At 46.2% G+C, this 144,179-nt stretch overlaps 1 protein-coding gene across 1 annotated transcript; it reads right to left on the minus strand.

Annotated features, from left to right (window-relative positions):
• Positions 1-23,936: 23,936 nt before the first annotated feature.
• KLHDC7A (kelch domain containing 7A) lies at positions 23,937-107,882 on the minus strand. Its single transcript, XM_086922048.1, has 2 exons — positions 104,479-107,882; positions 23,937-25,384 (listed from the first exon to the last, which is right to left on the minus strand). The coding sequence occupies exon 1, from the start codon at positions 107,644-107,646 to the stop codon at positions 104,986-104,988; it is 2,661 nt and encodes an 886-aa protein (XP_086778174.1). The 5' UTR covers positions 107,647-107,882; the 3' UTR covers positions 23,937-25,384; positions 104,479-104,985.
• Positions 107,883-144,179: the final 36,297 nt, after the last annotated feature.

The following is a 144,179-nucleotide window of genomic DNA, read 5'->3' on the forward strand; positions in this document are numbered from 1 at the left end:
CAGGTAAGTTGTCTTCTCCACCTTTTCCCAAGGGGAGCTCTCCAAATCATTCCCTAGCAAACAGTCTACAGGCATGGCAGTTCTCACAGCAACCTGCAGAGTACCAGCGACCCCCCCCCACTCAAAGGGAACTTGAGCCATTGGACAACGGCTCTCTGTGTTGTCAGCATTGACAACACGGAAATAGGCATGAGGTACAACCTCCTCTTGAGATACCAGATGCTGCCGGACTGCAGTCACACTGGCACCTGTGTCTCTAAGAGCTTCTACCTTCTTCCCATTGACGGTCACTACTTTCCCATATTTCTTAGTGTTAGAGGGTAAGCAGTTTTCAGGGACCATCTCACTATCTCCTAGCGGGACTAGAGTCATCTGAACGGGGTCCCACCCACCTTGGACTTCTACCTCCTCCCCAAAGGCTACACTAGCCATCTGCCGGGGCGGAGCACCAGTGGGTGCTGGTTTCACATACTGGCAACACTTGGGGTCATAGGCAAAATGACCCAGCTCACCACACTTATAACATTTTGGGGGCCCCTTTGGAACAGGGTTACCTGTGTGGTCCCCGGTCTGCTTCGGGGGTGGGGGAGGCTGAGAACCTTTCCCTGGGTTCCATTGGGGATTACTTTGGGGGCCTTTTTGGAACACTTTCTGTTTTCCCTTGACCCCCCCACTCTTCTGCTGGGGACCCTGCCCACCCTTGGCTGAGTCTCCCATTGGACCCTTGTGGACCCTGGTGCTGAGCCAGCGGTCCGCCTCCTCAGCAAGCTTCCTAGGGTTAGTCAGCTTGCTATCAATCAGGTGCTGGCGTAGCTCAGGAAAACAATTACTGGACAAGTGCTCCCATGCAATTAAATCAAAGAGACCTTGGAAATCATTCACTTTGCTACCCTTCACCCAACCACCCAGTGTCCTGCAGAAAAAGATTACATACTCCACATAGGTACCCCCAGGAATCTTTGTACACCCCTGAACCTTTTCCTATACAATTCAGGAGTTAACCCATACCTGGTCATTAAAGTTTCCTTCATGTGGGGATAAGAGTTATAGACTTAATAGGGCAAATCTAAGAGTGTGTCCCGCCACTCACTAAGGATCCGCCCCCACAACCCCACTCCCCAATCTCTCTCAGGGACCCGGTGGGAGGACATGGCTACCTCATAGGCCTTGAACCACTGCCCTATGTCATCATTCTTAAAATACTCTTTTACTACACCTTTGGCATGTACACCCTTGACTCTACCTGCACTGGTGTTGCGCTGCCACCAGAGGGTGGGTTTTCCAAACTTGTGGCTTTCAGCTCCAACTCCCTCATTCTCATGTCATGCTCCATCTGAATTTTTCTTTCTTCCAGAGCCATCTTCTTGCTCTCTAGCTCCAATTGGCCATTTAATTTCAACTCTGGTAGCTTCATTTCATGGTCCCGGGTGGCCTGTCTATCTGCCAGCTCCTCTGGCGACAGGCCTCTGCCAAAGCTATGGAAGCTCTCTGCTGGTTCAGCTATCACAAGATCCTCAGGCGCACCCCTTGATTTAAGCCAGGCTTTCAGGGCCTTGTATAGATCCGCCTTGTTCTTCCATCCCACATGATGAACCTTGAACTTCTTGCAGAAGCTCTTCAACTCGGAACTCTTGTAGCTGTCCAGTTTTGACTCCTCCCATTCTACCTCTACCACTTCAGAGGTTTCAGATGCTGCTTTTTCTATGCTGTCTGGGCCAGGCATGACTCCAAACACAAGGGATCTCTTTCAGCGAAGCAAAAATTTTAAAAAAAGTATGTGGCTAAGTTACTGGACTGTATTCACTATGCAATGGTCAACAATCACTGTATATATACTACAAATGCAAATTCGTGATCCTCACCACTGCCTCCAATGTTAGAATTGGGGGTCTCTGGTTGGGACAGGTATGCACTTGTGACAAGCAGGGACCCTCTCCTCTAGTCAGGGCAAAGGATTACTCCTAGAAATAACTCCTGCTCACCCTCTAGGCGGTGTGGCACGAGCAGACAAGGCTAATCCCCAGATAACGTATGATTAAGCATTTGTAATAGTACACACAGTAACTAATCAACACACCACATAGAGACACAAGGCTGTTTTTATGTAAAAATATATCCTTTATATTTAACTTTCAAGCAGGCTTGGATACAGACTTAAATAACTTTGTATGGTTCCAGTAACTCTTAAAATGATGCCACAGTTTTTAAATGCAATGTTCAGTTCTTTAGCAGTACTTGTTGGCAAGGTTGTGTGAGTCATAGCATTCCGGTGCGACTCGTTCGGGAAGGAAGAAGAGGCGTACCAGCAGACGCTTCACAATGCGAGGCGTACAGTTCACAGTATCTTGGTTCTTGGAGGAAATCGAAACGGACGATGTGATGTCAATCCAGACGTCCCATTTCTTGGTGCTCTCTTGGGCGGTGCGAGCAACGGCTCGAGGCTCAGTAATCCCGCACGTGGAGGGGGTGATGCGATGTGTGGACAGGCTCTTCTGTGCAGCGTACACGTCGACCCTGTAGATGGGAGGCATTCGAGTGTGAAGCGAGCGGCAGTACGATCAACGGGCACAAGACGTACCCAGCCGCACTACGTGCAATAGCTGTTCACATACAGCAGCGGTGCGCTCTCAAGGCAGGACGTGGCGTAGGGAAAAGCGAACTCCAGGCGATGTCCATCTTTACTGTGCGGCTACTAATCGGGGGCAGATAGCTGCGGTGCATGGGCCGGACGGGTCCCTCCTTACATTGCGAACTACGGCTCAAGGTCACAACAGTCATGGTGCTCGGGCCAAGCGGGGCTTGGTCCTTACTTTGTGAGCTGCGGCTCGGCGGGCAGAAGTCGCGTTGTTCAGCGGGGTGAAGGTGCTTGGGCTCTCAAGAGTGCGTGATGAGTCTTCACAGCGCACTCAGCTTTCCTCTTGGGTAGTGCTGTGGGGAGAAAGGCAGTACACTCGGCAGCTTCCTCTTCAGGGGGGTTAGATCCCAATGGTCCTGGGGCTCAGGTCAGGGGGCAGGTTCACAAGCAAGCCCTTGGAGATTGTTCACAGGAATGCACAAGTTGAAATAAAGTCTTTCTCAGTCTTTGTCTTCTCTGCTTCTTGCAGCAAGGCACCCACCACAGTCCAGTTTCTCAGGCTAGAGACAGTAGTCCTCCATGCGGCTTTCCCAGTTCCTTCTCTTTGGGCAGAGTTTCTTCTTGGCGTAAACAGGGTCTAATGCTTAGGAGCAGGGCTCCTATTTTTATCCACAGTTCCTTTTGTCTTTGCAGGCCAGAGGGCCTGAGTCTGGTTCAGCCCAGTTTTGGAGAACTTTGTTGTGGTGACTCTGGCTTCTTCTTTCAGTGAGCAGGGCAGAGACATCAGAAGCTCCGCAGGAGGTGGAGCCAGCATTGTGGTGGCAGAGCACAGCCCTAAGCATGGGCGAATTTTGCGAATCTCGCGTTCGCGAATTTTGCGGATTTGCGAACTCGCAATCCGCAAAAATCCGCGAATTCTCACGAATTTGCGGATTCTTTTTTTTGTGTTCGCGCGGGTTTCTGCCAGTTCGCGAGGGTTTTGTACAATTTCGCAAACGCGATCTTACCTGTCGGGTCGCAAGTTTTGCGAACTTGTTGTTTCTACGTGTCCAGCCTGTTTGGGACACTCTTCTTCATCACTGCCACCCTCTGTCACCACTGCCACTCTCTGACTACTCATGCCACCCTCTGGCCCACCCATGCCACCCTCTGTTTCATCACAGCACCCTCTGGTTGTCCAGTGTACATTATTGTGGCAAAGCAAAGCACACCTTCCCTGCCTTAAGTGACCTGAATTAATTTGGGGCTGATTAATGTGTCACAGAATATTTTTTTAGCTGGCACCTGCTTCCTTAGTGCTTCCTGATTAGTGATCTTTTGCACTTGCTAAGTGCTTTCATTGTTGCAAAATTAGTTACAACACCTGCCCTGCCCCAACTGACAATAATGAATTAGGGGCTGATTAATGTGTCACTGTTGGATTTGAACTTCCAGCCTGGCTCCTGCTTGTCTCCCTTAGCTGTAATTCAGGACCTTTGTGGCATATGTGTAACTATTCTGAGGGTCAGAGCAGGGTCACATAATAGTTGCAAGTAGGCAACTGAACTCTGGAGGGGCCCCTCAGGAAGCACTACAGGAAATGGCTACTAATGATGAGCTTGAACTTTTGAACCTGGTAAGTAGTTTTAGTTTTGCTAAGATCGTATTTCTGCAATTTAGCGCTTATTCGCGGGGCGCGAAGTTGAACTGGGAAGCCGCGAACTCACGCGAACAGTGCGATCAAGCCATAAAATCCGCTGCTCGCGGATTTGCGGATTTCGCGGGAAATTTGCGAATCTCGCGGATTGCGAATTTACCGAAAATCCGCAAAATCCGCGAGCGGAACGGATTTTCCGCCCATACTTACACAGCCCTATTCAGAGTCAAGGGCCACTCCTCCCACCCATCCTGGTGTAATCTCTATATTCACCACCTGGCAGCCCAGACTGTCTCCTGGAATCCCCCAGCCCTGTCACTCACAGAAACCAGACAGCAGATACACATCTTAGCAAAGGCGGGCTGAAATGGCCAGGCAAGCAATGCTAACTTTCTAAAAGTAGCATTTGCAAACACAGGATATTAAAATAAACTTTACTAAAAAAAGTATTTTATTATTCTGAGTTCAGGCATACTAAACTTGAATTTCTACCATGTTCCCTGAGCCTGCTGGGATTATAGAGTGTAATAATTCCAGCAGCCCATTCTGGCCTATGAGAACAGGTAACCTTACAATAGTGAAAAACGAAAATGGCTGTAATTCACTATTAGGACATGCCACACACATCAGGGCTTGTCCTACCTTATGCTTACAATTACAATGCACCCTGCCCTTGCGCCTAGCATAGGGGTGACTAATATGAAGTTAAGGGAAGGTTTAGGGACTGGCAAGTAGGTGCACTTGAGCAGTCAGCATGACAGGACCAGCCTGCACGCAGGTTCAGCAATGGCAGACCCTAGACACATTTTACTAGGCCGCTTCTGTGGGTGGCACAACCAGTGCTGCAAGCCCACCAGCAGCATTTGTATTTACAAGCCCTGGCACTCCTGGTGCACTTTACTGGGGACTGACAGTAAATCAAATAAGTCAATCATGGACACCAATCAAGGTATACACTTTTCATAGGGAGCACTTGTACCGTGGCACTGATTGGCAGTGGCACAGTGCCCTGAGCAGCTAACACCAGCAAAACACATAAGGCACATCAGCAAAGAATGGAAGGGAGACTCATGCCAAGGTGCCAGGTCTAACACCATCTAAGGTAACGTTTCCCAGTGAACCAATCAGACCTTGGCCATAATAATTGTCTTGTTATCATAAACAATTAAGGCAAGTTATTGACCATAAACTTTCCAAAAAGAAAACCGTGCAATACAAGCACTCTTTTTTTGCAGAAAAATGCACCTTCTGCCCAACCAAAAGTCGCCAGAGAAGGACAACATTGGTCAGAGCCAACCTTCTTTCAGAAATAGGGGGAGGGGAGGGGAGGGGAGGTGGAGAGGTGAAGCCATAAATGAATGGAGATTTAATTTGAGAGAATAGGTAATGTGAGAAATAAGTGATATATGGAGGTGTGAGGTAGTGAGAGAGAGATGTAACGAAGAGCGGACTTAGGCAGAAAGGTGAGCTTGAGAGAGGGCCTAGAGAGAGGTAAGTGAGAAGAGAGATCTAGAACGACGAAGGCAAGGCAAAGAGGGGGATGAGGTTGATAGTGGGGTGAAATATATGGGGGAGAAATTCAGGGAGCGCAGAAGGAAACTGCAGTGAGGTGCATATTGTGGGTAGGGGTAGAGAGAGAGTTGAGGTAGAGGGAATAGATAAGAAGCAATATAGAGGGAGGCCTTGAGATCCATCGAGAGTGAGGTCTGATCATGGCATATGTTATGTTATGTTACCAAACTTTTAAAGAGCATGGCTGCCCCAGCGACGGGGCATCCCAGCATAGAGGTGGGGTCGGGCGAGATGTACCGAGAGAAGAAGGTGATTTACACTTAGGTGAGATAGAGAGGGTGGATGCACACAGAGATGTCATGAAGACAGAGATAAAGATAACTGTTGGAGGTAGACTAGGTGAGGTCAAGGAAGTGTAGGATGGAGAGAACAAAGTCATATTTTATCAACCTAATGACAACCCCGCCTGAGAATGCTTGGGGTAAGGGTGGCAGGGAGTTCTATGAAAGGTACGTGCCAGTGGAAAAAAAAATTGTTATTGCTGCAATCGGGAAACATCCTTTACAACGCAACTTTTACAACGCACTACCATTACGACACAACTTTTACAACACAAGTCATTACAACGAATTGCGCTGGAGAGCACTCTAGGATAGGGAATAGTTTAATTACTATCCAACACCTTCCCTACTATCCACGAGGACTGGAGTTGGAATAGTAAATTAAACTATTCACTATCCAGCGCCCCCCAACGCAAGTCGTTATAACGACTTTCGTTGTAAAAGTTGCGTCGTAATGGTATGCGTTGTAAAAGCATGCGTTGAAACGTCATACAACCCTGCAATCTACTATTAATATTACAGCTGAGCTTCAGACTTATCCACTACCTTTTTATCTTTTCGAGGGGACGTGGAGGGTGGGGGCTCTGGGCAAATGCTCACTTTGGCCATGGCTTATAACATCTTTGGGTAACAACAAACAAGATATGCAACTATGTTGGAACCCCTGCAGGGCTGCCTTTAGGGCAGTGCGACAGGTGAGGCCACACTGGGCGCTGACCTGTGGAGGGATGCTGACTTCAGGGGTGTGGGCGCTGTGTTTAGCAAAAACTTATGATTGGAGAGAAGCGGGCACTTTTGCCCGGTGGTAGTGAGAGAATCCGAGGAGGCGGTCATGGGGTGTAGGGGCGCCAAAAAGTATTGTCTCACTGGGTGCACCCAGTGCTAAAGCAGGCCCTGAGCCCCTGAAGTTAGGCTGCCATTTCAATTGAAATGGATGAAATGCCCTGAAGTCATTACTGTCAATCTCCTCAGAGCAGACACGGGTGGGCCTCAACCGTCAATGATGTCAAAGAGGGGAGACAGTCATGCCTGGTGTGGTGCAATGGCTCACAGTGGAAAGTGCCCAGCCCTTGTTCATCACCATGCTGTGAGACAAGTGAGGCCTTGCGGTTTCTGGGTCCTCCACGAACCTTGAACCTCCGTTACTTCTAAAGTCCACCCATGAAGCTATCTAGCAGGCATAGCAGTCCTCGGGGACTAGAGCTGTGCATTCACCTCTACCAGCCGCGGCCCGTGCAGTTAAGAGCAGGGTGGCCAGATAGGGGGAGGGGGAGATTTTGACGGACGATGATGGGGAAAAATTATTTATTTAATTTTCCCTTGTAATCGCCCCCAGCCTGCCTCACCACTCTTACCTACACGGGCCGCAGCTGCCCTCTACCCCATCCACACAGAGGACTCCTGACCCTACCCATCCCACTCCAGGCGGGAATGGAAAAAAAACTCAAGTTCTTGATGGGGCAGCTCACCCAGCCCTGCTGGCCTGCCTGAAGCCAATACCTATTAACAATGCATTTCCTGAGGAGTGGCGCAGTTCACACACGATATGCATTTATGGCGGTTCCCCTAAACCACAAATTTACCTCAGAAAGACACACTTGCTCTGTCCTCGTAGACCGCAAGCACCTTCATTCAGTGTCTTGTCTCTTCAGAGGCAAAAGGGGCAGAAAACAATGAACACACAACAAAAAGACTTAATGACAGAGAGGGTCATTGGCATTGAGAGTAGAATAACGCATTTCTATTGCTAAGCAAGAGCGGCTCTCCTTATGTCGTTGCCATGGTGACAGTCTATAGGAGCGCAACGTGTAACAGGAGACTTGATAGGCCAGAGGAGGTGCCCTGGGAAGACGATGATTACAGGCAGATGAAAGAAGTGCACTGAACACAATAAAGTGTGGCACTTCTTTTAGGGAGAAGTTAAATGGAAAAACAAGCTCCTGTTTTCAAAAGATGAGTCTCCTTATTTTTGGCACGTGGAAATAGCACTGATCAAGCCGACACGTGTTTTACTTGCGCACATTTGCCCATTAGCTCTTTCAAGGCAATAAGGACGAAGGAGCAGGTTTGCAAAACTGTCACACAATGCAGCACAGCAAGCAAAGTTGCTTCTCTGCGTTACATGAGCCTCAAAGAGGCAGTATATTTGGCACAAAAGTTAGGAGGTAGAGTCTTGCGTAAAAATCCATGGGTGCTTACATGGGACCGCCCGTGTACCATCAATGGAACGCCCCCTCAACGCAAAGCACCTCTAGTGCCTACTTGCGATACTTCAGGGCTACTTTCCAGCGCAAATAAAGATTTGCAATAGAAAATAGAGGTAGGTGAGCTACAGCAAGCCTGCGCCAGGCTTGAGGCGGCACCCTGACTCTGGCTCAGTGGGAGGTACTCTTGGATCCTCAAGCCGAAAACAAGCTGAGCTTTCAGTGGCTACTGCCTGCCATACACACTGTGACATCATGTATCAAGAATAGAAGACAAAGCATTAACCTTTGATGCTCATCTAGTGGCTGAGTTGCACAATGTAAAACTAGAAAACCAGTGATCAATTACAGCTTCCCTGCTTGACCAAATTGTGTGATCTTAGGAGAATATTTTATTTTACTAAGCGTCCCTTTCCTTCATTATTTCACATTAGAGCACCTTCAAATAGGTGAGTTTATGATGTGAGTTGTAAAAATACGATTTTTTCGGTTTATGTTGTAGGCTATAATGTTACTATATTTATAATCAGAACCTAGGGCACATATTATATTGTATTGTAGTTGCATTTATATAGCGCTTACTACCCCTGATGAGGCATCTAATCGCTTTTTCGGAGAGTAGCACGCTACTCCGGAACCCATAAAGGATTGGTGTTGAATTAGTATAGTTAAATATGAAAGTGATTTAAGTGGTGGATATGTTAGTCAATTATTTTGATGCAGAAGGGTCGTGTAAGGATATAAGAGGGAAAAAAGGTTTTTTATTTATATACTGCTTGTTACTCCTGATGGGGTGTTGAAGCGCTTTTTTGTGGGATGCACATGACCACAGACGTGGCTTTTAGTTCACTAATGGCATTGTGGTTGGGTGGGTGGTGAATGTATGTAAGTTAATATTTAAAAATGATCACTTTCAAAAAATGCCTTTGGAGGCCGTGATATAATATGATGTATTAAGGTGTACTAAGGTGAAATGCTTCTGCATGTTAAAGAAATACATTTATATAAATGTTTGAAGACGCTTTATCATAGTTTGATGTTTGCTGCACAATTTACCGCAAACATGGTTTAGGGCTCGTGAAATGGTGGTAAATTTGCCTCGGAGTTTGTCACTGCTATTCTACTGAAGTCAAAAACAAATAGTAGGAAATGGTTTGTATCTGGGAACGGATTCGTCTGCCCAAATTCCATTTACAAGGCTGTCTTTTTACGTGCATTTGTTCCAATAGTGTACTAGCTCTGTAAAGTTTAGTGCAGGCGATGGGGGCTATGGTTAGAGCCCCATGGGCCATTAGGCAGGCTGTGGGTCTTCATAGCAGCAGGTAATTCTAGCGTTATTAGAAATGTTGTTATTACATTGCATCCATAATTTGAAGTTATGCTGGGTGCAGCTCGCCAGTTTGGGGTCAGTGCCTGTGTCTGTCCTCTTGTTTAGTTGTTGCGGCCCGTACAGTTCCATTGTTCTCAGCCATGCTCATATCAGTGGAAGAATTATCATTATGGATTCTTTGCCAAGATTAGCAATTGATATATTTATCTTGGGAACAATGATGCTTTCATTCCCTTCTGAAGTTTAAATGATTTTGAATGCTTTGAATAATGGTGAGTGTTTGGTGGAGAGGGTACTCAGTCTCAATCGAGAACCCATTTACCAATCTCAAGGTCCGCCTGCCCAATTTAGAAGAGTGTGGACTTTAAGCGTTCTGATCACAGAGTCTACATTGGCTCTGCCACCAGCATACTCCTCTGATATCCAGATGGAGGGCAGGTTGTTGGGCATTAGCCATCCAACTGTCTGCCCAATTCAGAGTGGGCAGACAGCATGGCTTTTTTGGCTGACCCTCACCGCCAGGAGTAACATGGTGGTGAGGGACAGTAAAAATGTTTTTTTTTAAATGAGCCTCCACACCATCGGAGAAAACTTCCATGGTGTAGGAGTCAATAGTGTTTTTCTTTTAAAAAAAAGACTCCTACTTTGGAAAATTATAATATTTGTAAAAGTTTGACGGCAATTGTCATGCTTGACTGAGGAATCTATCAAACGTTTACCCCATTGACAGGAATTACAGTGGCGGTGGTTCCTGCTAATGTTTAGAGTTGTCAGGAGGCTGGTGGAAAACTCTAAATATGGTTGGTCGAAGTTACTCAAGATGGCAGGGGCAATGCCCGCCACCACGCTGATGGAGTACTTTCCATCCACAACAGTCTAAATTACCTGCCTGGTAGCTTGTACAGAGAAAACTGATCCTCCTATGAAATTCTTTTTTTTTTTTTTTTTTTAAATATATTTATTAAATTTTTCAAAGAATTTTCCACATATTCCAACGTATGTTTACAGCACATTCCAATCTCTCAGGTGGTTATATATACATTTCGTTACTTATACAATTTTCATATCACAAGCAGATGTAAAATACTTGCCCCCCAACCCAAAACAGCCTTCAAAACAGATCACACTTTCTTGTACTATTCTAGGTTTATCCTACTGGTTTTCCACCTCGTGATAGGTTGCCATATTGTTTTACCTAATGCCTTGGCCCTTCTGCCTTTCCTATCGTATATTGCCTTTTCTAGATTATAAATAGTGAGAAGGCTGGCAATCCAATCTGAAAATAGTGGGGGAGCCTTATTCAGCCAATTCCTCGCTATGCAGATGCGGAACACTGCGATTGAAACAAAAATAAACTCTACTGGCATAGCTTTTATCGTGTCTACCACCCCTAAAATAATTAATTCATCTATGAGTTTAATCTTGATCCTAAGTGTTTTGTCAAAAAATTCTTCAATGGCCATTTTCAAAGTAAATAATTGTGGGCACTGTGAAAACATTTGTACAATGTCTGCCCCATTCGCATTACATCGTGGGCATGTTATTCCTGTCGTCCCACCCCACTGGGCGATTCTAGCCGGGGTATGATAAAGTGAGAACACTGTTTTGAAGTGCTGTGATTGGAGGGTGGCCGAACATAGCACTGTTCTACCCAAATCCAATGACTCCTGAAAAGTTTCTGAGCCTGACCCCAGTTTTTCCATCCATTTTTGTGAAAATTTTGCCCTTTCATCTGGTTTGTTTTCTTTCAATTCCGCATAAAGTTGTCTTATCGTACATTTACTAGTTGTTTCTATATATTCCATAATTTTACATTGTCCCAACCCTGCCGAGCCACCTTGTTTTTGTGTTAGAAAGCTCCTCGCTTGGAGATATTTATGAAAACTATTATGCTCTAATCCAAATTTTATTCTGAGCGGCCCAAACTGCAAGATATTGCCCTGCCTATCCAGTAGGTTCCCTATTTTCACTATGCCTTTATTATACCAATCATACATAGTGGCATCCTTAAAGATCTCCCTCGGCAGTGAGCTGTTTGTATATAATCTTGTATAATTGTTAAATCTACCTAACCCAAATTTTTTAGCCATTCCTTTCCACACCCTATATGCCGCTTCCAAAGTCTTAAATCTCGTGTGTTTAAAATACGTGAACTCAGTTGTATTTAGAAACCCATTCTCAGCTTCCTCCCCCAATAATAAAGCATAAACATTGGGTAATCCTGCCTCAGTGCCCGTTATATGTTCCGAACCTCCCCCACCTATTAACACCCTACTATATTGTAATACAGCAGCCCAGTAATAAAGCCTGAAATCCGGTGCTCCCCAACCCCCTTTTTCTCTATCTACAGTTAAGTGTCTATAGGCTCTTCTTGTTTTCCCTTTAACCCAAATAAATTTCTTCAAAATCGATTCCAACTTGCTGAACCAAACGTTATCAAAAAATAAGGGTATGGATCTAAATAAATACAAAACTTTGGGAAATGTTTCCATTTTGATGACATTAATTCGGCCCATTAAGGTCAGGTGTAAATTATTCATTCTTTCTGTATTTGTTTTAATTTTTTCTAAAAGTGGGCTCATATTGATTTCTACTAATCTATCTAAGTCAGCTGTAATCTTCACCCCTAAATATGTAACTTCGGGTGCTGTTCTTATATCATAATAGTTTACCCAATTGTTTTGTATTATTTGTGTTTTTCCTTTGTTTAATGAATAACCTGAAAATGTGCCAAAAAGTGCAGCCTCCTGTTCGATTTCTATAATAGCTGACCCTGGATCTGGTGTAACAACTGCCACGTCATCTGCGTATGCAAGTGTCTTATATGCATGGCCGTATAATCCAATCGGGAGAATATTTGGGTTCCCTTCTAATCTTCGCAGAAAGGGATCTAAATATAGGGCGAATAGCAGTGGTGAAGCCGTGCAACCCTGTCTTGTGCCACGCTTTATACGTATGTCCTCCGTATACCCTCTGTTAATCCTCACCTTCGCTGTTGGAGCTAAATATAACGCCTTTATGGCCTTTATATAACCTGTTCCTATCCCAAACCACTCCAAGGCTTTCCACAGATAGCTCCAGGAGACCCTGTCAAAGGCCTTCTCTGCATCCAAGAAGATGGCCGAGGCAGGGTCTCCTGCAGCTCCCGTAACATCCAATATGGTAACCATCCTCCTTGTGTGTTCCGTAGTCCCTTTACCCGGTATGAAGCCATGCTGTGTTGTATATACCAACCCCTCAATTACCCTGCTAAGCCTTTGTGAAAGGGCCTTGGAGTATATTTTTGCATCCGCGTTCATGAGCGTAATTGGCCTGTATGAGCCAGGATCCAGATGCGGTTTATTCTTTTTCAAAATAACTACAATACTTGCACCGGCCCGTGATTGTGGTGTATTTTCCCCCATCTGTGCATGCCTTACAATTTCTAGCATATCAATCCCCAAAGTGTCCCAAAAAGTCCTATAAAATTCCGCCGGTATCTGGTCAGGTCCCGCGGCCTTCCCCGAGGGAAGTTTCAATACCGCATTATGTATTTCACCCAGTGTTAGTGGTGACTCCAGAGCCTCTTTATCCTCCAGAGTCAATTCCTTGTGGGGGATACCAGCCAAGTAATCCTCTATTTCCTCCTCCTTACTTCTCAAATCCTGGTCATAAAGTTCTGAATAAAACTCTCTAAACACCTCCCTCACATCTTCCACCTTAGTTACAACATTCCCCCCTTTATTCTTGATTTCTTTGATTTCCCCGGCTGCCAGGTCTTGTCTAGTACGCACTGCTAGCATATGTCCAACCCTCTCATTGAATTCATAACACTTTTCCTTTTTTGCTAAATAATTAGCTGCTGCTTTATTAGCCAATCTTTCCCCAGTCTCTGCCTTTTTCAATTCTATTTCTAATAAAATCTGCTCAAGAGGTTCTTGATTCGTGACCAACTGAATAAGCTGTTGTTCTAAGTTCCTTAGATCCTGTAGCCTACTAGTTAATTCCATTTTCTCCTTTTTGCTCCTATGTAGAGTATAAGCCAGTGTTTCCCCCCTTATCCCTGCTTTGAATGCGTCCCAAACCATACCTGTAGTTGCCGTACCTCTGTTTACCTCCCAGAACTGTGTAATCCATGCCTTCATTCTGCTGACATAGTCATCTTCTTTGAGCAGCCCCCTTTCGAATGTCCAATTATATTCTTTGTGACTAGTACTGCGATTCTGGGAGATAGTCAACACCAGTGGATTGTGGTCTGAGGAAACCCGAGGTAGCATTTCTATTTTCACTTCTGGTACTAAGGGACTAGAAACTAAGAAATAATCCAGTCTGGCTATACTTTTATGGGGGGCAGAATAGAAAGTGCTACCTGTCCCCATAGGATTATATGCCGACCAAACATCTACCAACGCATTATTATTCATTAGATTAACGATAGCCCTTCTTGTTCTCTTCTTGCGATCTCCCTTCATCCCCCCTCCCATCATACCCAACCCTGATAACCCATTGATATTGAAATCTCCGCACAGGATTATTGGTTCTGACCATAATGACAATTCGGTATCTAGGAAATCAAATAAATCAGGTTCATCTTCGTTAGAGCCATATACAGAAACAATTGTGTAACGGCCTCCGGCTATCTCTCCTTCTATCACCACCCATCTACCATCAACGTCTTCCTTCTTTCTCTTTACTACCATAAATCCTTTTTTTGCCAGTATGGCCACTCCTTTTGTTTTAACATCTTGCTGCGTGTGTGCTAGAACTTCATACCCTAACTGATCCATAAGATACTTATCCTTTCCTCTCACATGTGTCTCCTGAAGACATATAAGATCCCGTTTTAATAATCTACACATGGCCGCTACTTTCTGCCTTTTCCCACCGTCATTCAAACCACAGATGTTAATCGTAGCAAGTCTTATTGCCATCTGCTTTTGTAAAAGAGCCCACAATCAATTTCCGCTAGATTTTTTACTGCCACCTTTTTGTGCCTACATAACTTCTTACTTTGTGCTGTACATACCCTTACCTCTTTACCACCACCTTCCTGCCCCCCTCCCTCAACCCCCCCTTGCCCCCCCTCCCCTTTCTAACCCCCCCCCCTGTTACAGGCAAATAGGTCAATTTTGACCTATGTGTGACTGCACTCTGCTGTAGTGTCGCTTCCTTCTCCCGCCCCAGTTACCCATATTACCATACTCAATATTCAATACACAATATGCTTAATATTTTCCATATGCATCTTATGCTGGTTCTGACTCCCTACCCTTCCTGTCTTTCTGAGACTCTGTAATCTCTGCAAGGTATTCACCTGCCTTTACTTCCGAAAAGAACATTCTGGTGCGTCCCCCTGTAACAACTTTTAGCTTAGATGGGTACATCAAATATGCTTCAGAGCCCTGGCGTTGGAAAGGAGTGATAAGCTGTCTAAGTTTCCACCTCCTTTCCACGGTCGTGTGGCAGAAATCAGGCCTCGTAAAAAATGTAATCCCTTCAACTGACTTTTTTCTGTCTGGTCTCGCAGTCTCCATAATTTACTGCCTAGCCAAGAAATTCCCCAAAAAAACAAGCATTGCCCTGGGTAGGCCATTCTGATTATTGCCTCTTCCTCCCTTCTGCGTCAGTGGGAATCTATGCGCTCTCTGTACTTCAAGTTCCCACTGCCACTGCGCCTCTGGATATGCATCTTTTAGTAGTTTAATCATAAACCCCCTCGGGTCCTTCCCTTCCAGTCCTTCCTCTAGGCCTAAAAAGCGTAGATTATTCCGCCTTTGGCGATTCTCGAAATCTTCCAGCTTCCACTGTAAGTCCTCAATCACCTTCCCTTGCTCTGTTCTTGCATTCTGCCAGTCTGTGACTTCGTCCTCCAGTCTTCCAGTTCTCTCTTCAACTTGTTCCACTCTGCCTTCCACCTCCACATATTTTCTATTCATTTTCCTAATGCTTGCTTGTATTTTCTTAGTGTCTTGTCTTGCTCGTCTGCTCTCTAAGCGAGCCTCTAAGTGCATTTGCTTCAGCATAGAGAACATACCATCCAAAGTTGCTTGAGGTGGGATATCATTTAAGTCATGGGAGGCATTTAAGGGGTAACTCACAGGTGCGTCGGCCAAATCTTGTTCCTGATACATTTTGGAAGTACTACCATAGTCCCATAGCAATTTCCTATTTGTGCTTGTCGCTGCTCTGTCTATCTCTCTATCGCGCCTTATCATGGTTCTTCTTCTTCTCTTTTGTGTTTCCTTATTTCTATGTTCACTAGAGAGGGACCCTTCTGACTCTGTCCCTGATGAAAGATCTGTGGTAGTACCCTCCTTCTCTGACCCCAACAGAGAAGAATCTGAGCCCTCAGTCACTGAGTAGAATTTTTCCACCTCCGGGGAACGTACTCTCCTTCCTTTAGCCCCCTTTGTTGTGTGACTCTGTAAGCTTTTCATACTTCCCCAATTAGATTGTGCCATTACACTCTTATCCACAGGTGTTGGCGCTAGGTTTACTTCCATCAGCGCTTCGAGCATTTGAGCATTATTAGTATTTACCGGTTCAGCCAACTCCTTCAGCTGCCCATTGCTAAGCTTACCGGTACTGTTCGCCGTCTCTGTATCAGCTTCTTCGCCTGTGTTAGCGTCCTCGCCTGTGTTAGCGTCCTCGCCAGCCTTCGCAGTATCCTCCACTCTCTGCGCGGCTCCCGCTAGAGGCGTAGGCGTCTCAGGCCCCGGTTGCCTAGCAACCGCTGTGCTTGCGTCCTCGCGGTCGGCGAGAAGAGTTTCCGCGTTTGGCTTTGTGTTTAGGTCTGAAACACCTCCAGTGGCCGAAATTGCATGCTGGCTTCTCCCCGCAAATGCCTCCGTGACAGTGGATTGCCGCAGATCTCTACTGGAGGCAGGTACAGTGATCGCATGTTTTGGTGCTCCGCTTTCCGATTGAGAGCGCCTCTGTTGTGCCTGTCCTTTGACTCCAGGAGTTCTCGTTTGTGCTGCTTGTATTGCTGCTTTAGACTCGGCCTTAGATTCGGCTTTTTCTTTATCCTTCATAGATTTCTCACCTTTCTTGGACTGCATCTTTTGGGCAGCGTTGCTCGATGCAGTAGTTGTTGTGGCTCGTTTACTCAGCGTGGTTTTCGGTATCGCGCCTGTGCGTTGCGACATCTTTAAGACTGTAGTGATACCATGAACAAGCACTTTCTTTAAATGTTCGCAATAATAGAGTCTCAGGGTTGTAATCACCTTCTGAAATACTTCAATGCCAGTAACTCCTTTAGTACCTCCTTTAGCGCAGAGTATACTTCGGAAAATCAGCATATTTTGCTCCTACATCCAGCCATTTAATCCATGGGTCCAGGAGAAGGAATGAGTGCGACTGCTCTCTACAGCAGCATGGGGGCCATCTTGCCCCACTCTCCTATGAAATTCTTGTTGTAAGATGGTGTGAAGATCTGGGCTGCATGCCTGGAGTGCGGTGCCCTACTTTGCTTGTATTGTTTACATTTAATTTATAGGTATATTTGTTGTGTCCCTTCAGAGGCTCTGTGGACAATGCAAAGTGCTTTGAACAGTGAACATTTAGTTGTAGGTAGTCAAATGCAAATCACCTCGGTCCTTCTCCAAGAAGTCCAATTCAGTCTGGCCTGCCATATCAGCTCACCCTCGTTTGAAGAGGGTAATTCACATTAGATTTATTCCCACCCTCCCAATATTCCAAATGTTTCCCCTAGGCTTCACCTGCCATGCAACTCTTCATCTCCTTATTCTCCTCATTGACTTCAATATGCACGCTCCTCCCACCAGAGAGAAACTGTTGTTTGAACAGTGCTTCATAGGAAACAAAATAAAAGCACTCAGGAAACCATATTATTTTGGGATTGATGTAAAAAGGTTGACCCCAGAATTTGGGGATGCAGTGGAGTCAGGAGAAGTCAGCAACAGTCGGTGCTTTGCTATAAAGAGTGAATTATTTGTACAACCCCTGCCACAAAGAAATTGACAAAATGATGGACTGCAATGATAAAGCCAGTTTGGTTTTCATTTATCTGTTACAAACTGACCACCTTTTACAATAGTTTACTAGGTTCAGGCACCTGCTGCAGAAATCTATGTGTATCCTTTCAATCCTATAGTTTAGTACTAGTCAGATCAATGTGTGATCTGCTTGTCACTAGTTTGAATATTAAAATAGCTTAGAGGATGATTGAGCTTGTTGCTGAGCAGTGAGTGACACATATATGTCTCAGGTTTGTAATTGTAATTGCATTTATTTAGCGCTTACAACTCCTGATGATGCGCCAAATCACTTTTCAGCAAATAGCATGCTACTCTGGACCCGAAAAAGGATTAGTGGTGAACTAGTATAGGGAAATATGAAAATAATTTTGATATGCGAGTTTGTTACTTGGGTCAAAAAAGATAGTGGAGGGATTATATTAACATAGTTCAGTGGGATAACACATTTGCTGCAGAGATTCTAGACTAACCTGTAGTGCCTATCCTGGTAAAATTGGTCTGTAATTTAGGATCCCACTACATGGATCTGCAAGTAACCTGCACTGCACACGTTTGAATCATGCATGGCTGGTTTTAACACATTCTTTTGTGCTTGTAAGGTTAATAAAAATGGGTAGCAACGAGTTGCATAGTAATTGTAACCCGTTATTAGATGGAAGAATATAATTAGGCCTCTGTTGTCTGCTTAAAGAACACCCATTATTAATATAATTATACACCTTCATACATGTAATGAATTATATAGGATTTGTGATTAATAGACTGTTTATTTTACGTGCCTGTCTTTAACGCAAGACACAAGATATCACACCGCAGTTGATGCTGTTTTTCATTGTCCTTTCATTATTACCCCCTTTTTCTATGGAAATCGTTTATAATTGTTTACAATTTTGGAGTCTTCTCACACGTTTGATGAACCCTACCTGTCAGACACACGTTGCAAAGGTGACAGCCTCAAAGCATTGACTTCCAAGCTTTTCAACCTAATCCTTGAACTTCAAGTGCTCACTATGGGGGTGATAATAATGGCGAGCGGATCACCATTGCCGGGCCGGCGGTGGCGATCTGTCCGCCATCCCAACTTGATTTACCCCCGCCATATTATCATGTGAGGGGTAAAGTCCGTCCGTTGAAAGAGTGTGGCTTTTTTTGTTCTTTTTAGCTTGTGGGAAAGTGTATACTCTCAATACAGCTGGATTGAATTGGTCATGGCAACAAGCCAATGAGCCAGTCTGTCGGCCTGGTCTGCTTAGCAAGAAATGGTTATGACAAAGCCAATAGGCTTTGGCATATTTGTTGGGAAATTAATGTGGTGAAGCCAATAAGCATTTAAAGGTATATTATTATTACATTGTATTAAGTCCTATAAAGGCATTAACCAGGTCGGCAGAGCCGGGCCCGGTCAGTGTATTTCCCAGACAAAAAAACGATCTTAATAACTGCTTTGCATTAATTTTGTATGAAATGAAAAGTACTGAATCTTATTATTTGCTGAATTTGGATCTGTTTGAACGCAGCGTTAGCCCTGCACGAATCACTATGTTTGCACTGTTAACTTTGCATGAAGCACTTTACGCATAATTACCTGGTAAAAAGATCTTTTATCTGTGCCATAGTTTTAAGATTGTTATGTTTTTTAGGGGCAGTAATTGAAGAAGACACTATACAGTGTTTACGGAAAGAGGGGAATTTTACGTCTTGGAGCAATGCCGTTTTGTAAAGAACCCGCTCAAGTGCTCTAACGATAAATAGGAGGAGTTTTCCCCTCCTATATCTGCATGCCCTCGTCACAGATGCGCTGCTTGCGCACCAAAGGAACGCCGAAGGCATGACTCTCATCCACGACCTGACCCCGGTCAGCGCCAGACACTATGCTGTTTTAGCTTTAGATGACTCGCCCAGACTTGTTTATACTGCATCCGAAGTGAGAGATATAAGCAGAGGGAACCCCAAAGCATGCACATCTTTCCTCTTAGACTATTTAGGCACAATTTCCTGCATTCATTGTAAATGTAGGCTACACCCTCTAAACAGGAAGATCAAAAGCATGTCAGGTCCAACCCAAACCCAGTTGGATTTAAGACTGCCATGATTAACACTCATTAATTACACAAACATGCTCTAGATATATACAAACTGCTAGATGAGAGTGGATTGGATGCCCTCTTCCTGACAGAAACATGGATGAACGAGGTCTCCTGCCTTGATCTGTAGTTAGCCATCTCGGTAAAAGTAGTGGGCAAAATAACTATGGATTTAACCCAGATTTTTTGACTGGGGGTGAATGTTTGCATTGTTAGCATTCCATCCATCATTTGTTTGCTGTAACAATTTTCGCTCTAAGTAGGATGGGCATGCCAAGACGTGGGTCCCTTGCTCGCTGTGCCACTGGATTCAAGCTAGCCTGGCTGAAGAAGGGTGAAATACCCTGAAACCGGTCCCAGGATGCTTGTTTCCGGTCCAGGGAGGACCTGGTCTGGCAGTTCAGTCTGGACTGTTCCCATGGGGCACAGGGTCAAGACTGATTTGCATATGGCTGGGTCCAAACTGGGGGGCGTAGTGGAAAAAATAACAATGGATTTAACCCAGATCTTTTGACTGGGGGAGCAGGTTTGCATTGTCAGCATTCCGTCTATCATTTGTTTGCTGTAACACATTGATCTGTAGTTATCCATCTCAGAAAACTATTCTTGTGTGCATGCTGACAGGGTGGGCAAAAAGAGGCAAGGTGTTGCCATTGATCCAGCGCTGCTCAAAAACAAACCTACCATCACTATATCTCCCAGGAGCTATCACACTTTACTCATCGGTGGGGCCCATAACACTGGAGTCACTCATTCATACAAATCACTCTGCTCCCAAGATCATGAAAAACCAGTGGATGAGCTGCTGGATATAGCGGAGTGTCCTAATTCATCTATTTAATCTAAGTTTTATACACTATATACATATGCATTTTATTAGATCTTACCATGGTTTTAATTTTTGGGAAAAACATTTAACCCCTTAGATGCTTGTGACAGAACCATTCCGTCATCAGTCACGGTTGAGCTGTGCTGATGACGGAATGGTTCCGTCACGACCACACCCAGTTATGGAATGTCCAGCACACTGAGGAAATCGGGGCCGCACGGAAGGTGTTAAGACAACCCTCCTGTTTGCTCAATAGATCAGCTAGTAAAAGTTAACTAACAAAACCAGCTTAATTCTCCATTTATTTAATTTTATTCATGATTGTGTGTCTCCTAGCATGACCTTACTTTATTAAACTTTTGGTTCTAATTCAATTAAACATTTTATCTATCGTCTAAAGAAAGAGAAAATTAATTCAAACAGTTTACATTTATTAGCAGAATAGTTCAGAAAAATAAGTCAAAGACATATTACCAATCTTCTCGGCAATGGAAATCAGGATTCAAACAGCAAAGGTCCCCAAAGCAGCCTCTCTATTCTTTCTCGATGTTCACCACCCATCAGGACTCCGACCCATCGAAAGTTAAAGTCAAGAAAAATTTCCAAATCTTTGCACCAAGGAAAATCGACCAGTCCGACAGCATGTCGTGGTGCGAAAAGTCATTCAAAAGCAAGCTTCCTTCTCTCTTCCAAACAACCTCTTTTATACCCTTTTCATCTAACTATCTAGCTAAAATTTGAAACTTTTAGGGTCCACACTCAATTCTCATTGGTCCATTCAAGGGGTGGATGAGGATCACCTCATCACCTCATCTCCTCATTGTCCATATTTCTGCCTAGTCATAGTTCTAAGCACAATACATTTCCAATTGTTTGTTATTACATTCTTTCACTCATGTCCTTTAACTTTTCACTTCACTGAACTTTTCCAGGCTCATCACAAGGACATCTTAACTTGGCACCATTCTGCTCTTCAGGCCACGCTGACCTTGACACCAGCCGCACAGGCACAGACTGCTTGCACATCTCTCGAGAGCACAGTCGCGCATGCGTAGAAAGACATTCTCTTGGAGTCTCGCAAACCCTCCATGTTTTACTAGGCCGCATGGGCCATAACGGGAACTATTATAGAAACAAACACAATTAAACATTAGATTTCGAAGTGAAGTCCTTCAGTTTACTTCCCCCCATTCTAAGTTGACTCTGTTTGTTTTTACCTAGCTTTAGAGCCACACATATGCATTGTTTTCTTACCATTCTCTGTCATTTCTGCCACAATTATACTTTTAAGAAGCATACATGCATAGCCTTTCATTAGATGATAGCATTTGTGCACTATATTAGTGAGACAGTTTCACACAATTAATGTATTACTGTTTGCAACACAAGCAAATTAGTATCCCACGTGTATTTGTGTATGTGCTTTCTATTCTACGTTGGTTAATTTTAAAACCACACAATTAATAGATATCACAGTTATGGGAAGGTGACTTCACGAGGGGTATACAAAAATTTTTGTTTTCACCCTCGCTCCATCAACTCCCCCTTTGGTGATTTATCACCAAATAACACCCAACATTTTTCATAAAATGTTACCACATGTTTCAAATTCTTTTCAATTAGTATGGTTTACACTTTGGTATCTTCCATTTTCTTTCTATCTTAATACAGTGTCTCTTAAAACTCTTCCATTTCAATGTCCCCTATTTCACGTTCTCTTCCTTGGCTTTCTTCAAATATCTTTTTTATAGACTTTTTAAGGTTTCTTCTTTTTCTGAGTTTACAACCCAGGGCTCCACAAATCTACTTGCCCGTTCGCATTTGCGAGGGAGAATTGATGAGGACGAGCTATTTTTAGGTCCTACTCGCCCATTCTGGCAAGTAGGAAGACAAACTAACTTTTGTCCTCTGTCTATGAAAACGGAACAAAAGTGACAAAATAACAAGATATAAAGGCATTTTTATTGCTCACAAAGGGTATAAGGAATAAAGATGCATTTAAATCTTGTTAACTTGTCACTTTTGCTCAGTTTTCAGAGACAGAGGTCAAGTAGGTTGCAGTTGGGTCGAGGGGATTTTCCAAGGTACTAGACCTGCAGGACTAGTACAATTTTTCGGATTTTTCAAGCCCTGCAACCTAATCTTAAGAAGAAAGAGTATAACTATCATTATTGTTACTGGAATTAATACTTTCCCTATTATTGATCTACCTATTTCATAAAACCATTACTTAACAGCTGAAAAACACTTACCAAGCTTCTCAAGAACACCATCAACGTCCAGTGGTATAATTTCTTTATGCAATTCTGTAATGTTTGTAATGTACCTTTCAATGTTTTGACTTTTGTTAGGAATATAGGTAGAACAGTGCTGTACCTTTAAAATTCCACAAACTCCTCCCTCTTTTGCCAAAATTATATCAAGAGCAAGTCGATTTTGCATCACCATACCTCTCATAGCAACCATTTCTGTATTTATCATTAAAAATCCCCCTGCAGTGTCTGTTGATAAACGATCCACTATCGTTGACAATTTTCGAATTCTGTTTGCATTAAAAGATATACCCACTGCTGGTATCAATGCTCCAAAAACATCACCTATTATTTCTAACACGCTCTCCCTTCCTCTACGACTTAAAGGTTTACCTATCTCATGAATTCCGTTAGTTCCTCTATCTACAAGGAACATTTTAGGAAAGACCAGGCCTACATAGCAGGACCCATACCAATGATCAGGTAATCTATAATAAGCTTTGTTCCCACAAAAAAATAGATACCAGGAAAAACTGGCTCATTACCTCCTTTAAATACCCAACCCCCTTTTATAATATATGTATCTTCACATTGACTCGCTCCCACAAAATAATTATCATACACAGTGTTGTATCTTTGAATACAAAGTTTTCCTAATAGTGGAGTATCTATACTTATGGCCACATTCACATTATGTCCCTCAATATTGTCATCCTCAAATGTCCACATTGTAGATTTAGATTTCCTTGCATTTTCTTTTCTGTTATATTGGATTCTCCTTTCCTCTACCATGTCCAAAAAGGCTTTCTCCTATTTTCTCATTTTACAAGTCAAATTATGTTTGAACGCGTATTCGTAGGTCAGTTCTTGTGTTTCCAAACCTATTCTCCAAAAACCTTTACAGGTTTGATTTTGTTCAGTCCAGCTACCACATTCAATTTTGCAAAAACCTCATCAGAGTTTGAATAATAGTACTCTAATTTACCGGTTTTGTAAAACAGACTAGCTAATACACTACATGTAACACCATATGTTAATGGAAGGTGGTGATATGTCACACCCTCTGATACAGATGCAGGTAATTTCACACAAACCTAACAATCACTGGCATCCATTGTTCTCACACATTCAGACAATAACTTCGAAAATGTATTCCTAGAATAGTCACTAATGGAATTATCTTGATGCATTTCTGGTCTGTAAACATTTTTCATTTCACCCTTTGACTCATAGGCCTTTTCTTTCATACTCTCATTTGCCTTTGCGTTTTCAAAATCAGGCCTGAAAGGAATCACAATAGCTAATATCAACCATACCAACATTAATACCCTGTACATATTAACCACATCCTACACCATTTTCTAAAAATAGTACATTTCAATCTTTGTACATCATTAGTAGCCATTTTATTTTTTTTACTCCGCGTTTATTACAATCTTTTTTAACCTTAGAGTGTCTTTTTCAAATCCCTTTGCACTTAAAAGTGTCCTTATCATCCGAGATCAACAATTTTGTTCCTGTCACCTTTTTATAACTGTCTTTGGTTTCCCAATGTAGGTACACTTTTGTCTCTTTTAAGTTTCAGTTCACTCACTTTCTTTTTCCTCACCTTGATGATCTAAATTCTCTTGACTGCTATTGACTTCCTTTATTGGAGGCAGTGCAACATATGACCATTCAGGCGACTTGTATTTTTGATTTGGTCTCCTTACTCTTTTTGGCCTTTGCAAAATCTCTATCTTTTCTCCCAACAAATCCTTCTGACTGGTTATTTCATGTACTTGTTCTTCTTGAACTTTAGCTTTGTTAACCAGTTTGAATTTCAGTCCATCATTTCCCTTAGGCCATTTATCTCCTTTACATGGCCTTTTGTTTTCAGGTTCGACAGTACCACATTCCACTCTCCAAGCTCTCTTTCTTGAACTCCTCCTTAATTGAGTTTCATCTTCACTGTCATCAGACTCAGTTTCAGATTTCTCATCAGTTTCCTTTATGGTGAACTTTATAATATCTGTTTCATTCACTGAATCTGTTTTTTTATGTCAGTTCTTTCACTCTGTTAGGAACTTCTTCATAGCTGGTACTTGGAAGCTCATCCTTATTGTGAGTTGTTTCCTTTTCACCAGTTTCAAGATTTACGTTCCTGTTTCAGAGCTTTCAAACTGTCCTTTAGCACTTTTCTGACTACCAGGGTTACCTTTATTTTGATCAGTGTTCACACTGGTATCAGACCTTGCCAGATCTCAACTTTCAGGTCATTCTTCAGAATCTGATACTTTAACAATTTTACTTTCTCCTTCAGATGCAGAGCTTGTATCTGATATTTCCAGATGTGGACGAACAGGTCGAGCTTCAGTATCTGGTTTTCTGTCTGGTTCAGCTTCAGAATCCGAGTCAGTTGTAGTTTCTGCTTCTTCTTGTGGGTTCTCAGGCTCAGGTACACAGATTGTATAGCTGACGTGTACCCATCTCTTTACTCCAGCTCACTTAACTGCAGTGGTCCTAACCAGAATGACTTGTCTTGGTTTCTGCCAACGAGGAACTAGACAGTTTCTTCTCCTGTGTACTTTTATCCGAAACCAATCTCCAGGGACTAGATCATGAGCTGGATGTTTCTCTTTTGAGTTTGCCTCAGTTCCCACCTGATGGAACACAGAAGTTACCACGTCAGACAGGTTCTTGCATTAATCCAGTATGATATCATCATTAATAATCAACAGTTTATCAACTGGCACAAATGCTTGTCTCATCACTCTTCCCATCAGAATCTCATGAGGACGCAATCTTGTCTTTCTATCAGGTATACTCCTTAGGGTCATCAGAACAAATGGCAAAGCATCAGGCCATTTCAGTCCAGTGGCCAGACACATTTTTGCAATTCTGTCCTTTATTGTTCAATCAATCAATCAATCAATCAAAGCATTTGTATAGCGCACTACTCACCCGGAGGGTCTCAAGGCGCTAGGGGAGGGGGGGGTCCGCTACTGCTCGAACAGCCAGGTCTTGAGCTGCTTCCTGAAGGCGAGGTGGTCCTGGGTCAGGCGGAGGTGGGTCGGGAGGGAGTTCCAAGTCTTGGCGGCGAGGTAGGAGAAGGATCTTCCCCCTGTGGTGGCTCTTCGGATGCGGGGGACGGCGGCGAGGGCGTGGCCAGTCGATCGAAGCTGACGTTTGGGAGCGTAGAAGTTGAGGCGGCTGTTGAGGTATCCTGGGCCTTGGTTGTGCAGGGCTTTGTGTGCGTGGGTGAGGAGACGGAAGGTGATTCTCTTGTTGACCGGGAGCCAGTGCAGGTCTCTCAAGTGTCTGGAGATGTGGTGGTGGCGGGGGATGTCCAGGATGAGTCGTGCTGAGGCGTTCTGGATCCGCTGGAGTCTCTTCTGGAGTTTGGCGGTGGTTCCGGCGTAGAGGGAGTTGCTGTAGTCCAGTCGGCTGGTGACGAGGGCCTGGGTGACCGTCTTCCTGGTCTCGGTGGGGATCCATCGGAAGATCTTGCGTAGCATGCGTAGGATGTTGAAGCACGACGAGGAGACGGCGGTGTCTTGTCTGGTCATTGAGAGGGAGGAGTGCAGGATGAAGCCCAGGTTGCGTGCGTGGTCTGTTGGTTTGAGTGCGCTGCCTAGGGTGGGGGGCCACCAGGAGTTGTCCCAGGCGGAGGGTGAGGATCCCAGGATGAGGACTTCAGTCTTGTCCGCGTTCAGTTTCAGGCGGCTGTCCTTCATCCATTCGGCTACCTCCTTCATCCCTTCGTGTAGGTTGGCTCTGGCGGTGGCGGGGTCGTTGGTGAGGGAGAGGATCAGCTGAGTGTCGTCGGCGTAGGAGATGATGTTGAGTTTGTGCTGGCGTGCGATGGCTGCGAGGGGGCTCATGTAGACGTTGAAGAGGGTTGGGCTGAGCGAGGAGCCTTGAGGTACGCCGCAGATGACTTCGGTAGCTTCTGATCTGAACGGAGGAAGGCGGACTCTCTGTGTCCTTCCGGCGAGGAAGGAGATGATCCACTCCAGTGCCTTCTCCTGGACTCTGACGTTGCTGAGGCACTGTACTAGGGTACGGTGGCAGACTGTGTCGAAGGCAGCGGAGAGGTCTAGGAGGATGAGTGCCGCTGTTTCTCCGTTGTCGAGCAGGGCTCTGATGTCATCGGTTGCTGCGATCAGTGCGGTCTCGGTGCTGTGGTTGGCCCGGAAGCCAGACTGCGAGAGGTCGAGGGATCCGTTCGTCTCGAGGAAGGCGGCCAGCTGCTTGTTGACGGTCTTTTCGATGACTTTTGCGGGAAACGGGAGCAGCGAGATGGGTCGGTAGTTCTTGAGGTCGGTGGGGTCGGCTGATGGCTTCTTTAGTAGGGCGCTGAGTTCGGCGTGCTTGCAACTCTCCGGGAAGGTAGCGGTGTCGAAAGAGGTGTTGATGATGTCCTGCAGGTGGGGCGGGATGACAGCGTCGGCCTTGTTGAAGACGTGGTGAGGGCAAGGGTCGGTCGGAGATCCGGAGTGGATGGAGTTCATTGTGCGGACGGTGTCTTCGGTGCTGATCGGGGTCCAGGCGCAGAGGGTGGTGGTGGGGGGCGGTGGTTTGGTCGTGGCGTGCGTCGGTTGAGTGCTGGAGCTGTTGTGTATGTCCGCGATCTTGTTGTGGAAGTAGGAGGCGAGGGAGTTGCAGAGGTCTTGCGAAGGGGTGATGTTGTTGTTTCCGGCATTGGGGTTGGAGAGCTCTTTAATGATGTTGAAGAGTTCCTTGCTGTTGTGTGCGTTGCTGTCCAGTCGTTCCTTGAATGCAGTTTTCTTGGTGGCGTGGATCAGTTGGTGGTGTTTTCGGGTGGCGAGCTTGAGGGCAGTCATGTTGTCCGGAGTTGGGTCTCTGCGCCAGGCTTTCTCCAAGGCTCTGCAGTTCCTCTTGGAGCTCTTGAGTTCGTCGGTGAACCATGGGGCTTTCTTGCTGCCGGGTCTGGTAGGCGGGGTCCTCAGAGGGGCGAGGTCGTTTGCGCAGTCGCTGATCCACTTCGTGAGGTTGGTGGCCGCTTGGCTGGGGTTCGTTGCGCTGGTAGGTGGGTTCTTGCTCAGGGAGATCGCGAGCTGGTCGGCAGTGGTCTTGTTCCAGCTTCTGCGAGCAACCTGTTGCTGTTGGTGGTGGATCGTGGTCCTTTTGAAGCTGAAGTGGACGCAGTTGTGGTCCGTCCAGTGGAGTCCGGTGGCGTGGCTGAAGGCGATGTCCTTGCTGGATGAGAAGACGGGGTCGAGTGTGTGTCCGGCGTTGTGGGTGGGGGTGGTCACCAGTTGCTTGAGTCCGAGGTTGGCGAGGTTGTCCAGTAGGGTGGTGGTGTTGCGGTCGTTGTTGTTCTCCAGGTGGAAGTTGAGGTCCCCGAGGAGGATGTAGTCAGCGGAGGGGAAGGCGTGCGGGCTGACGAAGTCGGCGATGTCCTCGCTGAATTGTGTGCGTGGTCCCGGGGTTCTGTAGATGAGGGTGCCTCTGAGGGTGGTCTTGGGGTTCATGTGGATCTGGAAGTGCAGGTGCTCGGCGGGTGCGAGGGAGTCGTCGGTGTTGGTCGTGATGCGGATGGAGTTCCTGTGGATGATGGCGATGCCTCCTCCTGTCTGGTTGACGCAGTCCCTCCGGATGATCTTGTAGCCGTCTGGGATGGCGATGGCGATGTCGGGCGCTGAGGAGGCGATCATCCAGGTTTCCGTGAGGAAGGCGACATCTGGGGCTGTGTTCCATTTACCTGCTCAACTACCCCAGAAGCCTCTGGTCTGTAGGCACAATGTAATTTCTGAAGAATGTCCAATGCCTCACAAATCATCTGTATTAACTCATTCTGGAAATGAGTTCCTCTTCACTCTCAATCGTTATTGGGAAACCAAAACGTGGAATGATCTCTCTTAACAATAGTTTTTCAACACTCACTCCATCATTTCATCTGGTAGGGAAAGCCTCCACCCACCGGGAAAACAGGCAAATGATCACAAGTACATACCGAAGCGTATTACAGGGTAGTAATTCAATAAAATCCAATTGTATTCTTGTAAATGGACCTCCCTCCCGTCTTATGGTTCCCAAACTCACAACTGCTTTTCTTCTTAGGTTTATCTGCTGACATACAAGGCATAGCTGACAAAGGCTCTCAGCGATCATCCTGAACTTGGGATTGTATCAAGTTTGCCTAAACAATCTTATCATGGCATCCCTCCCAACATGAGCTTGACCATGATACATTCGGGCCATGTTAGAGATCATGCTATTAGGCATTACTGGTCTTTCATCTTTGTTACCCCAAATTTCATCCTCCTTTCTTTGTCTACATCCTGCTTTTAACCATATGTCTTTTTCTTCCTCACTTGCTTCTTGTTGCATTTGTCTTACCTCCTGCCAAATCTCAACCACTGTTGTTAGCATTAAAGGATTTGAAACATGCTCCTCTTTTCTGTCCGGATTTACAGATGAAAGATTTTTAGCACAGTATTTAGCAATAGAGTCAACAAAGCGGTTGCCTCTGGTGACATAATCATCTCCCTTCTTGTGAGCTGCACATTTCACAACAGCAATGTTCTCAGGTAACTGGATTACATCAACATTTTCACAAACTCAGCATTTCTAATGGGGGATCCTGCAGAAGTTAAATAACCTCTTTGGGACCACATTCAACCACAACGATGGACAACCCCAAAGCCATACTGAATATCAGTCACTATGATAACTTTGATCTCTTTTCCCAATTCACATGCTCAAATCAAAGCAATCAGTTCCGCTACTTGAGCAGAACAAATTCCTCTCAGACAAGATGCTTCTAGGACATCTGCCACTGTACATACAGCATATGCAGCACTCAGAGCACCCTCATCTGTTCTCAAGTATGAACCATCTACAAACATTACATAATCAGATTCAGGTAATGGCTCATCCTTAATGTCAGGTCTCGGTTTGGTACAATACTCAAGAACATCCAAACATTTATGATCGACTTCATTTTTCACCTCCAAATCCATGGCAACAGGTAGCAATGTAGAAGGATTCACATTTACACATCGTGTTATTGTCACATTATCTGCACCCAGAATTATCTTTTCATACTTTGCCATCCTGTTATATGTAAGGAACTGTGTTTTAGTCCTAGTGAGGAGAATTTCCACTGAGGGAGGTACATATACCTTCACCGGGTATCCCATCACTATGCCTTCGCTCTATTCCAAACTCACACTTGTAGCTACTGCTTTCAGACATCCTGGTAATGCATTGGCAACTGGATCCAATACAGCTGAGAAGTATGCAATTGGCTTTCTCAGTTTCCCATGTCTCTGTATTAGAACTGATAATGCACAACCCTCTCGTTGACTGCAATACAGTTCAAACTCTTTCTCATAATCAGGCATGCCCAACGATGGTGGTTCACACAGACTGGTTTTCAGTTGTTCAAATGCTTCCATTTCTGTCTTGTTTAGCACTATGGGGTCTTTTACATCTGCTCTTATCAGTCTCTGTAATGGCCTGATTATTAGGGAAAATCCACTGATCCATTGTCGACAATAACCTACCATTCCTAGGAACATTCTCACCTGTTTCTGAGCCTTAGGAGATTTCATTCCCTGTATTATTCTAATTCTTTCAATGGTGACTTGTCTGATTCCTTGTGCAATCTTGTGACCTAGATACTGCACTTCTTTCTGACAGAACTGTAATTTAGATGGTGACACCTTATGTCCTCCTTCTGCCAAATGGTTCAGTAATGCAATGGTATCTGAGACACATGCATCTTTTGTTCTTGATGCAACGAATAGGTCATCAATGTATTGAACCAATACTGAATTTCCAGGCATGTTCAAACTTTCCAATGACTTCTTTAACAGCTGATTAAAGATGGAGGGACTCTCAGTATACCCCTGAAGAATTCGGCACCATGCCAAAATACGGTCTCCAAACTGGAATGCAAATATTGGCTGGCTATCAGGGTATATAAAATCCTGTACTATCCTAAATGTTCCGTTGGGCTTTTTTAATCCCATTATAGGTGAATTACATGGACTTCTTACTATTTCTCTCAAAATTCCCTTTTCAATCATTTTGTTTATTACAGGAATAATTCCTTCAATTATTTCTGTTGTCAATATATACTGAGGAATATTTGGGTAGCTCACTCCTTCTTTTATAGATACTTTTAAAGGATCCACACCTTTCAATAATCCAATACCTTCTACTGTGAAATCCCACACCTCTTCCTTGACTGTCTTTTTAAATTCAACAGGTATCTTTTCTTTGTCAAATACAGGAAACATGCTATTTTGCTCTGAATCATTCATTCATTCATTAAATCTTTATTTCGACATTTTTCAGTCATAAAAGATTACAGTAAAAACAATGTAGATAAAAAGCATAAAATTAATTAGATTAAAATGAATTTGTCATGAAATGTACACAGTCACTGTATAAAATCAAACCTGGGTGCCGCGGTAGTAAGAGAGGATCTTTTGGACCACATTGCTAAAAGGAATTTTGAAAGTGCGAAAACTATATGTGGTGATGTATCTGTCTTAAGAACTCTCAGTGCAACAGAGCATTTATCAAAACCCAAGTTCTTGCATAGGGGTACAAGCCAGTACTTTCTAGCTTTCCTATAGGCAGGGCAAAAGAAGAGCATATGCATTTCATCCTCCTTGGACGTACCACACCCAGGGCAAGATTTGCTCATTGAAGACGACCACTTGCCTACAAATACCCCTAACTGTAGTGATCCGTGCCTCCATTGAATGTATAGCTTCCTTGCTCCTACTGGGTAGATAACATTCAGAAACTCCTCAAAGTCAAAATAATGTTTGAGTTTAAAAGTGGATGTATTTGCCATTTTAAGGATGCCACCAGCTAACTGGGAGAGTTTAAGTTGGGCTTTCACCTGTTGGGGACCCCAAGAAAGATTTTCATTGATCGTCACCCCCAGGTATTGGAACGTCTGTACCCTCTCCAGTCTGACACTACCAAGAAGCGGTGTTGGGCGAGTGTGTGCCTGGGGACTGAAAATCATATATTTGGTCTTATGAGCATTGATTTCCAGTCCCCGGCAACGACAGAAGTCGATAAAGCCATTCAACACTCGCTGAATCCCCATAGGGGACTTGGAAAGCAGGAGGGTGTCATCGGCAAACATTATCGCTGGCACCCTCCTGCCTGCCAGTCTCGGTGCGTCATTATTGGGAACCGCGTTCAGGTGAGCTACAACACCGTTCACATAAAGACAAAATAGGGTTGGTGCCAGGATGCACCCCTGCCTGACCCCCCTGGCGACTGGAAACCGGGACGACAGCACCCCTTCCCTACCACATCTAACCTGAGCATAATTTTGTGTATGTAGCCTCATCAGGATGGCCAGAATTGTATTCGGGACTCCCATGTCCTGGAGCACCGCCCACAATTTGCCCCTAGGTACTAGGTCAAACGCGGACCGAAGGTCCACGAAGACCATATAGAGGCTGCCACCCCCCAAGGTTACCGTCTTCCAAAATAACATTAGGAGACGGAAAATTGGATCCACAGTAGATGTTTTTTTTCTAAATCCCGCCTGGTAGGGGCTGAGGATGTCGTGCTTGTCAATCCATTCTTGTAATCGATCCAGGATTAGTCGGGAACATTTTTTTTGCTCTGAATCTATCATTGACATGTTCATTCTATACAATCTATCTTCATCTGGAGTTTGGAGTTCAATGCCATCTGGTGAACAATAAATGGCACAGTTAATTTTGCTAAGTATGTGCCTACCAAGAAGGTTAACAGGACTTCTATCACATACTACAAATCGATGCATATCTTTGAAATTGCCAATTTCAGCCTCAACTGGTTCAGTAAGGGATGTTTTAATTTGCCTATTCGCTACACCTACAACTTGGATAGAGTCACCTGAGAAAGGAAGATTTTGAACTTCTACTGATCTAACAGTAGAACGGGTAGCACCTGTGTTCACTAGGAAAGTTACATATACACCATTCACATTTCCACTCACAAAAGGACCATATTGATCTACCTCTAGAGTTGCACTAAGTACGCACTCCTCCCTCTCCTAGGCACCGTCAATAACTTTCATTTGACTCACTCTCATATTCCTTCAACCAATACTGTGGACTCACATTCACTCGAGGTGATCTTGTTACCTGCTCTCCTCCGAAGAATCCTGTCTCTGCACTGTATTTCTGTAGATTTAAACTGTGTGGAAGTGGTGGTTGTGGCACCTGACTCTGCTGGGTAACTGCCTATTGTTGTGTCGATGACTGCTGATTTACCTCGTTCGGCACCTGTGGATTAAATGATGTATTTTCGGGATTAACTTTTGGAGGTAACTTACACTCTTTCTTCCAATGCCCTAACCTGCCGCAATTGTAACATGGAAACTTTTTCTTCGCCTCTTCTAAATTACCCAATCCGTTTCCTTTGTTTAGGTTCCCTTTCATTCTTGCTTGACCTCCATCATGACTTTTGATCTCTAATTGAGCTACTTGATGTTCAGCAACTTTCACTTGTTCCCACATGGCTTTCTCTTTAAGCTTTCTTTGCTTAACTTCAATCTCATCAGTACAATATTTTGCATGCCTCAAAACTTCATCGACTGAGCATGACTGCCATCCCATCAAGTTATGCTTGATCATATCCCCTATCTCTGGTCTTAATCCAAAGACAAATCGATACACGAAATTTTTGTGCCCTTTTTGCTCAATTCCTCATATCCACTGTACTGCTTAAACACTAACAGCAATCTTTCATAATATAAATGTACTAATTCTTTGGGTTCTTGCAATGTCCTTTCAATCTTTACCCAATCTGTTTTATTTGGGGGAATTTTATTTTTCAGGAATTTTATTACCTGTTCATATTTCCGCATTACTTCAGGTCCCGGAGCACCCGTATTTGAATCTCTTTTGTACTCTATTTTTGGCCAATCCACAGTAATCTTGCATTCAGAAGATAAATCTACTGGTACTACTATGTCAAACAAAACAACCTATCTAAATATTCCCATAACACTTTTGAGACCTTTACAAATCAATCCACTTGTTGGTACCATTCCACTGGTAACCTTGGGAAATCATTGTTAAATGACAATATATCCTGCCTGTCGTGTTGTTGCTCATCGCATGCAGCACATAAGACACAGCACACAGGTAGGTGGTCACAGCTTCCTTTATTCTTTTTCTCTGGACTCTGTTACAGCACGTCCGTCCTCCCCTATCGTCATAGCTAGAATGTCCTCTTCCTGTCCCCTGACCGGATGTGGTGTCCGGTGACCTGGTCAGCTCCCTCACGACCCACAGGGTCCTAGTGTCCGCTGTCCCTACTGTCCTGTTGCCCTGTCCGTCGTCTGTTTGTCAGGTCATGACACTGCCTAGTCCAGGGAACATGCACATACCCTCATCCTGGTATTTCTCTCATAGGAAACTCATTCGCTATAGGCTCTTTTTTCTCTAACTGGAAACGCTAACGATGTTTTGTCATTAATTTCTTCTCTTTTCTTTGTCCATTTACTCTTCCACCATACCACATCTCCCCACTTCCTCAACAACACAATCAATTCTTTTATCTGAGTTGATCTTCCGGCAGTGTTCATATTGTCAATATCTTTTTCAGTAAAATCTACTCTGTAAGGCTTTTGTAATGTCCTAATCCTTGCAAAGTCTATATCAACTTCATTTGCCAATCCCTCTAACCGGTCATACCGATTTTTAGCTCTCCATTTAATGCTTTTACACATAAACATTAATTCATCATCTTGGTATGCTTTTAATCTATCTGTTTCAATCGTTCTGATTATTAATTCTTCCATGTCGATTTTTAATCTGACCACATCTAATACTTTAGGTTCTTGATCTTTTAATTTTAACGTTTTGAGCCAAACACTTAATTCCTTTTCTGTTGGTCCTATAGGAGTTTGCGTTAAATCAATTTTCTCTAAACTCCTTTCAGGAGTTGCAGAATCTGATTCTGCACCCATCAGGAACTTATATGGAAGACTCTGATTAAAGGTCAAATCAGGCGGTGTCATATGACTAGTATGCCTAACTTCAGATAAATCTGGATAAACCTTTTCTCTTACTTTTTTATAAACTCGGATTCAAAGGAATAGTTAACGATGACTGTTCTTTTATTTTCTGGTTTTCGAACACCGGAATCACAGGACCTATTGTTACTGGGACAATCACTGCTTCTATATTTTTAGTGAGTTCCTGTATCTTTTTAGTCAGTTCATTAGTAGATCGCACATATTTAGATGTACTTGGGTTTTCATCAAATCTTCTTTCTGCTCTATCCATACTGTCTCTAGTTTCACAATATTGTCTTGGAGTACCAGTAAACCTAGTCTCCATTTGCAGAACATTTGAATCATACCTTAATTCTACCCTTTCAGCATTATTTTTATTCTCTACAATTCATCTCGGAACACCGGTAAGTCTGGTTTCCATTGACGGGGCATTAGAATCGCATCTCAGTTCCTCTCTCTCAGTACTACCTTTATTTTCAGAAAATCGTCTTGGAGTGCCAGTATATCTGGTCTCCATTGTTGGGGCATTTGAAGTCACTGCTACTGGACTCGGTTGATGCGGAGGGGGTCTTCTAGTTAATATCTCCTCCAACACTTCATCCTCTATCTCACTATCCCCATAACTCTTTTTCCCTGATTACAGATTATTTCTCTTTTCCATACACTTCTATCCTACCATTTTCTCAACTGATCTTACCGGATACATTCCATCACACATATCAGCATTTCTCCATCTCCGCATTCTACTCTCATGAGTCGTTCCCCATAAACCTCTCAATCTACCTCTGGTCCTCTGAACTCCTCAAATCTTTCTCATTCTAATTCATGCATTTCATCTTCCAACTCAGTCAATGCCTCAAATTGAGTTGGTCTAGGTCTCGGTTCAAGCTTAGTCATTTTCTCTCTCAAATTTTGTAACACAGCAGTACTAAAAGAACCTACTTCTGGAAATGCCAACACTCCATTATTCTTAGTATATCTAGCCCAATTTTCTTACCATATGCAGGTATGATAGCCATATTTTGTCATCATGTACGATGCAGGTGTTTTAGGTGGAGGAAGCAATTTTCCCTCTCTGGTAACTATTTCCTTGTCCTTTTTAAACATGTTCTTCAATTTCTTAAACTGTGCAGGTTTTTCTCTTTCTTCTTCATAATAAAACAACATTTTTCCCAATCGTCTCCTAACTTTCAAACGATCGGGCACTCTTCCGTAAACTGCTTCACTACACCAACCTATCACAGCGCGGTTCACACTAACACACCAATAAGAACAGACTATGTCACAATTACTTTCAACCAATGCTTTCACAGCTTTTGCTAACGTACCAATCAGCACTCACTATGTTCTGGTCACGCAGACCAATCCCAGCGCAACACCTTTGAGGTCAGCCCTCCTCTGACTTCTGCAGCTCCGGCTGACCCCTCCTTTACAAAATTTATCGGAACACTATATTTAAACCTTTATACATCTAAAACCAGTTAGAAACCACATAAAACATTTCCATTTGTCTGTTTCGCTGAAACCAAAGTGATAGTCTCCTCAATCTGCCACGAATTCTGTATTTCCAGTAGACAGCGCTTACCTCTTCTCTACCACAGAATTTTAGTTTTGCTGATAAAGTAGCACTTCCCTCTACCATACCCTTCTCTCAAGCTTGGGTGAAAACTCTATTACTCTCTCAGAGATAAGTTTTAATCTGAATAGATATTGATTCCTGTGCTTAAGCCCAAGATTTTAAAGGTTGCCTTCGCTATACATTCACCACTTTTACACGTAAAATGTCCCTAACTTGTAACATACGATGATGCTACTTCTTTGAAACAGACTATGTAACATGCAACTTACATGCCACACCTTCCTTTTCCTTGGCAGAGTAACTAGCTTCTCACTTCTCAGAAGCCTTACAATTTCGACTACACATAACGTAATACAGACTCAACATAAAATGTTAGTCATAATTTCTGTACATCAAAACTCTATATATATTACCCTAATAAATCTATACATTGCCTGTCCAATAGCAATTAGACTCCTGCTACCAAGAAAAAACGGATCCAGCGCTGCTCAAATCATACCTCCAAACCATCACTATATCTCCCAGGAGCTATCACACTTTACTCGTCGTGGGGCCCATAACACTGCGAGTCACTCATTCACACAAATCACTCTGCTCCCAAGATCAGTGAAAAACAAGAGGATGAGCTGCTGGATATAGCGGAGTGTCCTACTTCATCTATTTAATCTAAATTGTATTCACTATATACAAATGCATTATATTAGATCTTACCATGGTTTTAATTCTCGGGAAAAACATTTAAGACAACCCCCCTGTTTGCTCAATAGATCAGCTAGTAAAAGTTAACTAACAAGACCAGCTTAATTCTCCATTTATTAAATTTTATTTATGATTTTGGGTCTCCTACCATAACCTTACTTTATTAAACTTTTGGTTCCAATTCAATTAAACAGTTTATTTATCGTCTAAAGAAGGAGAAAATTAATTCAAACAGTTTACATTTATTAGCTGAATAGTTCAGAAAAATAAGTCAAAGACTTATTACCAATCTTCTCGGCAATGGAAATCAGGATTCAAACAGCAAAGGTCCCAAAAACAGCCTCTCTACTCTTTAATGATGTTCACCACCCACCAGGACTCCGACCCATCAAAAGTTAAAGTCAAGAAAAATGTCAAAGTCTTTGACCAAGGAAAAATTGATCAGTCCGACAGCATGTTGTAGTGCGAAAAGTAATTCAAAAGCAAGCTTCCTTCTCTCTTCCAAACAACCTCTTTTATATCCTTTTTCCCTAACTATCTAGCTAAAATGTGAAACTTTTAGGGTCCACACTCAATTCTCATTGGTCCATTCAAGGGGTGGATGAGGATCACCTAATCTCTTCATTGTCCATATTTCCGCCTAGTCATAGTTCCAAGCACAATAAAGTTTCGATTGTTTGTTATTACATTCTTTCACTCGTGTCCTTGAACTTGTCACTTCACTGAACTTTTCCAGGCTCATAACACGAACATCTTAACTTGGCACCATTCTGCTCTTCAGGCCACGCTGACCTTGACACCAGCCTCACAAGCACAGACTGCTTGCACATCTCTCGAGCACAGTCGCGCATGCGTAGAAAGACATTCTCTTGGAGTCTCGCAAACCATCCATGTTGTACTAGGCCGCATAGGCCATAACCGGAACTATTATAGAAACAAACAAACACAATTAAACATTAGATTTCAAAGTAAAGCCCTTCAGTTTACCTCCCCCCATTCTAAGTTGACCCTGTTCGTTTTTACCTAGCTTTAAAGCCACACATATGCATGGTTTTCTTACCATTCTCCGTCATTTCTGCCACAATTATTCCTTTAAGAAGCATACATGCATAGCCTTTCATTCGATTATAGCATTTGCACACTATATGAGTAAGACAGTTTCACACAATTAATGTATTACGGTTTGCAACACAAGCAAATTAGTATCCCACGCGTATTTGTGTATGTGCTTTCTATTCTACGTTGGTTAATTTTAAAACCACACAATTAATACTATTACGGTTAAGGGAAGGTGACTTCACGAGGGGTACACAAAAATTTGTGTTTTCACCCTCACTTCATCACCATCATACATAGGAAGGCATTCAAATGCCAGACATTCATGCTGGAGGAGCTGAAGGGAGCAGAAGCCCTCTACTTTAGTATTTCTCCCAGCGCCAAACAATCCTTTTCCGGTGTTTTTGGTCTTCCGCCCCCAGGTCACGCTGGAGACTTCATAGAATCCCTTGACCCGGCCATAGCCCCTAAATGTAACCATGCAAACGTCACTATTTTAGGTGACTTCAGTGTACATTTTGACAAGACAGATGACCGACTGTCCATCCGCTTTCTGGAATCCCTAGTTTCACTCAACTTAACACAAGCTGATACAGGACCCACGTCTAGAGCAGGCAATGCCATTGACAGCATCCTGTCAAATATAGCTGTAATTTGGGAAAGCCCTAAGCCGATGACCTGGTCAGACCACCTTTGCAGGTCCTGAAGAATGTAGATCATCCACACAGGCATGAGGAAAAAGATCCTGGTGTCTTTACCTGACCTCAAGAGGGTCCTCGATGAATCAAGCCCAGTGCTCAAGGGCAAGGTCACAGAGGACGATAATGTGATCAGTACCTGGCTCTTGAAAGCAGCCAACTCATTTGCTCCAATGAGGGTCTCTCGGAAGGGAATGACTGCCCGTTCAGCCAGCTGATTTTCTCAGGCCCTAGAAGGGGATGGGGTGTCCAAGCATGGAAAAGTGAAAGTTCAATACAAGTAAATAGTAGTATATTCCTTTGAAGACTCAGCAAGAGTATAACCACTGGACAAATGTGCACCAACCGCAAAAACCACATATGCAAGCAATGTACTCCATTTTATTACAATCTAAAGCCATGTATATTTCAGTAGGCTATATGTTGACCTCCAATGCAATCCCAAAGAATGGAGTAAGATTCTATTTCCCCTTTTTAACTACATTTTCAGAACTGGAGATATTCCCAAATCTTGGAAGGGGAGCATTATAATACCCATACATAAAAAGGGCACAAGGTTGTATCCTGGTAATTATAGACAGATAGCACTTTTGGACGCAACAGGAAAGATTTTTACAGCTACAGTATTAGACCATCTAAAAGATTGGGCCTTTTCTCCGGGACGGATCCCTTTATACCAGGCTGGATTTAGATCAAAGCATTCAGTCACTGACAATATCACTGTTCTTCAAACCACCTTAGATAAATATGTTACAATAAAATCTCTGGTTATATATGCTGCTTTTATCGACTTTACCACCGCATTCGATAGAGTAGACAGAGCAACACTATGGAGAAAACTCTATGATATGGGTATCCCGGACAATCTACTACATATATTAACAGTATTACATAGAGATACCTGGTGCCAGGTCCAAATGGGGATGGAAAAGGGACTTACTAGTGCAATCCCGACCCCAAATGGCATTAGGCAAGGATGTCTCCTCGCTCCTTTACTCTTTTCCCTTTATCTCAGTGACTTGCCTCAATGTTTTCAACAGATATGTAATTTTCCACTAAAAATTGCTTCTCATACAATACATACTTTATTATATGCGGATGATGTCATTATTTTAGATCAAACTCCATTCGGTTTGCAAAGAAGCCTTGAAGCCCTCCACAATTATACAGAGAAAAATTATTTAATACCAAACATCTCGAAAACTAAAATAGTACCGTTCTCTGGAAGAAAAAAGAGTACTAAATGTATCTGGTCACTAGGGGGAAAAACGGTGGAAGTGGTAAAAGAATACACTTACTTAGGAAGAATATTTACCAAGTCCTTACAAAATAAGTCCCATACTTTGCATTTAACTCGGAAATCCGATGTCCATGTGGGAGCACTGTTACGGCTATACGCTGCATCTGGACAAAGACATCTCTCTGCAATGCTAAAGGTATATAGTGCCAAAATTCCACCAGTACTGTCGTACGCACTCGAGCACATACCAATAAGCCAATGGTCCTTTCTAGACTTAAAAGAAGGGAAGATCCTGCGAAAAATTATGAAGTTATCTCAATCGGTTCCAGTGCAAGCGCTCCGGCTCGAGCTGTCACTGACTAGCTCCTATGCCCAAGGAATCGCAAATATCATCAGGTGGGCATATAATCTCCTACATGTTGAAGAAGGAACGCTTCGATACCTGTTAAAAACTGAGACATTCGAATGTGAACCATCGAACTATGTATTTTCTAAAAATGTCCTATCTGCTTTTAAGCTATCAGAGGTTAACATCGAGCTGTTACTGTCTTGGTCTCCTGCCCAGTTGAAACTCTTTCTAAAGCACTTTACTACAAGACTAAGTTTTGACCTCGACTCTCAACATTGTCTTAAACTGTTATTATATAAAAATATCTCTGAAACTATAGAGTATAAGAAACCTCAACAATATATAAACTTTAACCTGTACCACGGTTTCAGGAGATCGATTGTTTTACTTCGATTCGGAATACTTCCTGTAAAAACTATCACATCTAGGTGGTATCCAAAAGAAAACCCTATTTGTAATTTATGTAATAGTGAGCAGCAGGATTTGGAACATCTATTATCTATTTGCACAAATGCGTTAGTGGTAGAAGCAAGGAAAAGATTTTTACGATCAGTTTATTCACAATGTAGAATTAACTCAGTACAGGAATTGATTATTTTATGTAAAGTTCCACCAAACGAATTTGTATGTCACAATTTTTACAAATTTTTAAAACCAATTTTAAACTTATATTAGAATGAAATTTTTTAACAAAATTGTGTAAATTTGAATATTGTGTATTTAATATTTGTGGTTCTCAGTGGAGATCCAAATCAAATACAATAAACTTGAAACTTGATATATGTTGACCGGTTTGTAATGCGTATACATCGTAGGGCTGAAGAGTTCACGATGTTCAAGGCATATAATGGTCGACCATGCTGACCGGGTGGCACAATTGTCTTTATGAGGATATGAGTTTGCGAATCGTTTTTTTTAGTGTTCAGAAAATTGGCGCACAACTTGTTACGGTAGGGTATTGGTTGATGGATAGGTAAATTCTGGTAGGTGCTTCTTGGTCAGAGGACAAACCGTAACCTCTGTGGTTGAAAAAGAGATCAGAGACCTCCTTTTCGTTGAATTAGGCAATAGGTTCCAGAGCACACAATATGTATCTATACATTAATTTGTCTTAGACTGGTGGTAGTAGGAATAGATCGGACAAAGTGTATGTTTTTTAAGGTTTTATTCACCAGCAGTGTCCCTTCCTGGGAATCACTGCGAATATCAATCAAGCCGACACGTGTTTCGTCACAACATGTGGCTGTGACTCTTCAGGGCTGATTTAAATAATCAATTGGCTTGGTCGGTGAGCCAGTGATAATTCCAACCCGGTCCTTATCGGGTGGTTTGTTAATTTATGAATGGCAGGCACCAAGTCGCGTTGCCGTTGCCAAGTATTCGGTGGGGACTTTTGTTCTATCTACAAAATTCTGGGGAGCGGAGGCCGTATGAGGCCTGAGTACTCGCGTCGAAGTCAGTTGGTTGCCGAATGCGGGAACATTCTTTATGAGGATATACCACATTAAAATGAAGTAAAATAAAATGAGACAGACTAAACCAATGGAGTGTGGTAATTACAGGTTAGACTGAACTCAGTGTGAAACTGTACAATATAGGAGGTTCACAGAGCATTAAGACCTTTGTGTAAGAGTGGTATTCCATTCATCGAGAGTGTTAAGTCCTTGTTCAATAGTGTTACAATGGGCAATCCAGAGACATTCACTACTGTTCAGGCGTCTCTGGATGTCACCGCCTCTGAGGGGAATGGAAGGTTGATCGATCACCATCCATGTAAAGCCAGTTTCAGCATGGTTATTTTCCTTAAAGTGTGTAACCAGGGGTGCAGTCAATACCTCACATATGATACGACTCCGATGTTGCAGGATGCGGTCTTTAAGCATCTGGGTAGTCTGGCCGATGTACGAAAGGTTGCAAGGACAACGGATTGAGTGAATTACATTCCTGGATCTGTAATAAGTGAGGGACTTGAGGTCATGTTTTATACCATTGTTTTTAAAACACTTAGTGTGTGAGGTGTTAGAAGAATCAGAAAAAGACACTTGTTGGTGGTTGCGGACCTAGCCCCAGTTCCTTTTGTTGTCTTGGAAGCTGGTAGGGTGCGTCGTAAAAGTCGTCTCTCTAGTATGGGTAGGTCTGTTTGTTGTTGTAATTACGAATGTCCTTTTGTATCTTATTTATTTTCTTGTTTTCTTCAAACGTGTCGAAACTAGCAATGGCTGAGTTTATCTTGTCCAGGAGTCCACGTACCTTCATATTTTCGCGCCCGTAGTTCACTCACAATTCTCCTCATTAGTCATGCGGTAATTGCTAGCCACAAGCCTTTCTTCTAAACTCTTGGCTTTAATTTAGCCACACTCTATCTTACCTGTCTTCTCATGGTCCACATAACATTATCCTTGTACATACGAAAATTTATTTTGCCCCCAGCACTGTTACTGTATTTATGTAACCGAGTCCTGATGATGGCCTAACATACCTACTGGCCAGAAACGCCGTCAACTTCCACAGCGGAATTCCTGGCACCTATCTATACCGAATACCCTACCTTGCTTCTTTGTATCAATGTAGCATTAATTGTTTGGGTATCTCAAATTGTGTAAAGACTTTTTTGTTGTGCCCACCACAATCGCTGTTTATACCAACTCATGTGTCACTTTTGTCACCAAACTTCACGAGAACTTGCACACAGTATAGTTTCTATTACATGGCATTTAATGTAACACAGTGCTTCCTCCTCATGTGATTGTACATATGAATTTTAATATGTCTAAAATGATCAACATTTGAAAAACATTGAATTTCTGTTGGAAACTGTCTCCCTGGCTTCCTTTCCTCATGATTTATTCCAAGGTAAATTAATTGTACCCATTACACTTGTTCGCCAAATAACACCCTTGTTTGAGACATTGCTGTTTGTTACATATTACTGCCCCAGTCTCCATGAGTTTTAGGGGCTACCTCCTGTAGTCCGATACTTCAGTGTATTAAGGAGGTTGATAACAACGGAAAGAAGGTCTTTAAAATTGCCTCCAGCTTCACTGAACCAAAAACAATGGCTCCACCGCCTAAGAACAATCAAGTCCTTTGTTCTGGACTTAGCTTCTTCTTTGAAGATAAGATCACCAAAATCCAGGCAAACCTGGGAAGTCCTAGAGACCTGGACCTGGTCCCCCAGACTTGGAGACATAGCAGTGCCCAGAGCTGAAACACACCTGATGCTCTTCCTACCACCCACGACAAAGGAGTTGAGGGTGCAGTTTGCAAACTGCAGATCAGGATCCCCTGAGGACCCTTATCCACCTCTTATCCTGAAGACTATTTCAGCCAACATTGCCCAAATTTACCAGGTGCTATTCTCTGTCTCACTCCATTTGGGTGCCATATCAGACTTCGAGAAGAAGGATGATGTGGTGCCCCTTCTTAAAAGTCAAATGTTAACCTTGAAGTGCAAGGGAACTTCAGAACAGTCTCACTACTCCCAGCGGCCACCAAGACTTTGAAAAAAGTGGTGATTCGTCAGCTCATCACTTTTTAGTGGAAACAAACCATCCCAATCCAGCTTAAGAGCTCGACACAGGTTGGAGATAATGCTATTAGAGATCTCTGAATCCATTAAGATCAGCCTTAATTCCATATTTAATGTTACTCTGGTGCTGTTGAACCTCTCAGCAGTGTTTGACATGGTGGATCACAGCATTTTGCTAGAAAGCCTGAAACATCTAGGGGAGACCAGGCCAACCTTAAGCTGGTTAGGCTTCTTTCTGGAGAACCAAAAGCAGGTAGTCTGGACGAACCCCTGTTCCTCCAAAGCTAAACCATTGAGATGGAGGGTCCCTCAGGGCTCCTCCCTGAGCCCTACTCTTTTTAATATATATATATATATATATATATATATATATATATATATATATATATATATATATATATATATATATATATATATATATATATATATATATATATATATATATATATATATATATATTCACTGAAAAAACCATAGGTTTCACACCAGTTATAGTTAGGAATTAGCATTTAAAAAACCTATTAAATTCACTGAAAAAACCATAGGTTTCACACCAGTTATAGTTAGCTGGAAATTTTACTGATATAATTTTTACTGATATAAAACCATTGAAATTCCCACGTTATAGTTAGTCGGACTCACTATAACTTGCGCGTGCAATGCACTGCTGATGACATCACATATTACATCACTCATGACATGGTCAGTGACATCACTCATGACATCATGAGTGGACACCATCCAGTGAATATGTGTCTTTCTGAAAAATAAATATTAGTGAGTTATGTTTAAATATTTAAATACATTTATTAGTGTTTCACTTTATGTATAAGTGGCTACATGTGTTGGTAAGTAGCTACATGCGTATGTATATGGGTTATTTGATATTTTTATTAGTATCAGTATGAGTGTCTATATAGTTTGGTGGAGGTATTACTTAGCACATAGATGCATGAGTGACTGACTCTTTGTTTGTATGTGTTTTGAAGACAGCATATGTACAGGACTGTATGGGTGGATGAGTGTCTATATGTGTTTGTTAGTGAGTGAATGACTGTCTCACTAGTGTCTTTATCAGTAACTACATATGTTTTAATCTAGTATATATGAATATTGATGTATATAAGTGAGTATATGTGAGAGTAAGAGATTGTAAGATTTCCTGTTTAAATAAGTATGTGTTTCTATAAGTGATTGTTTAAGAGAATAAATATGTGTAATTTTCAATAGAAGTAAGGTGGAAGTGTGTGTATAACTCTATATTCAAATAAATCGTTGTTCAATAGTTTATTTGCACGTGTGAATATGTGTGTGAGTAACTTTTGGATGAATGTCGGTGTGTAACAGGATGTATAGGTGTATCACTTCATATGATGAGTGAGTATATGTATGAGTGACTATATAGAACTGTTGGTGAATGAGTGAATGTGTATATAGATAGTGGAATTACTTGTTGTAACTGATATAGGTATCTCCTTTTTTTATTTAAATTTCAGTTTCTATTTTTGAATATGTGTCTCAAGGGTTACATTATAGTGAAAGGAGGTCTGTCAATATGTCACAAGGATGGTGTCATGAGTGATGTCACTGACCATGTCATGAGTGATGTAATATGTGATGTCATCAGCAGTGCATTGCACGCGCAAGTTATAGTGAGTCCGACTAACTATAACGTGGGAATTTCAATGGTTTTATATCAGTAAAATTTCCAGCTAACTATAACTGGTGTGAAACCTATGGTTTTTTCAGTGAATTTAATAGGTTTTTTAAATGCTAATTCCTAACTATAACTGGTGTGAAACCTATGGTTTTTTCAGTGAATTTCAAAGGTTTTTTTAATGCTAATTCCTAACTATAAGTTTCACTTTATAAATAAGACTGTTAGCACTCTAGTTGTTCTTTTTAACACTCTGGTACATTCTCTCATTGGGCTACAGTTGGGCTACATCTAGTTGAATTTTGGGCTACATTTTCAATTTTTGATCTCTGGTGGCCATCTTTGGGCTACATTGGGCTACTTTGGGCTACATTTGGGCTACATTTTGGCTCTAACATATATTAAGCCCAATGTAGCACAATACATATTTTTCTAAAGTTAATGTTTTTTACAAACCACTTCAGAATAGGGCTACCTGTCCCTACAATTATCCCAATTTTTTTTTTTTAAATTATTTTGGGGAGCGCTCCCGGAGCGCGCCCCGGGGAGCGCCCCGAAAAGCGTATTTTTACAAAGCGCCCCGGGGCGCGCTCCGGGGAGCGCCCCGTGAGCGCCAATATCGCAAACGAAAACATGATCGTGACGTATCGCGTAGCCGCGACCGCGTGATACGCACGGCGTAAGCGCACCCGGAAGTACTCGAGCGAATACGATCGCACAACGTAAACTTCCGACGCGCTTACGCTGCGCGATCCGGGGCGCGCCCCCGGGCGCGCCCCGGGCGCGTAGCGTAAGCGCGTCGGGTCATGTGAGCAGAAAATAATTTTCATTGGTTCATAACAGTTTTGGTTTCATAATGATGAAGCCCCTGGTCTTGTGACCTGAAAATAACACTTCTCATTGGTTCAGGACAGTTTTTTTTTCTAAATGATGAAAGACCCCACCTTTTTTCCTTATTCTGACTTTGTCCTTTGACTGAGGAAGACCTGTTTGTTGCTCTGTCTACTTTTTTGCTCTAAATAATGGCTTCATTAGTAGCATCAGCTGGTGCATCTGCCCCACCACCACCACCACAACAACCAAGAGGACCAGCTCCAAATTATATTGGTGGTCAAGAACAGGAGGAGGAAGAGGAAGAGGAAGAGGAGGAGGGGAGAAGAAGATGGCTGCCTGAAGAAAACACACCTTATAAACCCAAACCACACTTCATTTGGCAGTTTTTTTCAATTCCAGAGGGGAAAAAAAAAGTGAATGCGCCCAAAGTCACTTGCCTCATCTGCAATGATGAACTTTCACGGGGCAACCCAAATAAGAAATATTCTTTTGGTAACTATACCATGATTCGGCACATGACAAGAAAGCATCCAAACAACTACTCTCGTGCAGAGTTCCGGGAACTGGCCAGTAACCTCCCCCATTCATCAAGGACCCCCTCCCAAAGAAACCAACCCACTTCCTCGGAACCAGAAACATCCGAGGTGATGCCTTGCATTCAGCCGAGATTTGCTGATTTTAAAATTACTTGCACTGCTTGTGGCAAGCTTATCTCCTATGGGGAACAAAGTGTGAAACTCATCGTCCTTGCAGGTGATAATCACAAGTGCCCCAAAAAGAAGTAATTTTTTGTTTTTTTTGTTTTTTTGCTCCAGTTGAGCCAGTTTCAATTCCCTTTTTTTGTTTCTCCCCCCAAAAAAATACAAAAAAATATATAAAACTGTTTTGAAAAGCCAAAAAAAGTTCAAAAAGTTCAAAAAACACAAAAAAAATATAAAACAACAAAAAGAAGAAAAAAAAAAGTTCTTTTTAGAACTACCTCCAATTTCTAAATCAAAACTTCATTTTTTAAACACTCTGTCACCTTTTTTCATCATAGTGCGCTCCCAGGGCCGCTCCCCGGTGCGCGCACCGTGCGCTTCCCCCGCGCAAAACGAAAAAAAAATATATATTTTTAATGCCCCGCGGGGCCCTTTTATAGCCCCCACATCAAACCTAGGGGGTCAAAGGGGTCTATCCCTGACGCCTTATGGTCAGTTCCCACTTTGTTTTAGCCACCTCTTATGTCTCGATTTTACCGAGACACAAGATGGCGACCGCTCTGGACTGTTTCGAATGTTTACAGACACCCGAGAGCCAATCAGCTTTCCATGCGCACCTCGCGTGGCGCGCCTGGAGCGCTCTCCGGTGCGCGCACCGGTGCGCTGCTATAGATATATATATTTTTTTGAACCTAAATTACTCAAAATCCACTGGAGCACATATCTTGAGACATAGCAAAGGCACATCGGGCTACCAGTCCCTACAATTTTGCCAAGTTTGGTGTAAATCCATTCAGCCGTTCGGGCTAAAAGTGAAATCGACCGCCCTATGGAAATTAACATGGGGAAAACGCGTTTTGGGACCCCCTTTTATCTCGGCCCCCGCTTGACGAATCCCCCCCAAACTTTCAAGGAAGGACCGGAGCTCGACAAGGCCATTTTCAGGAAATTTTCAGGCAGATTCGTCAACCGGTGCCAAAGTTATTCCAAATAGAATTTTGAGATTTAACATTGAAAAAAATCCTAACTATAACTACCTACTGGCGACCGCCAGTAGGTAATATATATATATATATATATATATATATATATATATATATATATATATATATATATATATATATGAATCCATTTACTTTTTTGGTTGAATCTTTTGGCATTAAGGTCATATCATATGCGGATGATATGCAGTTCCTGCACACCAACTAGGGGGACTCGGCGCACACAAAATAATCATTCGCCCTCTGTATGAAGGTGCTAGTGGACTCACTCTGAACAAACAAATTACAATGTAACCCAGACAAAACCAAGATCCTACTGTTTGGGTTGAACCCTTTCCCAGGATAGACAGGAGCATAGCCAAACCATCTGTTGACAGATGTATCTTGTCCTAAATATGTTTATAAAAATATCCTTCCAATGGGTGTAGATTTCCTCTTGTTAAATATAAACATATTTTTGTAAATTATATTCGTGGCACAATATTTCTCACAAATTATATTTAGGTCATGATATTCTGATACTATGCCATTGATGGTCCTATTACTTCAGGGCCCTGATAGTCCTATTCATCTAGGATAGGGAGAGGTGTGGTGGAGCAGCCAGAGTGGCTCATTCTGGAGCGCCGAGTTCATGGTACAAACCTTGATGCCAGCAGAAGCTCAGCAACTTGTGACTATTGGCAGTAGCTCATTTAATCTCCCTGACGGCCCTCAGCACCTTGAAAACCTTACAGTTGATATGTTCGCACTTAAAAAATAGGAATTTTTATTATTATTTATCCAAGCAGGAAGATGCAAGGGCATACTTTTCACTTCATAAAGATGTGTTACCCCCATCCAGCCAATAAAGTCTAGCTCACTTCAAAACAAAAGCTTAGGGAGGTCCTGGGACTTCTTCCAAACAATAATAGATCTGTGAAGGCTAAGTAACCCCATCTTTTCCATGTTGTCAGTCATCCACACACTAAGCATGGGCGAATTTTGCGAATCTCGCGTTCGCGAATTTTGCGGATTTGCGAACTCGCAATCCGCAAAATCCGCGAATTCTCGCGAATTTGCGGATTTTTTTTTTGTGTGTTTGCGCGGGTTTCTGCCAGTTCGCGAGGGTTTTGTACAATGTCGCAAATTGCGAACTTACCTGTCGGGTCGCAAGTTTCGCGAACTTGTTGTTTCTACGTGTCCAGCCTGTTTGGGACACTCTTCTTCATCACTGCCACTCTCTGTCACCACTGCCACTCTCTGACTACTCATGCCACCCTCTGGCCCACCCATGCCACCCTCTGTTTCATCACAGCACCCTCTGGTTGTCCAGTCAGTGTACATTATTGTGGCAACGCAAGCACACCTTCCCTGCCTCAAGTGACCTGAATTAATTTGGGGCTGATTAATGTGTCACAGAATATTTTTTTAGCTGGCACCTGCTTCCTTAGTGCTTCCTGATTAGTGAACTTTTGCACTTGCTAAGTGCTTTCATTGTTGCAAAATTAGTTACAACACCTGCCCTGCCCCAACTGACAATAATGAATTAGGGGCTGATTAATGGATTTGAACTGCCAGCCTGGCTCCTGCTTGTCTCCCTTAGCTGTAATTCAGGACCTTTGTGGCATATGTGTAACTATTCTGAGGTTCAGAGCAGGGTCACATAATAGTTGCAACTGGCAACTGAACTCTGGAGGGGCCCCTCAGCAAGCACTACAGGAAATGGCTACTAATGATGAGCCTGAACTTTTGAACCTGGTAAGTAGTTACTTTCAGTTTGCTAAAATCGTATTTCTGCAATTTTGCACTTATTCGCGGGGCGCGAACTCACGCGAACTCACGCGAACAGTGCGAGCAGTGCGAGCAAAATCCGCTGCTCGCGGATTTGCGGATTTTGCGGGAGATTCGCGAATCTCGCGGATTGCGAATTTCCCAAAAATCCGCAAAATCCGCGAGCGAAACGGATTTTCCGCCCATGCTTACCACACACATGAATCCCAAAATTGATTTCTGTCCACAGTCAGTCCAGCACATTGTGCCTGCTCTTCTATGCATGCATATACATACATTTACTCCACATGTAATGCATCTAGTACGAGAGACCTCATTCAGAGAGACTAGGCAGACCTTTTAACAGGAGAGACCAGCAATCATCTCTCCCAGAAAGCATTGTCGAAAAGAGCACGTCTACTCCATCTGCCACCATTGCTAGTCTCTCTCAGACTGTGGTCACTCTCCGCAGGAGAGGTGCATTTCTGAGCTGTGTTCCAGGGTCTTACTGAACAATACCCATGATTATTATGTTTGTTGATGCAAAAATGTAAAAACCTGCTGAGATGATCAGTGAGTTGCTTGCCACAAGTGAAGCATAGGACAGTAGTGTATGCTTTCCACAGTCATACTGGAGATGTTTGCATACCACCTTGAGGAAAACAGGGCCCGATTAACAAAAAATTGGCATGGGGCAGCGCCACGAGTCTTTTTGCTGTGCTTCCTTATGCCAATTTGAAAGAGTGGGAATACACTGTATTTACGAGATATAGTGCATTCTGTCCTTTCAGCCAGCACCTTTACTCAATTTGGCGCCAATGCAGGCACACTTGGTGCAAGAGTGTCTGCGCTGATGGCAGGATTGTTTTTGTGCTGGAAAGACACATTCCTGCACAAAAACAATTTTGAGGTTTGTTTTCCTCCTTCGATGTGTGTTGCAAAATGCAGCACAGATTGAAAGAGGAAAAACATGTACAAATGAAAACATTGCTCCTCATTATGCCTACTCTGAGCAAGCATAAGGTGTTGGTGCTGACCCAGGTTGACGTGATTATCTAAATCTGGGGCAGTGTCAAAATACATGGGTGTTGCATGGGAACACCCATTCCAAAGCCCATGGAACACAGCCTTGACGCAGAGTAAGGCAAATCAACGCCTTGCGCGCTGTGCTTTATTCCATATCTATGAGGCCATGCAATACCACTCAGGGTGGATTTGCGTCGCCTCATAGATATGGTTGAGAGGCTTGCGCACCGGCAAGTCAAAAACAGTGACGCTCCGTGGCGCAGGCCTCTTGTAAATATGCTCAACAGTTTTAAAGTTAATTCGCGTAAAAATAGTACATTAATTTATTTATGCTGTTTTATATGGCTCCGATTCACCCCAGTTGTATTGGAGCACCTTACATGAGCATCAATCAGTTTGGTTGCCTTGGCATAAGCACATCAAGGAATTATTGCCAATTTTCATGAAAAAGATATGCCAGAGCTTAAGTATATGAAAAACATGTAAAGAGTGAGAACTATGGTTAGGCCATTTAAAAGTGATCTAGGCGAGACTTCGCTCACATAACAATAAACTTTAAACACCCATGAATATACGTACCATGTACTTTTCCATGTAAAGTCATGATCACCACCTGGCACGCAGACGCTGTGCCCCCCCCCCCCCCCCCCCCAACAAGGTGCGCAAAGCATGCAGTTTGAAAAAATTAAATGCCTGTCCCCATCACGAAGACCACCTTAGTCTCTGGCAGGTGACCGGAAGTGCGTATGATTCCGTGCGCTCTCCCCAGGCTCTCGCTGGCAAACGTGTGAATCCTTCGTGCTGTTTGTGCAGGTCCAGCTGCCAGGCTGGTTTCCACTGGACTGTGAGTTAACGGCATCGAGTCTAGCCGGCGTGGTGCCAGTGACCTGGAACTCGGCCTTCTCCTGAGGGGAGAGCCAGCCCGCTCCACCGGCACGCAAACTCGTTCGTAAAAGTCTTTGAACCGCGGCTGCCGCGGCCAGGTGCGTCACGAGACACGGCGCTTCCCGCCGGAACCCAGAAGTGCTGGCTTTGCAAATGTGTCTGTTTTGCAAGTTCAGTGATAATTCCTGCACAGGTGACTAGGTTTGGTTAAGTTGTGGGGAGCAGGGAGTTTTCAGTGACATTTCTCAAGGTCAGGTAAAACTGTTGAAGAATCAGTCATGTGTCGCTTGTATAACATATAACTGAATGTTGCTAGCCCTGGGAGTCTTTCAGAGGCTCTCGCCCTTTCTAGCACACTGTTGTTGCCACGTAGCACTGCAAATCTAGTGACCATGTCTGTTATGTGTCTTGTAAGACTTAGCAGCGCCTAAATGGAAAGAAGAAAGGAAGCGGAGGGAATTGAGAGAGGCTCCAGAAAGGCCAATGGAGGCTGGACCCTGGATCACGAATTGGCACACAGACATGTTTTCCCTCACTGTAAGTAGCAATTACAAGTTCTGTCTATGCTGAGAAGGTGTTGGAGTCATAAAGAGATGAAGGGCCTCCTTTACAATACAATGGCGCAGCGCGGTGCCACAAGCAATTTTGCAGAGCTGCGTCATTCTAAAAGTGCAAAAATGCACTGTATTTACAAGAATATGGTGCATTCCTGTACTGACCCCTGCGCTGGCACAAATAAAGCACCTTAGCGCCAACAAAGGCACCCCTTTGCCAATTTGCAAGTTGCGGGATGACTGATTTTGTGCAGGAAGGAACACCATTCTGCACAAAATCAATCAATGGAGGCGATTTCCTCCTTCGATGTATGCTTGCAGGACACATAGAAAGAGGAAAAAAGCATGGTGAAATAAGGATATTTCTCCTTGTTGCGCCTCCTTAATGCCACCCCTGGGGTGGCGTTAGAATCTGATGCATTCCCAGGTTTATGATTCTTCGTAAATCTTGGAATGCTTCAAATTTCATGGGAGTTGCGTACGAACACCCACAGCAACACCCATGAAACACCCCTTTTATGCAGTGTTCTGTGTGAAAGGGGCACATATTTAAATGAAAATATGATGAGGCACATTTCTCCACCAGAGCGTCAAAAAAGTGGCATTCTGGCAGAGCAAATGAGGCCTGAAGTGCTTTTTTTTTGTTGCCAGGATCATACAACTTGGTCCCAAGGTGAAGAGAATATTAATTAGGGTGCTGACAAATTAGCAATTCACAGCTGAGGCTGAGAGCAGGTCTGTCCCAGCTCACTTTGGAACCCAGGAACCCCTCTTTGTTTGCCCTTGTTCAAATCGGATTTTACATCTACCATGACCCCTGTGTAGGTCTCCGCTCAAACTTAAACACTATTTGTACAAAACATTGAAGTCAATATCCCCTAGAGTTCAGAAATGCGGACCACTTCAAAGCAACCATTGTGTCTTTGAATGCCTCCCCATGAATTGCGTCAAACATATTGTATTGTACTGAAATGCATTTACACAGTGCTTGATGCCCCTGATGAGGCATTGAAGCATTTACAAATGACACTCTATCAGTAAAGTCCCCTCGTATGTCAGCCACAAGACTCTCATGAAATCTGTCCTTCAACATACACTTCCAACCAATCTACGGAAGATGTCTCAGTGTGCTGAACACTCACCACAGCTTAATGAAATGTTCATGAATTCAAAACCCAGCAAGGCAAACATATCCTTCCATGCTTCTGAGGTGGGTACATGGAATTCCATAAATTAGTTCATAGCAGCCCCTGTTGTTATTCTTGGCCCTTTTTGCAGGATCATCCCAGAACCTTTTGCCTTCCTCCTGTATTTTGTCTGACCTGTTGTTGGTGGTTTTATGGCTCTGGGCACTTTATCACTGCTGATCAGTGCTAAAGTGCATCTGCTGTCTGTCGTAAACTTGGTAGTATTGGTCTACACCTATTTGGCATATTTAATTTACCTATCAGTCCCTTGTACAGTGGTATCCTACATACCCAGGGCCAGTAAATTAAATGCTACTGGTGGGCTTGCGGCGCTGCTTGCCCCACCCACCAAAGTAGCCTTTCAAACCTGTCTATGGACTCTGCCACTGCAGGGCCTGCACGGGCAGTTTACTGCCACTGTAACATGGCACAGAAAGTGGTTGCCATGTCTGCAATTCTCCTTTTTACAACATATCAGTCACCCCTAAGGTAGGCCCTAGCTAGCCCTATGGGCAGGGTGAGGTGTAGATAAAAGGTAGGACATGTGCCTTAACTGTGTGGCAAGTCCTGGTAGTGACAAACAGCCTATTTGGCTTTTCACTGCTGTAAGGCTGCCCTCTCGTAGGGATGCATTGGGAATTCTCCGAGGTGTGCTTCAGTGGTAATTCCTGATCTGAGAGGGGTAACATAATCAAGTTTGGTATGTTTGGAATAGTAATGACAAATCCTGCTTATTGGTGAAAGCAGATTTAATATTACCATTTTAGAAATGCTACTTTTAGAAGTGGGCATTTCTGTGTGCTATGTCTCTTTGTGCCAGCCTGGTGTGTATTAACCATCTGGTTTTGACTGACAGGAGAGAGGGGATGTGCATTCATTCCAGCCAGTCTCTGGGATGGTTGATGTGTGTCCTGCCCTGCCTGGGTGACTCAGCGCTAGGCTGAATAGACTTTGGCTGACTTTAGAGTAGCAGGAGGGGGTTACCTTGGCACCTGAATAGGCCTGATCTGCATTTGGAGTGGTGGGAGGAGTAGCACCTGCACCTGAATAGGGCTGTGCCTGCTTTCCATAATGATGGCTACGCCCCCTGCGGTGTGTCAGGAACCAGTGTGTATTACTTTTTGAATGGGGAGTGTTGTGCACTGTTAATTATGTCTTAACTGGTTTGGACTGGGCTCAGAGCCCTGTGCCAGGGGGAAGAACAAAGACCGTCGGTCCTATAAGTATTGGGGCTGTGACCCCATGTAAAAAATAAAAGAACTGGAGCTGAACTAAAGAGAGACACTGCATGGACTGCAGTGTGCCAGGAGGAACCACCACTGGGGACTGACCTGCTGCCTGCTGTAGGACTTCCACTCTGCTGGGTGACCCAGTGTGCTGGCCTGCCTGTGCCCAGATCTGCCCTTGGTGATTCTTGAAGAGAAGCGCTGCCTGCTCCCTGTTTGTGTCTTCAGGTGGGAGACAGGCTTAGTGCTTTATTTTATTTATTATTTGCCCTCTAAATCCAGCATGTGGTGAGCGCTCTACTTCTGGTGCCCTGAAGCGCCTGGGAGGTGCATTGTGCCCTGAGCAGCGCGGGGAGAGCTCCAGGATTTCTGTGCCCTTTGGGTTGGATCCCCTGACGTGGGCTCATGCTGACATATCATACGGCGGTCGCAGAGAGAGCAATCACGCTGTGAGGAGAGGCCGTCAAGGGAGAAGCTCCTGCAGCTGCCGGAAGTCAGGCAGGGGAAGCCTGGTTGCGGTCGGGGCTCCCTCGAGGGAGACAACAGCAAACTGAAACCAGGCGTAACTGAGCCTGGTTGTGGGCAGGGCCCACTGCCACAAGAAGTCGAGCAAGAGGAAGCAAAGTCTCACGGCCTCAGCTGGGGGCTGCTGGAGGTCCGCGAGAGAGAGAGTGGAGACGTCGCTCCATGTCTTCTTGGCCCGCAGTAGGAGCAAAGGAATGAAGGTCGCACTGGCCCGGCCGGTAGACGCAGAGGGAGTCCAGGGCGAGTCTGACTCTCTTGGAGTGTGGGTGGTCTGTGTGCGACAACTTAACCAGTAAGAGGCCGGGTGAGGAGCGGAGCTGGTATCACCTTACTTACCAAGTAGAACAGCTGCCCAGTGCACTAATGGGCAGCTGCCATTGCAAGGGTCCCCATTGCGGGGGACCACAGGAGGTCTCCCCGCCCTTGGGGGCATTTCTTTTGAGTGGCATTATGAGATGAGCCCAGTAGCGGCCCCGGATTCAGAAGTGGCCACAACATTTCCACATTTCCCTAAAGGGGGGAGCGGAGACTCCTGTGTTCCATGCTGAGTGGAGATTTACGATTCAGAAAAGGGGGGTGCTGATGGACAGAGTATCTGAATTAAGCAGAACACTTGTACCCAGTCAACAAATCAGGGCTTGATCCATCACCGTTTTTTAGCTCACTGCACCATCCCAGCTCAGAACCTGGCTACATGCAAATTAGTCTGTCCCTGGCCCAGTGCATCATTGGAACAGGGCAGACCAAACTACCAAGCCAATTCTTTTACTGGAAAGGAAACAAGCTTCCGGGGTGGCAGTCGCTGCCATTATTAGAAGGACGGTCTAACTACTTACCTCATACATAATAAGAACCTTAACAGTACTCCCTGGGTATTATTTTTACTTTGGTTGGTTCTGTAGCGGGTCATGATGAAGGTGGTGTGCTTTTTCTACCAGTGCCACTGAAACACGTCGACCACTGACATTTAGATCCTGGTTATTGCAGTTGTCTTTTAGGTCAAAGGAGATCACTTTGTACATCTAAGTCTCCGACTTGCCAGAGTTTTGAATATAGTATGAATGTTACAGAAACTAGTATGAATGTATGAGAGCGTGTTTTTTCTTTGTGTGTGCATATTTTTACCCGGGGTTTACATGTTGTCAAAAATTGTGAAAAGTTACAACTGTATATGATGATTATATTCTTGTATGTTGAGTAATTAGATATTGTTTATTGAGAATGAATTTGATATTTAACAGAAAAATGTTTCAAAAATGAATAAAAAAAGTTATAAAGAATGTTGATATAATTGTATGATGTTGTAATTTAAACAGCCCATTTTTGAATTCTACTGAATCATTGTAAAAGAAATATAGGTCAAGAGGGAGCTTCTAAAGTGTGGTTTGCTTTCTATTCCCTCTTCTCCCTGACCTTTAAGATATTGTTGAGGGGGTCCCATTCACCTTGCATAGGCCCTCGTCAAGTAATCACTGCAGCTTGCACAACCCATTGCCCCTGCCAGCGCCACCAGTGACAGTACTAACACAGGTATTACATTAAGCATCACATTCCTACAAGTGTGACAACTGAGACTCTTCCAACCACCAAAGCTATAAGAATGGCTTGGGCTGCAGGTAGTAGTTATTTGTAATGCATATTTTGTGCTAATCCCTAAATTAGACAAATAGAGCCACCATATGGGAGACTGTCATGAGTGCTGGTGTTGGCAAATAACTGCTGGTGTTGAGAATATGCTCAAATTAAGCACTAAAGGACCCATGCAAATTAGGGAACATCTTTGTCCTTGCACATGTGCTATATTATAGAGGTGACCAAAGGGAAATCTGATTCTATCCTGTATCTTGGAACATGATGTCTGTGCTAAGCTGGTGGTGGGTGCCAGGCACAGACAGAGACAGTGCACTGCATAACGTTGGAAAAGCAAGGTCCTCAGTGCATGCACAAACTTTTGCCTGTGCAGGGGACAGCCCAATACTGAGAGATGGAAAAGAGTTTTGGATTGCACGTCCTACAATGGGCTGCTTAGGAAGGTCCGTGGATCTCTGTGTCTTCTTTCCAGGCAGGTGGTGTACTAACTTAGCATCATTTTTTTTGTGGTGTACAATTGTGTACTTTATGATTACTAGCTTGCCATGTGCCCAGGTCTGAAATATTCAAAAAAGGACAATTGATGGACGGAATGCTGAACAATGTGAAACATTCACCCTACTACAGAAATCTGGGCCTAAATCCCTAGTTTCTTGCCCAACGTATGATTCCAGTTTAAACCCAGCCATATGCAAATCAGTCTTGACCCTGCTCCCCATGGGAGCAGTCCAGCCCGAACTTCCAGGCCAGGTCCTCCCTAGCTAGTTTCTTGAATCCAGTGGCATGGTGTCACTTGGTGAGCAAACAAATGATGGATTAAACCCAGATCTGTGACTGGGAGTGAAAGATTGCATTGTTCAGCATGACGTCCATCATTTGTTCTTATTGCTTTTGTCTCCCTAAGTCGTAAGGGTATGCCCAGACATGGATCCCGTGTTCACTGTGCCACTACATTCAAGCTAGCCTGGCTGATAGGTGTCATACCCAGAAATCGGTCCCAGGATGCTTGTTTCCAGTCTAGGGGGGACCTAGCCTGGGAGTTTGGGCTGGACTGTTACCATGAAGAGCAGGGTCAAGAGTGATTTGCATATAGCTGGATCCAAACTGGAGTGGAATTTTGAGCAAAAAAATGATGGATTAAACCCAGCTCAGTGACTGGGGTGAATGTTTGCATTGTTTAGCATTCAGTCCATCATTTGTTCTTTCTGCTTGTGTCTGTAATATGAGATATATAGATGAGCAAATGGCTGAAAAGTAAGGTGGTATTGTGCAGGTGCATAAAGTGAGCTGACACAATCCATTTGATACACCATGAAAGTTTGCACCACAGTGCAGATTGCGATAGTATACCCAATAAGTAATCCAGGCCTTGGTTAACATCCGATTAATCCGGCATTAAGTCATAAATGAGTTAACAGTGTTGACAATGAAGGTCACATGGTCATGCTGTCGTTAAGAAAATGGAGTCATGTGAATTCAATTTTTCACAAACCTTGCACCCTCAAGCGGCCTCGCAATAGTTCTTGGCCCTCGCCCTATAAAACACAAATAATAAATAAAAAGCCCTGACAGCTTCCTGTTGTTTGGTTGGGTCTCAAACTTTTCGCATACAACTGAATTGGAACCATTGTAAAAGACTATCTCGAAATCGCAGTGTATTTTGTTTCACACAGCTGCTAAGTGATCGTTATTATGTCTGACACTTGCATCCAGTTGAGGTTTTCAACAGGCAACACCTTGCAGGCAAACACTTGTTGGCCTATTTTCAAAGCGAGACAAGCGAAGTTACTGCGGCCCACAGTGCAAAGTTCTGTTGTCTAAAAAGCTAATGGGTGTTGCGTGTGACAAGGTGACAATTGGCAGTTGTGCAAAGGTGACTGCAGGATTAAAAAAAAAGACTCTCTGCCAAGAGGTGATTAAGCTAAATTGATGCAAGTACGAGTTTTGTGGCGAAGCACCTAATAAATTCTATTAAAGTGAAATTCAAATTTTAAAAATGATTTGCAACAAACCAAAGAGCATTTTGAAGTTCTAAAGGGTAAAGCACCTAGTGCACGGAGTATCACTTTCCCACCCTGATTTTCACATCATAATTAAGTCTGGCATTAGCCAAGACTTTTTAAAAATAAATAATATATATATAGGTACCATATATACCTGAACAAAGTAGATTTCAATCTGTCATCTTCGTCCATTGGTATGCTGTACAGTCATTTACATTTTGCTTCCACCCACCTTAGAATACAGCATGAGACACAGTGTCAGTCACATCAGCCATTGGATTACCTGCATTATGCTTTTGTACAATGTGCACATCTGTAGAACTGCCCATATCCATTTACAGAAACGGCAACATCCTAATCCAATCCTCTGAACAGAATGTATCCATTTTAGACTGCCACTTCACTGACCACCCAGCCTCCATGCCATATGCTCTCTTCCCTAACTACCCTTCCTCCCCCAGAGAACTCTCATACACTCCCTCCTCTCCTAGTTGAACCTTCTACTCCCAACATCCCTCACACTGTCTCCTCTTCCTTCCCCCTTACAGGTTCTCCCATCCCTAGACACCCTAAAGTTTAGGTTCCACTGCAAGAATTACTCCTCCCCCCTTCAGGGCCCACTTTCCCAGCCAGCTAGCTAGCTCATCCTACCACACCCAAACTGACTCAGTCCTCCAACCACAGCAGGCTGGACATTCCCATAGCCCCCACTCCAGCTGTCGAAGAATGCCAGTCTACCCCACTCCCCGCCAAAGACCCAACCGCATCACAACGGTTCCCCATAATAGCTTGTCTAGAACTCAAAACCAGCACTATCCTGGATAAAATCTCCTCACTACGTAAAGATGTGAAGATTCGCTACAACCCGCCCCCCCATGTACATCTATGATGAACACTGATCAATCTACAGACATGCCCTCTGACCCCCATCCTCTTTTACATGCCAAACTATCCCCTTTATTCATTGCCACTTTAAACCAATACGCTTCCCGACTGGAATGTCGCAACGAGAAGCCAAATTGCTTAGCAACACGTGACAACGCTTCAAGCCATCCTTTGTACCACAAGATCCCGGCCATCCTTGGCACTAGTAGGACCTTGGCCACCACTTGCCCTCCCAGGCCACCTACCCAATTAGCTTCCATCCAACCCAGTCAGTCTTGTCCGAGATCATTACCTCAGCCGCTCTGCATGCTACTAAACTATCGGTCAGCAGTTAAGCATGCAACTGAAGTAGCAGAAACCATCCACAAAATCTGCATCTGCTTTTTAACTGAAACCTGGCTGAACGATCACTCATTCCCTTTTTTGAATCTCTTCACCACACGAGGTTTCTCAATCATTTCATGCTACAAAATACCTCACCTTCCAATATTTAGGAGTTCATCTCGCCTCCAAAGGCCCTAACCCCTCCAAATTAAATGTCATCTATCACCCACCAGGTGGAAAATCTCTATTCTTTGAAGACTTAACAGACCTAATAATGCAAAACTCCCTAAAGGGCATCACAGACATTATACTAGGAGACCTAAACCTGCACCTGAATAATACAGAAAATTTAATAGCACAAGACATATCCTCCCTCCTTGAAGCGAATGATCTCACCCAACACTGCAACAAGCAAACTAACAATAAAGGCTCTACCCTTGATGCAATCATTTGTAAACATAACGCCTTATCCCTCCACTCCATTCTACCTTTGGACTGGACTGACCACCACCTAATTCTTTTCAGTCTCAATGGTAACTAACTTAACGTCCACTCCCAGACCATCCATCCCAAGCACTCAGCGGGGAACACATGCTGAATCCCCCAGGCAGACTTGGACGCATTAGTCAGTTCCCAAATTATTCCTCCACCTAACTTGACCTCTGCTGATGTTCTCACCTCTCACTACAACATAAAAAAGGTAGAACTTCTTGATGCAATCGCCCCTTGGAAACTCAAGAAATCAAGAAGTATCCCTTCTAGATCCTGGTTTAACAAAGAGAGTCGGCAGCTTAGAATGGCTGAAAGATCCTGGAGACAACAATCCTTGCTAACCCACCTCTCGCTCCTCCAAGCTGAATGCCTAAAATACAAAAAACACATCTTCACAGAAAAATTCCTCTTCTTTCGAGCCCAACTTGACCACTCTAGGAATAGACCTAAAGGCCTCTTCAACATCATCGAACAGCAAACCTCCTCTTTCCCACATCACTTAATTACTGGCTTGACTAAGTTCTGTGAAATGTTTGCTGCATTCTTCTCTGAAAAATAACAAACATCAAACTCTCACTGGACTCGTCTCCCTTCCACCCTATACCAAAGATACCCCCTCTAACAAAAAGGGTCCATCCAAAGCCACGTGGCCAACTACCAATGGCTCTCCCAAACTCAGTTCCTCAGCAATCCAGAACACCAACCTCAACCACTTGCAACTGAAAAAATAGGCAGCCTGGATGGAATTCAAGAGGAAAAACTACCACCAACATCTGCAGAGGGGCTGATGCAAAGCCTCCTTGTGCCAGTCACCTGGGGTACAAAGAGAGAGTTCTGGATGCCCACCTGGGCCATTGGTCGAGTGTTGAATATGTGAGAACTGTTGTCTACTGTGTACTGTTGTATGTGTGGTTTCATGGTGATGAGTGATATCATTTCTCCTATTGAGTTTAATTAAGTAGTGGAAACAAAGTAGAAAGTCTAAAATAGCGCAGTACAGGCTTTCACTACAGGAGTCACAGGAGACCAGGTCTGTTATTCCAGATTGTGACATGAGCAGAATCTTTGTCAGCTTTTGAGCTAGAGCTAAGGCCTCCTGCTTGACATTTAATTAGCAAAGTTATATCAGGAACAGCAATCACAGTTGGTGACATGAGCTGAGTCTATGTGACCATTTAAGGTTGCAGATTTCGCTTGCTCTTCATGGTCAGAGAGAGGCCAATATTTAGCAAAAGTTCATGCCCCAATCCCCACTCAGGATCCTGAAGGCTCTAAAGGTAGAACAAATCCACTTGAGTGAGCCGACTTCAGGTCATGCTTAAAACCCTCCACTTTCTGTGGGGTGAGGCAGTCCTACCAGAACAAGAATGATTGAGCCCGAATCATGGCACCAGAATGTAGTCACCGCAAACATCTGTCTTAGGAGCCAGAGGAGAACACCTCCTTCCTTCCTACCCTTAAGGCAGACTATAGGGTTTAGATAGGAACTCTGAAATTTGACCTAAGTGTGGGCCTAACAGATATTCAAAGGCCTAGGTCAAAAAGGGACCCAAGTAGTAGAACTGCTGGGATAGCAAGCTCATATGAATGGATCCCTGCTTGAAAAGGCACTGTGAAGGTATATCAATCTCGCTGACAGACTTAGTACAACGTCCACACTTCAAGGGCCATATTAAACAAGGGGTTCTATTATGTAAAGGGCGCACTTTCCTTGTTTGAGCCCGGCGCACCTTGGGGCATTGCATTCCTGTGAAAAATGGAGAGGCTGCTTTAAAGCCGCTACTTGTTTTCACAGTGCAGGCGGCAACCAGCCTACACTTTAAAGGAGGATTAGAGATCCCCTTGCAAGGTGGACCCCCTTCCCCGCTCCAGAGGGCTGCTCTCCGGGGGATCACTGACAGTCCGTCACCATTTAGGCACAAGCGTCTGCGGCCGCTTCTCTAATACCAAAGTGACCCAAGGGTAGGCAGCAGGTGCAAATGCCTGTTGCGCCCCAGAGAACATTGTGTAGTACCACTGCCTTGGGCATTTGCACCCGGTTTGTGTGCCCCTGGGGCATTTTGGTATTCCAGAAGGGGTCACAGATGCTTGTGCGGCCCTTTCTGTAATTCTGATAGTGCTGGCGCACATAAAGCGCCAGTGCTATCTCCAGGGGGTGTTCTCTCATTTGCATGAGACGTGTCCCATGCAAATGAGGGAATCCCTTTGCCTCTGCGCCTGCGTCTTATTACAAACGTGGGTGCAAAGGCAAAGAAGCTCTCAGGACGTACACTGACAGTGCGCAACTTAAAAGGTGCACACTGTCAGTGAGCCCCCTGAAGGGGGGAAAGAAGGTCCTATGAACACCTCATACATCCCCATGCAGGCGGTTGTAGTCACTGACTGCACCCGCCTGCTAGGGGATCACTAATCCCCCTTCAAAGTGCAGGCGGGTTGCTACCTGCACTGTGAAAACACACAGTGGTTTTAAAGCAGCCGCTCTGTTTTCCAAAGGACTGCGCTGCCCTCTGGGCAGTGCGAATTCACGGCTGCCCTGGGGGCAGCGAATTCCATGTAATAGGGCACACTTTCCATGTTTGGTCCCGGCACACCTGTTTTAAAGTGCGCCAGCCATGAGAGAGTTGAACTCCCTCTCCTCCTTCAGAAAACAATTAAAAACTTGGTTATTTTCAAACTAGTCCCTTGTTTTTCTTCCTTGTCGTAAGGTCCTATTCTAGTTCAGCGCCAAGACACACCAGGGTATACGTGCGCTTTTAAAATTCTCATTAACATTAACATATAGGGAAAGTGCGCTCTTTAGAAAATTGGGCCCAGGGAGCATTCAATCGGTCAATCAGAGGTCTTGAGGGCTTTCCTGAAGGTGTTCAGAGAGCGGCCGAGTCTGATGTCTGCCGGGAGCTCGTTCCAGGTTTTTGCTGAAATGTGAGAGAATGATCTTCCTCCTGCTCTGGCTCTGCGGATGCGTGGGGTTTCGGCCAGTGCGAGGATGGAAGATCGGAGGTTCCTTTTGGGTATGTGGAAGTTGATTCTGTTGTTGAGGTATTTGAGTCCAGTGTTGTGCAGGCATTTGAAGGCATGGGTGAGGACTTTGAAGGTGACTCTTTTCTTAACGGGGAGCCAGTGGAGCGTTCAGAGGTGTTCAGAGGTGTGGGCTGATGTGTTCTTTGCAGGGGTATGCCGAGGACGAGTAGGGCGGCGGTATTCTATATTGTCTTTCCGGAGTAGGGACTTGTTCATGCCGGAGCATAGTGCGTTTCCATAGTCCAGTCTGCTGGTTATGAGCGCGTGAATGGATGACTGTCTTTCTTGACTCCAGGGGGGATTCCTCTGAAGGTCTTGTGGAGGATGTGGAGGGTGTTGAAGCAGCTGGAGGTTACGGTGCTGACCTGTCGGTTGACCTGTCGGTTCATGGTGAAGGATGAGTTGAGTAAGATGCAGAGGTTTTTGGCGTGGTCCGAGGGGATCCGTGGGCTTCGAGGGCTGTCGGCCACCAGGTATTGTCCCATGCTGAAGGTATGGTTCCGAGTACGAGTACTTCTGTCTGCTCGGTGTTGAGCTTGAGGCAGCTGTGGGTCATCCAGACGGCGACATCCTGCATTACTTTCTGGATGTTGAGTCTGACGGTGGAGGGGTCTTTGGTGAGGGAGAGGATGAGCTGTGTGTCGTCAGCATAGGAGACGACGTTGAGGCCGTGTTGTTGGACGATGGTGGCGAGGGGGGCCAAGTAGATGTTGAAGAGGGTCAGGCTCAGCGATGACCCATGTGGGATTCCGCAGGTGATTTCCATGGGATCTGAGAGGAAGGGCGGTAGTCTAATTATTTGGCTTCTTCCGGTGAGGAATGATCGATCCATTCTAGGGCTGTTCCTTGTATGCCGGCGTTGTGTAGTCTGGCGACGAGTGTGCGGTGGGAGACAAATTTGAAGGCTGTGTATAGGTTGAGTAGGATGAGGGCTGCTGAGTGGCCTTGGTCTAGGAGGGTGCGAATGTCATCTGTGGCGGCGTGTAGGGCGGTCTCTGTGCTGTGGTTGCTTCGGAACTTGGATTGGGACGGGTTGATGGTATTGTCTTCGATGAATCGCGTCAGTTCCTAGTTGACGGTTTTCTCTACAACTTTGGCTGCAAAGGGGAGGAGCAAGATGAGCCGGTAGTTCTTGAGGTCAGTGGGGTCAGCTGTCGGCTTCTTCAGTAGGGGCCTGACTTCTGCTTGTTTCCAGTCATCTAGGAAGGTGAATGTTTCGAGGATGGTGTTGATGGTGAGTTGTAAATCAGTGCGATGGCAGAGGTGGCCCTGTTGTAGATGTGTGGGGGCAGGGGTCAGTGAGGGCCCCTGAGTGGATGCCTTTTATGGTTGAGGTGGTGTCTTAAACTGTGATCTGCGTCCAGGTGGAGATGGTGGGCTGGCGGTGCGTTTGGTAGCAGGCCAGCTGTGGCGTCGGGTGGAAGTTGATGAAGTTGTCGTAGAGGTTTTTGATCTTCAGGTGGAAATATGTTCCAAGCTTGTCGCAGAGGTCTTGGGATGGGGTGATGTCTGTGGCTTCACTGCGAGGTTTGGTGAATTCCTGGATGACAGTGAAGAGTGCCTTGGAGTTGGTGGAGTTGGTGAGGATTTTGGTGTGGATGAAGGTCCTCTTAGTGGTTCTGATTTGGTTGTGGTAGTCCTTCATGGCGTCCTTGTAGGTGGCGTGGTTTTCGGGTGTCTTGGTGTTTCTCCAGTTCTACTCCAGGTGTCTGCAGGTGGGTCTGGCTTCTTGGAGGTCAGTGGTGAACCAGGCGGCTTTCCTGGGGCATTGTTTGTCGGGGTTGCGTAGCAAGGCCGAAGTGTGGTTGTTTCGGATGAGGGTGGAGATGAGTTGGTCATCGGTGACCTTGCTCCAGTTCCTTCGTGGAGGGCATGGGGCTAGTCTAGATGCCCTGGGTTTGTCAACGGTGAAATATACGCAGTCGTGGTCTGTCCATGTGGGTTGTGTTGTGTGGCTGAAGTGAATGCTGTTGCCTGCTGCGAAGATGAGGTCAATGGTGTGTCCTGCTCTGTGGGTCGGTGTAGAGACGAGTTGTTTGAGTCCAATGTTGGCGAAGTTGTCACAAAGGGTGGTGGAGTTGGGGTCGCTGGCGTTCTCGAGGTGGATGTTCAGGCCTCCAATGAGTATGTAGTTCATAGTGGCGATGGTGTGGGGTGCGATGAGGTCGGTGATGGTGGAGGCGAAAGGTGTTCAGGGGCCGGGGGGTCTGTAGACCAGAGTTCCACGGAACATGGAACTGGGGCTAGTCTGAATCTGGAAGTGCAGGTGTTCGGCGGAGGGGTAGGTTTCACTGGAGGTGGTGAGCCGGAGGGTGTTCTTGTGGGCGATCGCAAGGCCCCCTCTCTGCTGGTTGGGGTGGTCCTTTCTCTGGATCTTGAATCCATCCGGGATGGCGGTGTTGATGTCGGTGCGGAGGAGGCTTTGGTCCAGGTCTCCGTGAAGAAGGCGATGTCGGGCGAGAGGGAGTCGAGCAGATTCCCGATTCCATGGCGTGTTTGTGTACAGAGCGCATGTTAAGGAGGAGGCATCTTAGAGTGTCGCTGGTGTTGGTTTCTGCGGTGTAAGAGGTCGGGTGGTGGTGAAGGTCTGGCGGCAGCGGAGGCAGAAGAACTGTCCGTGGGTCGTGTTCGGCATTGCCTGTTGGCAGTTGCTGAGTCTTCTGAGGTTGAGTGCGTGGAGGGTGGCTGTGTTATATTGGTGGGTGGGAGGAGATGCCCGGTCCCTGGCGCTGGTCGCGGACGGGCTTGCTTCAGGCACGACCACACAGTGGCCACCATTAAGAAGGGGAGGGGGAGGGATGATCAGCTGGGAGGGGGGAATGACGAGAACAGGGGAGGAGCCGCAGGAACAGTAGTGGCGGGAGTGAGAGATAACAACAGGCACAGAAAAAAGGTACAAGTGGAACAAAAACAGCTACAAGTACAATACAACCCTTTATAGTTACATAAAAATGAACAATCAAGCGCAACAGTTACCACAGACAGCAATCACGAACAATCAGGAGGCAGCAAAGGGAGGCACACGGGGTCTGCAGCAGCCTCGAACACCTGCAGGAGGGACCGGAGGACTTAGCAGCAGGGAAAGTAGAGCGGAGCTGCTGGGGAGAGAGCAGGTTCGTGCAATAATCAGGCCACACTGATGTTTAAAGCGTAAAAGGGCATTTATTAGGACCAGGCTGGGGAGAGAGCAGGCCAATGACCGACGGTCAGTGGTCTTACTCGCGCACCCCCAGAGTGACCGCCAATAAGAAGGGGAGTGGGGAAGGACGATCAGCTGGGAGGTGAGCACATGAGGGAGGGGCTGCAGGGGCATCAGCGGCGGGAGTGAGGAGCGGGAGAAAACAACTGGCACAGAAAAAAGGTACAAGGGGAAGAAAAACTGCTACAAGAACAATACAACCTATACAGTTACCTAACAACGAACAATCAAGAGCAAAGTTACCACAGAAAGCAATCACGAACAATCAGGAGGCAGCAACAGGAGACTCACGGGGCCTGCTGCAGCCTTGAACACCTGCCGGAGGACTTAACAGCAGGGAAAGTAGAGTGGAGCTGCTGGGGAAAGAGCAGGTTTGTGCAGTAATCAGGCCACACTGATGTTTAAAGCGTAAAAAGGCTTTTATTAGGACCGGGCTGCACAAACATAAACAACCAAAATACAATAATCAACAACTCCCCCCCCCCCAACATCAACTGAACCTTCATACACTCTGGACTCACCTTCCATTCCACTCCATGACCCATTCCGTTCTTCACCCCTTTCTTCTGATCTCTCTTAGCATCCTGGCATTACTCTCATGCCTCCAGTCCCCCCCATCATTCACTCCCCCCACCCACGAGAGGTGGGTGGGCTCGTTAGTGACTCCCCCTTCCAAATCCTTCTGGGGACAAATTCAGTCCATGCAATAAAAGTCCCAGATAATTTCTGTTTCATCACTTCCAAGTCCCTCTGCATCAGCTGCAAGAGCGCCAAACCCGACAGCTGAATCAAGTCATTCTCCCCCAAATGGATAATCAACAGATCCGGGCATCCTTTCTGAGGGACCATCTTAGCAAGCCAGGGCAATAGTACCCCCCATTGCATCGCCCTTTTCCCTCACCAATGCACCTCATGTTGTTGTCTTCTGAGTCACAGGTTACGGCCATACACCTGTTGCTCTGCATATTTGGAGGCCCAGTGCACAAACGAATGCCCCACAATCCACGTGACCGTCTTGGCACCCCGGTCCGCCCACGCAACCTACGAAAGAAAAGGGAATTAGTATACATCCTGAAATGCAGCTACTACCAACCCATATAACCAAAAAACCCAGCCCCAGGACCTTACTTCCTGACATACCGCTCACAACACCGGGACTTCCACCTACCAATCCGCCGGATCCTGTCCCATGACCAACCGAGCCGTGCCGCTGCCGTCGCTGCCCCAATTCAAAAAGAATGTGTCCCAAATCTTGCCAGGTTCAAACCCAACCTGCCCAATGCCATGCGCAAAACCGCCAACAACTGTGCAGCCTTGACCATGGCCCCAGAAGCATGACAAAAGATCTCACCCCTCTGTTGCTGCGGAAGAACTCACAAATGCCCTCCACTCAGCCACCAGGCACACTCCCCCTATCCAGCTTCACACAACCAAACCCACTTACCCCTCCCCAAATGATTCATTTTAGACTGTCCCAACCAAATCCCCAGGCGACCAGCATCTAACCTGACCTCCTCATACCGCCTACCACTTCTGGCCATCGTCCCCAACAACTCCGAGACACTGAACGCCCCAAGAAACATCCACACCATGCACAAACGGAAAATATGAACCTCAATCAACTATCATAACAACACACCGGTAACACCTCAACCAATCTGACCAAAAGTTCAAACGTAACTGCTTCCCTCAACACCCCCCCTCTGCTCCCTACCCCAACCCCTGAGCATCCTCCCAATGACCACATCCTTTGTAGGGTCAAAACCGAAAAATAAACTACCATAAAAAGACAACCCTTCCAATTTTCCAGCAATGGTCGCGGACGATAACCCCTTGTCAATGCAATGTAATAAAAACTGCAACACCCCTTGCTCAATCACTGAACGATCTCCACATGCCGCATCCTGCAAATTACATCATCCACTGACGCATTGAGAACCCGTGAGCCTACCTCTGCAATGAAATCATTCACGGGCTGTCCCTCTGGCCAGGAGAGGTGATGTATCATGTGGAACTCACCCTCCTCCTTCTTTGGCACGACTCCCAATGGGGAAACGATCAAATGTTCAAGGGGCCAAACCGCAAACGGCCCCGCCACCCTGCCTTCCAACACCTCCTTCTGCAATTTGGCCGCCACCACTGTGGTAAATTAATTCAATATTACCTAATCTCAGAATTTCTATACTTAATAATCATAATTTCAGTCAAAGCAAGGAGAGGAGTCTGTGGTGCTTGAGTACAAAAAAAGGGTCCAGTAACTCGAGTTACGGGGAGAGCTCCAGCACCAAGCGGGTACAGGAGTGGTCTGCAGCTTAATTCACACATCAGAATATGTATACAGTTTTCAGTCAATAGGCAAAAGAAGAAAAGAGAAGTGACAAGAAAAAGGGAAGTGACAAGCAGTAATTTCCAACAGATGTGTCAAGGTAGGGGCGTGTCTTGGGTCTCGTGAGAGGGCATGTGATGTGTGGAAATGTGTTCTCTTTCAGTTGAAGGCCCTTACTCATTCGGGGGTTTATCTCTGGCTTAGAGTCAAGAACAGGAACCATCTTGTGTAAAACAGGAACTATCTTGCTGGTTCTGGGAATTGGCTGAACCACAAGAGTCAAAAAGAGGAACTTTCTTGTGTAAAACAGAGACCATCTGCTCTCTGGCTTGCAGCCAAGGACAGGAACTACTTCTTAAGACAGGAACTATCTGCTGATTCTGGGAATTGGCTGAAGCACAGGAAGGGGTGGTCAATGAACTAAGATGCCAGGTGCAGGGTGTCTTACAGTTAAGAAAACAGGAACTATCTGCTGCTGGTTCCCAGAATTGGCAGAACCACAGAAATGTGTGGTCAATGAAGGGGGCGCCAGAGGCAGGGTGTCTTGCTTGTGGGTCTGAAGACAAAATGGATGTCACACAAAATGGGTGCTTGTCAGAATAAAAAAAATGTCTGTCAGGCAGAAACAGGGAAATGATGGGGCACAATTGTCAATTGTATTTCCACATTCCCTCCCTGCCCCAGAGTGTACCTACATTATATCTCAATTTGCATGAGATCATCTATACATTCTTGTAGCATAGGGCCCGATGTAGGTAAATCCCATTTACTGAATTTGAAATACCGAATTTTACCGATTCGGTATTTCAAAATCGGTAAATGGGATGTAGGTCCCAACATCTGGAATCGTTACCGATTCCTTACAAATTCGGTATTTACCGAATCGGTATTTGCTATTGAATCCTATGGGCCTTTGAAGCCCATAGGATTAAAGTCAAATACCGAATCGGTATTTACCGAATCGGTAAATACCGAATTTGGCAAGGGTGCAGGGGGTGTCACTTTGACACCCTCTAGCACCCCCAAAACGGGCATGTGTGCAATGTGGCACACAGACATGCCCTAAGGGCACGTCTGTCTGTCACATGGCACATGTGTACATGCACAGATGTGCATGTACACAGGAATCGGTATTTTACCATGGATTTGTATTCCATGGTAAAATACCGATTCTGTAAGCCATGTGCTGATGGAACATTGGCTACCTACATTGCATTTTCGGTAATTTTACCGAATCGTTATCATTACAGAATCTGTAAATTTACCGATTCGGTAATGATAACGATTCGGTAAAATTACCGAAAATGTGCCCCTACATCTCGATAGCCCTTTACCGATCAGAAACGGCCGAAAATCGGTATTTTCGGCGATTCCGATCGGTAAAGGGCTACCTACATCGGGCCCATAATTCTTTCCCTTTCTCTCTGCTGGACAAGTGGTTTAGGAATGCAGTTTGCAGCGCATAGACCGCACAGGGCAGGACCACATTGGATGCAAAGGCAGCATCCAGTTATTATCTGGAATATTATACCTGCTGCTGACAGCAGTTGCCATCCCCAGGACGATATTATCTTCCAGAACCAATCAGACCACGCCCAAGTGCCAGGTTCTTGATGTAAACTTACGGCTATCTTGTGTAATTTTGTTATGGCCATCTATACAGATGGGGAATTATCAGGAATTAATATACAGCAGCTAGAGCCTATAATTTTACAGGCTCCGCCTCTGTCAGCCAGGATGATGTCAAGGACAAGGCGATTTTGGAGAGTAACCAATCGTATGGCGGACTGCTCCTGGGTTAAGCTCCCCAGGGCAGACGCCGTCTGGTTTACAACAGCCTCTACGGTCCTTGTCAACCTGCGTATAAGCTTGCTGTTCTGTACAGGGCCAACAAAGAAGAAGAACCCTTTGTTAAAATCTGTATACTGTTCCCATGAGGTTTCTGTTTGGTCAACCTAGGAGGTATTGATCGTTCTTTTATGTCTGACATGGGGCACCAGGAGGTCTCGGTGGTAAGTGGATGGGGCCACAAAGACAGGGGTAACAGGAATGCTATATAGCAAGTCCCCCTCCAGTTCAAGGGCAGCTGCACATAGGCCGTTTGGCCTCAGACGAAATAAGTATGGCGAGATGCTAGAAATGAGGACTTTCCTCTGTCTTCAAAACTTATAGTGGTATGACAGTCACTGTGCCCTAATGGAACAGAGCCATTTTTCTGGATGCACAGGTGTCCTTTTACTGGTGAGACCAAGATGGAAGGGGGACCAGCATTCTTTTTAGGTTTTGTATTTAACATCTTGTAGGACATGGTCATGTTCCCTTGCTTGTATTCTTCACTTTCTAGGACTGTACCTGTCGCCTGAGGATTTACATTCTTATTTGGGTAACAGGCAGCATTAAGTACCTTGTTTAAGTACCCCCAAGGCCACCCATTCTTGCATGAATTATTTCCGTCAGGGCAGGAGGTGGGGGTAGTATCGTCAGCTGTTATTAGGGTGAACCAGGCTTCACAAGTCCCATTATAGGAAAATGGAAAGGGGAAAAGAGGCATCCCTCCCTTTTTCTGATGAGGTGAGAGGCGGCCACATATCCAGCAATTTGTGCTATTGCTGGCCTGATGAGTGTAGTGTAACATCTGTATAAAGGTATTGTTTTGTAAGGCTAGTCTATGGGCTTTTTCACGAGGGGGTAGGTCATGATATGTGTGTTCCTGAGTGCTGTTGGGTGCATGAGAGGTGTGTGGTGTTGGAGGAAAAACAGTGTGGAGGATCCAACCAAGACACGTCATAATGGTTATGAAGAAAAACAATATCATTAAACATATGATAGAACCACTATGCAAGTTCTTAAAGTTCTTGTTTCTGCGTTTCATTCTATCTTTTTCCCACATAGTCAAGGTGTTTAAATCCATCCCCATGCTCCAACCATTTCACCACTGGACCTGCGCCCAGTGGACTTAATTAGCCAGAGTCCGGATGGCAGACCTCAACTTTGATTTATATTCTTGTTGTGGGGTCAGTTCCAAGGGCACAAAAGATTGTTCTGTCACAATGTCACTAGGGTTGGCAGCGTCGCCAGCAACAGTGTCTCTTTGTCCAAAATATTTCCGGCAGTGGCTCGCGTGTAGCCAGCCCTTCCTGCCTTCGACCTTCACCGCCGTCCGCGTGGTTAGGAGCGCGAGCTTCGGAGTCTTCCACCTGGGCTGAAGAGGACTGGTCCTGTTGAAGTTTCTTATCATCACCCAGTCACCGGGTCGGATGGTGTGTTCTCCAGGGGCGGTTTTGTCAGGGAAGGCTGCAGCGACCTGTGAACGACAAGATAGAACCACTATGCAAGTTCTTAAAGTTCTTGTTTCTGCGTTTCATTCTATCTTTTTCCCACATAGTCAAGGTGTTTAAATCCATCCCCATGCTCCAACCATTTCACCACTGGACCTGCGCCCAGTGGACTTAATTAGCCAGAGTCCGGATGGCAGACCTCAACTTTGATTTATATTCTTGTTGTGGGGTCAGTTCCAAGGGCACAAAAGATTGTTCTGTTACAATGTCACTAGGGTTGGCAGCGTCGCCAGCAACAGTGTCTCTTTGTCCAAAATATTTCCGGCAGTGGCTCGCGTGTAGCCAGCCCTTCCTGCCTTCGACCTTCACCGCCGTCCGCGTGGTTAGGAGCGCGAGCTTCGGAGTCTTCCACCTGGGCTGAAGAGGACTGGTCCTGTTGAAGTTTCTTATCATCACCCAGTCACCGGGTCGGATGGTGTGTTCTCCAGGGGCGGTTTTGTCAGGGAAGGCTGCAGCGACCTGTGAACGACAAGATTGGAGTGCAGACATCAAGGAAGCCAGGTAATCAGTCAATATTCTGCTGTCTACATCAGTAATTATTTTAGGCATTGGCGTACCCCACATATTTGGTGGTCTGCCAAAGACCACCTCATACGGAGATAGACCAGTTCTGGAATGTGCTACCATACGCATGTAAAAAGGGCAACCGGTAAGGCTACCATCCAGTCCACGCCTTTGTCTGTACATATCTTGGCCAATTTTGTCTTCAAAGTCTGGTTGTGTCTCTCTACTAGACCCGCTGCTTGAGGATGTCTTACACAGTGAAATTTCCAAGTGTACCCTAACAGAAGAGACACTTGCTTCATGAGTTCAGAGGAGAAGGGCTGGCCGTTGTCTGAGTAGATGACGAGGGGCAACCCATATCTCGGGAAATATTCTCTTACTAGTTGCTTAGCAGTTGTCGTTGCAGTGTAATCTGGGACAGGATAGGCTTCTGTCCATCTGGTCAGAGCACATACTACAACTAGCACATACTTGTGACCTCTACATCTCTCCATCTGGATATAGTCCATTTGGAGAACTTCAATTGGATGGTCAGGGGGTTGGAATCCACCCTGCTCCACCTTTGTGCATTTACCTGGGTTGAACTGATTACAAATCATGCAAGTTTTAACTTTTTGTTTGGCTGCAGCTCTCAAATGTTTGTTGTGCCATATGTTCTGTATGCTGTCTAACATTGCTTTTTCTCCCAGATGCGCTGGTCCATGTATGGTGTTTATTATAACCTGTACCATAGCATCCGGCAGAAACCATACTGCTCTTTCAGGTGTCATCCAACCCTGATCTGTAAGGACCCCTCCTTTTTCCTTCCATTCTAGCAGTTCCTGTGGTGTGACTTTGGACATCCTGGATGTCAGAAAAGGGGTCTCCTATTGCGTATTGGCGGTGTAGTATATTCAATTCTGTGTTTGCTGCTAGTTTGGCTGCACTGTCTGCGGAATCATTTCCTTTTGATATTTCATCGGGTCCTTTTGTGTGTGCTTTACACTTTAATACTGCAACTTTCGCTGGCAACTGACTGGCCTCTAGGAGGGCAGTGATGGGTGTAGCATGCTGTATTTTAGACCCATGTGATGTGAGGAATCCTCTCTCTTTCCACAATGTGCCGAAGCTGTGTACAACCCCGAAAGCGTACTGTGAATCAGTGTAAATGTTAACTGATTTTCCTTTTGCTAAGTGACATGCTCGTGTTAGTGCTATGAGTTCGGCTGCTTGTGCTGACAGTATCTCTATCTTGTGTGCTTCCAAGGTGTTTGTACCATTTGTGACGGCATAGGCTGCTGCTAGTTCTCCAGTGGGGAGTCTCATGCAAGAACCATCAACAAAAAGTGTCATTTCTGCCTTAGAAAGGGGAGTATCTTGTAAATCTGGTCTGGGGTTGGTCACTAAATCAATTATGTCAATACAACCGTGAAGTTGTTCAGTAGGAGAGGTCAGTGGCAACAGTGTTGCTGGGTTTAAAATGTTGCATCGTCTAATCTCAATATGTGGCTGAAAAAGCGCCATCTCATATCCGGTGAGTCTGGCTATTGTCAGATGCTGTGTTTGCGTTCTGTTTAGCAGAAGTTCTACAGCGTGTGGGACCTGGACTATCAGATGATTTCCCAATACAATAGCATTGCTTTGTCTAATAGCTTGTGCAGTAGCTGCTACTGATTTTAGACATGCAGGTAATGCTTGTGCTACTGGATCTAATGTACTTGAAAAATAACCACATGGTCTATGTCTGTCTGCTTGAAGTTGGGTCAGGACTGATAGTGCTGTACCTGAGTTTTCTGTTACAAATAAGGTAAAATCTTTGGTGTAATCAGGTGTTGCTAACACTGGGGCTTGACACATAGCCTTTTTAAGAGACGTGTGTTCATCTGTCCCGGGTAATTGTGGAGTAGCGCCAGCTTCGAGTGTTGTCAGCTGCACTAATGGTTTAGAAATGAGTGCAAATTGCAGGATCCACTGTCTACAATATGAGGTGAGACCAACAAAAGCTCGAACTTGTTTCTGTGTTGTTGGTTGTGGTATTTGTTGTATGAGCTGGATGCGTTCCTGTGTAAGCTGCCTACCCTCCTTTGACAGCAAGTGCCCTAAGTATGCCACTTGCTGTAAACAAAATTGGAGCTTACCAGGGGAAACTTTATGGCCATTTGCAGCTAGGAATTCTAGTACTAGTAGTGATGCTTCAGCACATGCTGCGTCAGATCTGGCCGTAATGAGGATATCATCAACATATTGTAGTATGGCTGTATCCGTGGGCATTTGAATAGTATCCAATTGCCTTTTCAGCGCTTGGCTATATACACTTGGACTTTCGGTGAAACCTTGAGGAGCTCTTGTGAATTGGAAACTTCGTCCTTGTAAGGAGAAGCCGAAAAGGTATTTACTGTCTGGGTGAATGGGTATACTGAAGAATGCGTTTTTTAAGTCAATGACAGAAAAATGTGTTGCTTCTGCATCTATGGCTGTGAGTAAAGTAGAGATGTCTGGGACCACAGGGTGTTGTGGAATGACACATTTATTGAGCTCTCTCAAATCCACCACTAGTCTGTAGACAGGTGGTGTTCCTGGTTCCACTTTTTTATGAACTGGTAAAACAGGGGAATTGCAAATGTTCAAAGTTGTTTCTTTAATCACACCTGACTGTATTAGGTCCTGAATAAGTAACATTAATACTTGTTCAGCTTGAGGTGGAATTTTGTATTGTCTTATACGTGGTAGTTGGGCTCCCTCTTTCAGTGTAACCTTGTGAGGTGTTATTTCCATACATCCTACTGTGGTGGAATCAGTGGCCGAAAGGGTGTGTGGCAAATCTTTCAAACGCTCGTCTAATTCTCTACTTGTGTAGTGGCCCTTAAAATCTCGTAGAAATAATCTGACATCTTTAGGTGAGCAAACAATAACGGCTCTTAATTTTTTCAATGTTTTTATACCAAGCAAATTTTCTGGACATGATTTTGTCAATATAAGATCTATAGTTGTCGTGAGGGGACCAACCTGCAAGGGCAGTGGTTTTGACGTGGCGTTTGTCACAGGTTGTCCGGAGAAACCCAGAGAAATACTTTTTGAACCCGATAGAGAAGCCTCTGGGACCTCTTGATGGCATATTGTTGTTTTACTGGCCCCAGTGTCTAGTAGAAACTTTCTATCCTCCCCAAGAAGTCGTACCTCTATAAATGGGCCTTTCTGATCTACTGGGATGGGGATTAGGGGCAGTTTATCATCTTCTCTCCCTGGGCAACATCATGAAAAATCTGGGTAGTATTCAGTGTAGTCACTGTCTATAATGTTCATTTGGGCCATTTGTGTTGTCGGTGGAACTGAAAGTGTTGAACTGCCTTGGGAAACATTCTGTTTTGGCTAATATGGACGAGGCTGTGTCTTACCAGTAGCCAAATTGTGCTTTAAGACAGGGCAGTCTTTAACGAAGTGTCCCGTCTTTTTGCAATAATTACAAGTGCTCTTCACGTTTGTCTGGCTACCTGGTGTCTGTTGGTGCTGGGGTGCAGTTTGGGCTACTAATGCTTTCATCTTGGTGTCTTTCATGCGTTTCTTATCATTTTCTTCTTCATCCCTAATGCGATTTTGGTGATATTGTAGCATTTGTAACCCCTGTGGTCGTGTATGTGCTTGCCGGGTACTTTCTACTTTTAGTACACTTTCCTTAATAGCTGGCAAGGAGTTGTCTACTAATTTGGAAACAAACAGATGCGGGTAAGCTTCGCTTGTTGGCGTAAGGCCGCTATTTACTGCAAAACATTTTTCAAGTCTGGTGTAATAATCTCCTATGTCTTCACCATGATTCTGTTTGCAGGAGGAAATGGTATCCCAGTCCTCCTTTTTCACTGTCAGTAACTGTGGTAGCACCTTTAAAATAGTGCCAGGAAGGGCTTTTAGTCTGTCTCCTATACCTTGGCCTGCTACTCTAGTATTTTCGTCATTCTGAAGTTCGGTCCATCTAATGTGTTCACCTGCTACTTCCCAATCTTTTTCTCTTAGTTTGTCATATATACCCGATGGCAACAATAATTTCAGAATTGCTGTGATATCAGAAAGAGTATATGTTCCCATCATTAATACATCTCCTAATTCTTTAAAGAATCCAGCAGGATCCTTTGAGTGGGAGGGAACCATCTCTTTTATCCTTAGTAACTCAAGTTTTGTCAAGGCTACATAGATAAAAACGCGTTGTAGCGGGCCATTCGTGTCAGCTCTGGGGTGGACCTCTCTCATGGGGAACTGGGGTGTTTGAGGAAGTCTATTAATTGGTCCACAAGTATTATTGAAAGATTTATATTCAGTCGTTTTCTGCTATTTCCGTCTAAAATCTATAAATGTGTTGAGAAAAACTGAACTATTGTTGAGGAGCATGTTATCAGCGTAGTCAGACAGAAAATCTTCGAGTCTTGGATCATGTTTAAAATGAGTGTCATTGAGTGTGATGAGATGTTGTACCATGTAGAGACTTGCTAATCTTTGATGTGAGCGTGGTAATGCTAGAAAAAGTTGGGCTATGAGATCATTCTCATATATCTTATATTGAGAGACCCATAGGGTTGCAGTTCTGGCTATTTCCTCCTCCTCCGGTGTAAGCGGAGGTTCCTGGTCTAACCAGTAGTCTAATGCATTGGATGTTTTTTCAAATAACTCATCTGGAGATGACCGTTCAGAGTGACCTTGGAGGAATGTAGGCGGGGGTGTTCGTGAATTAGGGGCGGAAGAACGAACGGGTAGGACTTTTTCAGTAGGTTCAGTAATTTCCTCCTCAAGTTTCTTATTCTCTTCATTTGTTTGCAAGTTTTACAGAATACGGGTCACCTTACGGGTGAACCTGTCTAGTGCATCATTTATAGGTTCTAGACTAGTGTGGTCGGATGCGGAATCTAATAAGTCAAAAAGTGAAACTGGTACATTTCTTTCCTCTGCTTGTATGTGTTTTATGAAACAGCAAAGGAGGAACCTGTACATGTGCATTTTTACAGGGTGTGATCTTCTTGTAGTCATAGCGTTAATGGCTCGTGAGTTCCCTCCAGTACGAAGAAACTCAGAGGCCGCTTGAAGAAACGTGTCAATTGCTGGTAGATGTCTTATTTCTTCCCAGGAGTCATGAAGTATTTTACTTATTCGGCCCGCCTCCCCTGTGTTGCTCGGAGTCGGGTCATAGGGGCAGTCGGGAATTTTTTACCTGGGCCTGGACCTACGGCACCCCCTTCTGGAGTGAGAGGTGGTGTGTTATGTTGTAAAAGGGGTGGCGGAGGCAGAGGGTGTTGAATTACTGTAACCTCATATGGAGGTGGAGTATCTAAGAGGAAATTGGTGAAAGTATCCTCTGGTGATGGGGCGGTAGGTTGTGTCTCAGGTGGTGCAATGTTAAAGTTTTCAGGTGTAGATGGCAATACAGGATAAAAACCAGTAGAAATGGCTGATTGTTCCCTTTTATTCCTTTCACTAACTACTTATTTCCCTATTTCTTGTAACTGTTCTTTCTTGCTCTGCTCTGACATTCTCTTACCCTTTTCAACTTTATGCAATTCCTTCTGTTGCCTCCTATAGGCTTCTTTTCTCCATAATTCCACGAGTCACTTTGTGACTGGCGAACTCCCTTTTTCTTCCACAACTGTTTCTCTAATTTTATAATACATTCCATGTCAAAAGTACAATTTTCAGGCCATCTATATCTGTGTTCTAGGTCTTTAGTATAATCCACCCATAAATCACAATAAATAATTGCACCAACACCATGTTTTGCATACATGAAGTGTCCTGGAGTATCCCGAGGAGGAAGGGGAATTTCCTTCTCAGGAATACTCCTTTTGATTGCTATCTTATGTATTTTCGAGAAAATAGGCATGATGGCAAGAACTTTTCACAGATTTAGAATTGAGAGAAAAAGAAAAACAAACAGAACATATATCTTTACCGTACCCATGAAAGTGGTGAGTCCGTCTTTTATACTAGTTTAGCAGTCCTCGCAAAATAAGTCAGAAACCAACAAAAACCTGTATCTTTACCGCACCCACAAAGTGGTGAGTCCGTCTTTTACACTAGTTTAGCAGTCCTCACCAAAGATAGGTGAGAGACCAACAAAAACATGTATCTTTACCTCACCCACAAAAGCTGTGGGTTTGTCTTTATACTTTTCAGCAGTACTCTCCGAAAAAATAACTGGAAGGCCTCTTGAAGATCTTGAAATGCACGCAGCTTCTAAAGTGGGACTCGCAGAACCTCGGACTCGTCTCTTCACAGGTTGGGCTCTGGTTCAGGACGTTCCGCAATTTTCCTCACCGCCTCGTGTGGATGCCGGGCCACAGTTGGTCCCCCTCTTTGCCTCGAGGGAGTTAGCGGGAATTCCCCGTGTTGTGCACTTTGAAGTCTGTCAAAGGTTAGGAGGGGACAGTACCGGGTCCAATATCGCCGGCGCGTGGGGAAAAGGGAACGTACCTGTTCGTGCGCCAATTAATGTGATAAATTAATTCAATATTACCTCATCTCAGAATTTCTATACTTAATAATCATAATTTCAGTCAAAGCAAGGAGAGGAGTCCATGGTGCTCGAGGACAAAAAAAAGGGTCCAGTAACTCGAGTTAAGGGGAGAACTCAAGCACCAAGCGGGTTCCGGAGTGGTCTGCAGCTTTATTCACACATCAGAATATTTATACAGTTTTCAGTCAATAGGCAAAAGAAGAAAAGAGAAGTGATAAGAAAAAGGGAAGTGACAAGCAGTATTTTCCAACAGATGTGTCAAGGTAGGGGCGTATCTTGTGTCTCGTGAGAGGGCATGTGATGTGTAGAAATGTGTTCTCTTTCAGTTGAAGGCCCTTACTCATTCGGGGGTTTATCTCTGGCTTAGAGTCAAGAACAGGAACCATCTTGTGTAAAACAGGAACTATCTTGCTGGTTCTGGGAATTGGCTGAACCACAAGAGTCAAAAAGAGGAACTATCTTGTGTAAAACAGAGACCATCTGCTCCCTGGCTTGCAGTCAAGGACAGGAACTACTTCTTAAGACAGGAACTGTCTGCTGGTTCTGGGAATTGGCTGAAGCACAGGAAGGGGTGGTCAATGAACTAAGATGCCAGGTGCAGGGTGTCTTACAGTTAAGAAAACAGGAACTATCTGCTGCTGGTTCCCAGAATTGGCAGAACCACAGAAATGTGTGGTCAATGAACGGGGGTGCCAGAGGCAGGGTGTCTTGCTTGTGGGTCTGAAGATAAAATGGATGTCACACAAAATGGGTGCTTGTCTGAATAAAAAAAATGGGAAATGATGGGGCACAATTGTCAATTTTATTTCCAAACCACCCCGGGCAATTATTTAGCTGATTTAGGATTATCCGCCCATCTCCGCACCCTCCGTCCCTGGTAGCCCACGCGAAAGTCCTCTGTAAAACCCTATTGCAACTTCAAAGCCGCCTCCCTGTCTGGCTAACACGAGAGCCACGGGGCCATCGCCTCCACCTTAACCGGAGTAGATGCCCTTCTGTCCAGGCTTCCCCCTACCTTTCGCATGTGTGTTTTGCCACTGCTCGGAAGGCGTGAACTAGGTAAAACATTGAGTGACCGCATGCCGACCTCCACATTTGGAGCACTCATACTTGAACTTACAAGGGTAACGCGAGCAATATCCCTTGTTATAGCTCCAGCAGGCACCGGTAGTGCTGGTGCCCGGTTTAGCCGATTGAGCGGTGTGTCCTGCGGGTGTAGCAGCCCCTCCCACCCCAGAATGGGTGGGCCGCTTTGGAGAGGACCGATAAGGGACCGGCAAACCACTGGCCGTGTGCGTGGACGCCAACGAGTGCGTCAATGCCATCCACTGCATCTACAGCTCCTGATCAAATTCACCCCAAGGCTTGTCGGGGTTCACACTAACCCGGGCCCGGAACTCCTCATCATAACTCAGCCAGGCAAACCCACCAAATTGTAACTGCGCCTTCCTTATAATATCCATGTACTTCAACAGAGGGATAGCCCTATCTAAGTGCTTCTTGCAATATATACTTGTGTAGATGAGAAAGGTAGATGTCCAATTCTCCATGCTCACTGGCACCCTGGGTTGCCAAGTCAGCTCCCATTCCTCCTCCTTAGATCCTTTCTTCGCCTGCACTTCCCTGTGCAAGAGCTTGAATACGTCTACGTATTCAAGCTTCCAAATCCTACTCTTAATCTTATCCGATAAGTGGGACCCCAGGGACATGGCCTAACCCATATATGGCAATTTCTTCTGAAGCTTGTCCTCCCCTTTTCTGTCCTTGTCCTCCTTCCCGTCAGTTTTGTCCTCTTTCCCTACAGTTTTGTCAGTCTGGACCCCGGCCGTCACCACTGCCTTACCTGTCGCAGCCGCGGGAGCCCCGACCCCTGACACACCAGCTGCCACCCCCTGCGTCCCGCACCGACCCGTCCCCCGTAAACACAATTGAAACAGGATTAAATACAAGAGAAGATTGGGCTAGAATAATATAATTTGAGATACCTATAGCATTTGTCCTCATCCATATACTGTAACTATTAATAACAAGTGTTTATTCTTAAAGGAAGATGTATGAGAATCTCTTATATAAACTAAAAAAATGATGGAGGATTTTTAACATGTTTCTTTCTCCCTTTGACTGTATTTTTACTAATACTCAGCCACCCTTATGGTCCATTTTCCGCTCGGGTGTAGTAAACACATACGCCAGATGCGGGTTTTAAAGTAACAACATTATTGTCAGGGAAACAAAGTAACATTTGACCTAGGGAGGATAATAAATAATTTGCTTATGAGGAGTGACGGCTTGTCCTTTGACTGCAGTTTCGCTTAAACATGAGCCACCCATATGGTCCTTTTCCCGCTCGAGTGTATTCTATATATGCACGAGATGCAGGATTTAAAGCGAGATCACAACCGTCAGGATAACAGAGCAACATGTGACCTAGTGAGGCCAATGGAAGATTTGCTTATTAGGTTAGACGGCTTGCCCCTATTAAGGTTCGAGCGATAGTCTTGAACCGACAACTTTTAGGTAGAGAGCGCAAACCCCATTGGACTTCACAACATCCGGCTGGTGTATCCGTTCGCGGTTACTCAGGCTTTTCCCAATCAGAAACGAGGTTTCAACCAAGTTAGTTACTTCTCACTGGGCAACAGTGCGAACCAATGGAAGATCATATGTCTAGGATTGACATAATTTAGCTAGATGGCAGCCAATCGAATGGTAGTTCCAAATAGTTTAAAAGCCGATAACGCAGCATATTCTTAGTCACGATAATTTGCAGCAGGCTGCAACAGAAGACGCCATAGATATAAGGTGAGCGGAATTGACATAACAGAGTAGATTAAGTCTCTAGCTTTTAAACTTATAGAGTACAAAAAGATATCGAGTTTATAGCACTCTTCCTTTTCTTATTTTCATTTGTAGAACGAGTGATAACCATACCGGCGAATTGCACTAACCGGGTGACATTGAGGGCTGAATCCCACAAATAGCGGAATTTTTAAAAGGGACCCCGGAACCTCGTGACTCAATCAAATCAGTTACAAGGTAAATTAGCAACGGCCTAACGAGCAAGAACCGGCAAAATTTATCCTGCCAATATCCATCACATACCATTGCGCTCTTATCTCTCTACAGAGTAGTACAAGCAGCCAACAAGCCATCCCTTATTGGAATAATTCCTATCAGGCACGTAATACACTCCAGATAATATTAAGAAACGACTCAAGAGGATCTAGCCTTATTCCAAAAGGAGAGCTTCCTTCTTTAATGGCTACCTGATAGCAGCCTTGTTAATATCAGGGATGCAATACCAACAAATTCTGTCTGCACTTATCTAACATTTAGATCCCACGAGGGTATTGTAGAGTGTGACAGCCATGGGATAACTTTATAACAACATTTCCTTCAAAGTTAAGGACTGTGAGCCACCCAAGGTACGATTGTATGTCATTTAAAATAGTAAATAGAAAGTCTAATAAATAGTAGTACAGCTAAACTATAAGTCAAAGGTTAAGTGAATTTAAAATAGAGAGCCCAACTGTAATGTTTAATTGGAGTTGATTAAGGGCCATACGTTTATAGTTCCTTACAGTTAACATCACCATATGGAAAACAAATCTCTTTGGAACGATAAGAATGTCATTGACTAGGATGATGTAATCAGTAAATTTCTTCTGAAATAGAACAACCATTTTTAAGTTAATTGAGAAGGTGGGAATATGGGCACATGGAAGTCCAGATGCATTCCAATAGTTACAATGTTCAAATGCAATCCATCATGTACTATCGATGTGTTGATTCTCACGCTCTATATTTTTATAGGGAAATAGAAAAATCCCTACAGTGACAGAGACTCTGAAATTGTCTTGAAAAAGATTGTGAGACAAGTATTAGCCATCGAAACGCGTCGACGCATACAACTTTACAATCAAATGAAGCACGCTTTTGCCAAACATAAATTATATGAATGTGTACGACATTGTGTTGCCAAATAGAACATTGGATGTATAAACAGTATTGATAAATTCTAAGTCATACAACCTTTTCTGTTGTTTGAATTATATTGGTCATAATTGTAACTTTTATTAATTGTGTTTTGTGTGGGGATCCAATTTTTCTGCATTATCGTGTATTGTGAATTCAATATGTGTATGATCTTTCATGTTTTTAATTACAAGATGTATTTTTAATAAATATTTGACTTTCATACATAATTTCAACTGTTATAGTTACTATTGTACATTCTTGAGGCATTGTGTTTCGATAATTTGAAGGTCTAGGGAGACATTCCTTTTTGTTTGATAATTTACCCTACTTCCCTTGACGCTTTACAAGGGGTACCTCTCCTATTTCTTAACCGTCCCCCACACCCACAGACCTGCAAGCCTTCTTCCGACCCCCCTTCGGGCCCTCCTCCCAAGCAGACGACCAAGCCCTCTCACCTGACCAAGGCGTCTGCGTCACTCCCGACCGTCTTTCCGAGCTGCTGGCTTTAGTGGTGGACGCCTTCGCCTTGCCCGTCTTCTTCCAAGAGGCCGGCAAAACACCAAGACCACTGTTGCTTTGCACCCCCCACGTCCTGTCCACATCATCCTTCACCTCCCCTCTTCCAACTCCTCACTCTCGGAACCATAATCCAACTCCAAAACAGGCTCATCTTCCACTGGCTTCCACATAACAACACATACCGCTCTCTTCACTCCTTTCTGCACCTGCATATCACCACCACTCCCCCGCTCCACACACAACGCTGTTGCCCGCTCCCGCGCCGGAGAGAAGGCTACCGCAGACCCCCCTACTGCTTCAAGGCGGCGTCCAGAGGCCGTCTTGCACCCCGCCAAACCTGCCACCCTTTTGCTGACCTCCGCCAGCTGGGATCCCCCCAGGTCGCTCCAACCTGGGCAGGCTCTGGCATTGTCGGGCCTCACCGCCCTCCTGGCCATTCCTGACAGCAACAAAAGGTATCCAGGAGTCACAACCAAGTGTTTTTACTCTAGACTGACCACCATATGACTTACAGATTAGATTGTGAATTGAATATTGTTCATGTTTGAAAACCATTCAACTACTCATATGTTCAGCATGCAACCAAGGTAGGAATTTTTCCCATCAGTTGCCGTTCTGTACCACCACTATCACATCATTTGGGTCCTCCTTACCCAGGAGTTAGTACAATAGAACAGTCACACTGTTTAGAGCGTGAAGACTGTGTGAGTGAGGAGACTGATGTTATTTGTTTCGCTAGGTGGTTTCGGTATGGTGTTGAAATGATAGTTACAACTGAAAGAAAGCAGTGCAGTGAAAAAGAGTGGTAGTGAGTAAAATTAGGTGGAACTGAGTAGAATAAGTGTTTTATTAGTTTCTCTCAGACCCCCAAATCTAAAAACAGGTGAACAGTGAAAAGTAGATTTAACATAATATCTACTAGCAAGTGGTCGACATGTTTCTGCATATAAGCGGAAGTTATCCTATGCGTTCATCGGGACCTAGATGTTGCTACTGCTTGCATAATTTAGTGATAAGGAAATAAAAGGGAAAAATTTCACCTGGGTATCAGGTGTTGATTCTCCACCACAATCCAGTATTTGTGGGGATGGCGCCTCACCTCACCTGGCTGCAGCTCAGGTAAATAAGGCCTCCCCAGAATAGCCCAGAGGGACGTTGGGAGACACCGACGGAGAGAGCGGTGCTCCTTATTTCACCTGTTTAGGGCTCGCCTGCTGTGCGCATGCACACAGCTGGAAGCTCTATAGGGGCTTATCCAGTGTTTAACCACCACTGGTGATTCCACTGGCGATTCCTTTGAGTGCATGTGCTTTTTAGGTCATTGCGCAAGCGCAAGCCCTAAAAAGCGCGTGCACAATGCCACCAGCCGCCTGCCTGCCTGCCTGGCATTACCACATCAAAGGCAGCCCTCCCAGCGCATTAGTCACTCCCTAATTATTCACGGCCTGCCGGCCGTACTTTCAGTTTCGTCTTCTAATCTTCCCCCCCTTGCTGCAACAACTGTTTATGCTCTGCTTGAAAAGAAACATGGAATGCATGCTGTAACCTTTTCTGTAAAGATAAATGCCGATCTGTCAGTAAAACCATTTTCTGAGTGAATCAGAGTGCCGTCTTTTGGGAACACATCTCCCCCAAAAATGTGCCTCAATAACTTAGGACCACGAATTCCATGCTTCTTAAGAGGGCTTTTCGGAGTTTTGGTTTAAGTACTGAGTGCACTGTGTAGTAGCTAGCTAAGGCGCAGTTATGTTGCCATGTGCTGTTGCCGTGCCCAGACAACATTCATATATATTTTCTTTCCTTTCTGCACACATTGTTGCGATTTATTTTGCCCTGCTACTTATCATTTTCTAAGCAGGCCTTTAAAATTCGTCATTCCTTAAAATATAGTGTAGCTTCGGTATTAATTAAACACCGACAGGTTTAACAAAACCTTCTCCCAATGCAGATGTTAACAAACAAACCTCTCTCATTTACGGTTCGTACTCTTTTCTTTTCTGTGATTTAGTTTTCGTTCCAGAATAACGTCCTACATATTTTTCTGCATGTATCTGTTGGAACAGTAGCAAGCACTTGTCATAATTTATCCAGCATCGTTAAAGGATAGATTTTTTTTGTTTAGAGAGTTGTAATTTCCGTTAAGGCTCCCACCACACAGCTTCACCTACACAGCTCCACCAAGGCACCCACCACACAGCTCCACCGAGGCACCCACCACACAGCTCCACTGATGCACCCACCACACAGCTCCACCGACACAGCTCCACCGATGCACCCACCACACAGCTCCACCAACTCCACCTACACAGCTCCACCGATGCACCCACCACACAGCTCCACCGATGCACCCACCACACAGCTCCACCGATGCACCCACCACACAGCTCCACCGACACAGCTCCACCGATGCACCCACCACACAGCTCCACCAACTCCACCTACACAGCTCCACCGATGCACCCACCACACAGCTCCACCGATGCACCCACCACACAGCTCCACCGATGCACCCACCACACAGCTCCACCGATGCACCCACCACACAGCTCCACCGACACAGCTCCACTGATGCACCCACCACCCAACTCCACCTACACAGCTCCACCGATGCACCCACCACACAGCTCCACCGATGCACCCACCACACAGCTCCACCGATGCACCCACCACACAGCTCCACCGATGCACCCACCACCCAACTCCACCGATGCACCCACCACACAGCTCCACCGACACAGCTCCACCGATGCACCCACCACACAGCTTCACCTACACAGCTCCACCGAGGCACCCATCACACAGCTCCACGGATGCACCCACAACACAGCTCCACCAACACAGCTCCACCGATGCACCCACCACACAGCTCCACCTACACAGCTCCACTGATGCACCCACCACCCAACTCCACCGATGCACCCACCACACAGCTCCACCGACACAGCTCCACCGATGCACCCACCACACAGATCTACCTACACAGCTCTACTGATGCAACCACCTGACAGCTCCTCCGATGCAACCACCACACAGCTCCACCAATGCAACCACCATACAGCTCCACCGATGCAACCACCACACAGCTCCACCGATGCAACCACCACACAGCTCCACCGATGCAACCACCACACAGCTCCACTGATGCAACCACCACACAGCTCCACCACACAGCTCCACCGAGGCACCCACCACACAGCTCCACTGATGCACCCACCACACAGCTCCACCGACACAGCTCCACCGATGCACCCACCACCCAACTCCACCTACACAGCTCCACCGATGCACCCACCACACAGCTCCACCGATGCACCCACCACACAGCTCCACTGATGCAACCACCACACAGCTCCACCGATGCAACCACCACACAGCTCCACCGATGCAACCACCACACAGCTCCACCGAGGCACCCACCACACAGCTCCACCGAGGCACCCACACCACAGCTCCACCGAGGCACCCACCACACAGCTCCACAGATGCACCCACCACACAGCTCCACAGATGCACCCACCACACAGCTCCACAGATGCACCCACCACACAGCTCCACCGATGCACCCACCACACAGCTCCACCGATGCACCCACCACACAGCTCCACCGATGCACCCACCACACAGCTCCACCGATGCACCCCCACACACCTCCACCAAAGCACCCACCACCCACCTCCACCGACGCACCCACCACTCACCTCCACCGATGCCCCCACCACACAGCTCCACAGATGCCCCACCACACAGCTCCACCGATGCACCCACCACACAGCTCAACCAATGCACCGACCACACAGCTCCACCGATGCACCCACCACACAGCTCCATGATGCACCCACCACACAGCTCCACTGATGCACTCACCACACAGCTCCACTGATGCACCCACCACACAGCTCCACCGATGCACCCACCATACAGCTCCACCGATGCACCCACCACACAGCTCCACCGATGCACCCACCACACAGCTCCACCGATGCACCCACCATACAGCTCCAACTACACAGCTCCACCGATCCACCCACCACACAGCTCCACCGATGCACCCACCACACAGCTCCACCGATGCACCCACCACACAGCTCCACCTACACAGCTCCGGTGATGCACCCACCACACAGCTCCACCAACACAGCTCCACCGATGCACCCACCACACAGCTCCACCTACACAGCTCCACCGATGCACCCACCACCCAACTCCACCGATGCACCCACCACACAGCTCCACCGACACAGCTCCACCGATGCACCCACCACACAGATCTACCTACACAGCTCTACTGATGCAACCACCACACAGCTCCACCAATGCAACCACCACACAGCTCCACCGATGCAACCACCACACAGCTCCACCGATGCAACCACCACACAGCTCCACCAATGCAACCACCACACAGCTCCACCGATGCAACCACCACACAGCTCCACCGATGCAACCACCACACAGCTCCACTGATGCAACCACCACACAGCTCCACCACACAGCTCCACCGAGGCACCCACCACACAGCTCCACTGATGCACCCACCACACAGCTCCACCGACACAGCTCCACCAATGCACCCACCACCCAACTCCACCTACACAGCTCCACCGATGCACCCACCACACAGCTCCACCAATGCACCCACCACACAGCTCCACCGATGTAACCACCACACAGCTCCACCGATGCACCCACCACCCAACTCCACCGATGCACCCACCACACAGCTCCACCGACACAGCTCCACCGATGCACCCACCACACAGATCTACCTACACAGCTCTACTGATGCAACCACCTGACAGCTCCACCGATGCAACCACCACACAGCTCCACCAATGCAACCACCACACAGCTCCACCGATGCAACCACCACACAGCTCCACCGATGCAACCACAACACAGCTCCACCGATGCAACCACCACACAGCTCCACTGATGCAACCACCACACAGCTCCACCACACAGCTCCACCGAGGCACCCACCACACAGCTCCACTGATGCACCCACCACACAGCTCCACCGACACAGCTCCACCGATGCACCCACCACACAGCTCCAGCGATGCACCCACCGCACTGCTCCACCGATGCAACCACCACACAGCTCCACCGATGCAACCACCACACAGCTCCACCGATGCAACCACCACACAGCTCTACCGAGGCACCCACCACACAGCTCCACCGAGGCACCCACCACACAGCTCCACCGAGGCACCCACCACACAGCTCCACCGAGGCACCCACCACACAGCTCCAGAGATGCACCCACCACACAGCTCCACAGATGCACCCACCACACAGCTCCACAGATGCACCCACCACACAGCTCCACAGAAGCACCCACCACACAGCTCCACAGATGCACCCACCACACAGCTCCACCGATGCACCCACCACACAGCTCCACGATGCACCCACCACACAGCTCCACCGATGCACCCCCCACACACCTCCACCGATGCACCCACCACCCACCTCCACCGATGCACCCACCACACACCTCCACCGATGCACCCACCACACATGCCCCCACCACACATGCCCCCACCACACATGCCCCCACCACACAGCTCCACAGATGCCCCACCACACAGCTCCACCGATGCACCCACCACACAGCTCCACCAATGCACCCACCACATAGCTCCACCGATGCACCCACCACTCAGCTCCATGATGCACCCACCACACAGCTCCACTGATGCACCCACCACACAGCTCCACTGATGCACCCACCATACAGCTCCACCGATGCACCCACCACACAGCTCCACCGATGCACCCACCACACAGCTCCACCGATGCACCCACCATACAGCTCCAACTACACAGCTCCACCGATCCACCCACCACACAGCTCCACCGATGCACCCACCACACAGCTCCACCGATGCACCCACCACACAGCTCCACCTACACAGCTCCACCGATGCACCCACCACCCAACTCCACCGATGCACCCACCACACAGCTCCACCGACACAGCTCCACTGATGCACCCACCACACAGATCTACCTACACAGCTCTACTGATGCAACCACCTGACAGCTCCACTGATGCAACCACCACACAGCTCCACCGATGCAACCACCACACAGCTCCACCGATGCAACCACCACACAGCTCCACCGATGCAACCACCACACAGCTCCACTGATGCAACCACCACACAGCTCCACCACACAGCTCCATCGAGGCACCCACCACACAGCTCCACTGATGCACCCACCACACAGCTCCACCGACACAGCTCCACCGATGCACCCACCACCCAACTCCACCTACACAGCTCCACCGATGCACCCACCACACAGCTCCACCGATGCACCCACCACACAGCTCCACCGATGCAACCACCACACAGCTCCACCGATGTAACCACCACACAGCTCCACCGATGCACCCACCACCCAACTCCACCGACACAGCTCCACCGATGCACCCACCACACAGATCTACCTACACAGCTCTACTGATGCAATCACCTGACAGCTCCACCGATGCAACCACCACACAGCTCCACCAATGCAACCACCACACAGCTCAACCGATGCAACCACCACACAGCTCCACCGATGCAACCACCACACAGCTCCACCTACACAGCTCCACCGATGTAACCACCACCCAACTCCACCGATGCACCCACCACACAGCTCCACCGACACAGCTCCACCGATGCACCCACCACACAGATCTACCTACACAGCTCTACTGATGCAACCACCTGACAGCTCCACCGATGCAACCACCACACAGCTCCACCAATGCAACCACCACACAGCTCAACCGATGCAACCACCACACAGCTCCACCGATGCAACCACCACACAGCTCCACTGATGCAACCACCACACAGCTCCACCACACAGCTCCACCGAGGCACCCACCACACAGCTCCACTGATGCACCCACCACACAGCTCCACCGACACAGCTCCACCGATGCACCAACCACCCAACTCCACCTACACAGCTCCACCGATGCACCCACCACACAGCTCCACCGATGCACCCACCACACAGCTCCACCTATGCACCCACCGCACAGCTCCACCGATGTAACCACCACACAGCTCCACCAATGCAACCACCACACAGCTCCACCGATGCAACCACCACACAGCTCCACCGATGCAACCACCACACAGCTCTACCGAGGCACCCACCACACAGCTCCACCGAGGCACCCACCACACAGCTCCACCGAGGCACCCACCACACAGCTCCACCGAGGCACCCACCACACAGCTCCACAGATGCACCCACCACACAGCTCCATTGATGCACCCACCACACAGCTCCACAGATGCACCCACCACACAGCTCCACAGATGCACCCACCATACAGCTCCACCAATGCACCCACCACACAGCTCCACTGATGCACCCACCACACAGCTCCACCGATGCACCCCCCACACACCTCCACCAATGCACCCACCACCCACCTCCACCGATGAACCCACCACACACCTCCACCGATGCACCCACCACACATGCCCCCACCACACATGCCCCCACCACACAGCTCCACAGATGCCCCACCACACAGCTCCACCGATGCACCCACCACACAGCTCCACCAATGCACCCACCACACAGCTCCACCGATGCACCCACCACACAGCTCCATGATGCACCCACCACACAGCTCCACTGATGCACCCACCACACAGCTCCACCGATGCACCAACCATACAGCTCCACCGATGCACCCACCACACAGCTCCACCGATGCACCCACCACATAGCTCCACCGATGCACCCACCATACAGCTCCAACTACACAGCTCCACCGATGCACCCACCACACAGCTCCACCGATGCACCCACCACACAGCTCCACCGATGCACCCACCACACAGCTCCACCTACACAGCTCCAGCGATGCACCCACCACACAGCTCCACCGATGCACCCTCCACCCAACTCCATCGATGCACCTACCACACAGCTCCACCGACACAGCTCCACCGATGCACCCACCACACAGCTCCACCTACACAGCTCCACCGATGCACCCACCACACAGCTCCACTGATGCACCCACCACACAGCTCCACCTACACAGCTCCAGCGATGCACCCATCACACAGCTCCACAGATGCACCCACCACACAGCTCCACCAATGCACCCACCACACAGCTCCACCGATGCACCCACCAAACAGCTCCATGATGCACCCACCACACAGCTCCACTGATGCACCCACCACACAGCTCCACCGATGCACCCCCCACACACCTCCACCGATGCACCCCCACACACCTCCACCGATGCAACCACCACACAGCTCCACCGATGCACCCACCACACAGCTCCACCGAGGCACCCACCACACAGCTCCACCAAGGCACCCACCACAGAGCTCCACAGATGCACCCACCAAACAGCTCCACAGATGCACCCACCACACAGCTCCACCGATGCACCCACCACACAGCTCCACCAATGCACCCACCACACAGCTCCACCAATGCACCCACCACACAGCTCCACCGATGCACCCACCACACAGCTCCATGATGCACCCACCACACAGCTCCACTGATGCACCCACCACACAGCTCCACCGATGCACCCACCATACAGCTCCACTGATGCACCCACCACACAGCTCCACCGATGCACCCACCACACAGCTCCACCGATGCACCCACCATACAGCTCCAACTACACAGCTCCACCGATGCACCCACCACACAGCTCCACCGATGCACCCACCACACAGCTCCACCGATGCACCCACCACACAGCTCCACCTACACAGCTCCAGCGATGCACCCACCACACAGCTCCACCGATGCACCCTCCACCAAACTCCATTGATGCACCTACCACACAGCTCCACCGACTCAGCTCCACCGATGCACCCACCACACCGCTCCACCTACACAGCTCCACCGATGCACCCACCACACAGCTCCACTGATGCACCCACCACACAGCTCCACCGACACAGCTCCAGCGATGCACCCATCACACAACTCCAGCGATGCAGCCACCACACAGCTCCACCAACACAGCTCCACTGATGCACCCACCACACAGCTCCGCCGAGGCACCCACCACACAGCTCCGCCGAGGCACCCACCACACAGCTCCGCCGAGGCACCCACCAAACAGCTCTGCCGAGGCACCCACCACACAGCTCCACCGAGGCACCCACCACACAGCTCTGCCGATGCTCCAACTAAGCTCCACCAATGCACCCACCAAACAGCTACACCGATGCACACACCACTCAGCGCAACCACAGCATCAAATATGTTCTTTCAATTTTTCAAGCTTTCACGCTTTATTACAAATCACAAAAAGATGTTAATATTTCACTTCTGTTCTTGGATTTTTGTCACAATAAACCCACCACACATGCCCCCACCACACATGCCCCCACCACACAGCTCCACAGATGCCCCACCACACAGCTCCACTGATGCAACCACCACACAGCTCCACCGATGCAACCACCACACAGCTCCACCGATGCACCCCCCACACACCTCCACCGATGCACCCACCACCCACCTCCACCGATGCACCCACCACACACCTCCACCGATGCACCCACCACACATGCCCCCACCACACATGCCCCCACCACACATGCCCCCACCACACAGCTCCACAGATGCCCCACCACACAGCTCCACCGATGCACCCACCACACAGCTCCACCAATGCACCCACCACATAGCTCCACCGATGCACCCACCACTCAGCTCCATGATGCACCCACCACACAGCTCCACTGATGCACCCACCACACAGCTCCACTGATGCACCCACCATACAGCTCCACCGATGCACCCACCACACAGCTCCACCGATGCACCCACCACACAGCTCCACCGATGCACCCACCATACAGCTCCAACTACACAGCTCCACCGATCCACCCACCACACAGCTCCACCGATGCACCCACCACACAGCTCCACCGATGCACCCACCACACAGCTCCACCTACACAGCTCCACCGATGCACCCACCACCCAACTCCACCGATGCACCCACCACACAGCTCCACCGACACAGCTCCACCGATGCACCCACCACACAGATCTACCTACACAGCTCTACTGATGCAACCACCTGACAGCTCCACTGATGCAACCACCACACAGCTCCACCAATGCAACCACCACACAGCTCCACCGATGCAACCACCACACAGCTCCACCGATGCAACCACCACACAGCTCCACTGATGCAACCACCACACAGCTCCACCACACAGCTCCATCGAGGCACCCACCACACAGCTCCACTGATGCACCCACCACACAGCTCCACCGACACAGCTCCACCGATGCACCCACCACCCAACTCCACCTACACAGCTCCACCGATGCACCCACCACACAGCTCCACCGATGCACCCACCACACAGCTCCACCGATGCACCCACCACACAGCTCCACCGATGTAACCACCACACAGCTCCACCGATGCACCCACCACCCAACTCCACCGACACAGCTCCACCGATGCACCCACCACACAGATCTACCTACACAGCTCTACTGATGCAATCACCTGACAGCTCCACCGATGCAACCAACACACAGCTCCACCAATGCAACCACCACACAGCTCAACCGATGCAACCACCACACAGCTCCACCGATGCAACCACCACACAGCTCCACCTACACAGCTCCACCGATGTAACCACCACCCAACTCCACCGATGCACCCACCACACAGCTCCACCGACACAGCTCCACCGATGCACCCACCACACAGATCTACCTACACAGCTCTACTGATGCAACCACCTGACAGCTCCACCGATGCAACCACCACACAGCTCCACCAATGCAACCACCACACAGCTCAACCGATGCAACCACCACACAGCTCCACCGATGCAACCACCACACAGCTCCACTGATGCAACCACCACACAGCTCCACCACACAGCTCCACCGAGGCACCCACCACACAGCTCCACTGATGCACCCACCACACAGCTCCACCGACACAGCTCCACCGATGCACCAACCACCCAACTCCACCTACACAGCTCCACCGATGCACCCACCACACAGCTCCACCGATGCACCCACCACACAGCTCCACCTATGCACCCACCGCACAGCTCCACCGATGTAACCACCACACAGCTCCACCAATGCAACCACCACACAGCTCCACCGATGCAACCACCACACAGCTCCACCGATGCAACCACCACACAGCTCTACCGAGGCACCCACCACACAGCTCCACCGAGGCACCCACCACACAGCTCCACCGAGGCACCCACCACACAGCTCCACCGAGGCACCCACCACACAGCTCCACAGATGCACCCACCACACAGCTCCATTGATGCACCCACCACACAGCTCCACAGATGCACCCACCACACAGCTCCACAGATGCACCCACCATACAGCTCCACCAATGCACCCACCACACAGCTCCACTGATGCACCCACCACACAGCTCCACCGATGCACCCCCCACACACCTCCACCAATGCACCCACCACCCACCTCCACCGATGAACCCACCACACACCTCCACCGATGCACCCACCACACATGCCCCCACCACACATGCCCCCACCACACAGCTCCACAGATGCCCCACCACACAGCTCCACCGATGCACCCACCACACAGCTCCACCAATGCACCCACCACACAGCTCCACCGATGCACCCACCACACAGCTCCATGATGCACCCACCACACAGCTCCACTGATGCACCCACCACACAGCTCCACCGATGCACCAACCATACAGCTCCACCGATGCACCCACCACACAGCTCCACCGATGCACCCACCACATAGCTCCACCGATGCACCCACCATACAGCTCCAACTACACAGCTCCACCGATGCACCCACCACACAGCTCCACCGATGCACCCACCACACAGCTCCACCGATGCACCCACCACACAGCTCCACCTACACAGCTCCAGCGATGCACCCACCACACAGCTCCACCGATGCACCCTCCACCCAACTCCATCGATGCACCTACCACACAGCTCCACCGACACAGCTCCACCGATGCACCCACCACACAGCTCCACCTACACAGCTCCACCGATGCACCCACCACACAGCTCCACTGATGCACCCACCACACAGCTCCACCTACACAGCTCCAGCGATGCACCCATCACACAGCTCCACAGATGCACCCACCACACAGCTCCACCAATGCACCCACCACACAGCTCCACCGATGCACCCACCACACAGCTCCATGATGCACCCACCACACAGCTCCACTGATGCACCCACCACACAGCTCCACCGATGCACCCCCCACACACCTCCACCGATGCACCCCCACACACCTCCACCGATGCAACCACCACACAGCTCCACCGATGCACCCACCACACAGCTCCACCGAGGCACCCACCACACAGCTCCACCAAGGCACCCACCACAGAGCTCCACAGATGCACCCACCAAACAGCTCCACAGATGCACCCACCACACAGCTCCACCGATGCACCCACCACACAGCTCCACCAATGCACCCACCACACAGCTCCACCAATGCACCCACCACACAGCTCCACCGATGCACCCACCACACAGCTCCATGATGCACCCACCACACAGCTCCACTGATGCACCCACCACACAGCTCCACCGATGCACCCACCATACAGCTCCACCGATGCACCCACCACACAGCTCCACCGATGCACCCACCACACAGCTCCACCGATGCACCCACCATACAGCTCCAACTACACAGCTCCACCGATGCACCCACCACACAGCTCCACCGATGCACCCACCACACAGCTCCACCGATGCACCCACCACACAGCTCCACCTACACAGCTCCAGCGATGCACCCACCACACAGCTCCACCGATGCACCCTCCACCAAACTCCATTGATGCACCTACCACACAGCTCCACCGACACAGCTCCACCGATGCACCCACCACACCGCTCCACCTACACAGCTCCACCGATGCACCCACCACACAGCTCCACTGATGCACCCACCACACAGCTCCACCTACACAGCTCCAGCGATGCACCCATCACACAACTCCAGCGATGCAGCCACCACACAGCTCCACCAACACAGCTCCACTGATGCACCCACCACACAGCTCCGCCGAGGCACCCACCACACAGCTCCGCCGAGGCACCCACCACACAGCTCCGCCGAGGCACCCACCACACAGCTCTGCCGAGGCACCCACCACACAGCTCCACCGAGGCACCCACCACACAGCTGTGCCGATGCTCCAACTAAGCTCCACCAATGCACCCACCAAACAGCTACACCGATGCACACACCACTCAGCGCAACCACAGCATCAAATATGTTCTTTCAATTTTTCAAGCTTTCACGCTTTATTACAAATCACAAAAAGATGTTAATATTTCACTTCTGTTCTTGGATTTTTGTCACAATAAACCCACCACACATGCCCCCACCACACATGCCCCCACCACACAGCTCCACAGATGCCCCACCACACAGCTCCACTGATGCAACCACCACACAGCTCCACCGATGCAACCACCACACAGCTCCACCGATGCAACCACCACACAGCTCCACTGATGCAACCACCACATAGCTCCACCGATGCAACCACCACACAGCTCCACCGAGGCACCCACCACACAGCTCCACTGAGGCACCCACCACACAGCTCCACCGAGGCACCCACCACACAGCTCCACAGATGCACCCACCACACAGCTCCACAGATGCACCCACTACACAGCTCCACAGATGCACACACCACACAGCTCCACAGATGCACCCACCACACAGCTCCACTGATGCACCCACCACACAGCTCCACTGATGCACCCACCACACAGCTCCACCGATGCACCCTCCACACACCTCCACCGATGCACCCACCACACACCTCCACCGATGCACCCACCACACAGCTCCACCGATGCACCCACCACACAGCTCCACCGATGCACCCACCATACAGCTCCACCGATGCACCCACCACACAGCTCCACTGATCCACCCACCACACAGCTCCACCTACACAGCTCCACCGATGCACCCACCACACAGCTCCACCGATGCACCCACCATACAGCTCCAACTACACAGCTCCACCGATGCACCCACCACACAGCTCCACCGATGCACCCACCACACAGCTCCACCTACACAGCTCCAGCAATGCACCCACCACACAGCTCCACCTACACAGCTCCACCGATGCACCCACCACACAGCCCCACCGACACAGCTCCACCGATGCACCCACCACACAGCTCCACCTACACAGCTCCACCGATGCACCCACCACACAGCTCCACTGATGCACCCACCACACAGCTTCACCGACACAGCTCCACCGATACACCCACCACACAGCTCCACCTACACAGCTCCAGCGATGCACCCATCACACAGCTCCAGCGATGCAGCCACCTCACAGCTCCACCAACACAGCTCCACTGATGCACCCACCACACAGCTCTGCCGATGCACCCACCACACAGCTCCGCCGAGGCACCCACCACACAGCTCCGCCGAGGCACCCACCACACAGCTCTGCCGATGCTCCAACTAAGCTCCACCAATGCACCCATCACACAGCTCCACCAATGCACCCACCACACAGCTCAGCAGTGGCACCCACTACACAGCTCCGCCGTGGCACCCACCATACAGCTCCACCGATGCTCCAACTAAGCTCCACCAATGCACCCACCAAACAGCTACACCGATGCACACACCACTCAGCGCAACCACAGCATCACTGGTTCAAATATGTTCTTTCAATTTTTCAAGCTTTCATGCTTTATTACAAATCACAAAAAGATGTTAATATTTCACTTCTGTTCTTGGATTTTCGTCACAATAAAAAACACTGAACATAATCTTCACAAATGTTATTTACAAAAGTTTAAGCTATTGCCATTACAAATTAAATAAATTATATAAGTATTAATTATTTAAAAAAATTGAAAGCCATTTTTATTTGAAATGTCAATACATCTAAGTCACGTATATACAAAACAGGTTGCATTGCAAATGCTATAGGTGTCACATTTGCGAAAGTTATAACTATTGGCATTGTAAATGATAAAGCTATTAATTTAGCTATTTTTAAAAAAACACATAAATAAAAATAATTCATTTATAACACCAATAGCTCAAACTTTCCTAATGCGAGCCCTATTGCATTTCCAATGCTTGTTTTAGATTTGGGGGTCTGAGAGAAACTAATAAAACACTTATTCTACTCAGTTCCACCTAATTTTACTCACTACCACTCTTTTTCACTGCACTGCTTTCTTTCAGTTGTAACTATCATTTCAACACTATACCGAAACCACCTAGCGAAACAAATAACATCAGTCTCCTCACTCACACAGTCTTCACGCTCTAAACAGTGTGACTGTTCTCTTGTACTAACTCCTGGGTAAGGAGGACCCAAATGATGTGATAGTGGTGGTACAGAACGGCAACTGATGGGAAAAAATCCTACCTTGGTTGCATGCTGAACATATGAGTAGTTGAATGGTTTTCACACATGAACAATATTCAATTCACAATCTAATCTGTAAGTCATATGGTGGTCAGTCTAGAGTAAAAACACTTGGTTGTGACTCCAGGATACCTTTTGTTGTAGTAATTCTGATGTTAGGGGCATGTGTCCAGTTCAGAGTCTTAAAACTAGCCCTTAGACCCTCATTTATATAGTGTGCATTCCTGACACCACCTGCTTGACCCCTCTGCCCCCAACTGGCTCCCGCCGGGCCCTCTCCTGCTCCGCCCAACGCTCCACTTCCAAGGTGAGCGTAGGGGGCCCGTCCATTTCCTCATCCCAAACTGAACATGCCCTGAGCGCTTCTAGTTCAGCCCACCAAGCCTCGGACTCCTGTACCAGCTGATGCTGTTCCCTGATCCTGGCTTCCAGATTCATGGCCTCCAATCTGGTTAACAACGGTGGGCAATGGCCCCTAGGCCCCACACCCTGCATGAGCCCCGAAGGGGTGACTGTCCAGGAGAGCCCACTGCTCCCAGACCTACCCTCCTCCAGGCTCACCCTGCTTCCCCTCCCCCCCTAAAGGGCCAGTGTGCTAGAACGCTGGCCCACAGAAAGATCCAAGGCCCCCCCAAAGAACCCAGCCTTCTCACATGCCGCCTTCTCCCCCTCACTGCCCACCCCCAGCTCTTCCTCCACAGGAAAAAACGGGGCCGGCCCCATCGCCACCAGCCCCCCTCCATAAAAGGCACCGTAGATATCGTGCCATCAAATGCCTTCCAGCCCGCTCCTGACCCCCCAGCCTCCTCCGCTGGGGCCGCGTTCGTCTGCCGCGAGGGGGGGCTTTCCTCACCCCCCTCTGCACAATCTTCTCCCTGGGCTCTATAACGGCCGCATCCAGCCGCGGAGGCAGGCTCTTACGCTGACCTCCGTGCGACGTTTCTCTTCCCCCGAGCCCCGCCCCCTCCCCGACGCACCTCGGCCCGGCAGTGATGGCTCCTCTACACATGCCATCACCACCGCCGATACTCCTGCAGAAGCCGTTCGCTCAAGGCCCACCCACGCCTCGCTGAACACCCCGGGCCTCAATAAGTCCTCCCACCCGGCCCACCCCAGAACACGCAAGGCCTCCCTCACCGCCTCAGCCGTAACATCGGCCATACTGACACGCACCTGGTCCGCCGCAAACTGCCAGACACCACGAGCCGCTCCACTGACCAGTGGGCCCCGCTGCGATCCACAGCCCACACCCGGTCTTCAAATGGCCTGCCTGCACACGCTGACGACCCTCTCTAACCCCTTACAAAAACTATCTCACCCGACAATGCCTGAATGCAGGAAGAGGAAGTCGCCTGATTCTTGTCTTCTCCTGTCAGATACCTTCTGACAGTGGTGAGTTTTTGGATACCGAGGCAATAGCCTCATTACTCCATATTCGTTTGGAATTTTGTAGTCGCTGTTTAGGTTGTCTTATTGGTGTGTGACACTTTGTCACAGTTGAGGTTGCATCACATGGTCAGCTCAGTGATGGGCCGCGGGTAGCGGTCAGTAGTGTTTGCAGAATTGTCAGCATGTTTCCTTCGAGAGTCTCGTCTTTGTCCGTGTAGATCCTTCTGTTAGTGTTGAGGTTTGGGTGCCTGCCGCGGCTATAATGCCAGCCGGCAGTGAGCGGGTTTTAGGTGCTTGCCGAGGCTGTTATGCCATCAGGGCAGCGGTGAGTTTTGCGTATCTGCCGGCGTTTGCCTTCAGGCAGTAATGAGTTTTTGGATGCTGCGTTGCTGTTTCAGGTTCGCAAGGTTAGCGCTTCAATGGGACGCGGATAGCGGTCAAATGGGTTTGTAGCGATATCTGCAAGTTTCCGGATCAGTGTGTTTTCTTTTTGATCCAGTCCTTTGTAGAATGTCCTGTTGAGTTTGAGGAGATGGTCGTCTAGCATCTCGATGCCTAGGTCTCTGTGGAGGTCTGCTGTTCGTGTGAACATGGGAGCACCTGCTGCAATCCGTAAGGCCTTGTTCTGAAGTATTTGTAGGTCCTTCCGCAGCTGTGGGCGGCAGCCACTCCAAACTGGTGAAGCGTATGTCATAGTTGGTCGAATTATTGCGGTGATTACTCGCACCTTGCTCTGCATGGGCATCGACTTAGACTTCAGGAGTGGGTATAATGCAGCCAGTTTGGATGCTGCTTTCTGGCAGGTCTTCTCTATGTGGTTTCTCCAGCTGAGTTTAGAGTCCAGAGTCACCCCCAGGTAGGAGCTGCTGTTTTCCCATTTGACCTCATCCCCATTGAGGAGGATCTGCGGGTGTTTCCTGTTCAGCTTCCTGGTAAATAAGGTTGCTGTGGTTTTGCTTGTGTTCAGGGTGATCTGCCATTCGCTGTACCATTCGGAGAGTCTGCAAAGCGATGCCTCCAGGTTCTTCGCCACTTCTTTGTCGCTGAAGGATGAGAGGAAGTCGCCTTACTCTCCTGCATTCTTATACCCACCCACCAAACCACACCCCTACCCACAGCCTGGCCCTCCCCACGTGAACGACCCCAGGGGAAGACTAGACTGCGTCTTCACTTCCCCCTGGGGCCCAGCACAGTTACCAAAGGTCAGCTGTCAGCGGAGCATTAGTTCTCGTGACCCTTGTAAAGTGTGCTGGAGTGGAGATGTGTGTTATTGACATTGCTAATTTTGTGGTGGGTGTTTGTATGTCAGTGTCTTCGGGTTCTCTGGGAATACTTTCACTGCCTGTTTATAATTCTGTTGGGTGTTTGTATCTTACCTCACGTAAAGGTAGCAAATGCTAGGACTGGCTTCATAAAAGTGCAGCAACCTCGCTGAAAAGGGGCTGAAGGCGTGCTAAAAAGTACTAGCGCAACATCTAATAGAACCTGTCTATTGGCCCTACAAAAAAAATGCACAAAACATGGACCTTTAGATACAAACTCACAACCATGATGGATTCTGGTAAGTGTTGTAGTATTTGGTTTAATAGAAAACCAATTATGAGAATACAAGATATGAGAATCCTAACCACCGAAAAACGTTTAATGAGAAATTCCATCCATAAAAATGTAAAAAAAATAGTGAAACATTACAGGCTGGGTATCGAATCCTGGGCCAAAACATTTTTTTTTTATTTACTCTAATACGTCTAGTAAATCCAATGAAAAAAGAGATTTTACATAGCTCTGGGTTGAAGTAGTCCTTTGTCTATTTCTAATGCTGCTTTTACCCCCAAAAAGCGAGGGCACAAATGGCCGACAACAACAAAACAGCACACAGGTAAGGAACAGGGGCATGGGTGGCCAAGGTGGAAGGAAGAAAATAAGTATGCAGGTGCGACGAAAATATAGCAAAGGAAACTGACGGGTAGGGATAAAAGCGTTTTTGTAAAGAGGGTAAAGAGACTTTTAAAAAAACAAGGAAAAACAAAGAAGACAGTGGGAAAAGAAGGGAGAACAGCAAAAAAGGAAGAAGGAGAATGATGAATAAAAGGAGATCAAAAATCAGAAGGGCCTAGGCTTCTTCCTGAAAGCGCAATATTTGAGGAGCGGGACATTCATGACGCCTCCAAAGAAAACCATCTTCAATCTTGGAATATTCAATATCGACATAAAAGGCACTCAGTAATTTGGTTTCTTCTAAGAATTGTTCAATGCCATTTATCTTGTAAACTTCGAGGAAACAGTTTAGGGACAACGATTCTCAAATTGGTTTGTTTTTCTCAGAGACCGCATTCAGCAGAAGTGCAGTTCAGCTTTTTTCAGCTATTAGAGGGATAAACAATTGTTCTGTGAAAGACAGTCTGTTTCACCTTACGCTGATCTCCCTTACCCTGGCACAGCTACATTTTTTTTTCTATTGGCATTCGTAAATGGCAGTGGAATTATCCATTCTGGAGAGCGTGTCTCAAATATATTGCAACAATAGCATAAGAATCATAGCCAGCATAATCAGCAATACCAAACTGTGTATATATATATATGTCCATATTTATATAGATGGCAGGCATATATTTATATGTGTGTGTATGTCTATATACATTTATATATTATTTTTCTGTTAAAAAAAATATATATATAAATATATCCATATATATATTTTTTATTTATAAAATCATTTAAAAAATCCACCTCTTCTATTCCCTCCTCTCTCTAATTCATCCCAAACCGCTGCATTTATTATGGGCCCCAAAGCATGCTTTCACGTCTCTTTCCTCTTCCCATTCAGTATCCCAAGAACAGAAACACATGTCCATCGCTCCCAATAACATCTCACATCTTCCCTTTATTAATCAACTTCCATTAATGTACCCCTATTCAGAACACTAGAGTACATTCTCATGAGCATAAATGTAACAACCTAAACACAACTAATTCTACAAGAGAAAGGAAGCACAGATTACCAACCTGTTTCCTATTTGTCTCTAACAGTGGGTTCTAGAGTAGCGCCCTACTCCAGAACCACAAAACGCTTTAACACGTTTGGGGTAGAAAGCACTATACAAATACAATTTACAGTTTCATTCATAAACGTAGTACCTAACCAAAACATAAACTAACACCTACCCTATAACCTAAAATAACTTCATTCAGTATGATGCGATGATCTTTGTATAGTATTTTTAATAGAATATCTCAGATTAAGCTCAAGCTTGTATCAGAAAAGATAAGATAGTCTCATTACATTAATGAGATAATTATGAAAGATCTGACTGGTAAAATCTGGACCAAGACAAGCCTTATCTCATAATTATTATAACGATGGCCGTGGTGTTGAAATGTTGACTGCAGCACAGTTTTGTTGTTGTTGTGTGTGTCAGTATTTGCAATTTTGTTTTTTTCACACAACTTACAGCATTCAGATATTTTCTGCACAAAAAATGTGCAAAATCCTTTATTTTTCAGGAGAAAAAAAATCATTCGGCTTTACTATCAAGCTGGTCTTTGTGTTACTGTTGTCGGAATTATGCAGATTTTTCAAAAAGCAACGATGTGCAAAAAAGCTTTGAAACACTTTTTGGAAAACTTATTCAGACTTCGCCCAAGAGTAAATGATACAGGTCTACAGAACACCTTTGCAATAATGGGAAGTCATGTGGAAGCCACAGATGGATTATACACTTACCAGTGAGATTCGATAGCTCTGTGTTAAGGTGGCTCATGAGGGTAATTCGATCTGTGTGAAACCCGGAAGCCACTGTTTCCAAGATCGATAAAAGGAGTACCATTGAGTTGGTTGATAGAAACACTGGTAATTTACAGTACAATGAAACTGCAAAATCAATGTTAGTAAATGTTACAGAAAACAAAAGTTATTGCTATTGTGTCTGCAGAGGGATGCGCGCGGGGCAATCAAGTTGAGTTTTACAGGCCTTGATGGGAATTTGGGATATTTCTTCACAGACTAAGTTATGGGAATGGCTGTGGGGGTGGGGTGTTGGGAGTTGCAGCCAGTCACTTTTACGACTGACCCGGTCATACAGACCTGTTAGTTGATAAGCCTGCCGGACCATGTTTTTGAATTCCTCCTTAGGGACTTTGTGATAAAGAAACTTACTTTGGGTAACTAAGGATACTGACTGCCCTCAGTGCACTTTACTGGACAGTCAAACAAAAAGATGCCCTTCCACTACTAAACTTCTGTTCGCCCACACTCTTCTTTGGGCAGCATGAGAACAAATGGGTAGAGTCCACCGCGTGGCGATGGCAACCTCTCAAGACCCACGTCCAGGAACTGAGGCGAGACGTCATGTGCTAGAAAGCGGAGGTGGAACTGGCGGCTCAGACAATGGATGTAGGTACCTATGACGGCACATTGAAAGGAGGCTGGGTAGGGCATGCGATGGGTGGCACACTCATACCAGAGTCTGGCCCGGACATTGCAACGATGTACACTGATGCCCATGCTTCGATTCAAGTCAAAGCGGTAGAGGAAGCTGCCCACAGCCACCATCTCGGTGGTGCGATCCCGGCTGCCACTTATGAGGCTACTCTTCCAAACCTTGTCCTTGGGGTCGTAGCTCAGCAGCATGTACCTCAGGGTGCCACCGGTCACATAGATCTTGTCCTCACAAACCGTGGCCATATGAGCAATGGCAAAGGTGTCATTGGGCAAGGGTGTGGCAAAGTTCCAGCGGTCTCGGCGGGGGTCATATTGCTCAACGGTATGCTGGCACTCTCCTCCAATGGCGTAGAGGTATCCCTGCAGCTCCACAAGCTTGCAGTGTGGTCGCGCCTGGTTAAGTGGGCTAACCTCCTTCCAGGTGCCCGTTAGTGGGTTGTAGCAGAAGACTCTTTTGGAGGGCTTCTTCTGCCTCCCCGAACCTTCACAGCCAGCGACCACGAAGAGGTAATTGAACATGGTGCCAACAGCACAGCCACTATTGACTGCCTCTGGTGGGAGGCAGGATATTGTGTGCCAAGATTTACTCTTGTCGTCATAGTAACAAAGCCTGCTGGAACTCCGGGACGATGGAGGAGCATATGTTTGTGTGTCTACATCAGCCACAGTTATGAACTTCCTTCCACTCATCCGTCGATCCAAAATAAGTTCCCTTTCCACTGGGTTGAGGTGCCCATAGATGGCTGGGCTCTGCAGAACCTGGAGGTAATTGTCACTCATGAATCTGTAGGCTGCTTCCCTGAGATCAACGAGCTGGTGTTCCTTAGCCACCTTCAGAGCCGCATAACAGTTCCTCAGATCCAGACAACTGTCCCTGTTTGACTGCGAGTTCAATAGCCCCTGAAAGAAGTTGAGATCAGTAGTGCATTCAGCGCTGAGCGTAGTGGTTGTTTCAGCCTGGGACGGATCCAGTGATGGCTGCATTTCACCTGTGGCGCCTGGACTGTGGCCTTCAAGTGACTGAGGAGCTGTGTCTGTTCTGTTGCTGGGCAGTGGGTTGGACTTAACATCTGATTCCAACCCCTGCTCTTTGCTTTCTGTGAGTTGCTTCACGATGTCTGCCTTGGTGGAGTCTTCTTGAGGACCCAAATGTTTCTGCGGATCACACGAAGAAAGCTTTTCTTGAAACTCACTGGGCCTGACAGATTGCTGGCTCCAGTTGTGATCAACACCAGGTGATATCTCTCTGGAACAGGTTTTTGTTTCATGTTCTTTAAAACCCAGCATTTCTGGGCTCATGTGCTGGTGGGTTTCACATGGAGAGTTTGAATACTTTTTTTGGACCTTGTGGTGAAGGAAGGATGAGTGAGTACCACCAGGCTCAGTTGTGCAGGACCTCCCTTTAGAAACAGATTCAGAGGTGGACTCCACAAAATAGTGATAGACCTTGCCTTCCAAAGAGCCAGGCAGGGACTTCTCAAGACATTGGCCATCCTCGGCCATGTTACCTTTGATAGAACTCTCCTCAACTTGGATTTCAGCAATGGAGGAAAAAGAGTAATCCCCGTTGCCTCCTGCATGGCTTTGGTTGACGATGAGGCCCAGGCATGATCTAGCTTTCGTTGTACGACCACCCTCAGGAATGGGGCCAGCCTCTTTGGTGTGGAGCTGATTCCTGTTTATTTGTGCACCTTCCACCCCCTCCCTGCAGTCCTCATCCTCGTGGGATCTAAGATGTGTGGCCTCTGCCTGGAGGCGTATGTTGAGTGGTCTCAGGGAAGAAGACTGGGATGTCTGACTGTCTGAATGCAGAAGGTGGTCTTCAGGGGTCTGAGCCGGATTTCTGGTAGGGCCGCTAGCCCTATCGGTGAGCTCAGGGTTACTTGTCACGTGTCTGTTCTCTGGCCCTCCAGCGACAACAGATGTTTCAATAAATTCAGCGCTCGGGGAAGCATGAGTCACTCCTGTCTTTCCATCAACCATCAACTCTTCGCAACTCTGCAGTTGCAAGGCTGTGAGGGTGATTTCCAGGCCTCTTGCCTCGCCAGCGAGACATCCATCTCTCTGATGGCTTTTATTGTTGGCTCTGTGTGTCTCTGTGGCGATGGCTCCATCAGAACACCCGCCAGGCTCGTCATCCAACGCTTCACTCAGGGACAGGTCCTTATGGATTGTATGCCGAAACCTCAGTCCGCCATCTTGACTCAAGCCATCCCTTGAAGGCTCACTTTGGGTGTTGTTTTTCTTCTCAGCTCTGGTGGTGCCAGCGATGGTGCCACTCCTGTGGCTTCGCGCTGGCCCGCTCGGCCCAGTCTTGCCAGCTGCCCGGGACTTAAAGAAGCGGAATACCAGTGCCAGCAGCAACGCAGTGGCAGCGGCAGAGAGTGCCAACTTCCCTGCCAAAGGCATGTCCAAGCACTGGTCCGCCGTTCCCCAGGACAAGTTTATCATGATGTTGTCTCGAGCCGGTGCCCAGGAATGCGAATAACGTGGTTAATGATTGACAGGTCCAGGGGGACCAGCTCGGGCCGCTCGGAGGGGACCTGCTGACTCGCTCCAGCGGCGGGGCGCTGAGGAAAGGCGACTTTCTCCTTCCGGCGCCGTGTTTGGCTGGGGCGGCGGCTGCTCAAACCTGGGCGCTGCTTCTGCCAGCAAGGGCTAGGTTTGCATCTCGGAGGGAGGTGGGTTGGGCTGGCAGGGAAAACAGGTTGAATGCAGGAGCTTATGACTCGCAGCAGGTGTTTGTCGAGCAAACAAATTTGGCAAGAAGAGCAGAGATGAGGAGGGGAGGCAGCCCGCCTTATGCAGGGCACCTGATTTCATGTCCTGGACCAAGGCAGCACGTCTGCCCCCGGGGCCAGTGCATGCCGGGACGGATGCAGCACCACCCACCACACAGCACAGCAAAGTAACCTGCATTTCCCACACTGAGCGCATGTACACCGTACCCCACTCCACACCTACAGTTCTGCTCACCTGCACTTTGCACAGCATTGCACACTAACCCTCTCCACTGCGCATGTGCTCAGTTAATGCACACCTACTTGACTGCACCCCCACCACGCACACAGAAACCTGCCTCATTGCACACACTCACTGTTTGTTTACTCTGTTATGCAGATATCATACTACACACCTTCCAAAACCACAGTGTAGCTCAGGGCTTTAAGTGGGCCGGGTCCTTTCGGTGCTCAGCACGGGCAGTTCTTAAAAGCAGGTGCCGAGACGGATCCCTATCGGGCTCTCCATGTTCGTCCTCACTCTAGAATGGAAAAAATATCTTAAGTCTGCAGGCAGCAGGTCACTGTTTTTGGTGTAACTTTTATTTTTTTTGCAGTTCTATATTACAAACCTCGAAGTGCTGTACATGAGCACCAGCAAGGACGTATTCATTTATTTTTTGGAAGGCACGGGAAATTTAGTGATTTGCCCACAAACACAGGAGGTTGAGCCAATGCCGAGGCTCACACCTGCTTCCTCAGCTCCAAAGATGTCAACTCTAGCCATTACGCCACAGCCTCTCGCACAAGAACTAAAGCATTTTCAATATTATATACAACAAAGCCATAGTTGTATGTCTGCCTGTAGTATCTTTATCTTATGCAACTAACAACCTTTGCAACTGACAAAGCCAATAGTTGGCTTGTACGTGTAATTTTACCTGTTGTATATTAAATGTGGAGGCAATAACAGAAGCAGCAAAATACCAGTCGGGCTTCACATTATGCTGGGCACATATTTTTTTTGCATAAACGTTTTAAGCCAAGCCCTTGATTATATCGGCCATGCCCCTTTGAGAGACCCCACAGTTTTTTTTTCATTCCACTTAAAGCCCGGGTGTAGCTACTGCACTGTGCATAATTTCTGCCCATGTGCTTGCATAGACCCACCTCGCTGCATTTATTGCGGCACTGTACATCTGTCCACCTCACAGAACATCCACCACACCATGAACCTCCCCACATGAACGTTTCTCACCACTACACAATACACACCAAGCCACCTCTAACTTTAAACACCTTTAATCCACATAAACACCTGTTTACACCCTATCACACATCCCATCCACCCAGAACACATCACATGCTTTGGTAACTGGGCCCCCACCAGGGCTCGTTGAAAAGCTTTGCTTTTAGAGTGAGCCAGTTTTAAGCACCATATTTTGGCAGCGTCCGACTCAGAACAAAAAATATTCACGATATAATAAGATACACAACTCTAAAGAGGGCATCGACCCTCCATCTGATATGTGCTTAAGATGGCGCAAATGTTTTGAATTCTGAGTGCAAGTTGCTCACAAGAGCGCCAGAAATGCGTGCACTCTAAGCATATGTAACCTACTAACGACCAGCAATTTAACCTTGTTAACTGAGATTATTATATTCCTTTTTTGTCTTCGAATGTAGCGTCTCTGTGTCACCCTATATCCTTAATTTCAGTGGTACAGCCAATGGGTAATGTTTCCCTGTGGAAGGAAGGAAATGGCCCCCCGGACGCTGGTTGAACTGTCAAATACAGCAATGATCAGGATGCAGTGAGCCCCACAGGTCTCTGGGCCCCGGTGTCATTGCACCTGCTGCACCAGTAGAAGCTTCGTCCCCGCTTATTTCAACCCACACTTAAAGATTTTTGCGTAGTGTTTTGTCAAAGTCCCAGGTGTCCAAGCAGGGCACTTAAGAACTGTTTAATGCAGGATTGCCAAAGTACATAAGGTCTTTGACATGACTCAGCCACGTCACCCGAACACCTCCTATAAAGTAACCTACTCCAGCTACTCCAGTGCACACACCTCTCCTGGCACACATACGGTCTCACACCCACACACACACACGCACACATGCACACACACACACACACACATATACACACACACACACACACACACCCACCCCCACACCCCCACACACACACACACACACACACACACACACACACACACACACACACACACACACACAGACACATGTATACGTTGTACAATCATTGAGCAAACAGCCTTTATTCTTCTACTCATTCAGACCTCCAAGAATATACTTCCTCAGGAGTACAAGCCTCCCTTCAGATGAAAATACAGCACTGAAAAAACGTATCTTCATGAAGTCGACAATGCTGTCCTCAATAACAAACAAGCAATGGAAAGCCAATGGGTCTCGCCTTTGAAAGAGCTATTGGCTTTGCCAATATGTTTTAGCCATGTTGTACATAAGCGTGGGTGCTGTTCAGCATGGCGGAAAGTTATTGGCATAAAGGAGAGTGGTGTGGAGTGAAGTGTCATAAACTGGAGTATCGTAGAGTACAGTGGAGTGTTATGGAGTAGTGTGGATGGGAGTACTGTGATTTGGAGTGGCTTAGAGTAGAGTTGAATGGTAAGGAATGCCATAGTGTTGTGGAGGGAGTAGAGTATCGTATAAGTGAAGGGTGTAGAGTGGAGTAGAGTATCGTACAGTGGAAGGGTACAGAGTGGAGTAGAGTATTGTAGGGGTGAGGGGCGCAGAGTGTCATAGAGTTTCATGTCCGAGTGTTGTAGAGTGGAGTTGCATAGAACAGAGTGGTGCTGTGTAGAGTGAGAGTGTTGTGGAGTAGAGTGGCATAGAGCGGAGTAGATTGTCGTAGAGAGGAGTGGCACAGAGTGGAGTAGTGTAGACGAGTGTAATGACATAGAATAGAGTGAAGTAGAGTGTTGTAGAGCAGCTTCGAGTTTCGTAGAATAGAGTGACGGAGTGTCTTAGAGTAGTGTGGCATAAAATGGAGTAGAGTGTCATAGAATAGAGTGGACTAAAATGGCATGGAGTGGTGTAGAGGGAGTTGCATAGAGCATTATAAAGTGGAGTACTGTCATAGAGTGGCATTGAGTGTAGTAGAGAGTTGTGAAGTGGCATAGAGTAGAGTGTCACACAGTGCAGTAGATTTTAATGGAGTACAGCGTCATAGATTTGAGTATCATAGAGTGAAGGGTCGTAGAATGTAGTAGAGTGGCCCAGAGGGAAGATGTGTCAAATACAGAGTAGATTGGCGTAGAGGACAGTGGCAAAGAGTGCATTGTTTTTAAGTAAAGTGGTATAGACCATATTGGCATAGAGTTCAGTGACATAGAGTAGCATAGAGTGCAGTAGCATATAGTGATGTAGAGTGGTGTAGAGTGGAGTGCCACAATGTAGAGTGCAGTGGTGCAAAGTGGAGTGAACCAGGGTGGAGTAGAGTGGCGTAGAATGTCCTATTACTTACCGATAATCTTCATTACTCCGGGTCCCGTAGTCCTCAACACCTTCATATACAAAGTGAGATAATCCATCTCACCGACAGAAAAAAAGAGCAAAGGAATGCTGGACCTGGTGGAGTGGTGTGGCTCACTGGTTAGAGGCGACAGACCCGGAAGCAGAGAACGGCCCTGGACCAGGGTTCAATTCCCGACGCGGCAGGGTTGTGGACCAGGGTCAACGGACTCGATAATTCTCGCCTCGGTGCCTACTCTAACCAGGGATCACACTCGGCAACTCTGGGCATTAGCTTGCCTCATCTCTACAACGGCCCCCCACATTCGCCGGGGATGCCTGGTTTCACCTTGGAGATACCCAGTAGGGACCATCTCACAGGGATAGCCAGGACGGGTTCCCCAGCGGTCTACAGCGCCACAACGCCTCAGGGCAGCAGTGCGCTTTACAAGACGCATACATTACATTACATTACCCTCCCCCTCCTAGCGGGAGTACATAAGCGTACAGGTCCCAGCATTCCCTCTGAAATACCAAGCCAAGGATGAAGGCCGGCAGATCGGGAGGGAGGGAATCCATGAAGGTGTTGAGGACTACGGGACACGGAGTAATGAAGATTACCGGTAAGTAATAGGGCATTACCCCCAGGTCCCTACGTCCTCGACACCTTCATATACAAAGTGAGAAATACCAAAGCAGACCCCAGCATTCATCCAGAAAAAAACACAACCAACCACCAGGACAGCAAAAAAAAAACAGAGGTTATTGACAAACAGAAGAATCATGAGCGAACACAACCCAACAACCCCAAAGCAAAACCGCCCTCATCCCCCATCAGATTGAGAAGGCGGTAATGCCTGATGAAAGTATTGGAAGAAGCCCAAGTGGCCGCCCTACAGATCTGAGAGAGAGGAACAACCCGGACCTCTGCCCAAGAGGCCGCCACCCCCCTCGTAGAACGACCCTGAACACCCACAGGAGGAGGGGACCCAGAAAGAGAGTAGGCCAAGGAAATTACCTGTTTCAGGCAATGACCGATCGACACAGAGGAAGCCCTACTGCCACGGGAAGCAGCCCCAAAGGAGACAAAAAGCAAATCAGTCACGCGAAAAGCCGCCGCGCACTCAAGATAAACGCGCAAAGCCTGGCACACATCCAACAAAGACCAGCAGGGACCACCAGGGGAATCCAGAACAGAGCCCAAAGCAGGCAAGACCAACTCCTGGCATCTGTGAAACTATGAAGCAACCTTCGGCACAAAGGAAAAATCAAGGCGAAGCACCACCCCACCCTCCGAAAAGGACAAGAAAGGCTCACGCACCATCAAAGCCCCCAACTCGCCATGGCGACGAGCAGAGGTGATGGCCACCGGAAAGACAATCTTGAGAGTAATGAGCTTCAAGTCCACCTCAGCCAAGGGCTCAAATGAAGGATCAATCAAAGTCCAAAGAACTAAGGGCAAATCCCAAAGAGGAAAAGATGGGCGTGAGACAGGAGCTTGCATCTGTCCTCAAGAGAAGGAGAAGGCTGCAAGGGGAGACCTTGAGATAGATGGACCCTCACCGACCACCAAAGAAGAACCGGGAGGACCACAAGAGACACAGGCAGAAGAAACTCCAAATCACGGGACAACGGATTCCAGTGAGACAGGAGGTGCCCCCAAAGGGGGCGCAGGTGAAAACGCGCCCAGGCCACCGTAAAGACAGTCGCTGCCATCAGACCCATAAGACGCAACCAGAGGCGCACCGGAAAGGAACCCCCTGCCGGAAACGCAGAGCAAAAGACACCAGGGTCACAATCCGAGGATCGGGCAGTAACACACGGTTGAGATCCATACAGAAGCGAGCCCCAATGAACACCAGGTCCTGAGGCGGAGTCAGCTGGCACTTGGGCAAGTTGATCAGAAACCTGTGTTGATGCAACGCAGAACACACCAACTCCCTGGCCTCCAACAACAGGACCCAAGAGGGAGAAGGGACCAACCAGTCATCTAGGTAGGGATACACCATCACCCCTTGAAGCTAGGCGACCAAGGGAGCCACCACCTTCGTAAAGATCCTTGGGGCAGACCGAAGACCAAAGGGCAAGACCCGGAACTGATAGTGACGCCCCTGAACACAAAACCGCAGAAAGCGACGGGACCGAGGATGCACTGGGACATGGTAATACTCGTCCTGAAGATCCAGGGTACACATGAAGTGACCTGGAAGCGCCAAAGGAATCACATTCTGCAAGGTCTCCTTACGAAAGGGCAACCGTACCACCCACCGGTTCATCACCTTTAAGTCCAAAACCAGGCGGAAACCCCCCGTAACTTTGGGCACCAGAAAGATCAGGGAATAGAAGCCCGTCCTCACCTCCAAAGAGGAACCTCCTGAATGGCACACTTCCGAAGAATATCCACCACCCGAGAGAAAGATGAGCCCTCCTGGACAGGAAAGCAGGCCAAGGAGTCGGGCGAATGCTGGAATCCAGAGGGGGAACAGAGAACTCCACAACATAACCCACTCGAATGACATCCAACACCCAGGCGTCGGAACATGACTGAAGCCAGGCATCCAGGAAGAAGTGCAACAACAACCCAGGAACCACAGCCAAAGAGTCAGGAATGCGGCTTAGCAGGAGGAGGGGACCTAGCCTTACGATCCGACCCCGGCCAGAAGCAAACCTCTCATGGCCTCTCCCAAACTGTCTACGATAGAAAGGGCAAAAGAAATACTTGGACTTAGAAGGGACAGGAGCATCAGAAGAACCCTTAAAAGAAGAAGACTGTTTCTTCTCTTTAAACAGCTCATGCAATTTGGACTCCAGCTCTCCTCCAAACAGCATAAAACTCAGGAAGGGCAAACATAAAGCACAAGCCTTCTGAGCAGAGTAAGTTTTCCAGAATTAAGGAGAAGACTGCGACGTGCCGCTACACAAGCCCCACCGGACAGTGCAGATGCACGCACCACATCAAAAGAGACATCAGACAGAAGCTCCACTTGACGTTTAATTTTCTCAACAATACCGAAACAGTCAGTGGGATCGTCCATCGATTGATAGAGAGTCTAATGTCAGACAGCAGAGACTGCGAAACATAAGTCCCATAAACACCAGCCCGCAAGGCCAGGTGGAAACCGGAATAAACCTTCCTGAGCGCAGCATCCGCCTTTTTGTCCACCGGATCTTTCAGCACGGCGTCCTCAGCCAAGGAAGTGCGACCCACTAAACTAGCCACAAAGGAGTCAACAGGGATGGAATCCGGAGGTTCAGTAGCCATCTCCTCAGAGGATAAAGGCGAGCCATAAACCGAGGAACCAAAAGGCAATCCGGATCAGCCCACTCCCTCTTCAGAACATCATTATTGAAGGGATGCACTGGAACATCAACCGTGGCCGAACTCTGAAATTGTCACAACAAAGGACCCCTAGAGGTACTGGCAACAGCCTCATCTGGGAACCCCATGTTCTCTTTCACATCCTTCAGGATCCCAGGCAGAACTTCTTTATCAATATACTTGCCCTTCAGGTCAGTGTCCCTAGCCCAGGCAGACTCATCGGCAGAAGACTCAGAAGACACCGGAGCCGGTCCTTTGCGGCGGGCCTCAACATCACCCATCTCTGAAATAGTCTCCCCGATTAAGCGCTTCAAACGTGCATTCTCACCCCCACCACGGCACCTGGACCGGGCAGGAGACGGAGAACGAGATGCATCAGAAGAAGAGGAGGAAGACCGCTCCCTGTGACGCCGCTTCTTCGAACTTTTCCCCATCACAAACAACGTCTGAAGAAGCAAAAGACCAACTCTGCACAGCAAATTCAATGAATCCGTGACAAACCGCTATGCGGTACTCACCCCACCGACCTTGTTTTAACTGCAGCCAAAACCGCCGGGAACAGAAGCACCTGCCCCACGTCAGGAGGGAAGACAGGCACCAGCAAAACCGGAAGGCGTCACCCATCACCAGCCAATCCGGAGACACGAAGAGCCGCGCCCCGCAGTAAGCCCGGCAGACCAGGAGGGGAGGCCATCGGGCAAAATTCGGAGCCCACGCGGTATTACCACCTCCGCGTGGCTCGGGGAACTTCCAGCCAGTCTGCGCCACTCCCCCAAGCCTGGCAGGAAGGGAGAGGCAAAACATGGGAGGGACCGAACATCAGCCCCCCACACGGAAGTCCAACAACCACAGGAGCGCACACGCTCCTGTCACGTCAAAATCCTTGTCAGAATGACAGAAAAAAAGAACAGAGAGAATGCTGGGACCTGTACGCTTATGTACTCCCAGCGGGAGGGGGAGGGTAGGTCCAGGATTCCTTTGTTCTTTTTTTCTGTCAGTGAGATGGATTATTTCACTTTGTATATGAAGGTGTCGCGGACGTAGAGACCTGGGGGTAATGCAGTGGCACAGAGTAGACTGTTTTAGAGTAGAGCGAAGTGGCAGAGTGTAGTTATGCAGGGAAAAGTGGAAGGGTGCAGGGTAGAGTTCAGAGGGGCAGAGTAGAGTGGCATAGAGCAGAGTCCCATAGAGTGCATTGCTGTAGAGTTAAGTAGAGTGGTGTAAAGTATACTAGGGTAGAGTGCATTGGCATAGAGTGCAATATAGTTATGCAGATTAAAGTTCAATGGAATAGAGTGAAGTGGTGCAGAGTAGAGTGGTGCAAAGTTCAGTGGCTGAGAGTGCAGTGTGCAAAGTAGAGTGTGATAGAGTACAGTGGTCTTGAGTGGTGCAGACTTGAGTGGAGTACCCCCTGTTGTTTAATTATTTTGTCCACCATAAGCGTGGAAGGGTATACTCAGACGTGAGTCCCTTGCTCATTGCACCATCAGGATTCAAGCAAACCGGGCCGAAGACGGCTGAAATGCCAGAAACCGGTCCCCGATAGCTTGTTTCCTTCCCAGTGAAAGAATTGGCTTGGTAGTTTGGTTTGCCCTGTTCCCATGATACACTGGGCCAGGGACAGACTAATTTGCATATAGCTAGGTTCTAAGCTGGGATGGTGCAGTGAGCTATAAAACGGTGTTGGATTAAGCCCTGATCTCTTGACTGGGTGAGACTATTCTGCTTAATTCAGAAACTCTGTCCATCACCACCCCCTGTTGTTTAATTATTTTGTCCACCATAAGCGTGGAAGGGTATACTCAGACGTGAGTCCCTTGCTCATTGCACCATCAGGATTCAAGCAAGCCGGGCCGAAGATGGCTGTAATGCCAGAAACCGGTCCCCGGTAGCTTGTTTCCTTCCCAGTGAAAGAATTGGCTTGGTAGTTTGGTTTGCCCCGTTCCCATGATACACTGGGCCAGGGACAGACTAATTTGCATATAGCCAGGTTCTGAGCTGGGATGGTGCAGAGAGCTAAAAAACGGTGTTGGATTAAGCCCTGATCTCTTGACTGGGTGAGAGTATTCTGCTTAATTCAGAAACTCTGTCCTTCACCACCCGAGTTGTTTAATTATTTTGTCCACCATAAGCGTGGAAGGGTATACTCAGACGTGAGTCCCTTGCTCATTGCACCATCAGGATTCAAGCAAGCCGGGCCGAAGATGGCTGAAATGCCAGAAACCGGTCCCCGGTAGCTTGTTTCCTTCCCAGTGAAAGAATTGGCTTGGTAGTTTGGTTTGCCCTGTTCCCATGATACACTGGGCCAGGGACATACTAATTTGCATATAGCCAGGTTCTGAGCTGGGATGGTGCAGTGAGCTAAAAAACGGTGTTGGATTAAGCCCTGATCTCTTGACTGGGTGAGAGTATTCTGCTTAATTCAGAAACTTTGTCCATCACCACCCCCTGTTGTTTAATTATTATTATTATTATTTTTTTTTTTTTGGAGTAGAGAGCAGTGGCATAGAATTCAGTGGTGCAGAGTAAAATATAGTGGCTTAGAGTGCAATGACGCAGATTACAATGGTGTAGAGTGGAATACAGTGCAGTGGCGTAGAGTAGAGTGTTGCAGAGTGGAGTCAAGTGGCCTAGAGTGCAGTGGTGCAGAGTAGATTGATGTAAAGTGCATTAGCATAGGGTGTAGTAGAGTGTTGCAGAGTAGAGTGCAGTGTGATAGAGTGCACTGCAGCACAGTGGATAAGAGGGAGTGGAGTGATGGAGAGTACAGTAGCGTAGAGTATAGTGTTATGGAATGCATTGGCCTAGAGTGCAGTAGAGTCTGATGCCCGATGGAGCTACATGGTTTAGCTATAGAGGAGATGGGCCGTGGATTCCCTCATTGGTCGTCACCTACCAAGTTGACCTTTAGACAGATTTCATTTTGTCTCTCCTTGTAGTCTCCTCCCCCATCCTCCCTTTCTCACCTTCCCTGTTCCCTCCCCTCTACGCTCCATTTATTTTGCCCTCCATGTTATTTAAATGTTTCCCATGAGACCTAGCTATTTGGCCATAGCCCGGTGGAGCTACCTGATAGCTATAGAGGAGATGGGTTTTGGGACTTCCCCCTCGACCGTCACCTACCCAGCCGGTCTTTGGGCAGATTTTCCTTCGTCTTTCTGCCGTTTCTCCCTCCCAACCTGATTTTCTGCGAACCTCTTCCCTCGACACTTGAGACCGAACTACTTTGTCCGACGCCCGATGGAGCTAACTGGTTTAGCTATAGAAGAGATGGACCGTGGATTCCCTCCTTGGTCATCACCTACCCAGTCGATCTTTAAATAGACTTCCTCTCGTCTCTACGGTTATCTCTTCCCTTATTCTCACGTTCTCACCTCACCTATCCCCCACTTCTTTTCTCTCTCCTCTCCTAATGTATTGCTGGTGGTTTAATGTAATGGGTAATTGTTGATCTTTTTCTGTTATACTGTTAAACCACATTGTTGCACTTCCTTTCGTCCCTCCTGTCGTCTCCTACCGTATCCTCCCTCTATTTATGTCTCTCCTTCTCCCCTCTCTCAATGTATTGAGACTGAACTTTTTTGTCTGTTGCCCGATGGAGCTACCTGGTTTAGCTATAGGTGAGATGGGCCGTGGATTCCTCCTTGGTCTTCACCTACCTAGTCGGTCTTTAGACAGACTTCTTTCGTCTCTCCGTATTGTCTCTTCCCTTATCCTTCCTCTCTCACCTCCCCTGCCCCCTCCACTACTTTTCTCTCTCCTTTCTCTCCTCTCCTAATTGTATTTCTTAATTTTTGGGATTTATTGTGTTATTGTTTAACTTTTTCTGTTACATTGTTGTTTCTCATGAAAAGCGCTCTGATACCTCCGGGTCTAGCCAGCGCTATATAAAACTCTTTAAATAAATGAAATAAATAAATAAATAACGTGTCATTGAGTGCAATGGGGTGGTGTAGAGTGCATTGGCATTGATGCAGTTGAGTAGAGTGGTGCAGAGTACACTGGTGTAGAGTACACTGGCATAGAGTGCATGGGCATAGAGTGAAGTAGAGAGGTGCAGAGTAGAGTGCAGTGAGATAGACTGCTGTGGCGCAGACTAGTGAGGCATAGAGTTCAGTGGCAGGGAGTGCAGTGTTGCGAAGTAGAGTGCAGTGATCTTGAGTGGCGCAGAGTAGAATTGAGTGGCATACAGTGCAGTGACGTAGAGTGCAATGGTATAGAGTGCAGTGGCATAGAGTCAAGTGTTGCAGAGTAAAGTATATTGGCTTAAAGTGCATTGAGTTTGAGTAAAATGGTGTACAGTACTTTGGTGTGGAACACAGTGGCATATAGTGCAAGGGTTAGAAGATAGTGCAGTGGCATGGAGTAGAGTGGTGCAGAGTAGAGTCGAGTAACGTAGAGCATTTGTCGCCGAGAGGAGGGTGGAGTGTAGATTGCAGTGGCATAGAGTGGAGTGGTGCAGTCTAAATTGTTTCAGAGTAGAGTGAAGTGGTGTAAAGTGGAGTGATGTGTGATTGAGTGCAGTGGTGAAGAGTTGATTAGAATGGTGTAGAGTGGATTGGCATAGAGTGCACTGGAGTAGAGTGGAGTGGTACAGGGTAGAGTGCATTGTTGTAGAGTGCAGCAGAATAGAGTGCAGTCTTGCAGAGTCAATAGGCATTACGTGCAGTGGCATTGAGTGGAGTGGTGCAGAGCAGAGTGGCTTAGACTGAAGTGGTGTAGAGTGAAGTGACAAAGAGTGCAGTGGTTCATAGCACAGTAGAATGCATTGCCATAGAGCTGAATGGTGCAGAGTAGAGTAGATTGGCATAAAGTGCATTGGTTTTGAGTAAAGTGTTGTACAGTACATTGGTGTGGAGCATTTATTAGACCTTTTCTTGCTGGATCCTCACCATACCCCATACCCTCGACAAAAAGCAAGAGCAATTGAATACTTTTGCAATTATTGTTAACAATAACCGGAGAAATGTGTGAAATTCTTTGAGAATAAGAGATTATAATACAAGATGAACACTGTGTGTTCCCGGAGGCTTACACTCCAGACCTAACACACATCCCACTGGTGAAGAAACTGCTTCAGGTAGTATCGTGGTCTGAATAGGAGGTAGAACAGAAGCCTCAGGTGGGCACTAAAAGTAATTTAAAATACAAAACAGCATGTTTCAGTTTAGGAGTATGAAACATAAGAGACTCTCAAAGAATCATGGTGCTGACACACTGCTGCTTTACAACTGAGGAGTAAGTGCCAGCCAAAGGTGAGGCTGGGACACCTGTCCTGTACAATAATCTACGAACTGTGACACCATCTTGCTAGGTCTTGAACCAGTGACCTGCTGGTCTTAGAGATTTTCAGCTGCAAACCCCTGTGCTGCTGGACTCACTGTTTTTCGCACATGCAGTGGCTCATTAATTCATTCGAGCAGGGGCAGGTTACTTTGAGACGCTTCCTCTGGTCTTGTTAGAGGGCCTTTATAGCAGCATGGCTATGGAGAACTCCAGACCCGCTTGGAAGAGTCAGCAATATATATGTTCATATATGAACACAAGAAACATGAGGGACAGTGGCAGCAGGGGAGGGAATAAGTAAGCAACATCCCATGATGGTGGGAGGGGTAAGGGACAAGCAGGAATGGAGGCACAGGGAGTAGCAAGCAGGAGGAGAGTAATTGCGGTGGGACAAGAATGCGAAGTAGGAGAGAATGATTTGAAATACATGCAAACGCTATGGACGGAGCAGCAGGGTGCAAGAGTGGGAGGAGGCAAGAAATAGTACCTCAATCATGTTGGGAGCAGCGGATGAGCATTGATTAAGCTGACTCATTCTGTACTTGGTCCCTGCTCCACAGCAAGCATCAGAAGTGACGTTTTGGCTGCACCGGCCAATGAAGAGGACTGCAAAGAAGAGTGCAGGAGAAGCAGACAAATGGTAAGCAACAGGTGGGCTCAAAAGCCTTTTGTGTATGACCAGTGTCTCGTAAGCGAAACATGAGCACTAGTGAATGTTTTCGCAGCCTCGACCCTAAAAATTACTCCTGCTTCTTGATCGACATCTCTGCAGCCTCCTACACAGTTCTGCACCTAGCATTGAGTCACACTCTTGAAAATTTGTCAACATGGGAACCTCAAGGATTCTTAAACTAGAAGGAACTGGGTTGCACGTTCTAGACTTACTCTGGAACCCCTGGCCGATGTCTCTTTGCTGTCTGCTTGCAAGTGTGGAGGGGAGAGAAATCATTAGCCAATTAAACATTATCACTACAATAGCCCATGTCACCAAAGGAACACAGACTCCGGACCCAAAGTTTAATACGTTTATTACAAAGTTAAGAAAAGCTGGACATACAAACACCTCAAAACGAGGGTGTAAAAGTACATTGACCGTAATACAAATAGAAATCTAAGGATGAAATTTAGGCGGTGCAACATGCACAGGATGACCTATTCTAGAATCAGAACACAGAAAATTACTCCTCTGACATCAATAGCCTCTTTCATTGGTGGTTTCTAAGTAAAAAGCATTAGTCTGTCCCTACCCTACCACTAGCGTGACATCCCTACTTAGCATTTCCCAGGCAAGTTTCAGAAAATGTGTCAGCACGTGAAGGTTTCGTAAGAAGTACACTCACAATGAATGGGTCAAGTAGCATAAAGCTATAAATCTCGTTCTAATATGCTCTCTCTTCCCCAGACATGGTAGAAGTCCCCAGACTCTGTCCCTAGCCCCAATGGAAGAATCGATTCAGACTCTCCCATCAGACCTTGTGACATCACCCCATCCACTCAAGACACCTCCTCATAGATAACTTTCCATCCAGCAGCGATGCTCCCAGGCCTTCAATCGATGACCTTTATTTGCAGGCTCTCTCCCGTGAGAAAGAACACCATCCCACATTATCAGCATTACTGTTCAAATGTATCTTCTCCTCCCTAAGCCTAACTCTTAAAATAAAGGCGTTATTCTAATTAACAATGAAGAATTTCTCCATCTGCAACAGAAATGTGAGAAAGACAAATTCCACATGCACATGAATTCTATTAGCAACTTTTAACATGAGAGCGAACAGGGAGAAATACATGTTAGACCTACCAAATTTGTCTAACATAAGAAACAATACACAAGCTTTGGAAAGCACACATCTATATAAACACGTTAATATAAAAAACGTTCATTAGTTAGGAACACACATTTACACGTTGAGTTTTCATCTAAATACGGATAATTACATGAATAATTCTTCGTTTTACATGGAAGACATCTTAACACTTTATTTTACACATTATTACAGTACCCAATCTAATGACCAAATGTTACCACAACAAAGGTTTACATGTGGTTGCGAACTACCCATGATTATTTTGCGCCCCTACAAATGAAAGAGCAAAATCCGGCTCTTATCAGTCCCCACCTTCTGAAAACTAGTGTCATCACAATCGTTTCCATCTCCCTGTAGAAAGAACCAACGTAAACAGAAGTTGTAGCCAGTCTTCTCTGACAAAAAGTTTCTAGGTTCTTGAGATTCTCATTCTGACTGTCCTGCAGTCTCTCCATTCTCCTCTCTCTCTACCTAAGTGAATTCCTCATCTGTCTTCATCTATGCCACTTGTAGGCTCTTATTGTTCCCTGCAAAAGGATGACACAAATCACAACTTTTATGATAGACTTCAAAACATAACCAAGAAATCCTTTCCCAAGATTTGCAAACCAACTTCCATTGTTTCCAAATCCTGTACCAACCTTCTTCCAAATTCCCTCTGCAGCCAAATCATGTATCTCATGGTGTATCTCAGATATATTACCTATGTACTTCCTCTAATCCTTACTGTGGTCTGGGATTTAAGTACAGTACTGTTGAACCCTCAGCATTTTACAGACTCCGCCTTCTTTTGCTAACAATACATCTAAAGCAAGACAGTTTTGCATCACCATAGCTCTTATCGAGACGATCTCTCCATCCACAAGTAGAAAGACTGAGCTGTATTTGCTGAAAACTTATCCACAATAGTTGACAACCTTCTAATCTTTATATCCTTCAGAACCACTCCCAAACTCAGTATCATTGCTCCAAACACATCTCCAACAATCTTTCCTGCACTTGTACCACACCTCTCTTTATGGGACGTCTTCCCTTCTAAAGGTTTTGAATGCTCCAAGTGGTATATCTTGAGAAACACAACAGCCACATAACCTGTGCCATACCAATTCAGTGGCAATCAGACATACGGGGAAGGGGAGTGAGGAATCACTCTGTGCACAAAAGCAAAATAAAAGAAACTGTTACAAGGTGCTGATAGTGCTCAGGGCAGGGAGTGACAGGACCGGGCGAATGGTGTTTCACAGTGGTTTAAAACCCTTCCTACCCGCCCAACCCGAGATACGCGAATATACCTGTGCAAGCCATGCTTCCCCTGAAGCGTGGCTGGGTGATACGCTGTGCCGTTGGCCTCCTGGCTTCACTGGTCTCTCGGGTGGTTCTGCTATCGCTACTCCTTCGATTCTTCCTCCTTCGTCCTCCGCTCTCTCCACGCTCTCTCCTTCTTCTCCTCCAGGTATAGAACACACCGACGTCTGGGTGTTTCCGGGATTTACTTAGTCGGCGTCCTCTGTGTCATCTAAGGGGGCGGGGCTTGAGCCGAACTCGGCCCAATTAAAGAAACAGTGTTCATTTTTGTCCTCGGGTACAAACACCGCTGTCTCAGACCGTCTCCAGAGTTCAGGTTGCTGTGTAGAGACAGGGACGAGGGTACCATTCACACTTGCATGAGTAGGACTTAGGCCTGCCTTGGATCTGTGCTGTCTCAAACTGTCACACAGATGCAAAGCTTCCCTCGCTGCTCTAAATCTAACGCTATTGGAACATAACTTCCTTTAGCCTTATGTGCTATCTCTTCTTTGGTCCACACACATTTTCCCTCTCTATTGTTAAGTTTAACTACTATTTGCCAATGTCTGTCTTCCACTTGATCTACAAATTTCTTTTCTATGTCAGTCAACATGCAAGTCAAATTATGTCAATGAGCATAAGCCGTATCTAGTGTGACAGTAGGTATAAAATACTTTCCTATTCTCTTTTCTTGCTTGCAATGATCATACTTGTTCAGGTGCTTATAAGCTGGAACTTCCGAAAGCACAACATCATTATTCGAGAAATAGTACTCCTAAGATCCCTTGCCATAAAAACATGCTAAACAATAAGCTGCAAGTCATACCATACATCAGAGACTAATAGTGGTAGCGGATACCCTCCCCAGCAGATGCTGGTAATTGCATACACACATAACAATCGATCACATCCATCGTATTTACATACTCATACAACAACTTTGCATAAGCATTCAATATATATTCACCTTTAGACAAATCTACATGCAGCAAACAACTAGTTTGATTAATCATAGCACTGTCAGCTCCGAATGTACCCTCTTTGATGCCAGAAGTGGAAGGTGTGGATGTCCCTTGTACTCCCACCCCATCAACTTCTGCTTCGTGTGAACCTATTACCGAAATAGTAATGACAACTGCTATAACTATGATTACTCCTACTAAGAGTATGCCTATTACACACTTTGTTCTACTGTTCGAATTTCCAGACTCCATCTTCAATCGAGTTTGGATTGTGAGTTGTAAGAGGATCAATACAAAGTTTTTTTTCTGCCTCTCACAATTTTGCACAACAAAGTTCATACAAAGTTCAATGAAGTCATCTACATAGTTCGTACTCAGTTCACAATACAATTATTTACAGTACAAAGACTTCCCTAGCCCTCTTTCCACTGGGACCTAGGTAATATTCTTCTGGCCAAAACTTTTATTTACAGTTCACAGTTCAATTTACACTCCTTCTGAGATTAGAGCCAATTTCCTCAATGACACGCTGTAAAAGTTCCATACAAAATTGTGCAATCCCCTGAGCTGGTGGCTGATACCCAAAAGTCAGAAACAAAAGATCTTGTAGAATCAAGCTTTACAAGCCACTCAGTCTCAGAGGATCTGGTACAGTCAATGTCAGAACTCCATTAGCTTCAACTCCAGAGACCAACAGTTTGATCTCAATTATCAGCACTGATGTTCAGCGCCTTCCTCGTATGGATCTCAGTCTCCTGGTCCTCACTGTTCCTGGCATCTGTGATCAGACAAGTCTACTCCAGGGCAGCGTATCTCTGGCACAGTACTCTTGCTCTCCACAACCTTCTCAATCTACCTTGTACTTGCTGTGTGTCACTCTGTTCTGATTCAGACGTTTCAGATATCGGAGCAAGGTCTCTTTCAGGTTCAAGTTTCAAGTTCTGCTTTCTCCGTCTCACTGGCCACGATTCCCTTAGGACTTCAGTTCTTCTCCGTAGAAATTAATCATTCACAACACCCGTCTCTTCAGCTAAGCCTGACTCTATACCACTCGCAACGTTAACAAATCTCTTGTGTAGAGTCACCACCCTCAGCTCGACGTGGTGGGTAGGCAGCCTCTTTAGGAACCCCCGCAGCTTGACTTGCCATCTCCAGTGGCCTTACAACCACAGCTGGATTTTATTCAGGGAGATGAGATGTTTTCTCCGAGGGTCCTTGAACTCTGCGGGTATGAGAGGCATGAATCCAGTTCAGCAAGCCTCCATACTTCACGGCAGTGTTCACCACTAATATCACCTGGTACGGACCTCGCCAATGCACATCAAGACAGCTCTTCCACACGTGTTTCCGGACTAAGATCCAGTCCCCCGGACACAGGTCATGGCAAAGGTCCTTCAAGGTCGACATAGTCATAGCTTCAACCTGGTGAGACATAGAACGGGCCACGTCAGATAGTCCTATACAATAATCAAGGATCTAATCATTGGTGTTGTTTATCAATGCCGTAGATGGCAAGCGCATCACCCTCCACATCAATATCTCATGTGGCGAGAGTCCTGTTCTCCTGTCTGAAATGCTACAAAAGCTCATCAGCACCAAGTGTAGTGCATCAGGCCAATTTAGAGACGTCGAAGAGCTCACTTTCGCCATTCTCATCTTGAGAGTCCTATTGATGTGCTCCACTATGCCATTCGCCTCTGACCTGTAGCTACGGTGCAATCTCTGATCAACTTGTGAGGCAGTTCACAACAGCTTCATGATCTCACTGTGGAAATGTGTTCCTCTATCCGACTCCAATGAGATTGGAAATCTGAAACGTGGAATCAGTTCCCTGAGTAACAACTTTGCTACTGTGAGACTATCACACCTGCTAGTTAGATATGCCTCACCCCACCCTGAAGAAACACACACCAAAACCAAGATACACCTCAGCCCATTGCACCTAGGCATCTCTATAAAGTCAAGCGGGATTCTGTTGAAAGGACCCCGACTTCCTAATGTGACTCAAGGCAACTACAGTCTTCTTCCCAGTCTTAATCTGTTGACACATAACACATCTGTTGCAAACTGCTTCAGCAAACACACGAAATCGTGGGTTAAACCACGTTTGTCTGAACATGTGCACCATGGCACCTCTACCAATGTGAACTGATCCATGAATCTGCCTCACCATAGGTCTCAGTAAACAATCTGGCAAAACTGCTTTACCATCGGTTGAAACCCAAATGCCATCATCTCTCTTCTCACAACCTGCTTTAACCCAACCAACTTCTTGGTCTGACACTTTTCCCTGCAGATGCTTAACCTCATCCCAAGTGTCCGCTATGGCTAGCATCATGCTGAGGTCGGTTCTTTCTGTGCTCTCTCCTAAATAATCCACATTGAAAATGCAAGCATGTATGTCTCAAAATCGTGTAACTTCATCTGCATACATGTTACCCACCGTGACAAAATCCTCCCCCTTTCCATGGGCAACACATTTCACTACTGTCACTTCCTTCAGCCACTGTAGGGCTTCCAACAGTTGTTTCATATATTCCCTATTCCTGATAGGAGATCCTGACGATGTTAAGAACCCCCTCTGTGACCATAGCTGTCTGAAATCATGAACCACTCTGTCCGTACTGGCTATCAGTATAGATGCTGACTTGGATTTGATCAGAAACAAGACATGCACACGCCTATGGAATGATTTCAGCTACTTGTGCGGAGTGTACTCCCTGTCAACAAACAGCTTCCACGACTCCAGAAATAATACAGACAGCAAACACTGCTCTCAAATAACCCACATTGTCTCTTAAACATGAACCATCGACAAAAAGGACTTGATATGATTCATGCAGAGGTTCATCGACAATGTCATGTCTTGGTTTGGTACCAAGATCAGTTACATCCAGACAGTCCTGGTCCTCATACTCTTCCTCTTCAGTATTTGGAATAGGAATCAACGTAGCAGGATTTAACACAGAACATCTTTTCAAGGTGACATTTTCTGAGGCCAGTAATATGTGTTTGTAGTGGGTAAGCCTACTGTTCTTCAAGTGCTGTGTTTTGGTTCTCGTCATCATGAACTCGACTGAGTGTGCAACATAAACAGTAAGAGGATGACCCATCACAATACTTTCACATCTCTCAATGCTGACACTAGTTGCAGCAACGAATCTGAGACATCCGGGCAACGCTGAAGCTGAGAAGTAGGCTACTGGTCTACGGATACCCCCATCTATCTGAGTAAGTACGGACAATGCACAACCCTCCCTCTCACAGCAGAACAGCGAAAACGCTTTATTGTAATCAGGCATTCCTAGAGCCAGAGTGCAATGCAGGCTTTCTCTCAGCTCTAAGAAGGCAACCAAACAGTCATTATCCCATGGTACCGGATCGCTCAGATGCTTGTGCGTCAATCTTTGCAAAGGCTTTGCCTTCAAGGAAAAGTTGGGAATACACTGTCGGCAATAGCCAACCATTCCCAGAAACATCGTGACATTTTTTGAATAGTATGTGGATACATTTGCATGATTGCCTCAATGTGGTCAGGTGACACCTTTCTCTTGCCTTTCTCGATCTGATGACCCAAATACTGTACCTCAGAAAAACAGTACTGACGTTTGCTCAAGGGCACCTTGTGTTTATTTTCTCCCAAGTGGTTTAACAGAGCAAATTGTATCAACCCTACAAGCGTCCTCGGTTTTCTGAAGCAATTCAGGATTTTTTCGATGTGCTGCACAAGTACTGAACTCTGGGGCAGCACTGAGCTCTCAAGGTTCTTCTTTAAGATCTGATTAAAGGTAGTTTGACCCTCAGTATACCCTTGTGGGAGATGACACCATGTGAAAACACGGCTCTCCAGCTGGAAAAAGAAAAAAATGGCTTGCCTCATGCAAGGGTATCGAAAATAATTATTGACAAAGGTCAATCCCTGTTAACCATTCTGCTTCGCAAGTGATTTGAAATCAGAACACAGATAAAAGTGGTACCACAGGACAACATGGATTTACAATCGCATTGACCTTCCTCAGGTCCTGAACAATGCAATACTTTCTGCTCGGCTTCTATAACCCCATTATAGGTTAATTGCACAGACTTCCCGTGATCTCTTTTAGGATGCCCTGAGCGATCATAGACTCAATCACAGGTGTAATTCCTGCCACCATTTCCGGGGTCAGGTTATACTGAGGTGTTCTTGGGAATTCGGCATTTGGCTTAATTTGTATCCACACTGGCTCAACCCCTGAATCAGACTTATCTCTTCTTCAGTAAAGTCCTGCACCACCGGAGAGACAGTAACCCTCAAGTCATATGGCAGGTCTTCCACCATTAGCACGGGGAACATCTCTACACAGATATTATGGTTTGCCAGTTTGAATGCAACGTCATCATTATTAGTCTGCTATTCTTCTTCCTAGGGCATGCAATAGATGGTACAACTCAACTTACACAAAAGGTCCCGTCCCACCAAACAGACTTGACTCAAATCGCACACCACCAACTAGTATAGATCCTGAAATGTTCCTATTCTCACAGGTATCTCATCTGTCAACGGATTCGTCATTTTCCTATTGGCAACTCCTACAACTTGGTTTGATTGTACCAAGAGGGCTAGGTTTGGGACTACTGCGGATCTCTGAATAGAATGGGTAGCACCAGTATCAATCAAGAATGTAATGAGATGTGTTGAGAGGTCCTGGGCACAAAAACTTGGGAATTCTGATGTAGATATTAATAACAGTATAACTCTTTACACAACTTTATTTCTAGCACCTAACCTTAAAGCACAATACTTTAAAACCATCTACAACCTTTATTTTACTCCGGCTAAACTATTTACCTGGGGTATGCGAGTAGATGACAGATGCCCCAGATGTAGACAGGGACAAGCTAATTTGATTCATATGTTTTTCGAATGTCCGAAATTAAATAACTTACAGACAATGATCGAAGGATTCTGGACTCAAGTTTTTGGACGGAACCTCAGATCCTCCGCCACAGTATATCTTTTGGGTCACGATGAATCCTTAGGTCATAGCGTAGAGGAACAGAGAATTGTATTTTTGGGTACTGCCGTTTTCCGCATTCTTCTGGCGGCATGTTGGAAAGATTCTAATGTTCCCACTTTTCAGATGTGGCTCGGCCGATTTCTTGCCATCTACAAGCAGGAGATGGCTATTTATCGTACAAGGGGTAGGAAATCAAGAGCTCGGGGTATTCAGATCTGGGCCCCAATTTCGAACTGGTACTACAATGTAAGATCCTCCCCCTGATATGATAAGGGTTGACAAGGGCCTACATGCTAAGAACATGGGGAGAAAAAATCTATAATTTTTTCTCTGTCTCTTCTGTTACCTTTTTTCTTTTCATTGTTCTTTCAGTTTTCCCTTTTTTTTACTTTCTTTTTCTTTTTTTTTCTGTATCTTTCTCGATAAAATTCTACGGACATTGTATTGTATTATTAAGAATTTATTCTCTCTTGTATAAAATATGTCCTTGTTTGACTACTACAGATCATGCTCAATAAAATAAAATAAAAAAAATAAAAAAGAAAAGAAGCAGGTTCAGTAACAGCACAAACAATAGGCCAGTAGTAAATTGCACTGGCTCATAATGATGTAAAATGCCAGAGTACTTCGGCTAAGTGTTCCCATGTAAAAGATGTTTCCCTGTGTGTCCTAGAAGGTTGAGGGTTAGCCAATGAAAAACGTGGTTGGGTTGCAGAACTTGGAAAAAGAAACCAGGGGAAGCCCAAGCGTTAATGGTCTAATGCTTAGCATATAATGATGGAGGGGAAGGGCAGCAGGGAACCAGTGGCCTTAAAATTAGATGACCTCTTCAGCCAGTTCCTTGTACCGAATAAGCATAGTATCCCAGACAGCAGCTATTGGACCCTGGTGTATACAAGGTATAGTACTACATATCATTACTATGTGATGCTCTGCAGCTGATATCATTGCTGCATTTCAATGATGGTAGTACTAAAGTATAACTGATCCAGTGCACTTCCATACTTTCCTGCTGTTTTTTATATGTTCAATGTCCAACCAGTGCTATTTTTACAAGATTTGGGATGGCATGCTTAAAAAAAACAATACACCTACCATTCCCCCCCCCCCGCCTACCTTTCTCTTCCTTCCAGTAATACCCTGTCAATATTCCATCTGCTGCTTCTTTCAGATGTCAGCCAGCCACTGGCTAGAACATTCTGGGCACTATCCTTCAGAAAATCAAGTCTTGAAAGGCCATGTCAGTTTGAATTTCTGAGGCATGTGATATTCAATAGTTGAAAGGGTGCACTCCTGTCCCTATCCTCTGCCTAACACAATCTACTCGTTATCTCTGAGGCGAATTCTACCTTTTCATTCTGGCATTATAACTAGGTAAAATGTGATGCATTCCCACCAGCTATCACTAGGTGGTGTTTTGCATTATTAAATTACAAGCGTGCACCACAACATGTCCTCGCTACTCAGGGTCATTTTGCAGTATAATTGGATTGCACCACTTTCCATTGCTAAGTGATGTTCTACAGTCTGGAATAACAGCTGGGTTCAGTGATGGCTCTTCCACAGGCTTGTTACTAGCTGGCATTCATAGAGCATGCTTTGCTGCAGAACTGACCTGGAGCAGATCCCCACTTCCCTTCAGTCTGACAATCTTCAGCAAGTGCAATTTTGCAAATTAGAGTTGGAATGGCAAGGACCAAGAACAATAGTTCGGTCACTCTGTGCACCCCAAATCTTTCCTGCCAGCTCATTGACTCCATCAATAGATTCACTGCTGCTGTTTTGACATTTGTATCTCTGGCTAGAAGATGCTTGGCATTTTCCATCAAGAAATCAAAAAATATTATAAGGTTATATCATTTTTGTAGGAGAGTAGGTAAAATAATAAAAAAACAAAAAACAAAAAAAAAAGAATGTAATGAGATGACCGTTTACATCTGCCTCCACATTTGGCCCCCTCTGGTCTCCCTCCAAGACTGCTCCATTGGTATAGTCTCCCCCCCCCCCCCTCAGGAACCGCCATTGTAGCGGGTCTGGATTGAACTCATCTAGAGTTTTGAAGAAGGGCATTTGATGGTACGCTCAATTACCCTGTGAAATTCTGGGTGGTTGGGGTACCTGTACTTGCTGATTCAGACCCCCCCTCCCATTAATAGATCTAGGTCTTGTCATAGTATTTATAATGTCAGGCACTTGCACAATCTCTTCATCCTGGAACTGATTTGCTGGATTTGCTCAACTCCCGTGCTTCCAATTCCCCGATTTTGTGGCAATAATGGTAAGCAGTGGTTCTCTTTAGAGTACCAATGCCCTCTCCTGACTTGGGGTCTGTTCCTTTCCCTTTTCCCTGTCCTGTGCGGGTTGACACATTCTGGGTCCCTCTATGACAATTTCCCTGCTTTTGACCCAAAGTTCTTCCATTCATCAGTGTTTGTTCCACACTATCTGCATTTTTCATCTGAACCAACATTACCTTGTCCATCATTTTCCTGTGCTTGGAATCCACTTCATCGCTACAATATATGTCATACAGTAAGATCTCATTCATAGTCTTGTTTTGCCAGCAGATCAGATGCTGCTGAATCATAAAGCAAATCTCTGGTCTCGGTCCTAGCACAAACTTGGAAACAAACTGTTCCATATCTCTAGAGTCTAGAGCATCCAACCCACAGTACTATTTGAAGGCTTGTAAAAGCCTTTCATAATAGGCGTGTACTGATTCTTTAGGCTCTTGGGTGGTTTGATCTATCTTAACTCAATCAATGTCTTGTCGGGCAATCTTAGACTGAAACCATGTGATTACCTGCTCAAATGGTTTCATGACCAAAGGGGAAGGATCATGTGTTATGAGAACTCTGTCTGGTTCAGCAGATGGCCAATCAATCGCAATTTTACAAGCGGACCATAAATCACTAGGAACCACAATATCAAACAGGGTGTGCAGATCATTCCACAATACTTTTGAAATCTTTACAAAGTGATCAACTTGCTCGTACCATTCAGCACATTTCTCCCTCAGCTGAGGAAAATAATTTGTAAATGCTGTCAAATCACCCCTGCTCAAAGGCACATACCCTCCGCTTGGTACCTCCCGCAATGGGTAGACCTCTATCCCTGTTATCCCTCCTCTGGGAGGAGGTGTATCTCCTATCCCTTTCCTCCTACTCTTTATCTTTGACCATCTGTCTTCCAACTTGACAAGCATGCTCCATGCACTTATCCCTACGACCAACTCCTGAATGTGTGTCTTCAAACCGGTGGCCCTTTTCTCTTCTAGTTCCTGATCACTGTAATTTAACCTGTGGCTTCCCTGTAACATTTCTTTTTTGACAAATCTACATCATACTTCTGGGCCAATTCTATCAATTTCTAATGCGCTCGCCTTGCCTTACGAGTAACATCCTTCTCCAGAAATAGCAACTCATCTTGCTTATAAAGTTTTATTCTCTCCAAAGGCAAGTTCCCACTAATTATCTCATATGCTTCTGCTTTCAACCTCAGTACGTCTATCAATTTTGCCTTTACTGCTGCCTTGATTGTTCCCTGACTCGACACACTATTCTGACCTTCCCTTTCACTATTCTGGTTCCTCTGTTGGTTCTTTAATGCTATGGTATGCAAGACATGCTTATCTCCTGAAATTCCCCTACTCGTATCTATTTCTAGTATCCTCCCTATGGGTCCTCTAACTTGAGCTTCCGTCAATTCAAATCTGGATTGGAATTTGCCAGTGACTCTGATTGTATTGTATTAGACCTAACACGCACCCTTGAAGGATCTGCGGTTGCAGGCAATGGAGTACTAGCTTCCACAGGCACCAAAAATGGACCATTTCCATCCATCGTTACAGTTCCCCTGGGCTAACCCTTTCTCCCAGTCCTGTCTGGGGCTGACTATTGCTCTTCCCTAAACTCAGAGCATACACGGATACTACAGGTCCAATGGTGACCGGTACCGTAAGGGCTTCTAGGAACCATATAGCAGCATTGACTCCACCTGTCTCTGCACCTCCATGCGCTGGCATCCCTGTTCCTTCTGTCCCAGCTGAAATCTTTCCCACTACTCTCACACTAGAGCCTGTCTGTGGCACTACCTTTCTTTCCATGCTCGCTGCATTTGCCATTTCTTGCCTTCCTTCTTCTGAATGTGGATTGTATGGTGGAGGATGCTCTGCTAATAGTCTGTCTAACAAGCTGTCATCTGTATCACTTCCATCATCTCCATTCCTATTCTGAGCGTCTCTTTCCTTCACTAATAGTGGGTAACATTTTTCTCCCTCAATGGTGTCTACACTCCACCTCTTCAACTGTGCATCCAATCGCTCATCCTGATATGCCTTCATTGCTTTTTTCATCCTTCCCTGTCATTTTTCCTGTTCTTTGCCTGAGCTAATCGCATCCAAACTTCAAATGCCTCAACTGTGTTGGTCTAGGTGGAGGCCATAATGAAGACATCACTCCCCTCAACTGATATAATACCTCCAATCAAAATGAACCATAACTTTGTAAAGGACAATCTCCCTCCTTCTCAATAATCTTGTGCCAATTTTGAAGCCAAACTATAGTATAGAGACCTATGTTTGTTGCCATGTAATTTGCTGGAGTATCCTGGGGTGGTGCTTTCTCACCCACTTGTGTTACCACTCACCTATCCTCCCTACAAAGATCTCATAATACCTTTAAGCATCTCATGATTAAACCCAAAATTCTTTCCACAAACAAGATTTCCTTCCTTCAACTTCATGATGACAACCAGCCAATCCCAGCGCGGCTTTACACCAACGACCTATCACAAAGCTGCACACTTTGACATCACTTTTCCCCGCTAAATAAAAACGGAGGAAAGGAGGGTCCTAGGGGATGTTTACCGACCAGGCATTGCTATCACCCCTAACAACTATAAATACCAACAGCAAAGATAGCAATGGGTCAAAACAGAAAATCTAACTGTGTGTCTGTAGGGTACATCCGCAAAATCAACCTGGAGTATTTCGTGGTGAGAAAATAATTCCCATCAGATTACCGACCCGTACCGCCCTACATCATTTGGGATCCTTCACCATGAAGGCAAGTGGTTTTACCCACAGTAGATTTGGCAGGTTGTAGCCTAATCTAATGAGTATGTCCCTAAAGTGAGTGTGGTATAATGTGGCATCAAGTGGTAATCCGACTAGCAGTGCTAACTGTGATAAATTGATATGTGCATAATGTGAAAAAACTCTTAAAATTGGGTAGTGAAAGTGGAAAATAGAGCAATTTTAATGAGTTCCTATCCACTCCCAAAATAAAATCAGTGCATAGTAGTGTAAACAGATGACTACTAAGATAGATGTTTGGTCGACATGTTTCTGCAGTGAGGTCGGAGCCTATTGGTCTCCTGCTGCTTCTTCTGGACCTTGACTTATGCTACTGCTTGGTGTGAATTGAATCAGTGAAAATAATAAAATATAAAGGAGATATGTTATATCACCTGGGATTCGCCTAGTTTTTAGGGAATGCACGCCCCACCTCACCTGGCCACAGGGCAGGTAAAACGGAGCACCACTCTGTCCATCGGTACCCCGACCGTCCGTCTGGGCTGTCTATGGGGAGGTCATAGATATAACATATCTACTTTATATTTTATTATTTTCACTGATTCAATTCACTGCAGAAACATGTCGACCAAACATCTATCTATCTAACAGGCTACAACCTGCCAAATCTACTGTGGGTAAAACCACTTGCCTTCATGGTGAAGGATCCCAAATGATGTAGGGCGGTACAGGTCAGTAATCTGATGAAGGTCCAGAAGAAGCAGCAGGAGACCAATAGGCTCCGACCTCACTGCAGAAACATGTCGACCAAACATCTATCTTAGTAGTCATCTGTTTACACTACTATGCACTGATTTTATTTTGGGAGTGGATAGGAACTCATTAAAATTGCTCTATTTTCCACTTTCACTACCCAATTTTAAGAGTTTTTTCACATTATGCACATATCAATTTATCACAGTTAGCACTGCTAGTCGGATTACCACTTGATGCCACATTATACCACACTCACTTTAGGGACATACTCATTAGATTAGGCTACAACCTGCCAAATCTACTGTGGGTAAAACCACTTGCCTTCATGGTGAAGGATCCCAAATGATGTAGGGCGGTACGGGTCGGTAATCTGATGGGAATTATTTTCTCACCACGAAATACTCCAGGTTGATTTTGCGGCTGTACCCTACAGACACACAGTTAGATTTTCTGTTTTGACCCATTTCTATCTTTGCTGTTGGTATTTATCACTTTTCCCCCCTTCACAATCACACTGTATGCATTCATTCTCGTATTCATAGAAACAAGTAATTGTTTGCCTTACTAAAAGATCGATAGAATTCAATCACTCAAGAACACTCGTACATCGTGACCCTCGACCTGCGCTTGGCACTTGAATCACTGTAGTCCACCTCTGTGTAGGAGGCTTTCCACCTGATTCTAATAAATCCACTCACACAAAGTTCCCTGTCTCAGGAGGGTTGTCGATATCACTTCACGACTTCCTAACAAACCAACAGCCAGACAATTACAACAAATCGGTGTCTTCTGCACCACAAATATCTATCCCGGGATCTTAGGCTACTCTTGAGCCCAATACCGAAACAAAATGAAACTCTTGGACTGCGCGCATCCGGTCCGAAACCACATTCATTTGACTCTCATCCTAACTCAACATAATATCACACAATCAAATCATCACGCGCTCTAACACACAATGCATCCCTATTCATACTGACTCCACCGTTCACTGCTGTTCTCGCCGCACCATCAATTTCCGCCGGTCTCCGCCAAAGTCCGTTGTTCTCCGTCCTCAATCACTGGACTCTATTTTTTAGACTCCATGGGTCTAAACATTTTTAGAATGTTCTAGATCCTCCCCTCACTTCAAGAGACAACTATCCTACACTGTTATCAACTGAAGTAGCCGGGTTCCACGTTCTAGACTTACTCTGGAACCCCAGGTCGATGTCTCTTTGCTGTCTGTTTTTAAGTGTGGAGGGGAGAGAAATCATTAGCCAATTATATCTTACAAAACAATAGCCCATGTTGCCAGAGGATCGTATACTCCGGATACGAAGTTTAGTAAGTTTATTACAAAGCTAAGAAAAGCTGGACATACAAACACCTCAAGACAAAGGTCTAAAAGTACATTGGCACTAATCCAAATCCAAATCTATGGGTGTAATTTAGGCAGTGTAACATGCACAGGGTGACCTATTCCAAAATCAGAATACAGAAAATTACTGCTCCTACATCAATAGCTCCTTTCATTGGCGGTTCATAAGTAAAAAGCATTATTCTGTCCCTAAACTACCACTAGCGTGACATCTCTCCTTAGCATTTCTCAGGCACGGTTCAGAAAAAATATCAGCAAGTGAAGGCATCTAACGAAGTACACTCATGTTGAATGGGTCAAGTAGCATAAAGCTATGGAACTCATTCTAAGATGCCCTCTCTTCCCCAGACAAGGCAGAGGTCCCCGGACTCTGTCCCTAACCCCAACAGAAGAAACGATTCAGACTTTCCCTTAAGGCCTTGCAACATCATCCCATCCACTCAAGACACCTCCTCGTAGGTAACTTCCTATTCAGCAGCGATCCTCCCAGGCCTTTGCTTGATGACCTTGATTTCCAGGCTCTCTCGGTGAGAAAGAACACCATCCCACATTATCAGCATTGCTGTTCAAATGTATCTTCTCCTCCCTAAGCCTAACTCCTAAAATGAAGGCGTTATTCTAATTAACAAGTATGAATTTCTACACATGCAACAGAAACGGGAGAAAGACAAATTCCACATGCACATTAATTCTAATAGCAACGTTTGACATGAGAGCGAACAGGGAGAAATACACGGCCAACCGAATTTGGCTAACATAAGATTCAATACATAAGCTTCGTAAATCACACATCCATATAAAAAGGTTAATATCAAAAACGTACATTAGTTAGTAATACAATTTTACATGTTGAACTTTCATCTAAACACAGATGAACACAACATTAATTCTTCGTTTTACATGGAAGAATGCTTAACACTTAATTTTACACATTATTACGGTACACAATCTAATGACCAAATGTTACCACAACAAAGGATTATATGTGGGAGTGAACTACCCATGATTATAATGCCGCCCCTACAAATGAAAGAGCAAAATCAGACTCTGTCAACCTCCATGTCTCCTGCAAAGTACCAGGCAGATCTGTTCTCGCTCTCATTATTTTCATTCTTTACATGGAAACCCTTGGTTCCTTACTCAGGAAAAGCATATCAAAAGCCATCAGCATGCTGATGACACACAACTGTACCTGAAAATCACCTCAGCTCACTACATTGTGGGACTCAAAACCATTCCCAGGCTAATTAAGATCTGAATGTAAAGCCCTCACCTAATGCTCAAACTGAAAGGCAGATTTAATTTACAACGCCAATAAACAACAGATACATGAACCTAGGCAGCTTATCCCCCAGCTGACAAGCCTCTCCTTATAAGAACTCCTCTAAATGCCCGCTAGAATACATGGTACCAGATTTCCCTCCTGTTAACCTCAAAGTTTTTACAGAGTAAAATCCTTTCCACCTCAAAATGACTACAGTCCATTGTTTGCCGTCTACCAACTGAATGGAGGCAACACTCTGCTAAACTGCATCCCTGAACACTATACCGAGACAACCATTCTACTTTCTGTACCTTGTCTCATTAAGTTTGACGACCTATCCCTAACAGCGGAGAAACTACATGCACTCTCCCTTCATGGCCATACCATCTTCAAGATCAACTGTTTCACAAGCAGGGCCATCATAAACAATACCCTTGCAAACATTTATCAAGAAAGTAACCACCTCTGGCAGACAAGATCACACCAGGCTCCCAAACAGTGGCTGAAGGAGTCAAAAAATGATTTAGCAATATCATACCATATGAAGTATTGTTCCCACAAATACAGCTCTGAAATCAATCAATCAAGCTTTTTTAAAGCGCGCTACTCACCCGTGAGGGTCCCTAGATGCTGGGGGAGGGGGAGATGCGCTTCTGGATCAGTCGAAGAGCCAGGGGGCAGATTTATGAAGGCCTTGCGCCACAGGTGCGTCATTTTTAACATGGGAAAAAGTGACGCACCGGCGGCGCAAGTCCTTCATAAATCTGCCCCCAGGTCTTTAGGATCTTCCTGAAGGTGTGCAGAGTTTGGGAGAGTCTGATGTTGACTGAGAGCTTGTTCCTGGCCTTTTCTGCAACATACGAGAAGGCTCTTCCACCTGCTCTGGTTCTCTGGATGTGTGGGGTCTATGCCAGGGCGAGGTCGGCGGAGCGAAGTGTTTTAGAGTCTTCAACCATTCAACTAAATGTTCAATAAGTAACCCAAAACGGGTAGTCTGTTTTTATATCAATCTACAGGGCTCCTTTACAGCATATTCCCAGATTAACATTTCACTCCTTATTTGGTCTACTTTTCTAGTCACTAGTATTATTAATTTGTACAAAATATAATTAATTGACAATCAAGTTATGACTTTGACTTCACTGGTGCATTTCAGACTGCTGAAGTTCCTCACTGGGTTGATTTTAGAACCTGTACATGCAAAATTCATCACTGACCAAATGAACTGATTGTATGACAGCTGATTGTGTCCTCCTTAGATCGTCTGATCCAAGGAGAAAAGACAACTGGCTTATGAAGAATTTAATCAAATAAACGAAACTGGCAACTGTACAAGCTAACCTAATAAAGAACGGAGTGTTAATTGGGTAAAATAAAGTTTTTACATGTAATATGCATAAAGGAGAAATGTAGCTTTGATTTAAGAAACAAAAAAAGAGTACAGTTTTGGATCATTGCAAATGATCTTGAATTGACGCCTCAGGCACCCGCTCACTTTTCTGTGCTATGCTGCTCCCTCTCCCAACCCATGAACTGGACTTGGGTTCTCGTACCTGAAGTGGATTGTATTGAACTATGTTTGGACTGGAATCAGTCTCTAAATCGACTAACAAAATAATTTCCAAGGATTGTCGCTTTAATTTTTTTTTTTAAACAAAACAAAAATGCTGCCCACAGTCTTTCTCCATCAGATCATCTCTCTGGCAGATTCTGAAAAGGCTCCTTTTCCCCAGTGTTGGCTCCAAGGAGAGGTTTCCCAAGTCAGCAGCTTGAAGGGAACACAAACACAGGGCCATATTCACAGAACTAACTTAAGAAAAAATCCTAAACTTACTATTATTTTGGTATTCCTAGAAGGCACTTGCTCAATTTGGTATTCACAGAAGGCACTTACTCATTTCGATATTCACAGAAGTTAGGAGCCCTAACTTTAGGACTCCTAAATGCCTTCTGTGAATACCAAAAGTCTTAAAGTTAGGATTTTTCTCAGTTTAGGAGTAGTAAAGTTAGGACTCATAACTTTAGGACTACTAAACTGAGAAAAATCCTAACTTTAAGACTTTCGGTATTCACAGAAGGCATTTAAGAGTCCTAAAGTTAGGACTCCTAACTTTAGAACTCCTAAACTGAAAAAAATCCTAACTTTAAGACTTTCGGTATTCACAGAAGGCATTTAGGAGTCCTAAAGTTAGGAGTCCTAACTTTTGTAAATACCGAAATGAGTAATTGCCTTCTGTGAATACCAAAAGGAGTATGTGCCTTCTGCGAATACCAAAATGGTAGTAAGTTTAGGATTTTGTCTTAAGTTAGTTCTGTGAATCGGGCCCACAGCTCTTAGAATGTTATGGTTGCTTTCCCACTCCTAATGCCAGTGCTCCATCACCCAAGTGAAAGTACATGTCCCAGCCACTGTGTGCTACTTGCTAGATGTTTTGCAAGGAGACCCAGTGTCCGGTTCCTTGGCATCTCGCCCCCTCCTCATCATATGCCAGCTCGTTTTCAAGCCTCTCAGCACCCTAGTTCTGAGCCTCCAGGCATTCACCAAACGCTTGCCTCAAGCCACTCTTCGCTGCATGAACTGTAGCTGAGGCAGACCCAGTGCCTTTCTCCTGCAAGACACTGGTCAGGGGCGTTTGTGCGGACTCTGGAGCTGGCTTGCCTCTTCCTCCTCATCCTGACTTCCGTGCTCCACTTCTGACTACTCGGCCTTCAGGCCTCTCTCTATACTCCTCGCTCCATTCTCAGCATCAAGAGCGTTCCTCTTCAGGCCCTCACCATCTTCCTTTCCATCTTCTGTTTTTATTCTGTCCTCTCACTATAGTTGCTGATTGTCACTTCAACTTTCATTGGTTCTTCATGGAACAAACTTTTGGGCTGCCTGGTCTCTGTCCCCTCTCTCTCTCTCTTCCCTGGCTCACTCCACTGCTCTTCCTCACACTCCCCAGCTAGTTTTGTGCTACAACAAGAAACAATACATCTAATATACACACCACTAAACATCAAGTATAGAATCCACAACTGTCATTTCACACGCCAGACATACCATAGCAAGCAACATCTCACCACACATCTGCTCTATCACACATCTAGCCCACTGCAACCCAACATATATCTTGCCTAAAACACCATAACTGACAAGTTGACTCCTCCACAAACCCATCCCACTATATATCATATTACAAAACAAGCAATATCTAGGCTACCACAAATTCAGAACACCTGATACCTCCCCGAACCCATGACACTACACACTTACCTGCTACATGGTCCTTTTTGCTATCCTTTCCTAGACATTAATTTACCAAAATTTCAGGACCAGTGGAGGCAATATATGTAATCTTTGAACCATGACTTCATTACAGAGTTGACCTATGACCGACCGTTAGTCCTGCAACACCCTTCTGTTTGCTGTTGAGGGGCAGGGTGACTGGCAACAAGGAGAAAACATTCAACACATACTAATTTGGATGGTGTTACCCTCTTTTCATTGATATTCACCCTTCAAAAAGCAACATATCTCCATAGGCGTCAACTAGGTCAACCTCTTTGCAAACCTGCACCACCCTCCAACAAGGTTGACAGATACAATTGAGTAAAAATCGCAGAATAAAGAGCAGGCTAATGAAGCCTGTTTTACTTTCTCGTTGTCACTACTTTATTAACTCCAAAAACCATGTGACAATGCCGAAGATACCAAAAGGCAATCCAGGTAGCTGCTCCTACCACTGGCTATCCTCAGCCGACCTCTATAGGCATCTTTTTCTACGTAACTTAGAGTGAAAAAATTATCTACCCAGTTACTAAAAGTGATTAGGTTCTGTTTTGGAACTGCAGGCCTACTACCCGAGTCGTGGCTCATAGGGCTTGCTACTTTTGGGCCACTGACATTAGTACCACTGTCCTACAAGGAAAAAGAGACAGGTATATGTTTCGTTTTTAGGTCGATCCTGGCCAGCGCATGTGCTGCTCTTCGAGGCGTGCTGTATTTAGGTATGGACTTGAAGCTCCACCCACTCTACACCCATCTTTTCAATTGGTTCCTGCTATTGTCCTTTCTGAAGGGTTCCTTCTGATTCGCTAATAGGCTTGTTAGTCCCGCCTCAGTAACACCTTGTCTGCATTTGTAGACTGGACTTTTTACTTGTGTTGTTACAGTCTGTTTTAGCTACACTCTGTGAGCACTATTTTCTTTATTGTCTTCAATCCAGCTGCTTTTGAAGGCACAACAGGCTCTCCCTAACCCACCCTGTTTTCAAGATTGCGCGGCGCCCCATCATGGACACTGCGCTTTATCTTTCAAAAATGCTCCCTTGCACAGTGCTGCACTTCTGCACTCGCTATGCTGCTTAACAAATGTCCCATACCGCGATTTTACTTCAATGGCGTCCGCAACTTTCTTTAAACGAGCTGCGTCTTAAAGAAAGGGGTGTGGCTAACGAATGTATGTCGGAATTCCGCATGCGTTTAGAACGCATGCCTTTTTAACGCCGCCATTAGTACGAAAGCATAGTAATGAAGCGTTTCTTTTTCACCCAAGTTGTTACAATGACTTGCCCTAGGGGGGTGCTGGACTTTTGCTGGACTTTGAATTAGTATAATTTACTAATCCAACTCCAGTCTGGGCATCGTTAGGGAAGATGTTGGCTTTTAAATCCAACACCTCTGCACCAATGCGCCCCCCTAAAACAAGTCATTGTAATAACTTGCGTGCTTAATGAATGCGTGTTAATGACAAGTTCATTTAATTGCCGGCGCTTTAACCCCTTCCATGCTGGGCCGTTTCCGCCGCTGTGCGGTAAACAAAAGAACAGGGCGGGGCCGTGACGAACCCCAGCCGTCATCAGCACACGAGCGCCGCAGAGCGTGACGGCTGGGGTTCGTCACCAGCATGGAAGGGGTTAAAGGCACAGTGTGATTTGAGCGTTGTGTAAAAGGCAGTTTCCTGTGGCCAACATTAAAGTGATAGAGCTGCATGGGGCACTTTTACAAAAAAAACCCTGTGTTTTTCAACTTGGCAAACAAATGTTTTTTTTTTTGTAAAAGCGCCCCATACCGCGCTTTCACTTTAATGGCGGCCGCGCACCTTTATTTACACAAGCAGTGTCTAAAGAATGGGGCATGGCCGCTGTTAAAGTCAAAGCGCGGCATGAGGCACTTTTAGAAAAAAAACAATTTGTTTGTCAACTTAACCCCTCCCATGCTCGTGACGGAACCGTTCTGTCACGATCCTCGGGTGGGCAGTGCTGGTGACGGAACGGTTCGGTCACTGGCCGCTCACCGCGCCTGCGCGGCACAAATTCCGAGCCTGCGCTGACGTTCTGAAGAGCGGGCGGGCCCGTGACGGAACTGTTCCGTCACAAGCACAGCTCACCCGCGGGCCGTGACAGAGCGGTTCCGTCACGAGCACGGGAGCGCCGCGGGGCCCCGCCTCCCCCTTAGAGCTGCGGCGGAATAGCCGCCGCAGCGAAGGGGTTAAACAAATCTTTTTTTATTTTTTATTTTCTTAACCATGAGATTACTTCATAATAGCAACAAAAGATATGAAGAAGAAGGGAAACATCTCATAACAAATATTTAGACATACATAATCCAAGTGGAGAAAAAATATATATATAAGATAAGAAAAAAAATATCATCAATCAGAGCTTCATAAAAATGACGCAAAAAATACCAAAAAAAGAAGACATAAAATACAATTGTCAATTCCATTAAAGACTGGACCACACCTTTTTAAATTTAAGCCAAGATAGTGGGCCTCTAGCTTGTGCTACTGCTAATTCCATTTCATATATTTGTCTAAGTAAGAGCCAAAATTCTTTAATACTTGGACTCGTATTTTGAATCCACACTCGAGCGATACATAAACGAACACATACCATGAAAATAGAAATGAACAATCTCATATAGCTGCCCATATCTCGTATTACCCCTAAAACTATTTCCTTCTCGGTAATATCAACATCATGGCCAATCATCGTTATAAGTGCAGAAGTTACCTCTGCCCAAAATAGATTCAGCCTTGGGCATATCATAAACATATTTTTAAGTCTACAGAGTACATTTGACATTTTTAACATTTTGATTTGGCCGAAGGTTGGATAGTGGCCCATTTAGATATACGCTCAGGAGTGTAATATAACATAAATATTATCCGATGCTGTTGAAGTTTCAGATTAACTGATGTAATAGCTGTATCTATACACTCCAATGAATCCTGTAATTCCTCTTTAGTTATCTCAATTTGAAAAATCAGATTAAGTTTCTCTAAAACCTGTAGGTCATCATCGCTAGCAGCTGCTAACAACTTCTGATAAACTTTGCCAATAGTTCCTCAGCCAACAGTCAAAAACAGTGTAGACAGTACATCTAGGGTGTTCGTCAACTTTTTTTTGCAAAAGCGCCCCATACCGCGCTTTCACTTTAATGGCGGCGGCTCAGCTTTCTTTTCACACGGATGATCTGAAGAAAGGGGCATGGCCTCTATTAAAGTAAAAGCGTGGCATAGGGTGCTTTAACAAATAAGCATTTGGGATGCAATAGGTCTCACATTTTAGAGAGTTTAAGCTACTAGCATTGTAAATGCCTTTTATTCAAGTTTTAAAAACCAAACCATAAATAAAACGCATTGTCATTTACAATGCCAATAGCTCAAACTCGCATAAATGTGAAATATATTGCATTGCAAATGCTTGTCTAGA

Source organism: Lissotriton vulgaris, chromosome 5 (assembly GCF_964263255.1).
Source record: "Lissotriton vulgaris chromosome 5, aLisVul1.2, whole genome shotgun sequence".
Taxonomy (NCBI): Eukaryota; Metazoa; Chordata; class Amphibia; order Caudata; family Salamandridae; genus Lissotriton; species Lissotriton vulgaris.

What these genes read in the sequence shown, in the direction of transcription:
- KLHDC7A (XM_086922048.1), bottom strand. Translation starts at nt 107,646, where the DNA reads ATGATAAACTTGTCCTGGGGAACGGCGGACCAGTGCTTGGACATGCCT.